Source organism: Homo sapiens, chromosome 7 (assembly GCF_000001405.40).
Source record: "Homo sapiens chromosome 7, GRCh38.p14 Primary Assembly".
Classification (NCBI taxonomy): Eukaryota; Metazoa; Chordata; class Mammalia; order Primates; family Hominidae; genus Homo; species Homo sapiens.
The window spans coordinates 19,548,081-19,669,976 of NC_000007.14; the positions used below are offsets into that span (position 1 = coordinate 19,548,081).

The 121,896-nt window shown below is 36.2% G+C and overlaps 1 long non-coding RNA gene across 1 annotated transcript; it reads left to right on the plus strand.

Annotated features, from left to right (window-relative positions):
* Positions 1 to 28,210: 28,210 nt before the first annotated feature.
* LOC105375180 (uncharacterized) lies at positions 28,211 to 121,471 on the plus strand. Its single transcript, XR_007060245.1, has 5 exons — positions 28,211 to 28,338; positions 30,449 to 30,580; positions 41,055 to 41,190; positions 61,179 to 61,242; positions 120,091 to 121,471. It is a non-coding gene; the product is annotated as an uncharacterized LOC105375180 (long non-coding RNA).
* Positions 121,472 to 121,896: the final 425 nt, after the last annotated feature.

Consider the following 121,896-nt stretch of genomic DNA (forward strand, 5'->3'; position numbering starts at 1 on the left):
ACCTCTCCACCCACCAAGCTTGAGCATCCCAGGTCGACTTTGGACTGCTGTGCTGGCAGCTAGAACTTCAAGCCAGTGGATCTTAGCTTGCTGGGCTCTGTGGGGGCAGGATTTGCTGAGCTAGATCACTTGGCTTCCTGGCTTTAGTGCACCATTTCCAGGGGGGTAAACAGTTCTGTTTCTCTGGAATTCCAGGTACCACTGGGGTATGAAAAAAACACTCCTGCAGCTAGCTCTGTGTCTGCCCAAATGGCCACCCAGTTTTGTGCTTGAAACCCAGGGCCCTGGTGGTGTAGGTACCTGAGGGAATCTCCTGGTCTGTGAGTTGTGAAGACCATGGGAAAAGTGTAGTATCTGGGCCAGAATGCACCATTCCTCATGGCACAATCCTTCATGGCTTCCCTTGGCTAGGGGATGGATTTCCCTGACCACTTGCACTTCCCCGGGTGAGGCAACACCCCACCCTGCTTCTGCTCACCCTCTGTGGGCTGCACCCATTGTCTAAGCAGTCCCAATGAGATGAGCCGGGTATCTCAGTTGGAAATGCAGAAATCACCTGCCTTCTGTGTTGATCTCGCTGGGAGCTGCAGGCCAGAGCTGTTCCTATTTGGCTATCTTGCCCATGAATCTATTATTACATTTTAATAAATAATGAAATAATTATACAACTCACCATAATGTAGAATCAGTGGTAGCCTGAGCTTGTTCTCCTGCAACTAGGCAGTCCCATCTGGGAGTGATGGGAGACAGTGGCAGGTCTTCAGGCATTAGATTCTCATAAGGAGCATATAACCTAGATTCCTTACATATGCAGTTCACAATAGGGTACCCCCTCCCAAAAGAATCTAATGCCTTTGCTGATCTGACAGGAGGCAGAGCTGAGACAGTAATCTGCATGATGGGGAGTGACTGTAAATAAATACAGACAAAGCTTTGTTGGTTCATCACTGCTCACCTCCTGCTGTGTGGCCTCGTTCCTAACAGGTCACTGGCAGTGGTCTGTGGCCAGGGGGTTGGAGACATCTGAGGTAGAAGGATTGTATATTATTGTTGCATTGCTGTGCTTAATTTTATTTTAAATGTAGCAAAATAGTATGTCCAGAATTGGTTCCTTCCGGTGGGTTCTTGGTCTCACCGACTTCAAGAATGAAGCTGCAGACCCTCACAGTGAGTGTTACAGTTCTTAAAGATGGTGTGTCCGGAGTTTGTTCCTTCAGATGTTCAGATGTGTCTGGAGTTTCTTCCTTCTGGTGGGTTCATGGTCTCGCTGACTTTAGGAGTGAAGCTGCAGACTTTTGCAGTGAGTGTTACAGCTCTTAAGGGTGGCATGTCTGGAGTTGTTTGTTCCTCCTGGTGGGTTCGTGGTTTTGCTGACCTCAGGAATGAAGCCGCAGACCCTCACGGTGAGTGTTACAGCTCTTAAATGTGGTGTGGACCCAAAGAGTGAGCAGCAGCAAGATTTATTGTGAAGAGAGAAAGAACAAAGCTTCCACAGCATGGAAGGGGACCCAAGGGGGTTGCTGCTGCTGACTGGGGTGGCCAGCTTTTGTTCCCTTATTTGTCTCCACCCGTGTCCTGCTGATTGATCCATTTTACAGAGTGCTGATTTGTCCATTTTACAGAGTGCTGATTGGTGCATTTACAATCCTGTAGCTAGACACAGAGAGCTGATTGGTGCGTTTTTACAGAGCGCTGATTGGTACGTTTAGAATCCTTTAGACACAGAGCACTGATTGGTGCATTTTTACAGAGCACTGATTGGTGCATTTACAATCCTTTAGCTAGACACAGAGTGCTGATTGGTGCATTTTTACAGGGTGCTGATTGGTGCATTTACATTCCTTTAGCTAGACACAGAGTGCTGATTTGTGCATTTTTACAGAGTGCTGATTGGTGCATTTACAATCCTTTAGCTAGACACAGAGCACTGATTGGTGCGTTGACAGTCCTCTAGCTAGGCAGAAAATTCTCCAAGTCCCCACTCGACCCAGGAAGTCCATCTGGCTTCACCTCTCAATAACACGCTACTTATTTACTTTCCTAAGGTGAGTCACTTTGTAAAATCTCCTTTTCTAATACCAGTGATGCTGGATTCCAATATTATTGCTTTCATATCAGAGGTTCTTAAGTGGAGACACATGTCTATCTAAAGAACTTATTCATAAACTAAGGCAATGGATTGATAGTGATGAAAAAACGAACAGAATTACCAAACTAGTGAACTCTGAGGACTATTTTATTTGTCCCATGCAATTTTATAAAAATTTGACTCATTTGTAACTTTTAAAGACTGAAGATTTCACTGAAAATCAGATTCTCAATTTGTTTTGAAGGATCACATATCTTTAAAGGCTGAGTTTTGTGTGCATTACTGAGAGGCAGCAATCAGTTAGAATTAAGTGGCCCCCTTTTGCCACTGGGTCCCCAGTCCTCACTGTAGTTCCCTGTTCTGCCTGCTTGACTCATTCACATTGCCTGTCCCCAGTGGTGTTTGAATTCGTGACATCCAATATAGTCTTATCTTTATAATACTTACTAATAAATCACACTTTTCAGCTTCATTGGGGTGTAATGAACAAATAGAAATGATCTATATTTAAGAGGTATTATACATCATTTAAATGGTATATATCATTTAATCATGTATTATATATTTAAATGATATATATAAATATAAATATATATTTAAATGATATATATCATTTAAATGATATATATTACATATATAATAACTTGATATTTATATATACCTATATATAGGCTGTGAAATGATCACCACTTTCAAGGTTTTTGGTAAAAATATTTAAGGTCTGTCCTTCTAGTAAACCTCATGTATACAATGCAGCACAGAGCAGAATGGTAGCTACCAAGGTCTGTGAGCTAGGGAAAATGGGAAGATGCTGGTCAAAGGATACGAAGTTTCATTTATGCAAGATGAATAACTTCTGGAGGGCTAATGTGCAACATGGTGACTATAGTTACCAGTGGACCACTTTTTAAAGGTTGAATCAATTCAGGTGAATGACTGATGTAAATAATACCAAGTTTGGTTTGTTTTATTCTCTCTCTCTCTTTTCTAATTAATGGAGGTTCAGAATTGTGTTCTTAGTGTTCAATAAATTTGAGGGATGGCTAAAATAGTTAAATGATTATCTGGAGGTTAATCTTTAAGTCTTTAAGTAGGTCCTTTGTTTTTTAAGAGATAGCCTTTCATGTAAACTTAAAAGACTATATCCTTTTTTTAAAAAAAAAAAAGAAAAACGTGCTTCTAGTTAAAAATATTGTCCTAGGATTTCAAAGTAAAAGTTATTGAGAAAAAAGTTATTGACTACAGGATTATGTAAAATTTTGGAAAATTCATATATTGTAAATACTAATGATAAAAATTTAACATAGAATGAATTTGAGTAGAAAAAACTAGAAAACCTATATAAAATAAATCACTCATAGGTTACAAACATAAAAGATGTTTTATAAAAGTACTTACAGTTCATTTTATGAATATGCTACTTTTCTGAGTTCTTACTTTAAAAAAAAACAGCCTTGGATATAATGCTTTCAAATTTATAAAACATAGCCACATATATTTTATCTTTATTTATTTATTTTTTTACATTTTTGAGACATAGTCTCACTTTGTCGCCCAGGCTGGAGTGCAGTGGCACGATCTTGGCTCACTGTAACCTCTGACTCCCAGGCTCAGGTAATTCTCCCATCTCAGCCTCCTGAGTAGCTGGGACTACAGGTATGTGCTGCCACCTTCAGCTAATTTTTGTATATTTAGTAGAGGTGGGGTTTCACCATACTGGCCAGGCCTTTCTCAAATTCCTGGCCTCAAGTGATCAGCCTGCCTTGGCCTCCCAAAGTGCTGGGATCACAGGCATGAGCCATTGTGCCTGGCCTATTTTATCATTTAATTTTAAAAACAGATTTGTGTAAAATGGCCAAGAAATAATTTTCCCTTTTTAGAGATGCGGAAACTGAGTCTCAGATATATTTTGAATTGCTTGCTAGAAGTCACACAAGTAGTTAATAGTAGAGCCAGACCTAGAACTCTATTCTGACTTTCACTCCAGAGGTCTTTCAACTACATTAGCCAGGCCTTCAATTTGCAATAGACTCTTTTCCAAAGTAACACAGAAATAAAATGTCTAGTCCCAAAGGTGCTACAATGTTAAAATATGAGATGTGATTTAAATTAATTGTCACGTTCTGTGGTAAAGAAATGAAAATATTATTCAAGTTTAACTTTGAGAGAAATTCAAATAAACTCAGCCAAATACTTGGGGAAAATTCCGCAAACTACTCCATGGAAGGTGAATTAAACTTAGCCAAACCATCAGCAATGTACTCCTACTGTTTAAAGTGGAAGCCGTACCACTGTGGTACTTTGTATGCCATTTCTAGGAAAGTGTTTTTGTATCATTCTTACTTGCAGTCATGGTTTGCTAAGAAATATCTTGTCCATTTTTTAATTGCTTGAGCAAACGGAGAGAAAACAAATTTTGCAGAAGTCAGACTAACGGTCTCATTAGATTTCCTGGTTCTCATGTCTTTTATGAATTGACTAGTATAAATGAGCAGTCACCACAAAAATGTATTGTCTATTCCCACTGTTTCAGAATCTTCAGACCTATGTTGTCTAGTACAGTGGGTAAGAGTTTGTCTTCTGAGATCAGACGTTTCTAGGTAAAAACCCAACTTTCTGTTTTCTAGCTGTGTGGGTAAGTTGCTTAGTCATTTTAAGATTCCTTCATTCATTTCTTTCAAAATATTTATTGAATGCATACCATATGCTATGAAATATGTTAGATGCTAAAGACATGACAGTAAACAAAAAAGACAAAAATTTGTGCTGATGGAGTTTATATTTTAATGCCTCAATAACACTGAAAGTAAAATGGAGATAAAAATGATACTTTATTTCCTGGATGATTCCTGGGATTTTATAAAATTAGTCAGGCTAGATGTACAGTTGTGCACATTAAAGTCTCTACTCTCCACCTTAAGCAGGTTGGAGAAGGGATTCAAGTCCAGTATACCCTCCTATGTAATTAAGCTATGGCTCTTACTCACCTGCAGGAAGTAGAACAAATGGTGAAAACCCAAACAGGGTCCAGGAAGGGAAAATATGCTGTAAATGAAAAATGTTAATTCAGTCTTTCCCTATTTTTTTAAACTTTGATTTTGAAATTTTTTTTTTACTTATAGAACAGTTGCAACGATAGTACAGAGAATTTTGGTATACCCTTCACCCAACTTCCCTTTATTAATACCTTGATTAACCATAGCAAATTAACAAAACCAAGAAATTAGCATTGATAAAATGCATTAACCAAACTGCAGACTTTACAGTATAGGCCAATTTTGTTGTTGTGGTGGTTGTTTTTTTGTTTTACTAGTGTCCTCCTTTTGTTTCAAGATCCAATCCTGGGTACCATATTGCACTTAATTGTCATGTTTGTTTCCTAAGTCTGTTTCAATCTGTGTCAGCTCATCATTTGTTCTTTATGTTTCATGAGCTTGACAAATTTGGAGACTACTGGTAAGGTAGAATGTTTCTCAATTTGGCTTTGAGTTTTACTAATAATTAGATTGAGGTTGTAAATTTTGGTAAGCGTAACACATAAGTAATGTAATTACTTCAATCAGAATATCATATGAAGGGGTACAAAATATTGATATGACTTACTTCTAGCAATGTTAATCTTGATAACTTAGTTAAGAAGCTGTCTGCCAGGTGTCTCCTTTGCAATTTAGAAATATCTTAGGAGTAGATATTTCTAAATTTCAAAGGTTATACTTTGAGATAATACCTTGAGACTATGCAAATACTCTGTTTTTCCTCAAGCTTTTGCTCACTAATGTTAGCATCCATTGGTAGAATTTGCTTGCAGTAATTGTCATTGTCTTCTAATGGTGATCATTACAATGGTCTTATCCCTTCTACAGTTATAATTGGAATTCTTCTGTAAGAATTAACTATCTCTTCTATTTCATTTGTTTATTGGTTGAATTATGGTTAGCTTTGGATATTTATTTATGTGAGGTATTTATGTTATATAATAGTTATAATCCAGTAATATTGCAGTTACTTTTGCCCAGATAATTCCAGTTTTGGCCATTGGGGAAGATTTTAGCTTGGCTCCTGTGCCCTTTTGACATAAGCCTATCCTTTTCTGAGTACATCCTTATTTCCTGGCACCACAAGATGCTTTTGTTATAAAGAGAAGCAATCAGATCCTTTAAGAATGTAATACATGTAAAGCTTTTGTATATTTTTTTAAAAGCTAAAACCAGGAAAAGATTATCTTCCGAGACTGTCACAGAAAGATTAATGTCAATGAATGTCTCTTTTCTAATATCGTACCAAACACTTAACTGTTTTCACGCTAAGTTAATCCTGTTGAAGAATCTGAGTATTCCTATTACTGCACTTTATGTAAGAATGATGGCTTAAGTTCGTCTGTAAGCATTGGCATTGAAATAATTTCTGAACTCCATTCTCCTCCCTGACTTGGTGGGGATATCATAGCATCCAATGTGCAGCAATGTGTATTTTGGTACATAAAGTGAATGAGGGGAATTTTACTCACTTGATGTTGCTCACTAACACTCCTTAGTGCTGCTGGATCAGGAAGTGTGAGGTCAAGCCAAATAAAATGCTATTTCCAGAAGTCTGTGAGTGGACTTGTTGGCTCTGTTATATCTTAAGAGAATGAGAAAAACACACCAACTCTGCAGAAGGGAGGCTTTAGTGTGATTTGCCTGTAGTCTGTATCTTCTTCTAGAACAGAGGTCAGGCAAGCTACAATCCTTGGGCCAAATCTAGTCAGCTGCCTGTTTTTATAGCCCTCAAACTGTTTGTTACATTTTTCAAATGGTAATATTTTATAGTTATATGAGTCCCTGCATAATATCCAGAATTTTCCTCTTCGCTCTCACAGCCTACTATTATACCCTCTGGCCCTTTAAGAAAATCTTTGCTGGTTTCTGTTCTAAAAGAAGTCATCCCTCCTTGCTTTGCACATGCTAGTTCCTCTGCCTGCAATACTCTTCTCTGCTTTGCCCACTTGACTGACGCCTACTTGTCTTTTAAATATCAACACAAAGATTCCCTATTCTGCCATCTTTTCCTGACCTAACACATAGAGTCAAATGTCTCTCTTCTGACCACCTATGCTGCGTACCTGTAGTGTTAAGGCATATCTCTTTTCTAATTCAGTGGTGTGCTGAAACCAGCTGGTAAGAGCCAATTATATGCATCTCTTCTCAACTCCATATTCAGTGATACCACACTGGTGTCTTGAAATTGACCACAGTGGGAATATTTATACCATGGAAATTGGCAAACACCACAAACCAGGGATTCCACCTTCTCATAGAGAATAGAGCATTTAGTGTTACTAGCACACTGCTATTTATCACACTGTTTTTTGTTTATTTGATTTTTATTGTTTTTTTTTTCTGACTCTGCCAGCAGATTCTCAGCTACTTAAGGAATGAGTCTGAATTTTATTAATCTTTTGTACCTTATAGTGCCTTAAATAGAATAGGCAATTCATGCTCCTTGAAGTAATGAGAAATTAACTGAGGAATGAATGTTGTATATATGGAAAAAATTCTGTTCTGTAATCATTTCTAAATCAAAGGAATAATAATTTAGGGGCTTAAAACTATATACATCAGGGACGTTTGCTTAAAATAACCATATTTCAGAGCCTAAATTAATAAATTAATGACAAAAGACATTCAAATAGGAAAGTAAGTCAAACTAGCTCTCTTCAATGATGATATGATTCTATACCTAGAAAACCCTAAAGACTCCACCAGAAGGCTTCTAGAACAGATAAATTACTTCAGTAAAGTTTCAGGATACAAAATCAATGTACAAAAATCAGTAGCATTTCTATATACCAATAACGTTCAGGCTGAGGGTCAAATCAAGAATAAATCCCATTTACAATTACCTCCCTTATACACACACAAAATACCTAGGAATACAGCTAACCAAGAGGGTGAAAGATCCCTACAAGGAGAACTACAAAACACTGCTGAAGGAAATCAGAGATTACACAAATAAATGGAAGAATATTCCATGCTCATGGATTGGAAGAATCAACATTATTAAAATGGCCATACTGCCCAAAGCAATTTACAGATTCAGCTCTATTCCTACCAAACTACTAGTGTCATTTTTTACATAACTAGAAAAAAACTATTCTAAAATTCATGTGGAACCGAAAAAGAGCCCAAATAGTTAAAATAATCCTAAGCAAAAAGAGCAAAGCTGAAGGCAACACACTACCTAACTTCAAACTATCCTATGAGGCTGCAGTAGCCAAAACTACATAGTCCTGGTGTAAAAAAAGACACACAAACCAATGGAACAAGATAAAGAACACAGAAATAAAGCCACACACCTATGAACAACTGATCTACAACAAAGCTGAACAAAAACAAGCTATAAGGAAAGGATTCCCTATTCAATATAGGGAATATATCAGTGCTGTGGTAACTGGCTATCTATATGCAGAAGAATAAAACTTGACCCCCACCTTTTACCATATGCAAAATTAACTCAAGATGGATTAAAGATTTGAATGTAAGACCTCAAACTATAAAAGTCCTGGAAGAAAACCTAGGAAATGCCATTCTTGATTAAGTCCTTAAAAGCCAAAATTGACAAGTGGGATCTAATTAAACTAAAGAGCTTCTTAACAGCAAAAGAAATTATCAATAAACAGAAAATGTATAAAATGGGAGAAAATATTCACAAACTATGCATCAGACAAAGACCTAATATCCAAAATCTATAAGGAACTTAAATCAACTAGCAAAACCCCAAAGAAATGCATTAAAAAATGGGCAAAAGACATGAACAGACACTTCTTTAAAGAAGACATATAAGTGGTCAAAAAATATTTTAAAAAGTTCATCATCACTAATCATCAGAGAAATGCAAATCAAAATCACAGTGAGATACCATCTCACACCAGTTAGGATGGCCGTTATTAAAAAACTAAACACACGGCAGGGTGCAGTGGCTCACACCTGTAATCCCAGCACTTGGGAGGCTGAGGTGGGCGGATCACCTGAGGTCAGGAGTTCGAGACCAGCAAACTAACACAAAAACTAACACATTCTCAGCAAACTAACACAAGAACAGAAAACCAAACACCGCATGTTCTCACTCATAAGTGGGAGTTGAACAATGAGAACACATGGACACGGAGTGGCGGGGGGCATCACACACTGGGGCCTGTCAGGAGATGGGGGACTTGGGGAGGGATAGCATTAGAAGAAATATATAATATAGATGACAGGTTGATGGGTGCAGCAAACCACCATGGTACATGTATACCTATGTAACAAACCTGCACGTTCTGCACATGTACCCCAGAACTTAAAGTATAATAACAATAAAGAAAAGTAGAGAAATTAGGGCACATAATTTACATCCAAAGATAGAAAAGTAACAATTAGTTTTGGTCACAGAGGAGAACCCACAAGGAAAAGTATATTTCTACAAATAAAAATTAGGACAGTGAAAGAACTGAAACTGGAAAACGGTGCACCTATGTCTAAATGCAATATCTGAATCTTCACACAATGTTTCTTAATGGTTTGAAACCAACAATTACTTTTCACTTTGTTTTATGCATAGTCCCATCAACAGAAAATGTTACAGAATTTATATAAAATGTGTGTGTGTGTGTATATATGTGTGTGTGTGTGTGTGTGTGTATACACATTTCCCCTGCCCACTCCAGCTAATGACATACAATCTGCTCTCCAGAAAGGCATTCTCTCATTCCTCCCATCATTGGGAATCATTGCAAATGACTGACTGGTCTGTGATGAGTAATGATTTTTCACTTTCCCATTGCATTCAAAATAATAATGAATAAGACTGGTAAATATATAGACTGCCTTTATGTTTGCGTGACTTATTCAACATTATAAAAAACATCTGGAATATGCGTTGTTCACAGTTAAATAAAATTGCTTTCCAGTTTTAAATACAGAATCATTTTTGTAGTCCCAATACTCATAAGTGCTACTAAAACTATTTTGTAAGTGCAGTCCCAAAATCTTCAAGAAGTTCAATAGTCCATCCTGTCTCAAAGCAAATGACAGGCATCCAAGTGATGGTATTGCCAAGGCAAGAGGGTTGTATTTGGCTCCTCTATCTGAATGACAACCTAGCTACTGTGAAAACCTGGGGATTTGACTTCTGTTATAATTGGATCAGATCTTTCCAGCAGCTCCTTCAAGGGGATATTAGTTTCATATGGAACCTGCAGTTCTTCCAATTTAAGGCTTTGATCGTACAAATAAATGTTGAAATGCTGATTCTGATTCTGTCATGCTAATAGAATTGGTGACTGGATTTGTATTCAACTGTGTTGAAGACACAAGGGAGTGGGCAAATAACTAAATGGCCCATTTACTGAGAAGGCACAGTGATGATGAAAAGATGGTCCAAGATTAAGATTTGCAGGAGATTTGCTTTTATTACTAAATTAATAGGCAGCCTGTATTATCATAAGATCTGAAGTTCTAGTGAGCTGTGAATGATCAAACTGCAGATTTCTTGAGGAAATGTTTTGCGGTGTTAACAACCTTCTGGAGATATCTGTCCCATCATTATTCTTTATCCACCCTGTGGTTAAGGCTGATGCATCTGAAAAGTATGTGGAATCTTCTTTCAAAATGTATTATATTTGATGACTATGCTGCAGCATATAAGTATCCCATTCAAGATGTATTTAAAATTAAACATGACATTTTGCTTTTAAAAAGAAACACACTTTTTTATTTCAGAATACTTTTATAGAAAAGCTTCAAGGATATTATAGAGGTTCCTTGTACCCTACACTCAATTTCTTCTGTTTTTAACATCTTATATTGTATGATACATTTGTCACACATAATGAATCAATATTAAGGCATAATTATTCACTAAAAGTTGTTCTTCATTCAGATTTTCTTAGATTTTAGTTAATGTCCTTCTTCTCTTCCAAGATACCATTCTGGATACCACATTATATTTAGTTTTCTTGTCTCCTTCGGCTCCTCTTGGGTCTGATTTTTTTCTCAGATTTTCCTTATTTTTGATGGCTTGACAGTTTTGAGGAGTACTGGTAAGACATTTTACTAGGACACTGGTAAGAATGTCCCTCAATTTGTTGATTCTTTTTTTTTTTAATGATTCCACTGGGGCTATGGATTTGGGGAAGGAAGACCACAGAGATAAGCTTGACATGCACTAGCTAGACGAGGCAGACCATGTTAAAATTTTCCATTGTGAAGTTAATTCTTCTTTCCCCTCTTTTCATATTGAACTGTGGAAAGAAGTCACTCTATATACAGCCTACACATAAAGACTGGAGGTGTAGGGAGTTATGTTCCACATCTTTGAGTGGGAGTATATCTGCATTATTAGAGATGTTAAAATTATTTAGAATTTTTCTACAGACAAGATTTGTTTATTCTCTTCCATTTATTTATTTATTTTTATTCTATCACTATAGACTCATGGATATTTATTTTCTGACCTAATATATCGTTGTCTATTCTGTTCTTCAAATTGTGTCAGCTTTGGCCATTAGGATCTCTTTTAATTGTCTTCTATGTGTATTTGACATACCTCACTTGTATCATTTTGTTTTCTTTTATTCTTTTTCTGCTGCTTTCTTACTTTTTGGCACAAGAAGATCATCCAAGCTCTTTTTTTTTATATTTCCTGAATATAAAAAAGTCATCCGTGGCTTGGATTTAATTATCAAAATTAAATTGCAGTTAAGATTTCAATAATCTCCAGTCACATTTTAATCTCCATTGCTCAACAATGTAAACTGTATTTGTAATCAAAAAAGAAGTTTTTCTCTGGTTAACAGATTATGTTTTTAAATGTTTCTGTCTGCTTACCAAATAAGAAAAATAATCTGGCTAACAGATTATTTTAAAACTATTTTTAACTTGGTGGGTTTAAAAAATCATAAGTGAATGTGTATTACTCTAATCACCTCTGTTCAAAGCCAAAGGACAAAGTGAGGTAAGTCTAATTAGGCTAATTCAGTGAATTATCATCTGATCGAATCACGACTGTAAGAAATTATCCCTGGCTAAGTGTGGTGTCAAATTATTCTATGAAATAATTGGGAATATGACCCCTGGCACAAAAGGCTAGCTGTTTCCAAGAACAGAGTTCCCAAATAATGAAAGAGCAGCAGCTAAGATTACACCCTGTGCTTTAATTTCATAACTAGGCAAAAAAAGATGTTCAATATCCTCAACTTATTTATTTCCTGACGGGAAATGCAAAATTAAAAGTGACTTTGTGATATTTCACTTGCGAATAGATTGATAGAAGAATTCTATGAAATTCTAAAGAAATACGATAGGAAGTTTTATGAATTTAAAATTTAACTTAAAGAGAATATTAAGGTTCCTTTAAAATTATGTGAAACTACTATTTTGGGCCAGGGGTGAAGAAGCCATAGGCAGTAAATTCCTTCTACTCACTTCTCAGTGTAATCCTGTGGGTTTATCCAGAACATTAGGTACTGGCTGGGAACTTCTGTTGGTAGTCTCATGTTGATGAATCATCTCTTGGGAACATATTTGTCACGGTTTAAAAGAAGATACTTGGTGCTTGTTAAGGTTCTTTGACTTTCTTCTTATTTTACTTGTTTTCTTTTAAAGGTCAACTTCATTTATACCTTTAGAGTTCTGTTAAGCTAGACTCTATTTCGTCGTACCAGTATCATTGATGTTTTTATTTGGAGGGCTGAGTCAGCAGCATTGTTTTAAAAGACTACTTCTCTTTTCTCCCCATGTCCCTTTACATATTTTTTTAAAGTAAGCGTAAGTCCACTAGATCTTAACTTTTTATCTCTCTTTCAATAAAATTTATGCTTTTTCTTTCGCTATTTAAAATAAATGTATTTTTCATTGTGTGTTTAATTCTAAATTTCTCTGATCTAACAGCTTGACCTAAAATATAGCTCTTATTTTTAGAGAATATTGTAGGGTATTTAATAAAATAAAAAGAGCTAACTAACTAAAGATAAATCCATGGTGTACTATCAGGAATCTACTGGTAACATTTGTTTTTCAGTTATTAATTCTTTTATCCCTCCACCCATTTATTTATTGTGCTGAGACCTGTTGTTTCGCAATGATACTGTGTGAAACACTACACTAAAGGAGTTGCAATTAGTACAACTGTGAGGCAATTCTTGCATAAACAAGACAGATAGCTTACTTTCTAATGGAGATCAGCATGAGCATATTTCTAAAAGGTCGGATATATATTATGTACCAGATGAGTGATACAAAAAAAATCAGTGCTATAGACAGGCAGACAGAGTTTTTATTGAGATTCAGGCAGTCTGATCAGGTCAGATATACAACATAAAATGGCACTTGAGGTAATCCTTAAGGGGTAGATTCGAATTTAAAAGATTGAGAAAGAAGCATGGATTCAAGAGTTTATGCATTTACTCATTCATGGGTTTAGAAAGTTTTCAGTAAACATTTGAGTGAAGGGCATTCCACTAGTTCTGAAGCATAAGGCAAGGTCTTTATGTGAGGAAATGTTGATGATCCAGTTTTTATGAAGAATCAGATTTATGTTACAGTGAAATGTGGCTAGAATTTGAAGTTGGGTAATGGTCATGTAAGAAGTTGAAGCCAGAGTTAGGAGGAGTCCAAATATTAATTAGTGGATCTTAACTGATTTTGGTCAAGAGATGATGGCAAATCTTACACCTCAAAGAGGGATAAAGAAAGTGATGATATCAGAAATTTGGTTTATGAAGATTTCTGTCACATTGCTGTAGAAAACAGGGAATTTATGAGAAATGAATAAGAGGCTTCCCAAGGAATTTCCCAGAGAACTGATAGCATGAAGTTTTATTAGATACAAGGAAACAGTTTTTGCTCATTAGCAGCCATACACTAGAAACAGAGAAAATATGAAGTAAAAACGACCCAGAGTTGGAAAGGAGCTTGTTAGACATGGAAGAGAATGAGGAGTCATCTTGGAAAACTCAACAAGGAAAATATGGAAAGGGAACAAAAAGTAGGTGGGTTCAAGGAACTCAAGAGCTTAATGAGGTGGTTTTTGAAAGGAGGAAGGATCGACTGATAGACGTGGCGCTATGTGTGTAGTATACTGTGATGGTTAATTTTATGTGTCCACTTAACTAGGTTATGGTGTCCAGGTATTTGATCAAATACCAGTCTAGATGTTGCTGTGGATACACTTTTTAGATGCGATTAACTGTTAAATCAATAGACTTTGAGTAAAGCCAGTTACCCACCATAAACTGGATGAGATTCATACTCAGTTGAAGGCCTTAAGACAAATCAATGAGGCTCCCCAAGGAAGAAGAAATTCTGCTAGAGGACATTTGGTTTATTTCATTGCTATAAACAGTGCTCCTATAAATATTTATATGCAAGTGTTAGTGTGATGATAGATTTTCATTTTTCTTGGGTAAATACCTGTGAATGAAACTGCTAAATTATGTAAGTGTCTGTTTGTAGAAACCTACCAATCTGTTTTCCAAAGTGGCTGTCAAGTTTTAAATTCCCACAAACAATGTCTGAGAATTCTGATTTCTTCATATTCTTACCAATACTTGGTATTGTCAGTGTTTTTTTTTAATTCAACTATTCTAGTGTATGTGTAGCAGCATCTTATTATGTAATTGGTTTGCATTTTTCTAATAATTAGCAAAGGTTAGCATTTTTTCATGTACTTATTTGCTATTTGTGTACCTTCTTTAGAAAAGCATCTATTCCAATATTTATCCAAGTGGTAGCATAATTAGTAATTGTTATTAGTGGTAATATTTATTATTATTACTTAAATATTGAAGCTTCTTTTCTCTAATAGTAATATAGCCACTCCAGTAAACTGTAATTTTTTTGCATGGAACATCTTTTTACATGCTGTCCTATCAATTTGTGACTTTGTATTTAAAGTACATCTCTCGTTGAAAACATCTAGTTGAATATTTTTTTCTATACAGTCTGACATTCTCTGCCTTTGCTTGAAATATTTATTCAATTCATGTTTAATATAATAATAGGTAAGGTTGGATTTAGGTTGGACATTTTGCTTTATTCTATTTAACTATTTTTGTTTCTCTATTCATCCTCTATTACTTCTTTTTTGGTAAACAAACTTTTTTACTTTGCCATTTTAACTCTTCTGACACTTAGGTGTGTAACTTTCAGTGTTTGATTACTCTAGGAGTTAAAATATGCGTCTGTAATGTAATACAATCTTCAAGTTAGCACTGACTTCATTTCCAATAAAATATAGCAACTTGTCTCTGTATAGCTCCATTTTTTTCTCTTTCTATTATTATTGACATATATATCGTGTTTGTATACATTATAGAAACAACAATTGAGTGGGGTTTTTTTGGATTTTAATTATAATATGTTTAAATTAACGAGAAAAAGATAATACCTACGTACACCTACACAAAATCTTTTATCTATGTATTCATCATTTTTTCCTGTGGTTTTTAGTTACCATTTGATGCCCCTTCTTTTCCATCTGATGAAATTTTAAAATTATTTCTTGAAAGGAAAGTGTATAGCAACAAATTCTGTTTTTGTTTTTGTTTTCTAAACCCGGAAATGTCTTTATTTTGTGATGAATAATTTTGACACAAAATATTTAGTTGACATTTTCTTTTACTTCAGGACTTTTTAATATGTTACTATCTCCTGGATTCCATTGTTCTGATAAGTCTGCCTTTAACCTCATTATTGTCCTTCTCTACATGATGAATTATAGCTGTCTTGATACTTTTAAAATTTTTGTTTTGTTTTCTTTTAACCTTTGTCTTTTAGGAATTTTACTATAATATTTCTAGGTATACTTTTCTTTGTGTTATCCTATTTGGGGTTTGTTGAGATCCTTGGATCTATATAGTTAATGTTTCTGACCAAATTTGGTAAAGTTCTGGCCATTTCTTTCAAAATAATTTTTCTGCCTCTCTCTTTCTCAACCTCTTTTCCTGGAATTCCAGATACACATATGTTAGGGTGATTGATATTATCCCAGACATCTCTGAAGTAATGTTTATTTTTTAACGTTTTCTATTTTATTGGATAAAATAATTTATATTTGTTTATTTTCAAAGGTATGAATCTTCTATTATTTCAAATCTACTATTGAGTTCATTGAGTAATTTTTAAATTTAATTTATTATGCTTTCCAGCTCTAAATTTTCTACTGGGTTCTTTTTTATACTTTATATTCCTCAATAGAGATCCTCTATTTGTTGTCTCATTGTTATGATATTTCCCTTTAATATTTTAGCTATTCTTTCTTTAATTATTTGAACATACTTATCAGTCCTACTTTAAAGTCTTTGTCTGCTGAATCTAATATCCATGCCCACTCGAAGTCAATTTCTTTTGATTTTTTTTCTGAACTATGCAGCACACATTTTTGCTTATTTACATGTCTGGCATTTTTTGTTTGCAATTAGTATGATAAGTAATATGTGACAGTGACTAGATTCTGTTCTGTTTTAGGGTTGTTGATTTTTAAAATAATAAATAGGCCATTTTTAGTATAGTCTTAGATTTACAAAATAATTAAGCAGGTATTACAAAGAGTTGCATACATTCAAACCCCATTCTCTACCATGACTGTCACCGTTTCCCACGTTACTGACATCTTGCAGTAGGATGGTACCTTTGTTATAATTAATGAACTAATGCTGATATATTATTATTAGCTAAAATTCATAGTTTATATTAAGGTCATTCTTTGTGCTGTAAAGTTCTACAGGGCTTGACAAATGCATAATAATATATATTAACCATTACAGTTTTATACAGGATGGTTTCACCATCCTAAAAAATACCATGTACTTCACCTACTTATCCTTCTCCTCCCTCTCTGCTGACTGCCACTGATCTAAAAATATCTGTAAAACTGATTCATTAAAAATTGCAAAATTGTAAAAGTGATCCATTAAATACTGTAAGTGAAAATGATTTCTATAGTTTTGCCTTTTCAAAAATTTCATATAATTGAAATCATATAGCATGGAGCCTTTTCAGACTGGCTTCTTTCACTTTACAGTATACATCTACATTGTTTTCATGTCTTTTCATGGTTTATAGCACATGTGTTTTGTGTTGCTTTTATTATTTTTAATTGAAACATAATTTTACATATTTATGGAGTATAGCATAACATTTTAATACATGTGTACAATGTACAATGATCAAACAAGGGTAATTAGCGTATCCAGCAACTCAAGCATGTATCCATTTTAATGTAAATATTCAAAATCCACTCTTCTAGCTATATGAAAATAAACAATAAATTGTTAATTATACTCACCCAATAGTGCTATTGAACACTGGCAGGTTTCTTTTTATTGCTCAATATTTCTTTCCATAAATGCACTACAGTTTGTCTCTTCATCCTCTATTATAGAACATCTTGGTTTCTTTAAGTTTTTGGCATTTATGAATAAAGCTGCTCTAAACATTTATGTGCAGGTTTTTGTGTGGACATAAATTTTCAAAACTGGGTAAATACCTAGGAATATGGTGGCTGGATCATATGGTAAAATTACTTTTAACTTTAAAAGAAACTACCAAACTGTCTTCCAAAATAGTTGAGCTATTTGCATTGCTGCCAGCCATGATTGAGTGTTCCTGTTGCTCAGCATTCTCACTGGCATTTGGTATCATGTTTGCTTGTTTGTTTTTAATTTTAGCAACTCTACTAGGTGTGTAATGGTATTTCATTACTGTTTTGTTTATAATTTCTTAAAGATACTTCATATGAGGTATCTTTTCCTATGCTTATATGTCATCTGTATAATTTTCTTTACTGAGCTCTATTCAGATCTTTTGCCCATTCTTAATTGTGTTGTGTGTTTTTTGTTGAGTTTTTGAGTTCTTTGTATATAATTGTATACAAATTCATTATCTGATATATTTTACAAATGATTTCTCCCAGTCTGTGACTTGTTTCCTTATTCTTTTAACAATGAGCAGGAGTTTTTAATTTTAATAACATCTAAATTATCAATTTCTTCTTCCATGATTAGTGCTTTTTGTGTTCTATCTACAAACTCATCACCAAATCTGGTTGCATGAATTTTACCCCACTTTATCTTCCACAAGTATAATAAGTTTGCATTTTGTACTTAGGTTTGAGATCCATTTGAGTTAATTTTTTTTGCAAAGGACATAAAATGCCTATCTGGCTGTTTTTTATTTTGTTTAGTTCTGTTTTGCCTATGGATGTCCAGTTGTTTCAGCACCATTTGTTGAAAAGACTATCCATTCTCTTTTGGAATTGCCATTACTCCTTTGTTAAAGATCAGTTGACTATATTTTGGTGGGTCTATTTCTGGGCTATCTATTCCATCGATCTATTTGTCCATTCTTTCACCATACCACACTGTTGTGAATATCCTAGCTTTATGGTGAACCTTGAAGTTGTTAGTGTCAGTCTTTTGACCTTGTTTATCTTTGGTATTGTGTTAGCTGTTTTGGATCTTTTCCTTTCCATGTAAACCCTAGAATAAGTTTATTAATATCTACAAAATAACTTACAGGAATTTTGACTGGGATTGTGTTGGATTTTTAATTCATTTGGGGAAGAAATGACATTTTCATGAGTCTTTATTTCCATGAACATAGACTGTCCTTATTTATTTAGATTTTGATTCTTCATTGCATTTTCTAGGTTTTCTCCCATGTATCCTGTATATAATTTGTTTGATGTGTACATAATTATTTCTTTCTCACTCTTTTCTTGGCACTAATATAAATGATACTGTGTTTTAATTATAAATTATAATTGTTCATTGCTAATATATAAGAAAGCAACTGATTTTGTATATTAACCTTTTATTCTATAACCTTGCTGTAATTACTTGTTAAGGTTTTTTGTTTCCGTTAATTGATTAGATTCATCCTGGGAAATCCGTTTCCTCTTGCGTATAGCTGCATATATCTCCACTCAACATGTCTGTAGCTTGATCCCTAGAGGATTGAGTATTTTCACATTTACCCAGTGATTTGGGCAGAAACTATGCTGAATCACCTCAAATTTGTAAGGCTTCCACTGTCTGCTAACTGGGCTGCGTAGGTAGAGGACTACATTCAAAATCACAAGTGACTTGGATTTTACTCATGACTCAAGAATCTCTTCTACTTTTCATTGGTCAGTCACAGGTCTCCAACTTAAGGCATAGCTTAGCAGTCCACCAAAGATGTGGAGAGTTTGTTATTTTATGCCTTCTATAACTCAATTTCAAGATTTCTCCCTTAAATTCTAATGTTCTGCCTCCCACCCCACATTGAGACCATAATACCTGGCCATCATAGTTGCCAATTATTGTCTCCTATATTCTCTTCCTGAATGAGTCCACCAGCATAGCTAGTAAACCTTTGTGCCGTCAATCTTGAACTGTGCGAACCATCACTCACCACTCATAAAGCTCCAGTTTTTACTGCCTGAGCTTTGGTGGTAGTGGTGGGTGGAGGTCAGTGGTATTTTGAGCATCCCTGGGTAAGAAGCCCACAGATGTTCCATTGGTTTCCTCCAATGTAGTAGCAGGTTTTTGTTTGCTTGTTTGTTTTTGACAGAGTCTCACTCTATCCTCCAGGCTGGAGTGCAGTGGTGTGATATCAGCTCACTGCAACTTCGGCCCCCCAGTTCAAGTGACTCTTACGCCTCAGCCTCCTGAGTAGCTGGGATTACACATGCCTGCCACCACACCCGGATAAATTTTTTGTATTTTTAGTAGAGACAGGGTTCCGCCATGTTGATCAGGCTGGGTCTCAAACTCCTATCGTCAAGTGACCCACCTGCTTCAGCCTCCCAAAGTGCTGGGATTACAGGCATGAGCTACCTCACTGGCAATAGCAATTTTTAAAGAGTAAACACATATCTCATTTTGTTGTATGCCTTTGATCATTTTGCAGTATGCAGAAATACCTATCTATCTATTTGTTTCTATTTTGTGACATTTTATTCTAACTTTCTGTGGTGGAGAATGGCTTAACTTCCTCAGACAGCCATTTTTGGAGGCCTAGCACCTGAAGTTACTCATGAGAAAATATCAGACAAACCCAAACGTCATCCCTCCTGCATTAAATATACTTGATCCCTGTGGGTGGTGTTAGTTGACTGCTTCCAAGATAAAGAACCAGTATAATAGCTTCAGATTAGGCAGAGATGTTTAATGATAATATGTGTTTTATGATACTTAGACTAGATGATATGTCTTTTTTGAACAGAGGAAAACTCATGTCATTACAGGCTTAGAACCAGATAAGAAGGTGAGAAATTTTACGCAAACTAATTTAGTCCATAGTATTGCCAGAAGTAGGATGGCATTCTGTTCCTCAAATTAATAAATAAGCACTAAAATTCCTAGGAGACAGTTGAACTGGTATCTAGATATTCATAATCTGGTTATGATAAAGTCTTAACAATTATAGGAAATGTATCTTTAATCCACACTCACTGATTATGCTTTCTATCTGGTCTTGAGGAGGTTATGAGACCTACAGGTCTCTGATAAATTTGGCTCATTAGATTCAGCTATGTCATTTAGGTAATCCTCATAGAGAAAGCCCTTGTATAATAAAATGATGGAGCCATATGGTTTTAAAAAGTTTAATTCTTTCTGCCAAACAAGCACTAGAACTAGGAAAGCTTAGTTTCCTATAGAATTTCTTGGAGATAGGGTATAAGGCATTCTGATTAAATCCACATTTTATATCGCTGTCCAGAAGTAGTACATAAATCCTACAGAGCTGCTAAGACAACACAAGTGTCCTAACACATTTCAATTAATCACTAACTTAAGTCTACATGTGAAAAAGAAAGGACTAATTAATAACAGCAAAGAACCATTCACAAATTCAAGAATTATGTTCTATTTATAGTTGATGAAAATCTGTTTCTGTCAGAAGTTCTTATTAAGTCCACTAGTCACAAAGAATAAATGAAAATGAGCTTGAACTTTGAAAGTATATTTGCTCTTACACTCTGTAATAATATCTAGGCTGAACAATTCAGGCACTGCTATTACCAGCAATGTGATAAATATTTTTCTTTGTGGGCACATACGTCAATGTTAATCTTTAGAAATAGGCTTAAAGGCAGTAAGATCATTGAATCCTACAAATGTTATATGTTGTTGGTATTTTAGTGTCTCCTTACTTCCCCTCTCCCTGTACTCCACAACTTCTTTTTGAGACAGAGTGTTGCTCTGTTGCCTGGGCTGGAGTGCAGTGGTGCAATCTCGGCTCACTGCAAACTCTGCCTCCTGGGTTCAAGTGATTCTCCTGCCTCAGCCTCCCAAGTAGCTACGATTACAGGCACCTGCCACCACGCCGGGCTAATTCTTATCTCCCCTTTATGTTGCTTGAATTCTGTAGCTCAACACTATAGACATTCCTTGGTGAATTTCCTCAACTCACTCTCCTTTTCTTCCTTCAACAATCAAATCCAGGATAAACCAAACTCTGTCTTCTGCCTTACTGAATGTGTACAGCTGGGTAATGATGAAAATGATTGCATATCCTGAAAAGTTGGTATTACTATAGCTTCATGACCAAAACCTCAAATTAGTGTACAATCACAATGTTCTCAAGCTCACTCCCTTACTGTAGTACTATGCTTTTGTTACACCTTTCCTTCATATTGCAAATTTTTAATCTCCCCATCACCTATTCCTAGTATTTTTTCCTCATATTAATAATATTTCCTGAAAAAAACATGTTCCAAGTAGAGCATCCGCATCTTATTTGATGGCAACTCCTTACCAGTTTCTCAGGCTAAAATACTGGAGACCAACTTCTGTTCCCCTTTTTCTCTCACATTCCGCCTCCGATCCACCAACAAGTTCTCTTTATATTCAAAAGTTTCAGAATCTGTTCATGTCTCATATCTTCTACTGCCAATTTGATCTGACCTACAATTCTGATTATTGCAATATTTTCCCAGCAGGTCCCCTATTTCTGTCTTTACACTATTACTCTATCTCAACTTATCTATAAGAGTGAGCTTTTTGGAATGTGTTGTATTTTTTAAAAAAAACATTTTGTTTTTGACACTTAACATGAGACCTACAAACTACATGACATGTAAAGGCCTTTGTGCAAGTAGCAAATTTTAAGAGAAACTTTTCTAATTACATTGCACTTAAAGTCATATACCTTAATTTCTGGATTATTCAATTATACGATTTTCCCCCACTGCCGGAAACATTCATAATCATGTATGTGAAATTTCCTCTCAACTTTAGAGATTTTATAAATGTTAGCAATTAAGGTGATGGATGGTGATTCAAAGCTCCATTATTCCTATCTTCCTAATTCTCCAGAAGGTATTTTGAGAGTCCTTGTAAAAGGTCCAATGATCCAGTAATTAATCCCTTTGCTTTCAAAGGCATATGAAATCCTCTGACTTCCTTAATTCACACTTTTTAATTGCTTTGCAGAACTTATGGTAAATTGAAGAGAAAAAATAAATAAAGATCATAAATATTGATTTAACTTTTGATTTAAACAATTTTTTCCACAAACTGTTTAATTTGTGAAATATGAGCACTGGAACTACCATTATTAACACCACTAATGGTCGAACAGCATTTAAACAAGTGTATAGTAATTTGGACTGGTGCTTTTCAGTGTTTCATGTACATGTAAAGTACCTGGGAGCTTGTTACAATGCAGATTCCAATTCAGTAGATCTGAGTGAAGAGCTAGGAATCTGCATTTCTAAGCTCCTAGGTAATGCTCATACTGGCAGCCTTAGCTTATCCTTCAAATAAGTAGGATTTTGAACACCTTGACTTGTGTAAAGAAATTTGAGCAAAAAAGAAAATCATCAAATTTCATTTAACATTAAAAAAATGTGGACCGTGCAAAGAAATAATCTCCAAGAGACTTTTATATTCTCAGAAGGCAAAGGAAAGAGTGAGTAAATATGTGTGGAATAAATTCATTCAGTATACTGGAGGTGTGTGGGATTTGGTGTTAGAGATCTGGCTTTGAATTCATCTGGACCACTCACTAATAGTGTGAGCCTGGATAAAGCTACCTAATAACCTTGGTCCTCAGGTAATTTATAAAATAAGTTCAATAATAACTACTTATAAAATTGTGAGAATTACATGAAAAAATATGTCATTAGCATTAAGAAAAATGAAAATATTTGTTTCTCTTCTTCAATATATAGGATTGGTTTTTAAAATGCTGTCTATGCTTTATACCATACCTTATACTAGCAGTATTTACAGTATGGATACGCCAAAGTCTTTTTGTTTTAAATAATCATACAAATCATACATATTGTAACATTATGATTACTAAATAACTCATGTCAGTCATAGCTAAATTATTTAATGGTGTTTGATAAGAATCAAAAGACCAAATTATAGAATTTGTTCTATGCTAACATACAATTATCTTTTTATAATACAGTGTCTAAAACACACTGTCCCCAAAATGTAAATTGTCTATGAATTTTCTACAGGTACACAAAATCCAAAGATCTTCATTCCAGGCTCAGCTTTGCCACTAATTTATGTTCCTTTGGGAAAGCCAGTTAATTTCTGGGGACCTTGGTTTCCTTTCCTGGAAAATCATATTAGATTATAACTAAAATCTGTTCTCAAAGAGCCTAATGTCTACCCTATTATGTTTCTTGCAGCTTCATTGGCTGTAAGTTTAATCCTGTGTATGCATATACCATGTCACATTGGTAAGATTGTGTTTTTGAACAGTCAACTGTGAAATTAGCTCTGTAAATTCAGCACTTACCACATGACTATATTTACATTCAGTTAATATTTTATATTGATACAATCATTTATATGAATCTAAAAGAATTCTTATCGAGCATTTGCTAGCAACTCTTCCAAGCCTTTTTAAAAAAATAAGTCATTTAATTTTCATTATAACCATATTAGATAGCTACTAACCCTATTTGATAGCTTCTATTATTATCTTCAACTTACAATTGAAGAAACTGAGGCATATGAGATTAACTTTCCCATGGTCACTCAGGGTTTTGATCTCTATGACTAAACTCCAGAACTCATGTTCTTAACCACTATGATAAGCTCCCTGTGTCACCATAACCATAAATGTTTCCTAATTCATAATTTATTTAGTTTGTCGGACAGAAGTACTGAATTGATTTAATATTAGTTCATTTATGTATACAGGATTCCTACAAAATAATTCTTTCAACTATATTAAAGATTTCCCTTACGAATGTTTTGAACAAAACCTACCATTTTGGCCCAGTACCTTGTGTAGACACACATTTAAGAGATTTTTGATACCTACTTTCCCCCATCATTCATTGCCCTTACTATACTACCTTTCCCTAAGATAGGAAAAAACATAAAGAGACCCAAGAAATAAAAATGACCTATCATTCATTGTTCTATTATTATTCTTGGTAGTTTTGCAACGCATTATGCAATTTCTAGGGAAAATAGTTCACTCCATTTTGTTGGTAACAAGTCAAGTAAACATAAATTTGAGTCCAAGTTAAGTAGTTATGCCTTTTGAAGATTTTATATCTGGTGGTCTGCTCAGTGTCACCAGGTTTCCACGGCAATATAGCTGTAACATTCCTTCTGAGAGAGCTTGCATCAGGCACACTGGATCGGATTTATGTCATGGACCCCCACAGGGTATTAATCATTCTTTGAGGTCATTTTCAGTTATGAAAGTAAGTGAATTTGGAAAAAAAATGGCATGAACGAACTTTAAACCAGGTCCCATGGCTAGCTTCAGGTGGTAGAAAAACAAATGTTGAAGATTCACAAAACTAATTTCTTGGCAGAGTGAGTATGAAGATTGAGAATCAGATGGGGTAGTTACCATTCATTAGCACACTTACAAACTGTCTGTGTTACGAAAACCAGGGCACACTTAGAGGAAAATAAACAAATTTATCAAGCTGGTTTCAATTTTCTGAAGTACAATGTTGAAAGGTTTCCACTTGGTCTGTGTGAAATTCTGAGAAGATAATTTAGACATGGCTATAATGATTTGTCACTTCTGTCAGGTCTTAGAAAAAAGTGTTAAGAGCCTGGTACACTTTTCTGATTGAGGACTGGAACAGTTTGCATACACCATTGTTCCAACAGCATGTGCTCACTTTGTGACTCTGTTTTACATCTTGGAAATTCTCGCAATATTTCAAACTTTTTATTATGTATCTGTTATGGTGATCTGTGATCAGGGTCTTTGATGTTACCAGTAGAATTATTTTGGGGAATCATGAACTGTACCCATGTAAGACAGCAAACTTAATAGATAATTTTGGTGTGTGTTCTGACTGTTCCACTACCCAGTCATTTCACCATCTCTCTCTCTCTCTCTCTCTCTCTCTCTCTCTCTTTCCTCAGGCCTTCCTATTCCCTGAGACATGATAATACTGACATTAAGCCAAATAATAAAACTACAATGGCTTCTAAGTGTTCAAGTGAAAGGAAGAATTGTATATCTCTCATTACTTTCAGTAGAAAGGTAGAAATAATTAAACTTACTGAGGAAGGTATGCAAAACCTAAGACAGGCCAAAAATTAAGCCTCTCTCACCATACTGCCAAGTCGTAAATGCAAAGGAAAAGTTATTGAAGAAAATTAAAAGTGTTAATCTATAAGAAAGAAGAGCAGACTTATTGCTGCTTTGGAGAAGCAGCTGATATGGAGAAAGTTTTAGTGGCCTGAATAGAAGATGAAATGAGCCACAACATCGCCTTATGCCAAAACCTAATCCAGAGAAAGACCCAACCTCTCTTTGATTCAGTAAAGGCTGAGAGAGGTAAGGGAAACTGTAGAAGAAAAGCCTGAAGCTAGCTGAGGTTGGTTCTTGAGGTTTAAGGAAAGAAGTTGTTTCCATAACAAAGTACAAGGTGAAGCAGCAAGTGCTAATGGGAAAGCTGTAGCAAGTTATCCAAGAAGATCTAGCTAAAATAATTGATGAAGGTAGACTAAACAGATTTTCAATGTAGATAAAATAGCCTTCTACTTGAAAAAGATACTATCTATGATTTTCATAGTTAGAGAAGAGAAGTAAATGCCTGGCTTCAAAGCTTCAAATAACAGCCTGACTCTCTTGTTAGGAGCTAACGCAGCTGGTGAATTAAGTTAAAGTCAATGTTCGTTTGTCATTCCCCAAATGCTAGAGTCCTTAAGAATTGTGCTAAATCTACTGTGCCTGTGACCTATAAATAAACAACAAAGCCTAGATGAAAACACATCTGGTTATAACGTGATTTACTGAGCATTTAAAGCCAACTGTTGTGACCTACTACTCAGAAAAAGAAAAAAAAAGATTTCTTTTAAAATGTTACTGTTCGTTGACACCGTATCTAGTCACTCAAAAACTCTGATAGAGATTTACAAGGATATTAATGTTTTCATGCTTGCCAACACAACATCCATTTAACAAGCCATAGATCAAGGAGTAATTTTGACTTCCAAGCCTTATTAATTTAACAAACATATTTTATAAGCCTGTACCTGCCATAGATAATGATTTCTTTGATGGATCTGGGCCTAGTAAATTAAAAACATTCTAGAAAGGATTTACCATTCTAGGTACCATTAAGAATATTCATGATTAATGGGAGGAGGCAAAGATATCAACATTAATAGGAATTTGGAAGAAGTTGATTCCAGCCCTCGTGGATAACTTGAGGGGTTCAAGACTTTAGTGGAGGAAATCAATGCAGATGTGATAGAAATAGCCAAGAGAGCAGGAATTAGAAATAAATCTTGAAGGTGTGACTTATTTGCTGCAATCTCATGATAAAACTTGAATGGAAATTAAAGAAAATGGTTTCTTGAGATTGGAACTACTGGTGAAGATGCCGTGAACACTGTTGAAATGACAACAAAGGATTTAGAATATTACGTAAACTTAGTTGATAAAGCAGCAGCAGGATTTGAGAGTATTGACTCCAATTTTGAAGCTCTAGTATGGGTCAAATGCTATCAAACAGCATTGCATACTATAAAAATATTTCATAAAAGGAAGAGTTAATCAATGCAGCAAACCTTATTGTTCTCTTATTTTAAGAAATTACCACAGCCTCCCAACATTCAGCAACCCTGACTGGGAAGAAGCCATCAACATCAAGGCAAGATTCTCTACCAGCAAAAAGTTTACAACTCACTGAAGGCTCAGATGATCATTAGCATTTTTTTAGTAATAGAATATTTTTAAATTAAGGATTGTACATTACTTTTTTAGACATAATGTTATTGCACACTTAAAGAGTACAAGATAGTGTAAATGTAACTTTTAAATGCATTGGGACACAAAAATTTGTGTGACTTGCTTTATTGCAATGTTTGCTTTATTGTGGTGATCTGGAACCACTCACTGCCAGTATCTGTGAGGTGTGCTTGTATTTTCAGGATTTCATCTTTGTAGAAGTCAAAACAACTAGCTATGGTACATATTTGGTGACTAGTTCTTAACTAGCTAAATATTTGGAAAATTAGTGCTGACATGTAGTCAGAAGCTTTTCATTAAGTGCCTTCAAACAAGGGACTTTGTATCTCCACTGAATAGCTTAGACACCTGAACTATACCTCAACCTGGGCTTTTGTTAGAGGGAGAAGATATAGAGATATTAGGTCATCAATGATGTCTAAGAATTACAGTGGGTGCAGGAAATACAGACTCCTTGAATCTTTTTTAATTGAGGCTTTTATTTGTGTATGTGGCTATGTGATGTGCTTACATATACATAATTTCATCAAAGAAAGAGTTACAGAAATTTTACCCAGGATGACCAACTAGAAGCATTTTATATGTCCTTCAAAATTGTTCTCTCCCACCGCTCACCATTTTGACCCCAAGTGACATCTTTTTGCAAAATGGATTAGAAAGCCCTTATCTAAGAGGGAGAGGTTGGCATCTTCAGTGAAGTTACTCACTTTAAAGCAAATACATGTTTCTACATGTATTTAAGAGGGTTGGGTATGTGAGTCATCTGCTTTTAATCAATTATGTTCATGGCATTTCTCATTCCCAATAGTATTGTCTTGAACTTGAATAGGTTTTTTTTCTATGCAAAAAATATCCAATGGTACATTATTCCACATTTTCTAAGAATACTAACTAGTGTCATATATTCTCTTCCAGACTGGAAGACGATTTAAACTTCAAGCAGTATTGACTTACCTATGAATCACTTAGTATATATGAGCTTCTCAGAGAAGAAATCATAAACATTGAGAGTTGCCATGCATAATGATGACCTTCAACACATATGAAGTAAGATACAGCATTCCTTTTCCCCTTAAGTGGCTACCTCATCCTAACTTAAATATTTAACTTTATTTCAATTATTTTATATCAATGTAGAAGAGAAACATTTGGGTTGAAACAGCACAGCATACATTGAAGTGACCCACCACCTTTCACTTAGCCCATATGTAGTCCAAAATGCTGCACATGAGAACCTAGCTTCTCACTGGCCCATGACCTGCTTTCATAATCGGAAGTTTTGCATAGTAGCTCTATTCGAAGAAAATGGCATATTTCTCTACGTTTGAATTTGCATGTGTTACACATGTGTAAGCAAGGGTTCTCCAAATCTTGTCGTGTAATGTCTACAATGTACTTGATTTTCATATAGTCATATAGTCTTTTGTTTTAGATATTACACATAGTAAAAGAAAAATCCAAATTAGGAAATTAAAGAGTACCATTTTATAACAAACAATATACTTGGATATCTTTAAAAAGTGTCATCGATTTCCTAGCAGCTTTTTTAAAAAGTCTCACTACAAACATATACACCAATTATAAAAAGTACATCCAAATTTTAGAAATATAAAAATGTGGAAATAGGTATGATTTATAATCATGGAAGTATAGGAGGTTTTTTTTTGCTTTTTCTTTACATACCAAATGTTTTGCTAGACATGTCATAATACTGTTTCATAAATCTATGTTACCCATTTATGCTATAACACTATTATTCTTGGTGGTCCATAGAGAAATTTAGACAATGGCATTTTAAGATGAAAATCATTGTGCTCTCCCACTGTCCGAATTTCTTGGAACAGTCCTGCTTTGAGCACTATAATAATGCTAAGGTTCACGAACCTTCTCTCTGTCTCCTCAGGAAATTACCCAGATCAGCATTTCCCCATCTTTCATGGAATAAAAGGTAGGGATGTGGTCAGTCTTTCTGAGACATGTTGCCAAAACATTAAGGTTATATCAATAACAGAATGAATATAAGAATGAACCATCCTTCTATTAAAATAGAAGGAAAAAAGACCCAACTTAAGTTAGAGGTTTGTTTTGAACATTTTCTCTGTGTTGTGTAGTGACCTAGAGTTGCTTCTACCACCACACCTGATCCCACAAGGGTTTTAACTGACATGCTGATAATATTGTTTTAAATTTAGTAGGGAAGGCCTCCCACCACTAACTGTTTCTATAGAGCATTATTGAACTCTTGGGGAATTTTTCTTCCAAAGAAAGCATGGAATTCGTCTCTGAAATATTTATTTCTCCAGGATTCTAAATGAAAGTGTCTGGAATAAAAAAAGTGAGAGCAAAAGTAAAAAGAGAGAGAGACAGAGATAGGGAAGGAAGGAGAGAGAAATATTTTTGACAAATGATCAATTTTTATTGTTAGAGTTGATTCAGTGACTCTGTTATTACCTATCAAAAGTAAAGTAAGGCAATTGTACAACTTTAAAGTTTGTCATTTAAATGTTACATTTGCTTTGTAATTCAGTCAGTAGTATCCATGCCCATGAAAAAATCCTTTTGCCTATTTGCATTTCCCTGAGAATATATTTGACTCTTACCAAGTGAGACTGGAAGATACTAACAGAAAAATCCAGAAGTGTGAATGAAAAGTCTACTGATTATTCCTCATTTCTTCAGAAATACACTTCTTTTTAATTACCCAATAGTAAGTCAATAAATGACTGTTAATTCCTTGTTTCTTCTCTAATAAGCAGACATTGTTGAACTTAAAACTGTCTTTTCTTCTCGAACTTTTAGGTTGCATCTAAACTTCAGGCTACAACAGACAACTTATTATTTGGTGTCATGCTAACCATTTTTTTTCTGATAGTAATTTTCCTTTAGCCTCTGTACTGAATCTTAAGATGTCCAGAATATCTGGACCATGTCAGGGTAAGATATCTTCTGTTTTGCCATTTAGATGAGTGACATATTACCTCCAAGTCTACTCTTACTGAAAGAATCTAATAATCTACGTTTATTTTAATTAGCTCATTTTACTGTAAGATATTACTTTGCATACTTTTAGGAAATATATACTCATGTTTGGTTCCCTTCCTATCATATCCTTCAAATGATCTCAAATGACCCGCATCCTTTCTTGTGCATCATACAGAGAAATCACCGAGGACTGGAAGTTGGCTGATAGAACTGACATCAGAAAGACCATTCAAAACGAAGAGCCAGTGTCAAGATCCTGTATACCCTTCCTGTCATTACTCCCAAAGTAGCCTTTTCATGGATCCAGGTAACACTTGAGCCCTCAATCCAAGATTAAAAACATCTGCTAGAGAAATTGTCAAAGAGTCTTGGGACACTTAGTCAAATTCACAGGGACTCCATCTGGGACTTGTGATACTTGCTGCTTTCGTATCTTTAATTGTTTCTAGCGCCTCCATAGATCAAAGTTCTCCTGTAATGTGTTCTTTCCATCATGCCATATTTACCCATTTTATATCAAAATATATAATCTTTACCATCTGTTTTCATAAGGGAATATAAATCTTTATCAAACTAGATTAACATTAAGTAACAATTCTCAGCTACGTGTGACTGTATTTTGTTCTTATGTGCAAATTTCAGAAAATAATCCCCTCTTTCATGGCATACTTTAAATTTAGAAACAGGCTTCCTGGGTTTTTCTAACTATGGAGTATTTTTACATGTTTCATTGTTCCTGAATTTCAACGTTCAAAGAAAGTAATTTTTGAAATCTTCTGTACTATAATAATATATATTGCTCTTACAACACATATCATACAATCTTGGTTATAATTTTGTACTTGTTTGCAAATCTATGTCATGTCGTGAAACTATAAACAACTGCAAGTCACTATTGAGTTTTAAAAATGTTTACACTTGGTCTACTGTCTGATTCATAGTAGATAATAAATTATTGATAACATAATAAATTGTTATTTTATGCTTAATAAGGATTATGTTAAAGTAAAAGTTGTGTTAAGATGAAAAATAGTAAATTAGCTAAATGTGACAGAACACTAAATAATAGAAGGCTAAAATTATTACACATATACAGAAATATGTAATAACCTGATTTATACAAATTAATGTATCACTGTTATTCATAAGCTCCTATAAAACATTATTTATATTTATATTTTTATACTCTGTTTTTATGACACTGTTTACACTTTCCTACTATTGTACATCCAATATACTCTGTTCTCTTGCACACCATGTAGTAGCTTACTGCTTTTATTCTTTCATTCCTTTTACCATGCAAACAGTGAGGGCCTTTAAATTGGATAATGTATTATTTATGAAAGGTATATGATGTCTAAATCTCAAAATATGTGTGCCATTAATTTATATATAATCTCAAGTTTCTAATGGGCTAAGGTGAGTTATTTTTGAAAGTAAAAATGAAGTTATTAATCACCATTGTATTACTCAGGATTCTCCAGAGAAACAGAAATAATAAGATAGATAGATAGAGATAGATAGATAATTAGATAGATAGATAGATAGATACACTAGATAGAAAGAGTAAGATATAATATGAGGGAGTGGCTTGCCTAATTATGGAGTCTGAGGAGACTATCCACTGTCTACAAACTGGAGATCCAGGTAAGCCAGTGCTATCATTTCAGTCCAAAATCCTGAGATTCAGAGCAGCCAATGGCATAAGTCCAGGTCCATGTCCAAAGGCCCAAGAACCAGGAATGCCTATTCTTAAGGACAGAAGAAAATGGATGTCTCAGCTCAAGCAGAGAGCAAATTTTTCCTTCTTAAACCTTTTTGTTCTATTCAGACCTCAATGGGTTGGATGATGCCCACCCATGTCAGGGAGGGTGACCTTCTTTATTCCATCTACAGATTCACATGCTAGTGCCTTCCAGAAACACCCTCACAAATACCCCAGAAATAATGCTTTGCCAGCTGTCTGGGGTTCCCTTATGTGTCAACCTGACTGCTTCCCCAGTCAAGCTGTGACTAAGATAATTTTATATTCTCTCTAATCTCCAACACTGGAAAGTAAGCATGGACCTGAGAAACAGTTTTAAATAAGGAAATCCTCCTATAAAAATAGTTTTGGTTTTAGTAGATTTAACCTTTTCCTTCACTTTGGATAGTTACCAATTCTCTAATCCTAGTGTTAAAAGTAACACCTCAAACTGGTTCTCTCATCCAAGACTAAATAAATATGTCTATCTAGGGCAAAGACCTCTTCCAAGGAGCACATCATAAATTCTAAATATGCCCCATCTTTTCTTCTGTGATGACCACTTCTATATGCCGTTATGAAGAACGAACTAATTTTAACGTCAGCTTTGAAAAAAATATCATTTCTTGTGATGGCATCTTTTCTAATGAACTTCAAACAGTGAAGTATTCTAAGAACAAATTCCAAGGCAATGTTGTAGGACTCTATGGAAAGAAATGGGAAGAAATATTTTACTATAAGACCATGATATTACATCAATTTTTGTTAAAACTAGAGCTCCAGAGGTTTTGGGATTTTGCTATATTTACATTGATATAATGAAGGGAAACATTTATGTTTGGATCATTAAATTTACGAATACATAGTTGTCTAAAAGAGCAAAGTAATTTTTAAATATCTAGAATGGTACTCTTCCATCCCTTGAATTAACTGAGGTTGTACAAAGTGCCTGACAAATGAAAACAATATTGAAGTGGGAATCCAAACATTTATGTTTTAATACAATATCTGATACTAAGTAGAAATATTTATCATCAGCAATACATTAAATTTTTTCTGGGCCTCATAAGTAAAATTAAAGAATTAAACAACACAATTTCTTAAGTTCCTTTAAACATTAACATTCTATGAGCCATGACAAAAAAGAAAACATTTAGATAATAAGTACTCTAGCCAAAAACCACATGAAACAGTAGGGCATCTCCCCAAACCCTACTAGTAAAAGCTAAGTGGGGTGTCTAGAATTCACCTGCCTGAGGTTGCAACGAGGCACCACAACTCCCCACTGTGTGATGTCAAGAAAAGCCACATAGAGAACTGGGACTTTCATCTTTATTGGCCATTAGTGAGCCATCACTCCAAGCCTCAGTATCAGCAGAGGGCAAGAGTGGAGCCTTTTCATCCACACTCACCCAGCAGTAACAAGGCACTTCTTCACCTTCCCATTGGAGTGGAGTCAGTGGAGACCTAGGGGAGAGTTAGGACTTTCACAATAGATACCCCATGCAGCATAACTAGAAGCTAGCTCCTGTCTTGTGTCAATGGAAGATGAGTGGAGAATGTTGCCTTTACCACCAACTAACATTAATGATGCAGAGGTCCCTCTTCCCCTGCCAGAGAAGTGCTAATGAAAGTTTGCTAAAACTGAAGTTTTAAATAAGACCCAGAATCTTAGAACATATCACAAAAATATCCAAGTTGCAATCGAAAATTACTTGTCACACCAAGAATGAGGACAATCTCATACTGAATGAAACAAAAAATCAGAAGATATTAACAGAAATACTACACAGGTGTTAGAATTATCTAATAAATATCTTAAAGGAGATGTCATAAAAATGCTTCAGTGGGCAATTAAAATCACACTTGAAACCAATGAAAAATTCAAGTCTCAACAAGGAAATAGAAGATATAAAGAACTACATGATAATTTTACAACTGAAAAATATACCTGAAATTAACAGGCCAGTGAATAAATAGCCTTCATAGTAGACTGGAGGGGTCTGAAGAAAGCACTATAATTGAAATTACCCAATCTGAGTGAGAAAGAGCAAATTGGCTGACCATAAATGAACAGAGCCTCAAGGACCTTGGTGATCATAACAAAATATCTAATATCCTTCAAAGTTTTAGAAGAGAAGAGAGGGCAGGTCTGAAAAAATTACCAAAGAAACAATGTCCAGAAACCTTCAAAATTTGGCAAGAGATAAAAACTTAACAAGTTCAAGGTACTATATATAAGACCCAAATATGATAAACACAAAGTAATCGATGACAAAGCACATCACAATTAAACTACTGAAAATTAAAGACAAATCTAGAAAGCAATCAGACAAATATAATGCCTTATGTATCGGATTAACCAGATTGATGAGATTTTTTTAATCAGAAACCATGGAGATGAGAAGAAAATGACAACAGTATATTTCAGGTGCTACAGGAAAAGAACTGTCAGCTCAGAATTCTATAGACAGTGAATATACCATTCAGGAATGAAAGGGAAATCAAGAGGAAGAAAAACTAAAATAATTAGTCCCATAATTTTACCCTAAAATAATGGCTAAGGGAAATTCCCTAAACAGAAAGGTACAAATGAAAGAAACTTAGAATTCCAGGAAGAACGACAGAACACAGTAAGCAAAAATATGAGTACGTACAGTAGGCTTTTATTTTATCTTGGGTTTTCAAAATGCTGTTTGATGAATGAAGAAAGAAATAATTTACCAAATATCTCTATAGAGTCAGAAAATATTTAAGATAATTATGTTACAAATGGGAGAGACATAAAGGGAGATAAATTTCTATACTCAAACTGGTAAAATAAGGACATCAATAAACTGTGGTAAGTTATACACATATATTGTAATGCCTGGAGCAACCACTGCAAAAATCTTTACAAAGAGATGTAGTCCATTATATAGATAACTTCAAAATAACATTCTAAAAAGGTGTTTACTGAACTCAGAGATCATGAAAAAGACAAGGAAGTGAAAAACAGAACAAACAAAAACAAAATGGCAAACTCGAACCCTAACATATCAATAATTACACTAAATGTGAATAGTCTAAATTCACCAATTAAAAAATGAAAGTTGACACATTGAATTAACCACCCAACTATAGGCTGTTGACAGTAAAGTCACTTCAGATATAGTGACATATTCAGGTTGAGAGTAAAAAGGATGGAAAATATATTTCATAGAAATATTAATCAAAGGAAAGCAGGAGAAGCTATGTTAATATCAGACTTCAGAGCAAAAAATAAAAAATTACCACATGGAGTTTATACAATTATAAAAGGCTTAAGTTACAAAGAAGATGTAGCAGTGCTAAATATGTATGCACTATGCAACAGAGTTATTAAATGTGTAAGGAAAAAACCCAGAATTGAAAGAAAAATTATTAATAGAGAAATCCACAACTGTATCAGAGCAAGGTCTAGGCAATAAGTTCCCAAACTTAACACAACAAATGCAATTCATAAAAGGAAAAACTGGTAAATTAGACTTAACCAAAACTAAAAAATGCACATTTCTACAAAACACCGTGTTCAGAGTATTAAAAAATAAGGTATAGACTGGGAAAAAATATTTGCTAACCACATATCTGACAAGAGAACAGTATCTAGAATACAGAAGGAACTCTCATAATTAAACCTAAAGAGTAGTGGGGAGGTAGGTTTGGTTAACGGCTCCAAAAATTAGAATGAATGAATAATACCTACTATTCAATAGCACAATAGGGCGACTATAGTCAATAATAGCTTAATTGTACATTTTGAAATAAAGGATGTAATGGGATTATTTGTAACTCAAAGGATAAATGCTTGAGGGAATGTATACCCCCTTCTGCATGATGTGCTTATTTCACATTGCATGCCTATATCAAAACATCTAATTTACCCCATAAATATATACACCTACTATGTACCCACAAAATTTAAAAATTAATTAATTAAAAAAAGAAAATGGTTCAAACCATGAAAAGACATTTTACTGAAGAGGGATATATACTTGGGAAGTAAGCACATAAAATGATCTTCAGCATCACAAGTCATTAAGGAAATGTAAATTAAACCAAATTGATATATTATTGTATACCTATTAAGATGGCTAAAATAGAAATAGTGGCAATACCACATTCTAGAGAGAATAAGAGAAACTGGATCACTAAATATATTGCTGGTGAGAATGAAAGTGGTACAACCACTGTGGAAAATGTGTTTGGTACATTCATAAAGAACTAAGCATGCAGCTAACATAAAACCAGAAATTGCAATCCTAGACATTTATCTCAGAGAAATGAAGATTTCTGTTCACACAAAATCTGTACATGTTTATACTAGTCTTATCCATAATATACAAAAATTGGACACAACCCAGTTGTCTGTTAATGAGTGAACACTTAAATTGTGATACATCTATACCATGAAATACCACTCAGCAAAAAAATGAGCAAGATAATGATAAATGCAGCAAACTGAATAATGATCCACAGAATTAGGCTATAAGGGTTATATAACATATGAGGCCATTTATATTTCATTGAAATGAAAAAAATTACAGAAATAGAGAACAGGTTAGTGGTTGCCAGAGTTTAAGTTGGGAAAGGCCTGTGGCTATGAAAGTACAACATAAGGGACCCGTGATATTGAAAATGCTGTGTTTTTTGACTGTATCAATGTCAATATTAAGATTGCAATATTGGATTACAGTTTTCAAGATGTTACCATTGGGAAGAATTGGTTAAAAGATACATGAAATCTCTTATTTTTTTTTTACAATAGCATGTGGATATACAATTATCTTTTAAATTAAATGAAAATTTAAAGAGAAAGTTTTGTGTCATTAAAAGCTGGTGATATTTTTCATAAGATTTTTAGCACAAATTAGTAGGTCCTGAAAAAAATTCCATGAGCCTATGATCTTGTGGACAGGGCACAGTTGCTATGTGATCAAAAACAAAAACACTCAATGCTGATATAGAGACTTGTAGCCCCAAATATTCATTATTGGGGCCATCAGTGATCTATTTCATTTGCTACTTATTGAATTCCTTATTCACCTGTGTACCAGTACTATTGGTAAATTAAATGGCTTTTCAACAAGTTAAATTCTGTCATGATTACTTAGAATTCTAATGTGTCTTAAGATTTTAAAGTATACGTTGTCATTTTAAGATTACCTTATTGTAATTAGCAAATTTTCCTGCTAAGTACAGTAAGAGCTAAGTATACTAAACAAGAGAAGACATTCTTGGTTTTATAAATCTCTGCTGCTGCTGCTGTAATTATATTTTGTGGTCTATAGTTGGTTCATTAAACTCTATTTTATTTATTTGTTTTATGGCCTTTATATGTAATCCCAATTGGCCTAAGCTTTTCTAATTATCTCAATATCTAATAGTCTAAAAAATCAATTTATGGAAGACAGGACAGGACACACTGGATTAGGAAATGCTCGTAAGAGGTCAGTATTCATTCTCACAATAAAGTTCATGGACTCCTAATTGTTTAAGGAGACAACCAAGTTAAGATGAGTGAACTACACAAATGTCTGGGAGATAGTCATAGGCAACACTAGTTAAAAGGAAGAGGAAAATGACAGACAGGAGGCAGGATTCAGGACTGTTAAGTTCATTTTGTTGCTAAAGTAAATTTCAGTTTCATTTGACTGTGCACAGTTAAAATGACACAGAACACCATATAAAAGATTTGGGGGTTGGAGAGGCAGAAGCAAGGGATATTCCTAAAGTTATATTTCATATAGTCATATCTTGTTCTTGATCTGTCCTTTTTGCATCCAAATATTTACTCCTCTCTACCCACTCTCTAATAACTGATGTCTCTGGTGGTTGTGCAATAACACAAGGAATGGATGATGCAAAAGGAGGTAGCTGATAGACCTGATAAATGCAGCTATCGCATAACCATCTGGTCTCGTGACTCTAAGGGGGGTCCCTTTCCAAACACACAGTTAGCTGAAGGAAATAGTCAACTTCTTTCCTCCTTCATCCAATACCTTGTATAAAGAAACCTATCCTTATAGATCATAAAGTTTAAGAAATACTAACTTTTTTACTACCCACCACTCTGTCTTTTAGCTGTACTACACTATACCATCTCTATCAAGTGGCAATAACTCCTGTTTTAAAGCATTGCTTATCCTGCTAAAGTTACTCCTTCCAATAATAACAACATGTATTACAGGAAGTTTTTCATTCTACAAATATTTTATATTATGCCTGTTATGGGATGCTAACCATTCATTGTTATTCAATAAATACACAGTAATTGCCAGGAATATCATTTGAGAATTTCAGATAGTGGTTTGTGTGGTTTTTGAAAAAGTCAGTTTAAATCCAGAGTTTTACTTATTATGTTTCTTTTTCTATAATTTATAAAGGGGTACTGCAGAAATTCTAACCACTCTGACAAGATAATTTTGTGTTTTGTTATTTGTATCGTGACACATTGGGAAGAGTTTTACTGATTTTAGCATAATTTGGTTCATTAATAAAGTTTTCAAATTTTATTTATAATGGTACAAATAAACATCTTTTAATATACTGTAGGTGATTTCATTGAAATGTACTAAACAGTAGAAATGACAGTGAGTTTTGGTGATAAAAGTCCACCAATACAAAATGATATTGTAAGGGCTTTCTATACCTTAGTTTTCTTATCTACAAGATGTACAAAAGGCTTTTTAATCAAACCCCTGAAGTTATACCAACCAAGGAGATGGAAGTAATAACATTATACAAGCACAACGGATGAAGCAAGTCCCAGCAGAATACTTACAGTGTATCTTAAGTTCAGAATAAGTGAAATGAAATATGTGGACATGTATATTGGTAAAAATGTTAAGTATTATGAATAATAAATGAAATTTAGAAAGCTATTGCTTATCAGGAAGATAGAATGTGGAAGTACATTTTGGTAAACATTGGTAATTATTACTATGCTCTGCTTCTTGAGTTGAACAGGAGGTTTGTAGCTATTCATTATAGTATTAAATAAATGTAAAAGTAAATCAATAAAATAGTCATACATGGGACAATAATGATGATGAGTTTTGAGTTAAGCATATGATTGTGGAAGGCAGAATTCTAAGATGGCCCCAATATCCCCACCCCTCTGTTATACACATTTTCTTTCATTTATTGAATTAAATAGTAATCTAGGTGGGTCTGTAAAGGGATTTTACAGATATAATGAAAGTCTCACATAAATTGAGTTTATGAGAGAAAGATTATCCTGGACCGGCCCTATCTAATCAGGTGAACCCTTAAAATAAGTCAGAAGGATTAAAAGAGACAGAGATATTCCCTTGTTGGCCTTGAAAGAGCAACCACCATGTCGTTAATAGACTGTGGTTGAGGGATGTGGCAAGGAACTTAGGATGACCTCTAGGGGCTGAGTGTGGTCCCAGGCCAATAGCCACCAAGAAGAAGGGAACCTCAGTCCTGCAACTGCAGAAAACTTCTTCCAACAACCTGAGTAAACCTGACAGAGTACCCCAAATTCCAGATGAGACTCCAGCCATATGGATACCTTGTTTTTAGCTTTGTAAGATGCTAGGAAAGGGTCCATGTACACTGTGCCTGGCGTTTTGACTATAGATGCTGTGAAATAGTAAATGAGATGAGACCAGAACTATAAAGTCCAGACTCATTAGAGGACAAATTTCAGACCAAAAGCAATTTGATGTAGTAATAATGATAAATAACATTCTATTTTGTCTTATTATTATGTTTAGATTATTTTCTTTCTATTATTAAGGGTGTATCTCTAAATGAAATGATTTGCCCACTTTTTTCAGGAGTTAGATATGTTTTTCTTTGCAACAAAACAATGTCATTGCGAGTACAGCCAGACAAAAGTACGCTTCTGAGAAAGGCGTTTAAAGGAACTGCATATCTAGATTTGTCATAACTCAGCACCAGCACCTTGACTCTCATAATCAGGGAGGTTCTATGCTGTCTGGGAACCTATATGCAGCAATTGATAGCAGTTTTTAAATTTAGGACTTGAAGAAATTGACAAGTGGGTATGTTGAAAGTGATTCCCCATATTCAGTTTACTTTGTATTTAAATCACAGTAAGTTATTTTTTAAAAAGGATAATGTTGTATCAGTTCTAATTTCTCCAGCATGGAATTGGTAGGAAGGCTTAGCCAAATTGGGCAGGGAAGTAGTTCATTTCTGTGCCTCCCTTGGTTCTTATCTAAACCTGCCTACTGATAGATATTAGGCTTCCTGCTTCAGGGCCCTAAGTGTTAGGTTTTCTTTATGTAATTAATCTGTCTCAAAGAACTGAGATTTTATAAACTGATTTCTATTGAAGCCTTCAAATATATGCTTTGAAAACTGCTAGCTGTTAATGTGTGATTATGCATCTATTCTTTCTGTGAAATCGGTGTTTTTCTATACCCTGCACTAGCATTAATGTTTATAGAAATATGATTCCTATTTTTAGTATGATTTTTCTTCCACTTTTTTTCTTCTAAGAAAGAAGTTATGAGAGGAGCTTGTTAGACATATTGGGAGGAAGAATTGCTTTCTCCTTGCCACCCAGGTTAGAAGGAGATAGCTACTGTGGAGAGGTAGCAGGCACAGATCCCCTGAAGTTCCTGTAGAAAACTTTACTATTTGTTCCATCGTTAGTAACTGACAGGAACACTATGGCTACCATATTTGCTGGATTTTTTCTTAAAAGACAATCTCACAAATTTCTCCTTTGTTTCGTTCTTATGCCATTTGAAGTAAAAGCAATTATACGTAATACTGGAATTTTAAATAATGATTGAGACTACTGAACAACAGGGCTGACAGAGTAGATACAAGCTTTAACTTTTATCACAAACTTTTGATTACATACAGTACTCCTTAGGTGACTTGGCCTTTTTTTTAGTTTGTTTAACATTTCCAGCGTCTGAGTATAAAACCACCAATGATTTTTAAGAGGAATACTAAAAATCCTAAAATTAGAAAATATGTAGTTGAATACTTACTTGCTCATATAATTTCATATCAGCTTTCAGGATCTGTAAAGAGACACAACTGTTTTACAGTTCGATTGGAACTGGGGAGGAGTTTAAAAGAATCACAGTAAGCCCTCTGGTCTTTTCCAGGAGGATAATCAACAACATTGACTGATTATGTTTGTATGGGTAAGTATGTCTGTTTATAGATAATGTTAGTTCTCCTCCAATGAATGTCTTCTATGTAAATAGACATGAAATTCATACTGTTTGAAGCTGTCTGTTGGTTTAGACTATTCTAAATTGCACTGAGTATATGATGTTGAAACACGCTGATCCCTTTGCAGACCTGTCGCATATTAGAAGGGTTTCCAAAGAAGCTGTCGAGGGAGCTGGGCTCCAGATAAATACATATTAAGAAAAAAATACTAGCTAAGACATTGAGGAAGATTGCACTAGCATTAATGTTTATAGAAATATGATTGCAATTTTTAGTATGATTTTTCTTCCACTTTTTTTCTTCTAAGAAAGAAACTTAAGAAAATAACTGTAGCATGATGCCAACTGCACATTGGATACAGATGGGAATTTCCAAGTAACTCATGCTGTAATTAGAGAAACTTCATAAATAGATAATTCATGTCTAAAAATTTAAAGGGAATCTATTTAAAGAAATTGCAGTTTGAAATGATTTTGTACTGAATAAAGGTTACAATGAGCCGCCAGAAATAGCCCCGGTGAATGAAGCTGTAGGCATTCAGATAAGGGGGGTAAGGGAAGACAGAAATAATGCTAAAACAAAAAATATATATGGTAAATGAATGTAAAGAAGTTGTAGTAAACATTTCAGAATTGCAAGGGGTATGCCAAAATATCAATATATGTATTTGCAAAGAGTTTTATTTTAGGTTCAGGGTATATGTGCAGGTTTATTATATAGGCAAACGTGGGTAATGGGGGTTTGTTGTACAGACTGTTTTATCCTCAGATACTAAGCCTAGTACCCATTAGTGTTTTTTTTTTTCCCTAACTCTCTCCCTCATCTCAACCCCACCCTCCAATAGGCCCCAGTGTGTGGTGCTCTCCTGTATAAGCCCATGTGTTCTCATCATTACCTCCTACTTACAAGTGAGAACATGTGGTATTTTGTTTTCTGTTCCTGCATTAGTTTGCTAAGGATAATGGCCTCCAGCTCCATCCCTGTTCCTGCAGAGAGCATAATCTTTTTCTTATTTTATATAGCTGCATAGTACTCCATGGTGTATATGTACCATATTTTCTTTATACGGTCTATCACTGATGGGCATTTAGGTTGATCCCATGTCTTCACTATTGTGAATAGTGCTGCAATGAACTTACATAGGCATGTATCTTCATAAAAGAATGATTTATATTTCTTTGGGTACATACCCAGTACTGAGATTGCTGGGTTGAATTACCATTCAACCTCTAGGTCTACCATTTCTGCCTCTAGGTCTTTGAAGAATCACCAAACTGCCTTCCACAAGGTCTGAACTAATTTACACTCCCACCAACAGTGTATAAGCATTCCTTTTTCTCTGCAACCTCACCAGTGTCTTTTATTTTTTGACTTTTTAATAATAGCCCTTCTGACTGGTGTTAGATGGTATCTCACTGTGGTTTTGATTTGCGTCTCTCTAATGATCAGTGATATTGAGCTATTTTTCAGATGCTTGTTGGCTGCATGTATGTCTTCTTTTGAAAAGTGTCCGTTCATGTCCTTTGCACACTTTTTAATAGAGTTGCTCGTTTTTTTCTTGTAAATTATTTTAGGTTTCTTATGGATTCTGGTTATTACACCTTTATCAGATACCTAGTTTGCAAATATGTTCTCCCATTCTGTAGGTTGTCTGTTCATTCTATTGATAATTTCCTTTGCTGTGCAGAAGCTCTTTTATTTAATTAGATCCCATTTGTCATTTTGTGGTTTTGTTGCAATTGCTTTTGGCATCTTCATCATGAAATCTTTGCTCATTCCTATGTCCTGAATAGTATTGCCTAGGTTGTCTTTCAGGGTTTTTATAGTTTTGGGCTTTACATTTAAGTCTTTGATCCATCTTGAGTTAGTTTTTGTATATGGTATAGGAAGGGGTCCAGTTTCAATCTTCTGCATATGGCTAGCCAGTTATTCCAGCATCATTTTTTGAATAGGAAGTCCTTTACCCATTGCTTGTTTTTATCAGGTTTGTCAAAGATCAGCTAGTTGTAGATGTGCAGCCTTATTGCTGCATTCTTTATTCTGTTCCATTGGTCTATGTGTCTGTTTTTGTACCAATACTATGATATTTTGTTTACCAAAGGTCTGTAATATAGTTTGAAGTCAAGTAGCACAATGACTGTAGCTTTGTTCTTTTTGCTTATGATTGACTTGGCTATTAGGATTGCCTTGGCTATTAGGGCTCTTTTTTGTTTCTATGTGAATTGTAAAATAGTGTTTTTCTAGTTCTGTGAAGAATTTGAATGGTAGTGTAATAGGAATGGTATTGAATCTATTAATCATTTTGGGCAGTATGACCATTTTTACAATATTGATTCTTCCTATCCATGAGCAAAGAATGTTTTTCCATTTGTTTGTGTCATCTCTGGTTTCTTTGAGCCATGTTTTGTAGTTCTCCTTGTAGAGATCTTTTACCTTCTTGGTTAGCTGTATTCTTAGGTATTTTATTATTTTTGTGGCAATTTTAAATGAGATTGCATTCCTGATTTGGATCTTGGCTTGACTGTTGTTGGTGTATAAGAATATTACTGACTTTTGCACATTGATTTTGTATCCTGAGGCTTTGCTGAAGTTATCAGCTTAAAAAGCTTTTGGGCTGAGACTGTGGGGTTTTCTAGCTATAGGATCATGTTGTCTGCAAACAGGGATAGTTTGACTTCCTTTCTTCCTACTGGGATGCCTTTATTTCTTTCTCTTGCCTGATTGTCCTGACCAGGACTTCCAATACCATGTTGAATAGGAGTGATAAGAAAGGGTATTCTTGTCTTATTCCAGTTTTCAAGGGGATTGCTTCCAGCTTTTGCCCATTCAGTATGATGTTGGCTGTGGGTTTGTTATAGGTGGCTCTTATTACTTTGAGGTATGTTCCTTCAATACCTAGATTATTGACAGTTTTTAACATGAAGGGATATGGGATTTTATCAAAAGCCTTTTCTGCATCTATTGAGATAATCATGTGGTTTTTGTCTTTACTGGTGTTTATGTGATGAATCACATTTATTGATTTGCAGATGTTGAACCAACCTTGCATCCCAGGGATAAAGCCAAATTGATCATGGTGGATAAGCTTTTTGATGTGCTTCTGGATTTGGTTTGCAAGTATTTTGTTGAGTACTTTGCATCAATGTTCATCAAGAGTATTTGCCTGAAATTTTTGTTGTTGTTGTGTCTCTGTCAGGTTTTGGTAGCAGTGTGATGCTAGTTTTGTAGCATAAGTTAGGGAGGAATTCCTTCTCTTCAATTTTTTGGAGTAGTTTCAGCATGAATGGTACCAGCTTTTCTTTGTATATCTGGTAGAATTCATCTGTGAATCCATGTGGTCTTGGGCTTTTTTTGTTGGTAGGCTATTTATTACTGACTCAATTTTAAAGCTAATTATTGGTCTGTTCAGGGATTCAGTTTCTTCCTGGTTGAGTCTTAGGAGGCTATGCATATCCAGGAATTTATTCATTTCTTCTAGACTTTATGGTTTGTGTAAATAGAGGTATTCATAATAGTCTGTGATGGTTATTTGTATTTCTCTGTGGTCAGTGGTAATCTCCCCTTTGTTGTTTCTGGTTGTGTTTATTTGAATCTCTGTTTTCCTCTTTATTAATCTAGCTAGAAGTCTAACTATTTTATTCATTTAAAAAAACAGCTCCTGGATTCATTAGTCTTTTGAATGGTTTTTAATATCTCTATCTTCTTCAGTTCAGCTCTGATTTTGGGTTTTTCTTGTCTGCTGCTAGCTTTGGAATTTGTTTGCTCTTGGTTCTCTAGTTCTTTAATTGTGATGTTAAGTTAACTTGAGAAATTTCTAACTTTTTGATGTGGGCATTTAGTGCTATAAATTTCCCTCTTAACACTGCCTTAGCTGTGTCCCAGAGATTCTGGTATGATGTAACTTTCTTTTTATTAGTTTCAAAGAACTTGTTGATTTCTGTCTTAAATTCAGTATTTACACAAAAGTCATTTAGAAGCAAGTTATTCAATATTCCATGAAATTGCATGGTTCTGAGTGAATTTCCTAGTCTTGACTTCTAATTTGATTGTTCTGGGGTCTGAGAGATTGTTTGTTATAATTTCAGTTTTTTTGCATTTGCTGAGGAGTGTTTTACTTCTGAATAGGTGATCAATTTTAGAATATGTGCCGTGTAACTATAAGAAGAATGTATATTCTGTTGTTTTGGAGTAGAGAGTTGTGTATATATCTCTCAGGTCCATTTGGTCCAGTGCTAAGTTCAGGTCCTGAATATCTGTTAATTTTCTGTCTCAACAATCTGCCTAATATTGTCAGTGGGGTGTTAAATTTTCCCACTATTATTGTGTGGGAATCTAAGTCTCTTTGAAGGTCTTTAAGAACTTGCTTTATTAATATGGGTGCTCCTGTATTGGGTGCATATATGTTTTGGATAGTTAGATTTTCTTATTGAATTGAACCCTTTACCGTTATGTAATGCCCTTCGTTACTTTTTTATCTTTTTTGGTATAAAGTCTGCTTTGTCAGAAACTAGAATTGCAATCCCTGCTTTTTTCTGGTTTCCATTTGCTTGGTAGATTTTCTTCCATCCCTTTATTTTAAAGCTGTGTGTCATTGCATGTGAGATGGGTCTCCTGTAGACAGTATACCAGTGGGTCTGGGTTCTTTATCCACCTTGCTATTCTCTGTCTTTTAATTAAGGCATTTAGCCCATTTACATTTAAGGTTAGTATAGATATGTGTGGATTTGATCTTGTCATCATGATGTTAGCTGGTTATTTTGCAGACTTGTTTATGTGGTTGCTTTATAGTTTCACTGGTCTGTGTATTTTAGTGTGTTTTTAAAGTGTCTGGTAACAGTCTCCTTTTCATATGTAGTGCTTCCTTCAGGAGCTCTTGTAAGGCAGGTCTGGTGGTAATGATTTCCCTCAGCATTTGTTTGGCTGAAAAAGGTCTTATTTCTCCTTCACTTATGAAGCTTAGTTTGGGTGGATATGAAATTCTGCATTGTAATTTCTTTAAGAATGTTGAATGTTGATCCTCAATCTCTTCTGGCTTGTTGGGTTTCTGCTGAGAGGTCTGCTGTTAGTCCGATGGGCTTCCCTTTGTAAGTGACCTTTCTCTCTAGATGCCTTTAACATTCTTTTCCTTTCATTTTAACCTTGAAGAATCTGATGATTATGTGTCTTGAGGATGATCTTCTGTGAAGTATCTTACTGGGGTTTTCTGCATTTCCTGAATTTGAATGTTTGCCTCTCTAGCTAGATTGGGGAACTACTCATGCATGTTGTCTTGAAATATGTTTTCCACGTTGGCTGCGTTCTTCCCATCTCTTACAGGGACACCAATGAGTCGTAGATTCAGCCTCTTTACATAATCCCATATTTCTTGAAGGTTTCGTTCATTCCTTTACAATTCTTCTTTGTCTATTGTTGTGTAACTGCCTTATTTCAGAAAGCCAGCCTGCAAGCTCTGCGATCTTTCCTCCACTTGGTCTATACTGCTATTAATACTTGTGATTGCCTTATGAAATTTTTATAGTGTGTTTTTCAGCTCTGTTAGGTCAGTCACATTCTTTTCTGTACTGGCTGTTTTGTCTGTCAGCTCCTACATTGTTTTATCATGATTTTCATCTTCCTTGCATTGGGTTTCAACATACTCTTGTACCTCAGTGATCTTCATTGCTATCCATATTCTGAATTCTATTTGTCATTTCAGCCACCTCAACCTCGTTCAAAACCCTTGCTGGAGAGGAGATATGGTCATTTGGAGAAAGGATGGCACTCTGGCTTTTTGAGTTTTCAGGAATCTTATGCTGATTCTTCCTCATCTTTGTGGGGTTATCTATCTTCAATCTTTGAAGTTTCTGACCTTTAGATTTTTTTTTCTTTTATCCTATCTGATGACCTTGAGGGTTTGATTGTGGTATAAGGTGAATTCAGCCAGCTTCATTTCTGGAAGATTTTAGGGGGCCAACACTCAGCTCCCAACTCCTGGACTGCATGCTGTAAGTCTTGGGGACTTGTACTGGACCCCAACTTTGTTTCTATGTCTCTTGAAGTCTGAAATCCACTGAACTGTGGGTGGAAGGAGTGGAGGTGCGGTAGCTGTGGCAGAGTGCTAGTGGGTGTCAGGGTGCCTGCCTTCCTGAGGGCATTCACCACAGTGGCAGAAACAATGCTGCTGGGGGTGGGGTAGGAGACTATGGGTGTGGTCATGCTGGAGGTGGCGTTGACTTGGAAGTGGGGTGCTCATGGATACAGGTCTGGGTGCCTTCTCTGTGCCCTGCAAGCAGAAGTGATTGCTCAGGGTGAGGGAGAATCCACTGTTCTGAGCAGTGTTAGTGCAAGGGTGGGGTGCTGGTGGGGTTGAGGCTTTCTGGCTCTGTGTTGCCAAGGCTCTGTCTGCAATGACAGTCGGCAGGGGGTAGACTGCTGGACTGCTGGCAGGGCAAGGAAAGCAAAACCTGCCTGTGCAGACATGCACATGCAAAGTGATGTGGATAGTTGCTGTGTGCCTGGAGGAAGGTGCATTATAGGGAGGGAGCGGACGGACTGGTGTGTGTCCATAGGGCTGCCTCACTGGAGCTTTCTACTGGTCAGGCAAAATCTGCCAGGGCAGAAGCTATGGTGTGGGTCCCCAGGGCACCCAAGACTTCCCAGCAAGCAGGGGTGGCCAGGCTAGGGCCCCAGGAGTGGGCAGCAGACCACGGGGTGCTCAGGTCAGAGCAGCCCCATCTGTTGGGCAAGACTACCCTGCAGAGATCAGGTCCAGCAGTTTCCCTAGGGCTAAAGTCTGCTATGGGAGCAAGTTGAGCCTAGAGGGATGGCTGTCCCTGGCTGTGCTCCACTACTGATGCTACTGCATCAAACCTTCTGGGCTCCACATCAGCTGTCTTGCTGGCCCTACCACTTCACAGAGATATGAAGACGGTGGATTTATTTTACCAGTAGAAATGTCACATGAAATATATAGGAAAGCTTGTATTTACTGAGACATAGTTTCAGACATTGTGGCAGTCTATAGCTAACTACTTTTCTACGTATCTGGTGAGAACAAAGATGTTCTACTTAAATAGAATAGAATGATCAAACTCAGGAAATCTGGCATTGAATATGGATGGTATATTTAATATATGATATGTATTCATATATTCCCAATAATAACAATAGTTTTCTTTATAGCTTGTATTTTTAAAGTAATTTTATATTTTATTTTAGGTTCAGGGAGTATATGTGCATGTTCATTACATGAGTATATTGTGTGATGTCGATATTTGGGATATGAATGATCCTGTAACCCAGATAGTATGCATAGTACTCAACACTTAGTTTATCATTTCTTGCCTCCTTTCTTCCTCCCCACTCTCTAAGTCCCCAATGTCTATTGTTACCATCTTTATGTTCATGAGTACCCAGTGTTTAGCTCCTACTTATAAATGAGAACATGTGATATTTGGTATTCTGTTAATGCATTAATTTTCTTAGTATAATGGCTTCCAGCTGCATCCATGTTGCTGCAAATGTCATGATCTCATTCTTTTTATGGCTCTGTAGTATTCCATGGTGTATACATACCACATTTCCTTTATCTAAACCACCAGTGATGGGCACCTAAGTTCAGTCTTTATCTTTGCTATTGTGAATTACACTACAGTGAATGTACACACTGTATATCTTTTTGGTAGAACAATTTACTCTCCTTTGTATATATACCCAGTAAGGGAATTGCTGGGTCAAATGGTAGCCCTGCTTAATGTTCCTTAAGAAATCTCCAAACTGCTTTTCACAGTAGCTGAACTAATATATACCCACCTACAGTGTATAAACATTCCCTTTTATCTACAACCTTGCTAGAATCTGTTATCTTTTGACTTTTTCTGGTAACCACTCTGACTTGTGTGAGATGATATCTTATTGTGGTTTTGATTTACATTTCTCCGATGATTAGTGTTTATGAGCATTTTTTCATGTCTTTGTTGGCCACTTGTATGTCTACTTTTGAGAAGTGTCTGCCCATGTGTTGCCAATTTTTTAATGAGTTTATTTGTTTTTTGCTTGTTGAATTGTTAAAGTTCTTTATAGATTCTGGATATTAGGCTTTTGTTGAATGTGTAGTTTGTGAATATTTCCTCCCATTCAGTAGATTGTCGCTTTAACCCTATTGATAATATCTTTTGCTGTGCAGAAGCTCTTTAGTTTAATTAGGTCTAACTTCTCATTTGTTTCTGTTTTTGTTGCAATGGCTTTTGAGGACTTACTCATAAATTATGTACCAAGGCCCATGTCCAGAATGGTGTTTCCTGGTTTTCTTCTGGAATTCTAGAAGATTTAGACTTATATCTAAATCTTTGATCCATCTTGAGTTAATATTATATATGGTGAAAGGTAGAGGTCTAGTTTCATTCTTCTGAATGTAGCTAACCAGCTATCCCAGTATCGTTTATTGAATAGAGAATCCTTTCTCTATTGCTTATTTTTGTCAACTTTATCAAAGATCAGATGTCTATAGGTGTGTGGCTTTACTTGGGGGTTCTCTATTCTGTTCCATTTGGTCTAGGTGTCTGTTTATATAACAGTAACATTTGGTTTGGGTTACTGTAGCTTTACAGCACAGTTTGAAGTTGGGTAATGTGATGCCCCTGGAGTTACTCTTTTTGCTTGCGATGCTTTGGCTATTGAGGCTCTTTTTTGATTCCATATGAATTTTAAAATAGCTTTTTCTAATTCTGCAAAAAATGACATTGGTAATTTGATAGGAATACCAATTAATCAGCAAATTACTTTGGGCAGTATCTCCATTTTAATAATATTGCTTTTTCCAATCCATAAGGATGGAATGTTTTTCCATTTGTTTATGTCACCTATTATTAATTTCAGCAGTGTTTTGTAGTTCTCCTTGTAGAGATATGTTATTTCACCTCCTTGATTAGATGAATTCCTAGGTGTTTTATTTATTTTGTTGCTATTGTAAATGTAATTGCATTCTTGATTTGGCTCTCACTTGAAGATTATTGGTATATAGAAATGTTACTATTTTTTGTACATTGATTTTTTGTATCCTGAAACTTTACTGAAGTATGTTTTCTGTTCCAGGAGCCTTTGGTGGAGTCTTTAAGATTTTATAGGTATAGTATCATATTGTTCATGAAGGGAGATAGTTTGACTTCTTCTTCTCCTATTTTGATGCCCTGTATTTCTTTATCTTGTCTGATTGCCCTGGCAAGAAATTCCAGTACTATGTTGAATAGGAATGAGGACAGTGGGCATCCTTGTCTTGTTCCAGTTCTCAAGGAAAATGCCTCCAGCTTTTGCTCATCCAGTATGACATTGGCTGTGGGTCTGTTATAGACGGTTCTTATTTTTAGTTATGATCCTTCAATGCCTAGTTTATTGAGGGTTTTTGTTATGAAGTGTTATTGGATTTTTTTTTTTTTTTTTTGAGACGGAGTCTGGCTCTGTCGCCCAGGCTGGAGTGCAGTGGCACAATCTCAGCTCACTGCAAGCTCCGCCTCCCGGTTTCATGCAATTCTCCTGCCTCAGCCTCCCGAGTAGCTGGGACTACAGGCACACGGCACTACGACCGGCTAATTTTTTTGTATTTTTAGTAGAGACAGGGTTTCACCGTGTTAGCCAGGATGGTCTTGATCTCCTGAACTCATGATCCTCCCGCCTCGGCCTCCCAAAGTGCTGGGATTACAGGCGTGAGCCACCACCGCGCCCCACCGTGTTATTGGATTTTATCAAAGGCTTTTCCCACATCTGTTGAGATAATTATATGATTTTTGTTTTTAATTATGTTTATGTGATTAATCACATTTATTGACTTACATCTGTTGAATGTACCTTACATCCCAAGAATGAAGCCTACTTGATTGTGGTAAATAGCTTTTTATGTGCTACTGGATTGGGTTTGCTAGTATTTTGTTGAGGGTTTTTGCATCTATGATCATCAGGAATATTGGTTTTGTTTTTGTGTTTGTTTGTTTGTTTGTTATGTTTTTCATTGTTTCTTTGCCAGGATTTGGTATAGGGGTGATGATGGTTTCATAGAATGAGACAATGAGTTAGGGAGGAATCTGTCCTCCTTGATTTTTTGGAATAGTTTCATTAGAATTTGTACCCACTCTTTTTTTGTATATCAAGTATAATTCAGCTATGAATCTGTCTGGTCCAAGGCTGTTTTTGGTTGGTAGGATTTTTCTTACTGACTCAATTTCAGAACTCAATATTAGTCTGTTCAGAGTTTCAGTTTATTCCTGGTTCAATATGGAAAGATTGTGTGTTTCTAGGAATTTATTCATTTTTTCTAGGTTATCGTGTTTATGTGCATAGAGTTACTTATAATAGTCTTAGAGGATCTAATGTATTTTTGTGGGATTGGTTTTAATGTCCTCTGTGTTGTTTCTGCTTATGCTTATTTGGATCTTCTCTCTTTTTTCTTTGTTAATCTAGCTAGTGGTCTATTAATCTTGTTTCCTTTCAAAGGACAGACTTTTGGATTTATTGATTCTTTGTATGGATTTTTGAGTCTCAATTTCATTCACTTCCACTCTGATTTTAGTTATTTCTTTTCTTATAGCTTTGGAGTTTGTCTTTGTTTTTCTAGTTCCTCTAAGTGTGAAGTTAGATTGTTAATTTGAGATCTTTCTAACTTTTTGAGGTAAGCATTTAGTGGAAAAGCATAAACTTTTCTCTTAACACTGCTTTTCCTGTACCTGGGAGACATTGGTATGTTGTATGTCTATTTTCATTTATTTTAAAGAACTTTTTGATCTCTGCCTTAATTTTATTTTTAACCAAAAGTCATTCAGGAGCAAGTTGTTTAATTTCTATGAAATTGTGCTATTTTTGGAGATGTTCTAGGTACTGATTTCTATTTTTATTCCACTATGGTTTGAGAATATGGTTGGTATAATTTCAATATTTTTGAATTTATTGAAACTTTATGGCTGAGCATGTGGTCAGTCTTGGAGTATGTTCTGTATACAAATGTATATTCTGTAAATGTATATTATGTGGTTGTTGGGTGTAGTGTTCTGTAGATGTCTATTGGGTCCAATTGGCCATCTAATTAAGTCCAGAATTTATTTGTGAGTTTTCTGCTTCAATGAACTACCTAATACTGCCAGTGGGGTGTTGATGTTCCCCCACTATTATTGTATGTCTGTCTAAGTCTTTTCCTAAGTCCAGAAGTACTCGTTTTATGAATCTGCGTGCTCCAATGTTGGGTGTGTCTATATTTACAATAGTCAAGTCTTCTGGTTGAATTGAATCTTTTATCATTATTTAATGCCCTTCCTTCTCCTTTGTTGGTTTAAAGTCTCTTTTATCTAACATAATAATAGTGACCCCTGCTCTTTTCTGTTCTCCGTTTATGTGATAGATCTTTCTCCAATCATTTTGTCCTGCATGTGTGTCCTTACCTGTAAGGTGGGGCTCTTAGAGACAGAAGACAGATAGGTCTTTTTTTTTTTTTTTTTTTTTTTTTTTATCCAATTTGAAACTCTGCCTGTAAATGGGGCCTTTAGACCATTTACATTCAAGGTTAATATTGATATGTGACATTTTGATCCTATTGTGAAGTTGTTAGCTGGTTGCTTTGTAGTTTCTATTGTGCGGTTGCTTTATAGGGTCTACGGACTATGTACTTAAGTGTGTTTTATGGTAGCAAGTATCATTCTTTCATATACATGTTTAGAACTTCCCTAAGGAGGGCTGGTCTAATGGTAATAAATTCCCTTATTGCTTGCTTCTCTGGAAAATATTTTATTTTTCCTTTGCTTATGAGGCTTAGTTTAGTGGGATATGTAATTCTCAGTTGGAATGTATTTTCTTTAAGAATGCTGAAAATAGACCTCAATCTCTCCTGACTTGTAAGATTTCTGCTGATAACTCTGCTGTTAGCCTGATAACATTCCCTTTGTACATTTCTGACCTTTTTCTTTAGTTGCCTTTAAGATTTCTTTCTTTATCATTGACCTTGGATAGTTTGATGACTTTATGCCTTGCTGTTGTTCGTTTCATACAGTATCTCACAGGTGTTCTTTGGATTTATTGTATCTGAATGTCAACATCTCTAGCAAGATTAGGGAAATTTTCTTGAAGTATTTCCTAAAATATGTTTTTGAAATTGTTTTTTCTCCTCTCTCAGGATTGCCAACACTTTATAGGCTTGGTCACTTTATAGAATCTCATATTTCTTGAAGACTTTTCATTTTTTTAATGCTTTATTCTTATTCTTTTTTTTTGTCTGACTGAATTAGTTTGAAAGACGTGCCTTCAAGCTCTGAAATACTTTCTTCTGCTTTGTCCACTCTATTGATAACAGTTTCACTGATATTTTGAAATTCCTTAAATGAGTTTTTCTATTCCAAAATCTCCAATTGCTTTTTTTTAAAGCTATATATCAGTTTATTCATTTCCTGATGGAGACCTAGTATGATCCTTTTTTTTTTTTCAGGTATTACATGGTGCCACAATTCTTGCACTGGTTCCTTTTCATCTGGATATGCTGGCCCTTCTAATTTTGGTAATTATTTTTGTGCGAGGAGAATTTGTTTCTTTCAGTATATTTTTTCCTTTACCTTTCACCCCACCCCCTCCCTTGGGGGTGTGACCTTAGAGAACGTTGATTAGAGTTTTTTGGCTTTGCTTTTATAGCCTTATTCAGGTTTTTCAGCAGGTTTTATATTAGGCTGTATGGTTCAACCTGCAAGTCAATATATAACATTTATGGGTAATAGCCAGCTGAAGCCAACATGGCTAGGTATGTACTTGATTCTTGTTTACCAGGTAGAACTATCTGTTGTCTCAGGCCACAGGCTGATCTGTGGTTTGCACAGAAGTCTGAGCTCCCTGTTCAGCCCAAGGGAGTGGGGCTCAAGATGGCAAGGGTTAGACCGGGCAGGACCACCTACATATTCCCTCATGGCAAGCACAAGCACCAGTGCTGAGAGAGAATCCAGTGGGTGTGCTACCAATCACTCAGAATTATGTCTAGGCATAGAGCTGGGCAACCTACTTAGTTTTCAGTTCTTTGCACAGGTAGTTGGGTGGCCTAAACTGCTATTCCAGGAGGGTAGGCACTCTAGATGCCTGGAGATCTGCCTGAGGGTGGAGTGCAGAGGGCCACAGTGCATCAAAATCTCTGCACAGAAAAAATAGGTGGCACAGGCTACTCATTCAGGCAGGTGGGTGCTCTGAATCACTAGAGATCTGCCTGGGCATGGAGTAGAAAAGGCCCTGGTGCACCGCAGTTTCTATGCAGGAAAGGTAGCGCAGCTCAGGCTGTGAATCTTGTGAGCAGGTGCTCTGAATGCCTGGAGATCTGCAAGGGCGTGAAGAAGAGAAGGCCCCTCTCCCAACCCTGGCGCCAGGATCTCTGCACAGGAATTGTGGGGCAAGCTGGTCCTTTGAATACCCAAAGATCTGCCTGGGCATGAAGCAGATTGGACCAAACTGCACAATGATCTGTGCACTGGAAGGGTGGGGCTGCTTATCCAGGTGAGCAGGTACTCTGAATGTCTGGAGATCTGCAAGGGCATGAAGAAGAGAGGGACCCTCACCCCACCCTGGATCCAGGATCTCTGCACAGGAATTGTAGGGCAAGCCAGTCCTTTGAATGCCTGAAGATTTGCCTGGGCATGGAGCGGAGTGGACCCCACTGCACAATGATCTATGCACAGGAAGAGTGGGGTGGCTCCAGCTGCTTATCCAAGTAAGCAGATACTCTGCATGCCTGGAGATCTGCCTGGCCATGGAGCAGAAAGGGCTCTACCACACCATGATATATGTCTAGGATGGGTGGAGTGGCTAAGGCTGCTGAACTAGGAAAGTAGTTGCTCTGAATGCCTGGATATCTTCCTGGTCATGTAGTGGAGAGCACCCCACTGCACCACGATGTATGCACACGAAGAGTGGGGTGGCTCAGGCTGCTGATCCAGGTGAGAGTGTGCTGCCAATGCCTAGAGATCTCCTTTTATCACCTGGATACCATCACAGGGGCTCTTTGTCCCTGTTGTTCTCCCTGAGATCTGGGATATCTTCATGATTCTGGTGGATTCGTGTCTTTCTTCTTAAATTAAAACTCAAAAGTTGATCTTCATGTACAATCTTGTTATTTCCAACTGGCTGAGACACACAAAAAGTCTTGACTCCACCATTTTTTAGGGAAAAGCTGTTTTTCATTTAATTCAATGACCACTCAAGAATCATGCATTTTATTTGTGATGTCTGTAATCTTCTATAATCTAGAAGACATCAGCATTTTTTATGTCTTTCTTGAAACTGATATTTTTGAAGAATCAAGGTCAGATTGACACATATTTTGGCCTTGTTAGGTAATTTCCTAGTAAGCAGAAACATTTTTGGCAGAAATTTTATGTTAGTAATATTTGGTCTTTCCCAATTTATCACATTGGGAGTACATGATATCACTCTTCGCCATAACTGTTTATGTTAAGTTTGATTAGTTAAGATACGATTTCTTCATGGTAAAGATTTACTTAGCATTTTATAATTGATAAATACAGTTTCTTCAACGTTTATTAGTCTGTCTTCTTTAAAAAATCATTTACTCAAATTTTCCCTTCCCAATTCATCTATTTTAAAATCAGTATCGATTTGTAGATTTTTTGTGTGTGTAATTCTATTTCTGTAAGTATTTATTTTGAAGCAAAAAATTGTCCCAAATTTGGCCAGTGAAAGACTCTTAATGCCGGTTTCCTCAGGATATGTCTCTGTTAGTTCTCCAGGTTCTTCTTATTTCCTGGCACAACGGGATAGTTGAGGGTCACACTATAACCTTCCTGCTCTCGATCTGGAATCAGCCTTTTCTCCAAGGAGCTCTTGTTCCTTTTAGTGTAAAATGATATGTCAAAAGTGATATTGGTAAGCTAGGAATTATTATTGCTACTAGGGTGCCATTTTGTTAGATCCTTTTTGTAGACAGATACTCCCAATTCCAATTCTAGCACCACAATATGTTTCTTCTTTTTCTCCTATTCCATAATTGTATTTTTTCTTCTACAGCAAAAAAATCCTAATATATTAACAATATCAATATATAATAACTTATTTTCTCAATTCTACAATAAATACAAAATAGTGTTGGAATTTCTGTGTTAGTACCACTGCAAATAATAAACCTAATAAGGAAAGCTCAAGATACCTTAATGTTTTTTGTCCTTAGAATATATACCATTGGAATTATACAGTTAAATTATCATATGAAAAACTTATTTGGATAAATTTTAGTCTTTCTATCTAAGTGAATATGTTATCTCCTTGATACATAGTTATAGGCCGTTTCTGTTTATATTGAATTTTAGGATTTCTTCCCTTTGTTGAAATAGTTTTATTTTTTGCTTATGTAAAATATTAACATGTTTCAAAATCCAATTTCCTTCCCAATCTCTTTCTCTGGATTCTTAATCACTTCTTGTAAGTAAACAATTTTATCAGTGGCTAATTTATCCTTACTGCATGTCTTCTTGAAAAATGAGCATACAGTGATGATAGATATCTAGAAGTAAATATGCAGACATACATATGAGCTTGTGTTCACACAAAAGGTAGTGTTCAATAGATGCCCTTTCCCTGTTGCTTCTGTTTATCTAATGTATACATCCTATGAAATTTCTCAATATCAGTTCATAGACATATTCCTCACTTTTTAAATAATGTATTAGCCTTCCATTATAGGAAATTACCATAGTTTATTCTATCATTCCCATATATATAGACTTTTAGTTCATTTTCAATATTTTTATATTGTAAGTAATGCTGCCATGAATAAGCTTCAACATATGTTTTTGTATTTGGGAGGATATATCATCAGGTTAAGTTACTAAACATGGAATTGCTGGACAAAAACTAAATATGAACATCTTTTCATATGTTTGAGTTATTTACATATAACTCCTTGTGAATTTTGTCTTTATGTGCTTTGCTCAGTTTTCTAATGGATTTTGGCCCTTTTATCTCTAAATTTTTGAAGAGTCCTTTACCATTTATAGTGGTTCTGAGAGTAAATTTGCTATACCTTGGTATATTATAAGGTATGTCCAAGCAATGTGATATTGAAAATAACTTAAATTTGCAGGTTATTTTTCTTCTTTTAAAATAAATGTGAGGATCCTGGGAAGATGGCAGAGTAGGAACAACCATGAATCTGTATCCCTACCTAGACAACAATTGCACTGGCAGTACCTGTCTGGTATAATTATTTTGAAACTCTGGAGCTATTGAAGTCTTGCAACTTTTAGGAGAAGGCTTGGATGGTAAAATGCAGTTAATTTTTATCAGTCTCAGCTGTTAGTATAATATAAGCTTCCTATCCCCCACCCCCAGCCAGGGGCAGCCAGCTGTGCACGCTTCTGTGAGCAACTTGCCACAGCTTGCAGGAGTAAGTGTGGGCAAAAAGCACCCTGTCTTTCAGTATTAGGGATTGGTGCTATGATCATCGATTGCTCCCTCTGATCACAGAGGTGCAAATAAAAAGGTGGATAACCATTGTTATGGCACCATCCACCAGCAGTGAAAGTGCTTCTCCCTCAGCTATAGTGACTTCCAGAGTATTTAAACGGCTGGGGCCCTTTCCCCTCCTTCTTTTCATTTTTCTCTTTTCCCCCTTTTAGAAGTCAGATCTTAAAGACTAGGACACTCAAAAACAACTGCATATAGGAGAAAAATTGGAAAGTACTGAGCATGCTCAGGAAAAGGCACAAGCTCAAAAAGACTTGAGAAGACCTTAAGGGTCTCAGACTGATTCTCAGTACAGAGACAGTTTGCAAATATTTTTCTAAAATACAAAAACAATATAAAACAACAGCAAATAGCAAACCAGGAGAGAAGAATCGAATTTCCAGGTACCACATTATTAGATTCAAATATCCCATTTTCAACCAAACAATCATAAGGCATATAAAAATTCAGGAAAGTAATACTTATTCAAAGGAAATGAATAAATCAGCAGAAACTGTCATTCAAAAGCACCCAATGACAGAACTAACTTACATAAATTTTAAAACAACTGTCTTCAAGAGGTTCAAAGAACTAAAGGAAAATGTGGAAATATAGAACTTAAACAGCACAATAAACCAACTAGATGTAAAAGACATATGCAGAACACTCTCTTTAACAACATCATACACATTCTTTTCAAGTGCAGAGGGGACATTCTCCAGGCCAAAAGTTAAGTCACAGTATATTTCAAAATACCTGTCATACAAAGTATCTTCTCTGACCACAATAAGATAAACCTAGAAGTCAAAAACAGAAGTAAAACTGGAAACTTTACAAATTGTGAAAATAAAACAGCAAACTCTTAAGCAACCAATGGATCAAAGAAAAACCATAAGGCACATAAGGAAATAGTTAAAGATGAATTAAAACACAACATACCAAAACTTAATAGGACTTAGTGAAAGCAGTACTAATGGAGAAATTTATAAATACTTACATTAAAAAAACAAGAAAGATCCTAAGTCAACAATTTAACTTTACACCTTAAGGAACTAGAAAAAGAGAACAAACTAAGCCCAGAGCTAGCAGAAGTAAGAAATAATAAAAAGTAGAACATAGATAAATGAAATAAATAATAGAAAAAATAGAATCACTAAAGCCAAAAGGTGGTTCTTTGAAAAGATGAATAGAGTCGACAAGCCTTTAACTAGCTAGACTAAGAAAAAGAGTTAAGAGGACTCAAATTACTAAAATTAGAAATAAAAGTGCAGATGTTACTACTGATTCTACAGCACAATAAATGATTCTAGGAGAGTTCTATGAACAATTGCTTGTCAAAAAATTGGATAACCTAGATGAAATGGACAAATTTTTAGAAACATAAAACCTGTAAAACTAAATCATCAAGAAATAAAATACCTGAATAAACTTCTATAGCGAGTAAGAAGATTGAATTAATATAAGTTCAGTAATCAAAAACTGTTATAAATGATAAATGAATTCAGCAAAATAGCAGGACAAAAAGTTAACATGCAAAAACTAGGTGCATTAATATACACTAACATAACTAATATGAAAAGGAAATTATAAAATAATTCAATTTACAATCATTTCAGAAAGAATAAAATATTTAGGGATTAATCTAACCAAGTAGGTGAAAGACGTGTACAATGAAAACTAGAAAACATTGGTAAAAGAAATTGTTGACATAAAAAAATGAAAACATCCCATGACCATAGATTGGAAGGCTTAATAGTGTTAAGATATCAATACTACCCAAAGAAATCTATAGATTCAATACAGTAATAAATTCCCAATAATGTTTATTTGTAAAAATAGAAAAACTCATCTTAACATGTATATGAAATTTCAAAGGAAACTGGGTAGCCAAAATAGTCTTGAAAAAAAGAACAAAGCTGGAGAACTCACACTTTCTGATTTCAGAACTTACTGCAAAGCTATGGTAATCAACACAGTATGGTGTAGGTACAAATACAGACTAGTGAAATGGAGAGCCCACAAATAAACCCTCACATATATTGTCAAATGATTTTTGACATGACTGTCAAGAGCATCCACTGGGTAAAGGACAGTTTTCAATAAATGGTGCTGAGAAAACTGGATATTAACAAGCAAAGGAATAAAGTTGGAACTTTATATAACAACATATACAAAAATTAAATGGATCAAAAACATAAATATAAGACTAAAAGAAATAAAACTGTTAGAAGAAAACATAGAGCACAGGCTTTACAGCATTGGATTTGGCAATGATTTCTTGGATATGAGACCAAAGGCACAGGCAACAAAAGAAAAAATACACAAATTAAACTTCCTAAAAAAATAATTTGTGCCTCGAAAGACACTATCAACAGAGTAAAAAGAAAACCCACAGAATGAAAGAAAATATTTGTAAATCATACATCTAAAGAATTAATATCCAGAATATGTAGAGAACTCCTAACATTCAATAACAACAACAACAATAACAAAATGCAAAAATGGGCAAAGTACTTGGGTACACATCTCTCCGAAGAAGATATGCACATGGCCTATAAGCACATAAAAAGATGCTCAAAATCACTAATCATTAGGGAAATGCAAATCAAAACTGCATTGAGATACCACCTCACACAGACTACAATGGCTACTATAAAAAATAGTAAAAATAAGTGTTGATGAGGATGTGGAGAAATTCGTACACTTGTGTAGTGCTGGTTGGAATGGAAAATAGTGTAGTTGCTGTGAAAAACAGTATAGTGAGTGGTTCTTCAAAAAATTATGAATAGAATTACCATATGATCCAGCATCTTCACTTCTGTGTATATACCTAAAAGAATTGAAAGCAGGGTCTTGAAAATACATTTGCATATCCATATTCATAGTAGCATAACTCACAATTGCAAAAATGTGGAAACAACCCTAGTGTCCTTCAGTGGATGAAAGAGTAAACAAATGTGGTATATCCATACAATGAAATGTTATTCAGCCTTTAAAAAAGTAACTTCTGCAATCTGCCATAATATGAATGAACCTTGAGGACATTATGGCAGTGAAATAAGCAAGTCACAAAAAAGCAAATATTGTATGAGTCCACTTATATGAATTACCTGGAGTTGTCAAAATCATAGACATAGAAAGTAGAATAGTGATTGTCAGGGATGAGGAAGAGGGAGAAATGGAGACTTATTATTTGATAGGTATAGAGTTTCAGTTTTACAAGATGAAAAGTGTTGTGGAGTTGGATGGTGGTGATGGCTATACAACGATATGGATGTATTTAATATCACTGAACTGTACACTTACGAGTGATTAAGATGGTAAATTTTATATTATGTATATTTTACCACAATATAAAAAATTAGAGAAAAAAAGAAATGGTGGGGAACAAAACTAAAAGAGGGCTTAAAATTAAATAAAGGAATATGATATGTATCTCTTCACAAAAAAGAGAAGCAAATATAAGATAATTTCCATAATAATATTATTCTTCATTGGTTGCTTTCCTATCTAGCTTGTTGGATAAAAAGGAATGAACAGGAGCTCACCAGCCATCAGAGAATTGCAGCTAACCCTAGGTAAGCCTATTGGAACAAATCCTATGGTCAAAGATATATTTCTCATATAATGAGAAACAAAACTACAGTTGAACAGTTGTGTTAGAAATAATCCATGTAGCACTTTGAAATGTGTCCATTTATATTTGGTTTATATGACGCACCAGCCTCTACACAGTATTACAAATATACTGCTTATCAACGTCAAAGTGACTAGAATGACTAGAACACTGCCTCCATAGAAACTTTCTTTTTTTTATTATTATTATACTTTAAGTTTTAGGGTACATGTGCATGGACACAGGAAGGGGAACATCATAGAAACTTGCTGTCGTACCTCATTACAGTACAGATTATCTACCTTTACTTTCCTATAATTCCCTAGAGCACACCTCTCTCATTTTCCCTGTATTTTCTAAATTTATGGAATACATACAGCTTGGAAATCTTTATGATTATCAGTCTATTGTTCTAACTTTTAATTATCTGAATCATAATATATGGGTTCTCTAATATATATTTTTATATTATACTGTATATATAATATTAGTAGCAGCAGCCAGCTTGCTTGCTTGTATCCTTCCTCCTTCCTTTTTTCTTTCCTTCCTCCCTCCTGACCTTCCTTACCTTCCTCCCTCTGTTCCTTCTTCCTCTTTTCCTCCCTCTCCCCCTTTCTTACGTTTCTGTAACATGTTATAATGTCTTTCTGGCTCTAGGATTGTGCCATATAATGCCTTTCTCCATCATAGCTTCCTCGTTTCAGAGATATTTTGTCTGCGAATATGTGAAATAAATGTCACATTCCAGATTGGCAGAATAAATGAGTATTCTTAGAACTTGGCAATTGGGTGCTACGGATCCTATTTAATACTCCTACATATTTGTCTTATTTGTTACTACATGTTAGTGATTCAGTGTTAAAGCCTGAATTTTTATACAGGCTGAAGGTTTAGGTTTATGTGTTTGGTTTTTTTTTTTCCTTTTGGAATTGGCTGGTAGATTATTTACTGCTAAAAACACCAACTCAATTAAAATAGATATCAATGCATCAGGGCTGTATATCACATGCTTGTAAACTGTTATGTGCAGACCTCAGCAATTTATAACTCCTGCCTAAGTACTAATACACTGCTAAAAGACATTATCATCATTAATTTTGCTTTTTTCTTTTTGCTGCTATTCAAAGTCATCCCCATTTTGATTTAAAATTAAATAAGTCACTTCATGACATACATAATTACTTATATCTGCAACCTGAGACAGAATTTCTTTCAAGAGGAATCAGATTTATCTCAACTAATGAGTCATTGAGTTTCATTTCTATTGCCAAGTACACATTATCTTTTATTCAATATGATATGCCAGAAACTTCCCTAAATGCCAAAATATCATTTATCCTCCCTCTACACTCTTCCCCCAGGGATCCAGGCATTTTTGTTCACTCACCTCAGCCCTGATCCACATGCCTGCTGTTTCCATCCCAGCCATCTCTGTAAGCTGCCAATCATGCTCCTTTTGGCCAGAAGGCTTAGGGCTTTTGAGTTTGTACAGCCAAATATCCAGAGACTGGGTTCACTCCACCCAACACTTTTGGATTTTGATTTCAGCATTATTTTTCACACAGACTTCCAGAAATGAAAGGTTGCTTTACCAAATCCCCATGACACCTGTTTTTTTCTGTTTATTTATATTTTGCATTTTCCCAGCTACCACATAGAAGCCAACCTAGGAGGAGACAGCAGAGGTGTTTGTAAGTGCACTGAGTTTCACAGTGAATGCATGCTGTCTGACTGCTGGCTAAGGAGCCTTATTTACTGAAGGCATTTTACAATTTTCTGTTTCCTTCCAAGCCACCTCAGCAAGAATTTTCTTTTGAATTTCGGTGGCGAGAGGTGATAGAATGATGACAGGTTGGCATGATGCAGCCTTTACCTGTTGAGTAGAAAGAAGCTTAAAGTCTTTGAAGAAAATATCTAGGAATAATGAAAGAGTTTTTTTCCCTTGAGAACTCTGAATAGTTCAATAGAGTTATTATAAGCCACTAAAGGTGCATGTTGCTTTTAACTGTGCCATTCTTATCTATTCTCAAAATTTAGAGAGAAAAATGTTTGGAAGTAGCAGATTATTATATTTTTATTACCTTACATTTGATGATGCTATTGCTTAAAATGTACAAATACAAGTCAATTTGACCAATAGGGTTAAAAAATACCATTTCATTATAGTCAATTTATTGTTTGTGCCTCATGACTTTTTTTTAAAAAAAGGTTAATTTCATTTATTGAATCTATCTTCCCAAAATGACCTTTACCATTAATTAAAACTACATTCTCCTGCACTTAAAGAGTAGTTTGGCTACCATTTATAAAAATGGTATTAAATCTTCACAGATACTAAAGGGAGACAGACTTAACATCCTCCTTACACAAGCTAAGAAACAAGAAATACAGCACCCTAACTCCCAATGGCACATGTTTGAGACAATTTTCTCAACTTCAGTTGGACTGAAATACCCTTGTATTTTCCTCTTCTAGACATAGGAAGACAGGGCTGCAGGCCATATCATGATGAAATCCATGAAGTTGCTAGTGGAGTCATCTTAGTGGTCTAGTATGTGGCTCTCAGCTCTCTATGTCCAAGATTTTAATATACTAGTTAATACATAAAGTATTGAGAAATTTGATTATATATGCATCTGAAATGCATTTATAAAGCAATTTTCAGATATATGTATTTATATTGGAACATATCTTTCCAGTAATAAAATCATTTTTACTATAAAAAAATACCTCATTTCCAGTATCATAGTATTCAGAAGTCAAATTAGCAAGAAGAAATTGGAGAGTGAGAGATCATAGAGAAGGACTGTAGAGAGATGGAAGCCTTCTTCATTTAAGCCCTTTGAACACTGCCCCCTTATAAATTACATTATTCTGGAGACCAGACTGTTTTATAGGAGTAATTGGAATTAGAAGTACCATCCACAGGGAAATTACATGGGAAAATGAACTGGCTTTGGCTCCCTTAGTCTCAACCCACAATTATATAGAAGAGATATAGGTGCAACAGTGTGTATAGTTCAGAAATCAGGCTTTATATCAGGCAAATTTGTATTTGAACCTCAGCTCCACTGTTACTACAGCTGTGGAACCCTGGATCAATTACCCTGATTTGCTTTAATTTTATCTGTACATGTAGGAAAAAACTCCCTCCTCTTCCTGCTCTCTTCCCACACCACACACAATACCATTAGGGTTGCTGTAAGGCTAAGGAAATACAACATACTGAGCACAGGGACTGTCAGGATGGGTCATCAATAAAATGATTGACCAACATACTAATATCTGAAACTGGGTAAGGCTGCTGGGCTGGATTGTCTACTGTCAGCTCAGCATCATTACCCCACCCTTCTAGGGTCTGAAAATTGCATTACCCAAACTCCCCTTCCCTATTATTTTCCGGGTAGAATTTCCCATTGAGAGGAAGTTGCATGAGATTTAGACAGCAGAAGAGAAAAAGCTCTTATTCTCTGGATATGATTGCAACCAAACTTATAGGCAGGCGTGAGAGATAGCAGCTACTCAGTGAGCACACGAGAACCATCCATACTGCGGCAGATGGCAGAGATTTTCCCCAGCATCCCTGACTTTCCGGCTTCAGCAGTCCCAGTTTTACCATGGCAACGCTCTGACCTTCCCTCTCCAGCTCTTCCAACATCTGTGTAAAGCCTAATTTCTGAGCGAAACCTTATTCTTGGAAGAGTTAGGATAGCTCTGTTTTCCTGACTGATTCTGGGTTGATAGCACTGGCTGTAGTCAGGATCAGGAAGCTGCCAGATGGTGGAATTCAGGTGCAACAGGGAAGCTGCTCCTGTTCTCCATAGAGAGGATTTGTCTATAGATTATTTGATTAGTATTATTCTCCCATACTAGGCTATAGCACCAAGTCCAGTGCTTGGCACATTAGGAACTCAATAGACAGTTGTTGAATGCCAGCATCTATGTATGGTTGCTTCTGTTTGCCCTACCCCCTCATCCCCTTTCTTCTAGAATGGGTTTTTTCTTACTCTCCCTCCACTGCATGGTTGAACAACAGCCAAAGTCTTCTTTTAGAGCTTACTCCTCTGGACACATTTTATTGTTCCTGGTCACTGCTGGCCAATTACAATTTTTCTAAAGATGTTTTAAAGTAGATACTAACAGTACAGCCCCTTGCTGTATCATGGAAGCCTGGAAGCTACTAGCAACCATCATTTCAGTAGTATGGAGAATGTCTGAGAGAATGAAATAGAAATAGAAGTAGTACATATGTGAAATGGTGAGAGAATTTTGTCAGCATTCAAATTCCCTAGCAGCAGTAGTCCCCAGCAACAGTTTGTAGTGAAGGATAATACCTCACGTTTCTTGTCTAAGCAAGTTTGAGTTGCATTTCTGTCACTGCACCAAAAGGGTAATATATACTATCTCCACTTGTATACCAACAATCTTATGTCTCCAGTCCTGCCTTTGTCCTTGGCTGTGCCCTTACTATCCAATTTTGGGAGGAGAAAAATGATAGAGGTAAAAGTCAGAGAGTTGCGTTAGAGAAGAAAATATCGGCCCCTGTAAAGGGAAGGCAAGGAGAACACACCTAGTCACCTTCAAAGCCTCAGATGTGTGAAAAAATACTTTTTTTTAAAGTTGACACGAGTACATTCTATTCCATCAAAAAGAACCAAGAGCTAGTGTTCAGATAACCATTCAGCGTCCCATTGTGTTAGTTATCTCATCCTCAGGATCCATACTAACTTACAACTTCACCATATCACACACTTGCCATGTTATATCACAGTGTATCTACCTACTAGTCATTCTACTTCATTAATCCGTAATCCACTGAAAGGCAGAGATTATATTTTATTTGTCTTCACATTCTCAGCATCTGGCATATTACCTGCCTCATAATAGGTGGTCAATAATCTTATATGTCAAATGAATAAAATTTATTTATACAAAGAAATATGTCTGTTTTGACACCCCTTTTAAAAAGTCTCAGTTGATAATTTTATTTAAAGAAATATTTGACATGTTATAGTTTAATCAGGTAAGAAATCTGGCCAGTTTATTTATATTTTGATTATATAGAGAAACATATATAATTTTATTTACCAGTTTAAAAAGTTTTCTAGAATTCACAGTGAAAAAATTGTAAAATACTGTGATGAAATTCTTTGTTGTCTTTTCTCCTTTCTTCTTTCTGAGTGCCAGGTTTTATGCTAGGAGCTAGGGATAATAGGACGCAGAAGCTCTCAGTTCTTCCTTAAGAAAGAGGGTGAAATCTAGTGGCACAGACTAGACATGCCAACTTTCTCTCTCTCTCTCCCTCTCTCTCTCTGAAATGCTTAGAGTTGTTAGAGATAATCAAATATTTATTTTATCACCAAATGATCAGTAAAGAATACAGTTGCATTAAGTATGTAAGAGTCTTAGTATTAATAAGTATGTAAGACTCTTACATGGAAAAGAGTATCCAAAGTTACTGCTTTAAAATAATAATAATGATAATAATATCTATATTTATAGGGTGCTCACTAAGTACTATGAACTCTGCTAAATGTGTTATGTAACCTATATTAGCCCTACAAAATTCATGTGCAGTACATATAAATTATTATATATTTTGCAGATGAATAAAATTATGCTTTGAAGTGTTAAGTAGTTTTCCCAAGGTTGTATAGCTAACATGTGGCTCAGCCAGCATTCTAACCCAAAGATGTTCATCTGTAGAGTCAGCACTCTTCTGTAAAGAGAGGCAATGTTTTAAAAGTACAATTAAGGAAGAGGAAAATTAGACTATTACTATTGGTAATTAGGGATTGTGAATAAGAGTTTGAGTGGAATATGGTCTAGCAGAAACTTTTTGATGGAAACCTTGCATGTAGGGAAATTGAGAATGAAGTTTACATATCTTAAAGATGACCTTAGCAGGTAAAGGCGAAGGTTGAAAGCATCAGAGGTGGAAAAAAATTACAATAAATACAATTGACCCTTGAACAATGCAGGGCTTAGGGGTAGTGACCCCTTCACAGTCGAAAATTTGTGTATTATCTTTTGGCTCTTCCAAAACTTAACTAAACCCCTAATGTTGACCATAAGCCTCACTGAAAATAAACAATCGATTAGCACCTATTTTGTTTGTTATATGTATTTTATACTATATTCTTACAATAAATTATGCTAGAGAAAAGAAAATGTTACTATGAAAATTCTAAGGAAGAGAAAATATTTTTGCTATTCATTAAGTGGAAGTGTTTTATCCTAAAGGTCTTCATCCTCATTGTCTTCACATTGAGTAGGCTTAGGAGGCAGAAGAGGAGGGGTTGGTCTTATTGTATCAGAGGTGGCAGAGGTGAAAGAGGTTGGGGTGTGGAAGGAGAGGCAGGTTACAATTGCTGTAACTTTACAGAAATCATCATCATAATTTCTGCCTGATATTTTTGCTTTTGCATTTCTCAAAAAATTTTCTATATGGTACCAATCCTTCCTTCTTCCACTGTGGCTCATATCATGGAAGAATCCATGTCTAAAAAAAGTCACAAATGTCTTGAATAATCAGAATTCTCCTGCCAGATTGTCTGATGTCAATTTGTTTCCTGGCATTGTTTCTTCTCCATCTTCCTCATCATCTGGAACTAGTTCAAAAGCACTTGTCTCCATTAAGTTGTCTTCTGTTAATTGCTCTGGTGTGGTGTCTCTTAACTCTCAAATTTCTTGAAGATTCATACCTTGAAACTTTTCACCTGTCTTTTTTTTTGCCATATCCACAATCTCTCTCATGATTTCCTTGATTGGCTCTGTCATAAATCCTGTGAAGTCATGTGTACCATCTGGACACAGTTTTCTCCAGTAGAAATTTATTGTTTTAGGCTTGATGGCTTTCACAGCTTTTTATGTAACAATGATGACATCTTCAATGTAATGCTTTAAGACTTTCATGATGCTCTTTCTGAGGGTTCTCTTCCATAGCAATGACAATCCTTTCCATAGAGCACCATGTGTAATTGGTCTTAAAGGTTTTTATGACTCTATGAACTACAGGTTGAATTAAAGGTGTGTTTGGGGACAAGTAGACAGTTTCATTGTCTTTGTTGTTGAAATCATGGTGTTCTGAGTGGCCAGGAACATTGTCCGATATCAAAAGAACTTTAAAAGACAGTCCCTTATTAGCAAGATACTTCCTGACTTCAGGGACAAAAAATCAATGGAACCAATCCAGAAAAAGGGTCTCGTTCAGGTCTTCTTTTATAACCAGAAGACCGGTAGCTGGTGTTTCCCTTTTTCCTTCGAGGGTAAGAGCTTAGTGGCTTTATGTATAAGGGTAGTCCTGATCATAAACCTGACTGCATTTGTGCAACAAACAGTAGGGTTAACCTTTTTCTTCTTCCCTTAAGTCCTGGTACTTGCTTCTTTTCCTTCCTAGTAAATTTTCTTTATGGCATTGTTTTACCCAAAGTAGAGCACTTTTTCCTCATTAAAAATCTGTTTGAGCAAATATTCTTTCTCTTCAATATTTTTCTTTTTCTTTTTTTCCTTTTTTTTTTTTTTTTTTTTTGAGACGGAGTCTCACTCTGTGGGCCAGGCTGGAGTGCAGTGGCACGATCTCGACTCACTGCAAGCTCTGCCTCCCAGGCTCCCGGGTTCATGCCATTCTCCTGCCTCAGACTCCCGACTAGCTGGGGCTACAGGCACCCGCCACCTCGCCAGCTAATTTTTTGTATTTTTAGTAGAGACGGGGTTTCACCGTGTTAGCCAGGATGGTCTCGATCTGACCTTGTGATCTGCCCACCTTGGCCTCCCAAAGTGCTGGGATTACAGGCGTGAGCCACCGTGCCCAGCCCTCTTCAATAATTTTCTTAATGACACCTCTGGGAACTCATCTATAGCCTCTTGATCAACTGAAGCTGCTTCTCCTGTTATCTTGAGATTTTTTTTTTTAGACAAACCTCTTCCTAAATTATCAAACCATCCATTGCTGGCATTAAATTCTCCAGGTTTAGAGACTTTCATTTTAAGATGTTGCATAATGACTTCCTTTAAAAAAAATAAATTTAGTCTATAGGTATACTTTCTTATAGTAATCCTGTACCCACATATAAACTGAATTTTCAATATGAGATTAAAAAGTGTTTTGCAGAAAGTGCAAGGTTTTTATACTTGCTTCCACAGCTACTCATGAAGCAACAGCTTCATGAATTCCTTCCTTCCTTCCCTCCCTCCCCTTTTCTTTCCTTCTTTCCTTCTTTCTTTCTTCCTTCCTTCCTTTCCTTCCTTCCTTTCCTTCCTTTCCTTCCTCCCTCCCTCCCCTTTACTTTCTCTCTCTCCCTTCCTTCCTTCCTTTCTTTTTCTTTCCTTCTTTCCTTCCTTCCTTCCTCCTTTCTTTCCTCCTTTCCTTCCTTCTTTCCTCCCTCCTTTCCTTCCTCCCTCTCTCCTCTCTCTCTTTCTTCCTTTTTTCTTTTCTTTCTTCCTTTTTTCTTTTCTCTCTCTGTCTCTCTCTCTCTCCTGCCCTCCCCTGCACCCCATCCCTCCCCTCCCCTTCTTCCTTCCCTCCCTTTCTTCTCTCTTCCTGTCTTTCACAATGTGCCTCATGTTGAATTTATTTCTCTTGAAATGGTGGGAAACTGCAGCTATAGATCTCAGCCTGCTGCACGTATCAAGCAAGTCAACTTTTTTATGTAGTGTAATGACTTTTCTCTGCTTCTTGGCAGCACTTCCAGCATTGCTAGTGACACTTCATAGGGATCCAGTGGCGTTACTCAAGGTTTACAGTACTGCACTAAGCATGAAGAAAAATGGGAAATACACAAGAACTGTGAGATCATTTTTTTCTGTGACATGCAATTTACTGGAGATGATTAGCATCATATGGCATCTTAAACAGATCTCACTGCAATAGCAACAGGAGATGGCTACAAAATTATTATAGTAGTATAATATGTACAACAGTTAATCTTATTCTGTTATGATTTCATTCTGCATTTTTATGTTTGTTTACATTTCTCTCAGCTACAGCTGACACCATGTATGGTCTGTGTTTGTGTGTATATATTTTGATAAACTTTGACTTTTTATTACAGATTTTTGCATATTTTATGATAGTAAATGATAAAATGAACTAATATGTATCTATATTTTATGGCCTCATGACATACCTGACTTTCTCTTTTTTTTTCAATATTTCTAAGCTACTGAGGTTCACCTGCAAGTTTTTTCAAATTGTTGCAAATCTTTTAAAAATTCCAGTATATTTATTGAAAAAATCAGTGCGTAAGTAGACCCACACAATTCAAACCTAAGTTGTTCAAGGGTCAACTGTATTTGACATAAATATGCTGTATTTATAATATAAATATCATCTATTATAGAATAGATGATAATCTTCAATAGGTCAGATCTCAGAGCTTCCAAAAGTTAGACAGGAGAAATATATTCTTTTACCCACTTTATAACATTTACTCTTCAACTGCCTATGACTCTGGGGCAATAAATTTAGAAATACACAGATTAGCAACAAGGTTGCTCCTAGATCAAGAAGCTCCTGACACAAGCTATTACTATAAAGATTGAGGCTGGAAGAGACAGTTTATTGAGTAAAATTGGAGTTTTCTTATAATAAAGAAAGTGATGTTGGGTGAAAAAAAAATTAGGCATTTACTTCACATAGCATTTGAAATATATGCCCAAATTTTGTCTAAAATATCTAGCTGGAGTTTTGAGGCTACATTTGCTCTTTAGGTATAGAGTATTCACATGTGCTCTACTTTTTTCCCCCTATCTTTGGCTTTACATGTGCTTTGTTAGTACTAGCTCGTAGCCTTAGTTTATTATATTGCAGGTCAGATGTTACAGTGAAAAGAGTATCAGATTGAGAAACTTTAAGCCCAGGGAAGGACTATGTGACTCCTTTGATTTGGTATGATTCATCAAACCTCAACTGAAATTGTTCTAAATCAAAGGAGATTGGTGACCCTAAGAACCTATTTGGTTTTTTATAATTAAATTAGCCTTTGCTGGTCCTGAGCCCTTAAATTGTGAAATTCCTTTTCTGTAGCATTTCTCCCTAGGATCATCCTGAGTCATAGTTTCCTTTCTCTATAGACATTGGCATGTCACCTGTGGTCTCCACCAAATTGGTTTTGTTAAGGTTACAACATTTATTTATGTGAATATTTATTATTATTATTATTATTATTAGCTCAGCTCTGAATAAGTTTGAAAAGTGCTATCAACATTATATATTGACAAACACTTTTTAGAGATTTAATATGTGGTGTCCAATTGCAGCTAAACTGTCACAACACTTCACTGTCTCTTACGATGAGAAAAGTGTAATCTGTCTCTAAGAACTGTTTTTATCATTATAAATCACATATAGCTTTATTTCACATGAGTAAATTAAAATGAGGAGGTAAGCTAAGATTTGTCTAGGTCATACCTCATGTCTTCTGATTCTAAATATAATTTTCTTCTATCTATACCAATAACTTCGGTATTTTTTTAAAAAATAAGTGACGAACCGCTGAATCTTATTCTAAATATCCATGCATTTATTCATCTGCCATGTGTTATATATTTATTGTGTCCCATGCCCTATGCTTGGCCCAGACAAAAAAAAAAAGAAGCCAGTAATTGCTCTGAGTTGGCTTATAGAGTGCTGGTGGGATGTGTGAGAGCAATAAAATGGCAATAACAATATAGTGCGAGAAATAGAATAATAAGCCAAGATAGCATTTACTTTGCAATTGCAACATAGGGGCACTGAATTCAGACTGAATGGGTTAGGAAAGGTTTTCTGGTAGAGTGGTAGCTAAACTAAATCTTGAAGGGTAATAGAAATTAGCCAGGAACAAAAGGAAAGAATGAACATTCTAGGCAAATGAAGCAGCATAGACAAAAGCAAAAAGAGATGAAAGGGAAAGAAAAGGCCTTACATAATGATTCTTCCTTTGTAAAATAATTACATAGGTTTATGCTATATTTAAGAGGGACTTACAATAATCAAAAAGTAAATATGGGTTGAAAAAAGTAGATATGACAATAATATAGAGCCTGCAAAAACAGTACCAATCCCAGAAGGAAGGAAAATGAGACGGAGAAGCATGAAAATAGCTTGACCTTTGGTGGCTGGGAAGCAGATAAAGGTCTCTCTGTGGTCCCATCAGTACAAATCAAATCAGCCAAGGTGCAAGTCACCTGAAGAAACAGTCATAAGTCACCACATGCATTTATTTTCCCTACCACAATCCAGAAGGAGGACCAAATCAATTCAGAATCATGGCTTTGCCTATATGAGTGATAGCAGGTCGTTTTCAGTGGGCCAGGTCCAGCATTGTATTTATTCAGTGTTGAAATGTAGTAAGGGAACAGAGAATTGGTTGACTTCCAGAATTATGAAATAAAACATTTGGCTACAAAATTAACCACATGAACAAATGTCTTTTGAGGTTTGTTATGGTAGCTGCCTTGTGCATCAAGCCGACTTTGGGATGTATAGGATATTCATCTTATACTCCATCTCCTTACCTCAGTTGATGAAAATCATTAATGTCAGAATATACATGATATTGTATGTTTTGAAGTCCCGAATCATTTTTCTGAACCCCAACAGAAATTGATATCCAGATCACTATAAAGAACATTTGCTTTTAACACTAGCCATCTCAACAGGGAGTTAAATCTCTCCTTTTTTTTTTTTTAAATTCCCCTCAGCCAGTATTAACACATATCCTGAAGTTCTCTTCACTTACGTTCTGTCAGTTTCCTTTGTCAGCTGTGGTTGAAACTGGCTACCCAACTAGCTTTAATTCGGTTGTATTCTCTTAGCTCAGGATTTTATTGCTATTCCATAATGCCTGATAAAATGGGATGGACCCACCCACTCTGTCAAAATCTCTAAATTGGGAAGAAATATATCAAGTGATTTTCACTTCTCTATTCTTTGTCCTTCATTGTGAATTCTAAAGCAAAATTCTAAAATATGATTTTGAATCAGAGCTGTACATTACCATTTATGTAATAGCAAAGGCAATTTCTAATTTTAGTGTAGTGGAAATTATACTGTGTTTAGGATCAGAAGACCTGCTTTTTAAGTCTTAGAACTGAAACTACATGCTTTATATTGAGCAAGTCAAACCTCCCTGTTCTTCAAAATCCTTCCTGTGTGAAATAATATATATAGACTGGTGACCTCTATAGGTCTTTCTTTTGACTCTCTGAATGCTTAAACAAAATGTAATTCATTCAAGGCCTCCATTAATAAAGAGAAATCTAGAAACGAAACAAATCATACCATGAAGTCAAAACATCAAAACCCTTGAATAGGTTACATAATCACCCTAATGATGATAGCCACAACCATCATGATACATTATTTATCAAATATCTACATATTCACATCACCATGGTAGACACTAAGATATATCAAATAAACTAAAGAGATGTGGTCCTGGCTGGACTCCTAGGAGCACAATAGATAAAAAGAGAAAAGGGTTTCCCACATGAAACTGCTCCCTCAAAGGAACTATTTATCCAGCTTTTTCTTCGGGATGATTCATGATGTGTAGTATTCTGTTCACTTCCAGGTTAAGAAAGAATAACCAAGAACAGAACTGACAAATTAAGTCAGTCAGTGCCACCTGCAGTTGGAACAATGACATAAATCCTGCCACATTTTTTATGGGAAAATCTAATGGAAACTGTTCCGAAGAAAATCAATAAAGCCATCAAACATTGGGTACTTGTTAGATGTAGTTTCTTTTTTGGCAGGAGTGGTAATAAGATGAAATTCACTACCTTAGTGTATTTATTCTCTAGGTAAGTAGACAAGAGGAGAGATTACAAATTGAAATTGATTCAAAAAATGCATCACCATTTTTAATAGTTGAAGTCTATATAAATAGAAATGCGCATCAGTGAACAAAGGACCTAATGATTGGCATTAATAAAAAATAGTCTAAAAACCCAACTGTGCCTTGAATGGCAGGGGAATTAGAAAGAAATATTAAAATAAAGACAAATGAATTGATATTGTGTAGTGTTTTACAAAGCATGTTTTTATACTTGATTTCATTTTATCTTCAGATGATAAGAACAAGGCTAACAGTATGCCAATGTTATATGCTTTGACAAGGTAAAAATTCATAGACTTCAGAAACAGGAAATTAATGGCCAGAGTATTCATTCATTGCCTCATAGGTGTTCGCAGTGAGTAAAGGAACTCTTGTCTTTCATTAATCTTGACAAATGTATAATTATTACCTCTTCACATATTGTATCTTTTCTACTTTTAAAATTATCTTTTTCTGTAACTATAGGTAGATACATAGTAATCCATTTTAATTACTCTGCCATGACTCTTAAATTGCCATGTCTCTTTTCCTTGAGTTTATATATGCCAATAAATGTTTTAATTGCATCTGTTATAAACTTTCTAACATCTAGGCACTATGTTTCAGTGAATTTTAAATTTAACACAACAGGAATTAGCAGAATTGATAGATTATTTTTGATAATAATAATAGTGACAAAGTTATTCTCATTTTCCTGGGATAAAGTCTCCCAGGCTTAAAAATTTGGAATCATCTTGATTTTATATGCATCCTTACTTCTGTGTTCATTTAGTCATTAAAATTAATTATTCCTGCCACAATATAAAGTTCATGGGTTCTCAAACTTAGGTGTTTATCAGAATTACCTTTTCTGTGTCATTTCTCCAAGAGTTTCTGGTTCATAGATTCTCTGACACACAGTTGAGAATTATTTTGGTAGGGATTTAATAAATTCATGACAAAATGGCTCCGACATTTCTTTCTGCCTTCCTTTTACACCACTACTTTTTAACCCATAAACTGGGCCATTTAGATAGACATAATGGTAAAACCATTCTCATAACAATTCTTCTCTCTAATGTCCCTTTTCATTTATTTCTGCAAGCTGACTTTGGAATTAATTTCTTCAAATATCCCTACAACCATATAACTTCTCTGCTTAGATATTTTAGGGCTTTCCTGGTTGTCAAAGCTCTCGATATTTGGGTTTAGTTTACTTTTAAAAAATAATTTCCTACATCTTATCTGTGCAAATCTTGCTTATTTTCCAAGTGATTTATTCACCATCCCCGAACCTACTTTTTATTCCCCTTTACAACTTTACTTATGCGAAGGAAGATTTGAGTTCAAACTCTGACTCAGCCACTTTCCAGTTATGTAAACTTAGGAAAATCATTTTACCTGGTTTACTATATTTACTCATTTGTCAAATGTAATGTTTCTAATCTTTGACTTTCTTGCTCTCAAAACTATTAGCGAATATAAACTAAAATTGAGTACATAAATGTGCTTTGCAAAATATAAAGCACTACACATACACCCGTTCCCTTATCTCTGTATTAAACTTGCTTTCTACAATGGAGTATGTTTAGTGAAATCCACCAGAATTTATGGTGAAGCTTTTCCAGTTATTTCTTATTTGCTTGGGACACCATTATCTTAAGTTACTCAAAAAGTGGTTATGAAAGTAATGTCTTGAGTTCTTGCCAGTTTCTAATAGTTTGTGCATTGCTTTGGTACATGAAGTAAAATTTGGCTGAGTATAAAGTCCTTGGCTCATATTTTCTTCCCTTGGGTATCTTAAAAGCATTATTCTATTTTCTTCTACTAGAAAATATTTCTGTATAGATATGTCATGTCAATTGCTCTTTCCCCCATGCAACTATAATCAATGGTAACCCAAATTATTTTTATTCTCTGAAGATTAGTATACCTTTTGGTATATTGATTCTAATATGTTATTTTCTATAAATGGAAAAGTTTTCTTGACTGAAAATCTTATATATATGTTCTGATTTATTATTCCTTCAAGAACTCCAAATTAAATTATATATATATATATATATATAAAATAAACTAAAATCTAGTTCCTTTAAAAATTCACAAAATTGATAAGCCTCTAGAAAGGTTAAGAAAAAAAGACAGAAGGCACAAATTACAAATGTCAGAAATGAAACGGAAGACATCCCTACAGATCCCGATGACATTAAAAAGGAAATAAAAGAATGTTATTAACAACCCTATGTCTACAAATTAGTTAACATGAATGAAATGGACCAATTATTTGAAAGACACAATTTGCTAAAACTCCCAACAGAAGAAATCAACAATATAAATAGTCCTATACCTGCCTTTCTTTAATGGATAAAGGCCTATATATATTAAGGTAATTGAATCAATAACTAATAATAATCTTCCAAAACAGCATCAGGACCAGATGAGTTCACTGACAACATTTAAGGAATAAATTATATCAATCCTACACAGTCTCTTCCTGAAGATAGAAGCAGAGGGAATATTTCCAAATTCAGTCTATGAGGTCAACATTACCCTAATATCAAAACCAGACAAAAACATTACATGAAAAAAGTTATACATGACAACTATGTTGGATTTATCCCAGGTATGCAAGGCTAGTTCAGCATTTGAAAATCAATCAATTTAATCTATCATGTCAACAGACAAAAGAAGACAAATCACATGACTATATCAATAGATGCAGAAAAAACATTTGACAAATTTCAACATTCATTAATGATAAAAAAAGAAACCACTCAGAACACTAGGTAAAGAGGGAGAACTTCCTCAACCTGATAAAGAACATCTAAAAAAATAAAACTTATGCCATACATAATGCTTAGAAACTGGACGCTATCTCACAAAAATCAGGAACAAAGCAATGAGTTCCTTGTGTTATCATGGCTTTTAAACATTGTGTTGTATGTCCCAGCTAGTGTAATCGGCAATAAAATGAGATAAAATGTATACAGACTGGGAAGGAAGAAATAAAACTCTTTTTTTGCAGATAAGATGATAATAATATGTAGAAAACCCAAAAGAAATGCAACAATTTTCTGGAACTAATAAGCTATTATAGAATGGTTGCAGATTACAAGGTTAATATACAAAAGTCAATCACTTCTCTATATACTAGCAATGAACAAGTGGAATTTCTAATTAAAAACATTATCATTTACATTAGCATCCATCAAAAATATTAGTTATAAGTATAACAAAATATGTACACAATCTGTATGAAGAAAACTACAAAATTCAGATGACAGAAACCACAGAAGAACCAATTAATGGAAACATAATTTGTGGTCATGGAGTGGAAGACACCATATTGTCAAGATGGCAGTTATTTCCAGTTTGATCTATGAGATTCAATACAAAACAATAAAAATCCCAGCAAGCAATTCTGTGGATATCAACAAACCAATTCTAATGAGACCTAGAATAGTTACATTAATATTGAAGAAGAACAAAATCAAAAACTGACACTACCCTAGAGACTTACTATAAAGCTATTCATTAAGACAGTGTGGTATTGGTAAATGAATAGACAAGTAGATCAGTGGAACAGCATAGAGAGCCCAGAAATAGACCAACATAAACATGGTCACCTGATATTTAACGAAGGAGCAAAGCATCACAATGAAGTGAAGATAGTCTTTTTCCACAAATAGTGGTAGAAAACCTGAACATCCACATGCAATAATATAAACCTAGGCATAGACTTTACACCTTTTACCAAAGTTAAGTCAAAGTAAATCAAAGGTCTAAATTGAAACTTCAAAACTATAAAACTTCTAGAAAATAACATAGGAGAAAGCCTGGATGATCTTGGGTATGAGATGACTTTTTAGATAAAACATTAAGGCATGATCCATGAATAAAATTATTGAGAAGATTGAATCTACTAAAATTAAAAACTTATTTTCGGTAAAAGGTGATGTCAAGAAAATGAGAAGAGAAGCCAAATACTGGGAAAAAATTTGCATCTGATGAAGTACTATTATCTAACATATATTAAGAACTCTTATTAGGTTGGTGCAGATGTGATTGCGGTTTTTGCCATTGAAAGTAATGACAAAAACCACAATCATATCTGCACCAACCTAATAAAAAATAAGGAAACTAAGCACCAGATTTTAGAAAAACGAGCCAGAGACCTGCACAGACACCTCACGAAAGAAGATATAGAGGTGGCAATTAAGTATACGAAAAGATGTTCAACATCATATGTCTTTAGGGAATTGCACTTTAAAACAACAATGGGATATGACTACACAACTCTTAGAATGGCCCAAATCCAAAACACTGACAACACCAACTGCTGGCAAGGATGTAGAGCAACAGAAACTCTCATTCATTGTTGATATGAATGCAAAATGATACAGCCACTTTGAAAGACAGTTTGGCATTTTCTTTAAAAACTAAACATACTCTTACCATAAAATACTGCAATCACACTTACTGGTATTTACCCAAATGAATTAAAAATTTATGTCTACAAAAAGCCCGCACACAGATGTTTATAACGACTTTATTCATAATTTCCAAAATTTGAAAGAAACCAACATGTCCTTTAGTAGATAAGTGGGTAAACTGCAGTATGTTCAGACAATAGAATATATTTCAGTGCTAAAAAAATAATCAAGCCATGGAAAGAAATGGATAAAAGTTAAATGCATATTGCTAAGTGACAGAAGACAATCTAAAAATTCTACAGACTGCTTGATTCCAACTACATCAGATTCTGAAAAAGGCAAAACTATAAAGAGTAAAAAAAAAATCAGTGGTTTCTTGGGGTAAGTGATAAGGGAAGCATAATTAGGCAGATCACAGAGGATTTTTAGAGCAGTAAAATTACGCTGTTTGATACTACAGTGGTGGATACACATCACTGTACATTTGTCAAAACCTATAGAATGTACAAAAGCAAGAGTGAACCCTAATGTAAACTATAGAGTTTGGTGATAATGACCTGTCGATGTAGGTTACCAATTGTAATAAGAAGTACAACTGGGATGCAGAATGATAGTAGGTGAAATTCTGCATGTGTGAGGGTAAGGTGTACATGAAAACTCTTTCTGCTTACTTTTGCTGTGTAACTAAAACTGCTTTAAATATTAAAGTTTATTAATTTCTAAAAAACATAGGACTGGTGGGCAGAGCAAGATGGTGGAATAGAAGGCTCCACCAATCGTTCCCCCGACAAGAACACCAATTTAACAACTATCTACACACACCAAAAAAACACCTTCATAAGAACCAAAAATCAGGTGAGCACTCAACAGTACCCAGTTTTATTTTCATATTGCCAAAAGAGGCATAGAAGGAAAAACAGTCTCCAGTCACCAACCCCACCCCTCCATAATCCCTCGGCAGCAGTGGCATAGTGCGGTGTTTCTGTGCGCTGAGGGAGAGAGCCAGTAATTGTGTGGCATGGAACTCAGTGTTGCCTTTGTTATAACAGAAAGCAAAACCAGACCAAACTCAGCTGACACCTGCCCACAGAAGGAGCATTTAACCAGCCCTAGCTAGAGAGGAATCACTGATCCCAATGCTCAGAATCTGAGTTCCCCAAGCCTCAGCACCATGGGTTAAAAAGATCTGGGGCCCTTAATGAAATTGGAAGACAGCTTAGGACTGCAGCAAGGAAGAAAGCTTAGGAAAGACAGCAAGAACTACAATTGTTGGGCAAGTCTAGTACTGGACTGAGCCCAGAGCAAGTGAACTGGGGCACACGTGACGTGCTGAGGCATCAGCTGGGGCATCTAAGAGAGTGCTGGCATCACCACTCCCCTAACTCCAAGCTGCGTAGCTCGTGGATCCAAAAGAGACCACTTCTTTTTGCTTGAGGAGAAGAGATGGAAGAGTGGGGAGGACATTGTCTTGCACCTTGGATACCAGCTCAGCCACAGCAGGATAGGGTACTGATCTGAGTCATGAGGTCCCCTTTCTAGGCCCTACCTCCTAAATGACATTTCTAGACACACCCTGGGCCATAAGGGAAACTGCTGCCTTTATCAGAAGGACCCAGTCCTGGCAGGATTAATTACCTGCTAACTGAAGAGCCCTTGAGCCCTGAATAACCAGCAGTGATACCCAGGTACTATGTTCTGGGCCTTGGGTGAGACTCTGTGAGTTGTAGGCTTCAGGTACCAGCTCAGCAACAGGGGGTAGAGCACCAAAGGTTCTAGGACTTGGCTCACATTTCTGGACCTTCCCTCGGCCATAGGGGAGCCCACTGACCCAAAAGAGGAGTCCCAAGCCAGGCAGCATTCACCACAAGCTGACCGAAGAGCCCTTGGGCCCTAAGGAAATACCAACAGTAGTCTGGCAGTATTCCCCATGTATCTGAGGTGGTGGTGGCCATGAAGTGATGTTCCTCTGCCTTTGGAAAGGGGAGGGAAGAGTGAGAAAGACTGAAACCTGTGGTTTGAGTGCTAACTCTGAGTGCTAACTCAGCTTCAGTATGATAGAACACCTGCCAGACTTCTAAGGTTTGAGTCTAATCCCTGGCTCCCAGATGGGAACTCACCATCCTGAAGGGAAGGACACAGGACTGCTGGCTTTGCCACCTGCTGATTATAGAGCATGAGGACCTTGAGCAAACACAGGCAGTAGCCAGGAAGTGGTTATAGCAGGCCTTCGTCGAACCCTAGTGCTGTGTGTTGTGCTGGCTTCAGGTCAGACTCAGCATTGTCCTAGGGGTGGTGGCCACAGGGGTGTTTGTGTCACTCTACCCCCAGCTTCAAGTAGCTCACAAGGGACAGAGAGACTCCACTTGTTTGGGAGAAAGTAAGATAAGAGAACAAGAGTCTCTGCCTGGCAATTCAGAGAATTATTTTGTTTCTTGTCCAAAACCATCAAGGTAGTATCTTTATGAGTCTGTAAAACCCACAGAGTTACTGGGTTTGGGGTCCTTCCTAAAACAGATACAGCTTAGATCACAACACTGAAGTCCTTTTGAATACAAGCAAACTTAGGCTGTGAAGACTACAGTAAATAGCTAACTCTTCAATTCCCAGGGACAGACAACTACAAGTATTAAGACAATCCAGGAGAATACTACCTCATCAAATGAACTAAATAAGGAACCAGGGACCAATCCCGGAGAAACAGAGATATGTGACCTTTCAGACAGATAATTCAAAATAGCTGTGTTGAGGAAACTCAAAGAAATTGAAGGTAACACAGAAGAAATTCAGAATTCTATTATATAAACTTAAGGAGATTGAAATAATTTAAAAGAAGCTGAAATTCTGGAGCTGAAAAATGCAACTTGCATACTGAAGAATGCATCAGAGTGTTTTAATTGATCAAGCAGAAGAAAGAAATAGTGAGCATGAACACAGGTTATTTGAAAACACTGTCAGAGAAGACAAAAGAATAAGAAAAAATAAAGCATCTCTACAGGATCTTAAAAAGTCTCAAAAATGCATATTTGTTATTGGCCTTAAAGAGGAGGTTGAGAGAAAGGAGTAGAACGTTTATTCAAAAGGATAATAACAGAGAACTTTCCAAACCTAGGGAAAGATATCATCATTCAGGTACAAGAAGGTTGTAGAAAACCAAGCAGATTTAACCCCAAGAAGACTACCTCAAGGCATTTAATAATCAGACTCCCAAAAGTCAAGAATAAAGAAAGGATCCTAAAAACAACAATAAGAAAGAAACAGCATACAATGAAGCTCCAATATGTCTGGCAGCAGACTTTTCAGTGGAAACCTTATAGGCTAGGAGAGAGTGGTATGATATATTTAAAGTGCTGAAGGAAAGGAAAACTTTTACCCTAAAATAGGATATCTGGTGAAAATGTCCTTCAAACATGAAGGAGAACTAAAGACTTTTCCAGACAAAAGCTGAGGGATTTCATCAACACCAGACCTATTCTACAAGAAATGGTGAAGGGAGTATTTCAATCAGAAAGAAAAGGATGTTAATGAGCACCAATAAACCTTCTTAAAGTACAAAACTCACCTGTAATAGTAAGTACAGAAAAAACATAGAATATTATAACACTGTAACTGTGGTGTGTAAACTATTCTTATGGTAAGTACAAAGACTAAATGATGAATCAATCTACAAGAATAACTACAACAAATTTTCAAGACACAAACAGTACAACAAGATATAAATAGTAACAACAAAAAGTAAAAATCTGGGGGATGAATTTAAGCATAGAGTTTTATTATTTTTGTTTTTGCTTCTTTGTTTATGCAAACAGTATTTTTATCAGCTTCAAACAATTGGTTATAAGATAGTATGTGCAAGCCTAATGGTAACCTCTATGCAAAAAAACACAAAATGGATACACAAAAAGTGAAAAGCATGAAACTAAATTATGTCCCCAGTGACAATCACCTCACTAAAAGTAAGACAGGAAAGACAGAAAGGAGGAAGAGAAAATCACAAAACAACCAGAAAACAAATAACAAAATGGCAGGAGTAAGTCCTGACCTATCAATCATGACATTTAATGTATATGGACTAAATTCTCAAAAGACATAGACTGGCTGAATGGATTAAAAAACAAGACCCAGTGATCTGTTGCCTAAAGAAAATACACTTCACCTATAAAGACACACATAGACTAAAAATAAAGGGATGGAAAAAGATATTCCATGCCAGTGGAAACCAAAAAAGATCAGGAGTAGCTATACTCATATCAGACAAAAACAGATTTCAAGACAAAAACTGTAAGACGAGACAAAGAAGGTCACTATATAATTATGAAGGGGTCGATTTAGCAAGAAGATATAACAATTTTAATTATATATGCACCCAACACCGGAGCACCCAGATATATAAAGCAAATACTATTAGAGCTAAAGAAAGAGAGATCCTAATACAATAATGGATGGAGACTTCAACACCCAACTTTCAGCATTGGTCAGATCTTCCAGACAGAAAATTGACAAATATCAGACTTGATTTGTACTATAGACCAAATGGGTCTAATAGATATTTACAGAAGATTTCACCCAAAGGCTACAGAATACACATTCTTTTCCTCAGCGCTTGGATCATGCTTAAGGATAGAGCATATACTAGGTCACAAAACATGTCTCAAAACACTCAAAAAATTACTATCAAGCATGTTCTTTGGAATGGAATAAAACTAGGAATCAATACAAGAAGAACTTTGGAAACTATACAAACACACAGAAATTAAACTGTATGCTCCTGAATAAACAGTGGGTCAATAAAGAAATTAAGAAAGAAATTGAAAAATTTCTGGAAATAGACAATAATGTAAACACAACATATCAAAAACTATGGGATACAGCAAACGCAGTACTAAGAGAGGCTTTTTTAGATATAAGTGGATACATTAAAAAATAAGAAAAACTTCAAATTAACAACCTAATGATGCATCTTAAAGAACTAGAAAAGTAAGAGCAAACCCACAATTAGTAAAAGAAAAGAAATAATAAAAATTAGAGCAGAAATAAATCAAAATGAAGAAAACAATACAAAAGATAAATGAAACAAAAAGTTTTATGAAAAATTAAACAAAACTGACAACCTATTAGCCAGAGAAAGAATAAAAGAGAATATCTAAATAAAATCAGAGATGAAAAAGAACACGTAACAATTGATACTGTAGAAATTGAAAGGATCGTTAGAGGTTATTATGAGCAACTATATGCCAATAAATAGGGAAATCTAGAAGAAATGGAGAAATTCTGAAACACATACAACCTATCAAGATCGAACCAGGAAGAAATCCAAAAACCTGAACACATCAATAACAAGTACCGAGATTGAAGCCGTAACAAAAGTCAGCCAGTAAAAAATAGCCTGGGGTCCAGTGGCTTTACTATTAAATTCTACCAAACACTTAAAGTAGAGCTGATACCAATCCTGCTCAAACTAATCCAAAAAATAAATGAAGGAATACTTCCAAATTCATTTTATGAAGACCATATTACTCTAATACCAAAACCAGACAAAGACACATCAGAAAAAGAAAACCACAGGCCAACATCTCTAATATATATTGATGTAAAACTCCTCAACAAAATATTAGGAAACTGAATTCAACAAGACATTAAAGGGATCACTCATCATGTTCAAGTGGGATTTATTCCAGGGATGCAAGAATGGTTCAACATATGCAAATCAATCAATGTGATACATCATATCAACGGAATGAAGGACAAAATCCATATGCTCATTTCAATTGACGCCGAAAAAAACATTTGATAAAATTCAACATCCCTTCATAATAAAAATCCCCCAAAAAACTGAGTATAGAAGGAACATAGCTCAATATAATAAAAGCCATATACAGCAGACCCACAGCTAGTGTCATATTGAATATGAGAAAACTGAAATCCTGTCCTCTAAGATCTGGGACATGGCAAGGATGCCCACTTTCACCACTGTTATTCAACATAGTACTGAAAGTCCTAGCTAGAGCAGTCATACAAAAGAAAGACGTAAAAGGTACCCAGTTGGAAAGGAAAATGTCAAATGTTCCTTATATGCAGATTATATAATCTTATATTTGGAAAAACCTAAAGACTCCACACACACACAAAAATTATTAGAACTGATAAATCAGTAAAGTTGCAGGAGACAAAATCAACGTGCAAAAGTCAATAGCATTTCTATATGGCAACAGTGCACAATCTGAAAAAGAAATACAAAATTAATCTCATTTATAGTTAGCCACAGATAAAATTCAATACCTAGAAATTAAACCAAAGAAGTGAAAGATCTCTATAATGAAAACTATAAAACATTTATGAAATAAATTGAAGATGACACCAAAAAAAAAAAAAGACATTTTGTGTTTTTGGATTGGAAGAATCAATATTGTTAATATGTTCATCCCGCCTAAAGCAATCTACAGACTCATTGCAATCCTTATGAAAATACCAATGACATGGCCGGGCGCAGTGGCTCACGCCTGTAATCCCAGCACATTGGGAGGCTGAGGCGAGCGAATCACGAGGTCAGGAGATCAAGACCATCCTGGCTAACACGGTGAAACCCCGTCTTTACTTTTACTAAAAATACAAAAAATTAGCCAGGCGTGGTAGCAGGCTTCTGTAGTCCCAGCTACTTGGAAGGCTGAGGCAGGAGAATGGCGTGAACCTGGGAGGTGGAGCTTGCAGTGAACCGAGATCGCACCACTGCACTCCAGCCTGGGGACAGAGGAGACTCCATCTCAAAAAAAAAAAAAAAGAAAAAGAAAATACCAATGACATTCTTTGCAGAAATAGAAAAAACAATTCTAAAATGTATATGAAGCCACAAATGACCCAGAAAAGCCAAACCTATCCTAAGCAAAAAGAGCAAAACTGGAGGAATCAAATTATCTGACTTCAGATTATACTACAGAGCTTAGTAACCAAAATGACATGGTGTTGCCATAAAAACAGACACACAAACAAATGGAACAGAATAGAAAACCCGGAAACAAATCCACACACCTACAGTGAATTCCTTTTCAACAAAGGGGCCAAGAATATACCCTGGGGAAGAGACAGTCTCGTCAATAAATGGTGCTGGGAGAACTCAATATCCATAAGCAGAAGAATGAAACTAGACCCCTATCTCTCACCATATACAAAAATCAAAATGAATTAAAGACTTAAACTAAGACCTCAAACTATGAAACAACTGCAATAAAACATTGGGGAAACTCTCCAGGACACTGATCTGGTCAAAGATTCTTGAGTAATACACTACAAGCACAGGCAACTAAAGCAAAAGTAGGCAAGTGGGATCACATCAAGTTAAAAAGCTTCTGCATGACAAAGGAAACAATCAGCGAAGCAAAAAGGCAACCTACAGAATGGGAGAAAATATTTGCAAACTACCCATCTGTTAAGGGATTAATAACAGAATATATAAGGAGTGCAACCAACTCCATGGGGGGAAAAATCTAATAACCTGTTTTAAAAATGGGCAAAAGATTTTGAATAAACGCTTCTCAAAAGAAGATACACAAATGACACTCATGCATATGAAAAGGTGCTCAACATCACGGATCATCTGACAAATGCAAATCAAAACTAGAATGAGATATCATTTTGCCACAGTTAAAATGGCTTATATCTATAACACAAGCAATAACAAATGCTAGAGAAGATGTAGAGAAATGGGAACCCTCATACACTGTTGTTAGTAAGGTAAATTAGTACAACCACTATGGAGAACAGTTTGGAGGTTTCTCAAAAAACTAAAAATAGGGCTTTCATACAATCTAGAAATCCTACTGCTCAGTGTATACCCAAAAAAAAAGGAAATCAGTATATCAAAGAAATATCTACACTCCATGTTTGTTGCAGCTTTGTTCACAATAGCTAAGATTTGGAAACAACCTAAGTGCCCATCAAAAGATGAATGCATAAGGAGTATATGGTACTTATACAAAGTGGAGTACTATTCAGCCATAAAAAAGACGATGATTCTGGCCCCGTGTGGTGCCTTATGCCTGTAATCCCAGCACTTTGGGAGGCTGAGGTGGGTGGATCACCTGAGGTCAGGAGTTTGTGACAAGCCTGGGCAACATGGCTAAACCTTGTCTCTAGCAAAAATACAAAAATTACCTGGGCATTATGGGATGTGCCTGTAATCCCAGCTACTCGGGATTTTAGTTATTTCTTGCCTTCTGCTAGCTTTTGAATGTGTTTGTTCTTGCTTTTCTAGTTCTTTTAATTGTGATGTTAGGGTGTCAATTTCGGATCTTTCCTGCTTTCTTTTGTGGGCATTTAGTGCTATAAATTTCCCTCTATACACTGCTTTGAATGTGTCCCAGAGATTCTGGTATGTTGTGTCTTTGTTCTTGTTGGTTTCGGTTTGCCAGTATTTTATTGAGGATTTTTGCATCAATGTTCATCAAGGATATTGGTCTAAAATTCTCTTTTTTGGTTGTGTCTCTGCCAGGCTTTGGTATCAGGATGATGCTGGCCTCATAAAATGAGTTAGGGAGGATTCCCTCTTTTTCTATTGATTGGAATATTTTCAGAAGGAATGGTACCAGTTCCTCCTTATACCTCTGGTAGAATTCGGCTGTGAATCCATCTGGTCCTGGACTCTTTTTGGTTGGTAAGCTATTGATTTTTGCCACAATTTCAGAGCCTGTTATTGGTCTATTCAGAGATTCAACTTCATCCTGGTTTAGTCTTGGGAGGGTGTATGTGTCAAGGAATTTATCCATTTCTTCTAGATTTTCTAGTTTATTTGCGTAGAGGTGTTTGTAGTATTCTCTGATGGTAGTTTGTATTTCTGTGGGATCGGTGGTGATATCCCCTTTATCATTTTTTATTGCATCTATTTGATTCTTCTCTATTTTCTTCTTTATTAGTTTTGCTAGCAGTCTGTCAGTTTTGTTGATCCTTTCAAAAAACCAGCTCCTGGATTCATTAATTTTTTGAAGGGTTTCTTTGTGTCTCTATTTCCTTCAGTTCTGCTCTGATGTTAGTTATTTCTTGAAAACAGGCACAAGACAGGGATGCCCTCTCTCACCACTCCTATTCAACATAGTGTTGGAATTTCTGGCCAGGGCAATTAGGCAGGAGAAGGAAATAAAGGGTATTCAATTAGGAAAAGAGGAAGTCAAATTGTCCCTGTTTGCAGATGACATGATTGTATATCTAGAAAACCCCATTCTCTCAGCCCAAAATCTCCTTAAGCTGATAAGCAACTTCAGCAAAGTCTCAGGATACAAAATCAATGTACAAAACTCACAAGCATTCTTATACACCAATAACAGACAAACAGACAGCCAAATCATAAGTGAACTCCCATTCGCAATTGCTTCAAAGAGAATAAAATACCTAGGAATCCAACTTACAAGGGACGTAAAGAACCTCTTCAAGGAGAATTACAAACCACAGCTCAGTGAAATAAAAGAGGATACAAAGAAATGGAAGAACATTCCATGCTTATGGGTAGAAAGAATCTATATCGTGAAAACGGCCATACAGGCCAAGGTAATTTATAGATTCAATGCCATCCCCATCAAGATACCAATGACTTTCTTCACAGAATTGGAAAAAACTACTTTAAATTTCATACGGAACCAAAAAAGAGCCCGCATCACCAAGTCAATACTAAGCCAAAAGAAGAAAGCTGGAGGCATCACACTACCTGACTTCAAACTATACTACAAGGCTACAGTAACCAAAACAGCATGGTACTGGTACCAAAACAGAGATATAGATCAATGGAACAGAACAGAGCCCTCAGAAATAACGCCGCATATCTACAACTATCTGATCTTTGACAAACCTGAGAAAAACAAGCAATGGGGAAAGGATTCCCTATTTAATAAATGCTACTGGGAAAACTGGCTAGCCATATGTAGAAAGCTGAAACTGGATCCCTTCCTTACACCTTATACAAAAATTAATTCAAGATGGATTAAAGAATTAAACGTTAGACCTAAAACCATAAAAACCCTAGAAGAAAACCTAGGCATTACCTTTCAGGACATAGGCATGGGCAAGGACTTCATGTCTAAAACAACAAAAGCAATGGCAACCAAAGCCAAAATTGACAAATGGGATCTAATTAAACTAAAGAGCTTCTGCACAGCAAAAGAAACTACCATCAGAGTGAACAGGCAACCTACAAAATGGGAGAAAATTTTCGCAACCTACTCATCTGACAAAGGGCTAATATCCAGAATCTACAATGAACTCAAACAAATTTACAAGAAAAAAACAAACAACCCCATCAAAAAGTGGGCGAAGGACATGAACAGACACTTCTCAAAAGAAGACATTTATGCAGCCAAAAAACACATGAAAAAATGTTCACCATCACTGGCCATCAGAGAAATGCAAACCAAAACCACAATGAGATACCGTCTCACACCAGTTAGAATGGCAATCATTAAAAAGTCAGGAAACAACAGGTGCTGGAGAGGATGTGGAGAAATAGGAACACTTTTACACTGTTGGTGGGACTGTAAACTAGTTCAACCATTGTGGAAGTCAGTGTGGCGATTCCTCAGGGATCTAGAACTAGAAATACCATTTGACCCAGCCATCCCATTACTGGGTATATACCCAAAGGACTATAAATCATGCTGCTATAAAGACACATGCACACTTATGTTTATTGTGGCATTATTCACAATAGCAAAGACTTGGAACCAACCCAAATGTCCAACAATGATAGACTGTATTAAGAAAATGTGGCACGTATACACCATGGAATACTATGCAGCCATAAAAAATGATGAGTTCATGTCCTTTGTAGGGACATGGATGAAATTGGAAATCATCATTCTCAGTAAACTATCGCAAGAACAAAAAACCAAACACTGCATATTCTCACTCATAGGTGGAATTGAACAATGAGAATACATGGACACAGGAAGGGGAACATCACACTCTGGGGACTGTTGTGGGGTGGGGGGAGTGGGGAGGGATAGCATTAGGAGATATACCTAATGCTAAATGACGAGTTAATGGGTGCAGCACACCAGCATGGCACATGTATACATGTGTAACTAACCTGCACAATGTGCACATGTACCCTAAAACTTAAAGTATAATAATAATAAAATAAAATAAAATAAAATAAAAAAGTATTAAAAGAGGATAAAGATATAAAATTACTAGGCTATGAAAGAGAAATATTAAGAGATGAAGACCAAAAATTTTATGTATACAGTCATATGTCATGTAAACACTGGGATATATTCTTAGAAATGTGTCCTTAGGTGACTCTGTGATAGTGGGAACATCATAAAGTATATTAACACAAACCTAGGTGGTATAGTCTATTGCTCCTGAGCTACAAACCTGTACAGCATGTTACTGTACTGAATACTATAGGCAATTGTAACCCAATAGTAAGTATTTGTACATCTAAATAGAAAACTCCAGTAAAATATGGTATAAAAGATTTTAAAAAGTGGTACATCTGTATAGGGCAATTACCATGATTAGAGTCTACAGGATTGGAAGTTGGTATTGATGTGTCAGTGAGTGATTGAGATGAGTGAATGTGAAGGCCTAGAACATTACCATATTCAATTATAGACTATAAGCACAGCACACTCGGACGACACTAAATTTATTTTTTAAAAATTACTTTCTCCAATAATAAATTAACCTTAGCTTACTGTAACTTTTTCACTTTATGAACGTTTAAAGTTTAATTTGTTGACTATTTTGTAATACAGCTTAAATACATCTACAGCTGTACAAAAATATTTCCTTTATAGCCTTATTCTATAAGCTTTTTATTTTTAATATTTTTTACTTCTTAAAATTTTTGGTTGAAAACTAAGACACAAACACACACATTAACCTAGGCCTCCACAGAGTCAGGATCATCAATATTACTGTTTTCCACCTTCACATCTTGTTGCACTGGAGGGTCTTGGGGGCAATAACACATGGAGGTGTCATCTCCTGTGATACCAATGCCTTCTTCTGGAATACCTCCTGAAGACCTTGCTTGAGACTCTTGTCCATTTCTTTTTTATATAAATACAGTAACTTTTAAAATAATTAAAAATATGTTGAATACATAAACTAGCAACAGTTTTTATTGACATTATCAAGTATTATGTACTGTACATAGTTGAATATACTATACTTTTATTTTTTTAATTGTGTGCATTTTTTCAGAAAAGAATAATTTTATAAATCAAAGCAAATCCAAATAAAAATAAAATGTAGGACCATCTAGTACGTGCCATCCATATGTATTTTCCATCCTAGTATTGGAGATATTTATTTATTTTTATTTTTTTATTATACTTTAAGTTCTAAGGTACATGTGCACAATGTGCAGGTTTGATACATACGTATACATGTGCCATGTTCATTTCGTGCACCCATCAACTTGTCATTTACATTAGGTATTTCTCCTAATGCTATCCCTCCGCCTGCCCCCTACCCCATGATAGGCCCCAGTGTGTGATGTTCCCTGCCCTGTGTCCATGTGTTCTCATTGTTCAATTCCCACATATGAGTGAGAACATGTGGTATTTGGTTTTCTGTCCTTGTGACAGTTTGCTGAGAATGATGGTTTCCAGCTTCATCCATGTCCCTGCAAAGGACATGAGCTAATCCTTTTTATGCTGCATAGTATTCCTGGTGTGTATGTGCTACATTTTCTTAATCTACTCTATCATTGATGGACATTTGGGTTGGTTCCAAGTCTTTGCTATTGTGAATAGTGCAACAGTAAACATATGTGTACATGTGTCTTTATAGTAGCATGATTTATAATCCTTTGGGTATATACCCAGTCATGGGATCACTGGGTCAAATGGTATTTCTAGTTCTAGATCCCTGAGGAATCACCATGCTGTCTTCCACAATGGTTGAACTAATTTACACTCCCACCAACAGTGTAAAAGCATTCCTATTTCTCCACATCCTATCCAGCATCTGTTGTTTCCTGACTTTTTAATGATCGCCATTCTAACTGGTGTGAGATGGTATCTCATTGTGGTTTTGATTTGCATTTCTCTGATGACCAGTGATGATGAGCATTTTTTCATGTATCTGTTGGCTGCATAAATGTCTTCTTTTGAGAAGTGTCTGTTCATATCCTTTGCCCACTTTGATGGGTTGTTTGTTTTTTTTCTTGTAAATTTGTTTGAGTTCATTGTAGATTCTGGATATTAGCCCTTTGTCAGATGGGTAGATTGCAAAAATTTTCTCCCATTCTGTAGGTAGCCTTTTCACTCTGATGGTAGTTTATTTTGCTGTGCAGAAGCTCTTTAGTTTAATTAGATCTGTTTGTCAATTTCAGCTTCTGTTACCATTGCTTTTGGTGTCTTATTCATGAAGTCTTTGCCCATGCCTATGTCCTGAATGGTATTGCCTAGGATTTCCTCTAGGGTTTTTATGGTTTTAGGTCTAACATTTAAGTCTCTAATCCATCTTAAGTTAATTTTTGTATAAGGTGTAAGGAAGGGATCCAGTTTCAGCTTTCTACATATGGCTAGCCAGTTTTCCCAGTAGCATTTATTAAATAGGGAATCCTTTCCCCATTTCTTGTTTTTGTCAGGTTTGTCAAAGATCAGATGGTTGTAGATGTGTGGTGTTATTTCTGAGGCCTCTGTTCTGTTCCATTGGTCTATATGTCTGTTTTGGTACCAGTACTATGCTGCTTTGGTTACTGTAGCCTTGTAGTATAGTTTGAAGTCAGGTAGCGTGATGCCTGCAGCTTTTTTCTTTTGGCTTAGGATTGTCTTGGCAATGCAGGCTCTTTTTTGGTTCCATATGAACTTTAAAGTAGTTTTTTCCAATTCTGTGAAGAAAGTCATTGGTACCTTGATGGGGATGGCACTGAATCTATAAATTACCATGGGCAGTATGGCCATTTTCACAAGATTGATTCTTTCTGTCCAGGAGCATGGAATGTTCTTCTATTTGTTTGTGTCCTCTTTTATTTCATTGAGCAGTGGTTTATAGTTGTCCTTGAAGAGGTCCTTCATATCCCTTGTAAGTTGGATTCCTAGGTATTTTATTCTCTCTGTAGTAATTGTGAATGGGAGTTCACTCATGATTTGGCTCTCTGTTTGGCTGTTTTTGGTGTATAGGAAGCGTGTGATTTTTGCCCATTGATTTTGTATCCTGAGACTTTGCTGAAGTTGCTTATCAGCTTATGGAGGTTTTGGGCTGAGAAAATGGGGTTTTCTAAATATACAATCATGTCATCTGCAAACAGGGACAATTTGACTCCTCTTTTCTTAATTGAATACCCTTTATTTCTTTCTGTTTCCTGATTGCCCTGGCCAGAACTTCCAACACTATGTTGAATAGGAGTGGTGAGAGAGGACATCCTTGTCTTGTGCCAGTTTTCAAAAGGAATGCTTCCAGTTTTTGCCCGTTCAGTATGATATTGGCTGTGGGTTTGTCATAAATAGCTCTTATTATTTTGAGAGACGTTTCATCAATACCTAGTTTATTGAGAGTTTTTAGCATGAAAGGCTGTTGAATTTTGTCGAAGGCCTTTTCTGCATCTATTGAGATAATCATGTGTTTTTTGTTGTTGGATCTGTTTATGTGATGGATTACATTTATTGATTTTCATATGTTGAACCAGCCTTGCATTCCAGGGATGAAGCCAACTTGATCGTGGTGGATAAGCTTTTCGCTGTGCTACTGGATTCGGCTTGACAGTATTTTATTTAGGATTTTCGCATCATTGTTCATCAGGGATATTGGTCTAAAAGTCTCTTTTTTTGTTGTGTCTCTGCCAGGCTTTGGTATCAGGATGATGCTGGACTCAAAAAATTAGTTAGGGAGGATTCCTTCTTTTTCTATTGCATAAATATCTTCTTTTAGTTTGAAAAAATAGTTTCAGAAGGAATGGTACCAGCTCCTTTTGTACCTCTGTTAAAATTCGGCTGTGAATCTGTCTCATCCTGGACATTTTTTGGTTGGTAGTCTATTAATTACCATCAGAGAATACTATAAACACCTCTATGCAAATAAACTAGAAAATCTAGAGGAAATGGATAAATTCCTGGACACATACACCCTCCCAAAACTAAGTGAGGAAGAAGTTGAATCTCTGGATATGCTATCCTTTTATACAACTGGCAGCAAAGTATGTTTTTTTACACTAGCATCACCACAGACACTTAAGTAATACTTTGCCCTACATAGTTACCATGGCAAGGACATCACTAGGTGAAAGGAATTTTTCATCTGTATGATAATCTTACGCAACTATTGTCATACATGTGGACTGCTGTTGACCAGAACATCGTTATGCACCATGTAATGCTTTTCTAAGTTCTGTCATTATATCATCTTTATGTTGTTTACCTATTGCCTAACTATATCATTGTTATCTAATTCAGATTTATACCTTTTTAAAAATCTTTTATCTTTGTTTATTTTACCTTGTTTTAAAATATGTGGCTACACCATTTGTCTTTTCATGGCTATGTTTTCTTGTTGTGTCTTTATTATCTGTTAGAAAGTGTTTATTTTCACTTTTGTTCTTGTATCTTTGTACATGTTCAATCATAACTCTTCTTAGTTGTCAGTTTAAAATAAAATATGCCCTCTTTTACTCTGATGATTGTATTCCCATTGGAATGGACCAGGATACCTGCTTCAAGTGCAATAGTTCCTTCTTCTGTTTTTATGCTGAAGTAGTGGGGAAAAAAAAACAGATCATATCTCTGTGTAGCTACTTCTGTTACTCTGAACTAGGCTTGATTCTAGCCTGTATTTTTTCAAGCTGCAACCTGCAAATGTTGCATATATTTAGATATGACTGTGACATTTCAATAATCTGCTTCCTTTAGGCTTCTTCTCCTCTTCCCACAGTATACAAACCCTTCTTTCTTGGATTCCAAGTGATTCTGCCATGTAGAAAGTGTTCCAAACTGGCCATATGAGTTCTGTCCCTGCATCTTCTCCTATGCCTGTTATAAGCAATTTATCACATCATGTCAATCATGGTGGTCTTTTACTTCTACTTTATATTTTTGTGTGCCAGGGAGACAGGAGAGGGGGAAGGTTTTACACCAAGTTCAGCAGGAGCCCAGACATCTGACTGTCTCAAACCACATGTTCTCTCTCTGGGAGCAGTTCCCCTGACACTTTTATAAATACCACCACTGTACCCAAGACCACACCCCTGGCACAAAACTTTTATGACATGGCTCTCTTTAAGAAGCATAACCTAATCCCTCTGTTAACTGATCAAACAATGAATTGGTCAATAAAAATCCTCCCATATCCTTATGTATCAACAAAAAATGAGAGAGAAAAGTCAAAAGATGTGCTTGTGTATACTTTGTAATGATGCCATGAACTGGTTAAAGAGTAAAATGCTCATAGGTGACTTGAAATTATTTTACCTGAAATTTTATGATACCTCCAAATTCTAGAATATGGTATGGTCACTTTTATCATGAACTCAATCTGGAACGAATCCTCTCTTCATAGAATATGTACTTTGCTTTATGTATACTAAATACATGTTGAATACATATACATTCATACCTGAATTATCTGTTTAGTAGTTAATAAGTTTTTATCATTTCATGTCATGGGAAGACGTCTTACTTAGTTAATTCTTTTTTTGTGTATTTGACATATACTGAACTAGGGTAAAGTTTCTAGTTACTGAGTAAAACGCCTACCACTACACCCCAAAATACGTATCTTGACATCACATTTATGTATTGCCTTAGATAGATATGTGGAATTGATGAATTCCACAATGGAGGAATTCCATCCAGCTCTTAATTATGATGAAAATTCTGATTTCCAGAGTTGGTAAACAATAGCAATTTAGGAAGATGACACATCCCTCATATCTCTCCCTTAGTCCAATGGCAGGGGAGTTTGAAAATAAAATATAATATCTTGTAGCTTTTTATTGAGCTAATGTGGAAACATTCTGCTATCACAGCAATTGATTTGGGGTAGTGTAAAGGGAAGCGGGCAGATCAATTACTGAGAATGGTGAAAGGATCTGATAAGAAAAACAGTGCCTCAGAAACAGAAAATCAAATACCACATGTACTCACCTATAAGTACGAGCTAAAAAAAAAAAGGGTACTTACGGACATAAAGATGAAAATAATAGATACTAAGAACTCCAAAAATGGGGTGGTTGGGAGGCTAAAGTTTGAAAAATTACCTGTTGAGTACAATGTTCACAATCTGGGTGATGGGTATACTAGAAGCCCAAACTTCACCATTCCACAGTACAACCATGTAACAAATCTTCACATGTACCCCTGAATCTATAATAACAGTAAGTAAAAATAATAGAAACTACGCTAAGAAAATGAAGAATCTCCAGGAGATTCCTGCTTCACTTAAGGCATTTTCAAATGCACACAAGAAGAAAAAAACAAACTAGTACTTGCTTTCACAATAAAGACAGCTCACATAAGGAAGAATCTGGAGGCAGGGTGCTTAGCAGTTCAACAATACCGTGTGCTTTGTTCGTGTCACTGGTGTTCTTTTGGCTCTTCTCCCATAGTCACAAGGTGTGTTTTCAAAGCAACAAGCATCCTATTGATGCATGACCATATTCTCACATGATCATGCCCGAAGACAGCAAGCAAGTTTTATTTTTTGCATGTTTCTTTTTCTGCATGTTTATCAAGGAGAAGAAAAATCCTTAATAAAATCCTCCAGCAGAGTTCTTTTTATATCTCGTTGGGCTTCATCATGGATACCCTAGCTACAAAATTTACTGGAAAAGACAGTATATTGAATTTTTAGCTGATGTAGTAAATGATGGGCAGGAAAAGAGGGTTGAAGATATGTGATGATTAATATTAGGTGTTAACTGGATTGGATGGAAGGATGCCTAGATAGCTGGTAAAGTATTGTTTCTGGGTGTGTCTGTGAGAGTGTTGCCAGAGGAGACTGATATTTGAGTAGGTGGACTGGGAGAGGAAGACCTACCCTCAATATGAGTGGGCACCATCCAGTCGGCTGCCAGCATGGCTAGAACAAAGCATGTGGAAGAAGAGGATAAGCTGGCTTGCTAAGTCTTCTGGCTTTCATCTTTCTCCCGTGCTTGATGCCTCCTGCCCTTGGACATCAGACTACAATTTCTTTGGCCTTTGCACTCTGGGACTTACACCAGTGGATTGCTGGGGGCTCTCACTGTTAGCTTTCCTTCTTTTGAGGCTTTTGGAGTTGGACTGAGCCAATGGCTTCTTTCTTCCCCTGCTTGCAGACAGCCTATCCCTATCATGGGACTTCACTTTGTGATCATGTGAGCCAATTCTCCCTGATAAACTCCCTTTCATATATACATATATCCTATGAGTTCTGTTCCTCTGGAGAATCCTGACTAATACAGGATGGCTGCTGAGTTTGTTGTAGTCTCCTCTTACCACAACTGATGGAGGGGATTGACCATTTCTTCCAAAGAACTTCAGTTCTCTCCCATTCAGAAACACTAACCTCCCACATTCAGTCAAATCCTTGTTTTACTCCCTAACCTGTTGGCCTCTAGGCTAGGAAATAAGCATTTTCACTGGGTAAAAGCTGAGAATATTGTAGGAAAGCGAATCAACAGCATAAATGATGAGTTGGATTCACCTCCCTTGTCTCTGCAACAAAAGATAATACCTTCTTTCCATCCTCAATATGGATATTAGACACACTTCTTATTGAAACAGTGCAGTGTTTTATAGGATTCTGAGGTAACCTAATACTTAAATTATGGGTGTCTCATAGGTGCCGGAAGTAGCCTATTATTTAAATTATAACATTTCTAAAGTACTATATTTCTGCCATAGAATCTAACTTCATACATGGGAAGATATTATGAATTGCTCTTGATTTACCTAGAATCCTTTCAAATAAAAATTATTGACATTATGTAAATTGTGTCTTCAATAAAAACTATTCAAAAGCTATAGCTAGTTAGTAAAAGAGATTTGATAAAATTGGATTTAAATTTCCATTTAGCTATTTCTCAGCTGAATAAACTTTAGCAAACTAAATTCTATGAACATCAATTTACTCATCTGTTAAATGGGGGAAATTGTTACCTATTTAGTAGGATTTTTATAGAAATTAGTTATTTTTCCTCAATATAACAGGTTGTTGTTTTAGAGATATATTTAGAGGCTTAAATTGCTAGACCTTTGATTTCCAATATTTTTCATTGTTATGTCAAGGTTTAACTTAGCATACAAACTCCCACTTCCCAACTGCCCATTTCAACAAAGTTGAAAATTGTTATATTGTATTATGCATATTATATGTATGTTAATAGATAAAATAATAATACCCAAGACTGGAGGATGTTTATAACACACCAGTTACCTTGCTAAGAACTTAAAGAATCATCTCCCTTTAGTCCTCAGAGTAAACTGTAAAGAAGTTATTACTCAAATCTGGAAAAGTTAAGTCTGTTAGCCCAGAGTCACAGAACTGGGAAGTGAGAGAGTTAAGATTCAAACTTAGATCTTTTTCATTCGAGAAATCAAGATTTTATTCATTTTCCTTTACTATATCTGTGATTAGTTATTTAAATATACAAGTTGAAAAGACTTTGTTTTGAGAGTAAGTTGAAAATTTTAGGTCTAATTTGGGGTCTTTTAAGAATATTATATTGGGTATTTGGGCAAAATGAGAGCTGAAATTCAGTTAAAAATAACTTGATTGATACAGTTAAGATATATCTTTTATTTCTCACTATTAAGTAGAGTTCCTGATTTTCACAGGCTCAGGAGCCTCGTTAGACAGAATCTGAGTTCAGCCTCATGTGTTGAAACAGGTTCACAAGTATACACACAGGTTTAATAGCCAATAAAAAACTGATGGGGAAAGGATAAACATCATGACAGAAATCACTATTTGGGAAAATTAAGAGACTAAGAAACAAGACCTGAGTGTAAAACAAAAAACAAACATAATAATCACCACCGAAATCACAGTCATTGCATGATCCAGCTCTCCAGAACATACTCATATTTCCCATGAAAGAAAACTTGTTTGATAGAACTGAAAGTATTTTGTCAGAGACTTCATCAGTTTCTTTCAGGGGTCTTGCCCTTTAAGACTAGTTGGCAGGGTTGAAAGAATGGTATCATGTGGACTGACCTAAGAACACCGTGAGACTCACACCTTCAATGAACGGAGAGATGGTTTCCTGTTATCCAGGAAGAAAGAGATGAGGGCAAAGGATGTCAACACAACTGTTATAAATAAATATTCAGTGTCTTAGAAAAATAAACCAGAACAGAATCTCATTAAAATTGCAAAGTAAATTTGAGGGTAATTAAAGAATTAAATGCAAAATAACAATCCATAGACAGCCTAGAAAAAATGGTATGGAACAGTTGGGAGGAACAATTTAAGCACAAAATAACAGAATAAATAGAAAATATAGAAATACATGGATATTTGAACTTCTATGCATGAAAAGAAAATGAAGCAACTCAAGATTTAAAAGATTTGGAGCAAAAATTAAAGTTAATATTACTTTCAAAAACATTATCAAGATGAAAAGATAAAATATCAATAAACTGACAAATAGCATGAATAGGTAATTCATAGAAGAAAGACAATAGTAAACAAACATGGAGAGTTAAAAACTTAATATCAACTGTAATCAGAGAACTGCAAAGAAAAAAATAAATGACTTTTTTTGCTTATCAAACTATTAGGTTGGTGCAAAAGTATTTGTGGTTTTTGCCATTACTCGCAGAAAAAACTGCAATTACTTTTGCACCAACCTAATAAAAGACGATGAAAAATGATGTTAAAAAGTACAAAGTGAAGTGGGCATAAATTTCTCACAGCAATGTGAATTTCTGTAACCTGTTTTTGGAACATAGAAATATCTACTTGGTTTCAAGATTCATGGTGTTTAGCCCATTCTTTTCAATTTTCTAACTTACATAAGTAAACTTAGTACAAAATTATACATATAAAGATGTATACAAATATTACATCAAGATTAAATATAGCACCTTTAGGGAAATTGTTAACGAAACCTGAAAATGATAGTTACAAATACCATGTAATCACATATAATATTAAAAAGTAGTATATGAAATTGCATATGTGCTAATTGCATTAAAATGCTTACTTTAAAAAAAGAAAGGAAACATTTAGCCCAAAATTTGTATTAATTTTACTCTAAATACTAATTATGTTATAATGGTGAGAATATAGATTGTTCCTAAGTTTATCTCTAAGACTTTAAAAACCTTAAGATATTATACTTACACAATAGAGCACAAGAAGAAACACTGAAAAATCATAATAGTAGTATTAGAGTAGTGTAATAATCCATTTTATTCTATTTTCTACAGTTTCTGTAATATATATATCTAAGGAATTAAATACTAATAAACGCATTATAGAATATGAGTTTATTAGTATCTAAATGGAAGATGCCACGGTGAGTTCATGAAGAAAATAAAGCCGGATTGTAATTATTTCTTTTTAGTAGTTTCTAGAATGATCAATCCGAAGCTGGTCAGTTGTTCTGGAGTACTGAGTTTCTGCTTTAGGAATAATATTCCCAGGATGAAAACGTCCATAAATAAGCTATTACCTGAGTGGTTTGATTAAAAGTTTATGTGGGAAAAAAAAAATGGAAGAGACTAAGAACACTTAGTTCAGACAACCCAGAGAACAACCATTTACAAATATCCATTTCTGTTATGTGGTAGAAGTTCAGGTTTATTTTGTGATTACCTCATAAATAAACTAGTACCAAAGTAGTGGGGGAAAGTGTCAACTTCATACAAAGTAGATCATTACAGCAATCAAAGATTCTAAAATATGGAATGGAATAATGTTGATAATAATATAAACTCCAAGCCCTGAGATGTTTAAATGGAAGATTGGTGGGTTCTTGTAGAGGTGACATAAACAAGAAATGAGGTGGAACCATCAGATTAAAGAGTTTTCTTCATTCCCAGAATATTTAAGGTTTCTTTGGAGCATGTGTTACAGAAGCAGAGTTTAATATTTGACTATATTAAAAGGGAAAAAAAGAGGTGAAATAATACTTACGGCAAAAAATAAAAAGCCACCCAAGGATTAACTATTTTCATAAAACATCTAACCTAAATTAAAGGAATTTATGTACAAGCAGGTATGTGGATTTTTATTGTTATCAGAAAGATAGTATATCATCAAATTTGTTAGGATTTCTAGTAGTGATGACACAAAAGATATCAGAGTAGGCAGCTCAGGAATCACTTCCGCCACCAGAACAACTATTAAGCTCTCAAGACTGTGAGAATCAACTATTTTAGACCTCAAGTTTAGTTGTAAACTTCACTCATCAACAAGAGTGTTTGATGAAAGAAAGGGGCTGGTGAATATGGGTGAATTTCAGCATTTTGTGTTGCAACAGCCATCTCCAGCCCCAGGGCAAATGGCCATGGAAACCGTGGCCAAAACTCATGGTGTAGTCTGCCTCTGTCAGGGTGAACAGTGAAAACCTTGTCCTCCAATAATTGGAGTTTTAGGTTTGAATCTGCCTGGTGCTTCACTGAGGAACCTGCTCAGAAGCTGGCCTTTGTTTCAACACCCTCAGTCTAAAGCTACTTCCCTAGAAGCATCTGTTGAAAGAATTTAGAGTCAGACACCTTTTTTTTTTTTTTACCCCTTGAGTCAAAGCATTCAAGGAAATATCTTAGGTGATAGGTTGACTGCACAGATAACAGAAGAGTGACTTCAGTGACCACAGAGAAAAAAAGGAATAGTCTTTGCAAAAATAGTTTGGAAAAGTAATAAACAAATGAATGACTGCAACCTGCAATTAGAAAAGAACAATCCTGGAGAGGGAGAAAAATCTGATTTCTAGAGTTACTGTCAATACATTAAAATAGTCAAAGGGTCCATTTCTAAACAACAACAACAAAATCAACAAAAATAAAAGGAGAAAGTTCTAGCCTACTTACTTAGAAAAATAAAATGAGAAAAGTTATTTTCAAGGATGTTCTTACATTGGACTTACGAGACAAATACTTTAGTATCTTAAATATGCTCAAAGAACTGAAGGGAACCATGGACAAAAAAAAAAAGGAAATCAGAAGAATAATGTATGAACAAGTAGGAAATACCAAATGAAGAGATAGAAATTATAAAAAGAAACCAACTATAAATTTTGGAGCTAAAAAGTACAACAAACAAAATGAAAAAATCACTAGAATGGTTAAACCGAGATGTAACTTCTGAAGAATTGGGGCACTTAAAGATAGCTAAAATAAAATTATCCAGCCTGAGGAGAAGAAAGAAAAAAGAAAGAAAAATGAAGACACAAAGGGACTTATGGGACACTATCAAGCATACCAATATGCACGTTATAGAATTCACAGAAGACAAGACAGAGAAAGGAAAAGATAAAAAGCATTTGAGAAGAGTAAAGATGGCTGACTAGAAGCAGCTAGTGTGCACTGTTCTCACTGAGAGAGAAACAATTGTGAGTAAATACAACCTCTTCTGCTGGAATGTCCAAGTGGACTCAATGGGATTAATCAAGGAAACAATTCGACCCATGGAGAACAGAGAGGAGCGAGACAGGACAACTGCCCACCCAGGAGTGGCACAAAGCCAGGGTAGGTCCCTCTATAGTAGGGAAATTGTAAGTGAGTGAGAGTCCCCAGGGACCCACACTTCTGCCACGGAGCTTTGCAACCCTGGGCTCAGGAGATTCCCGCATGAGTCCCCACTCCAAGTCCTCCAGACTGACATGGAGAGCTACATGGAGTCTGGGCAAGGCCACCACTCAGGCACACATGGAGTCCCAGGTGCCTTGGATCCCCAGGCATCCCAGCATTAGTGGCTCCAGCTCCAGCTATGGGGGAGGTCAGGCTCCCTTGCATACCCTGAAAAAAGGAGCCAAATCCTGGGGGCTGAGCCATGACAGACTGCAGAGTTTGCCTCTACTGGCCCTCTTGGGATAAAGCCCTCTGGACTGGGACCATAGTGTGCCCTCCTCTGCCCCACCTGGGCTCTCAAGCTGGTAGCAGCTCTGAACTTCCTTGAGACAGAGCTCCCAGAGGGAAAGGCAGGCTGCTATTTTTGCTCTCTCACACCCCTCACCACTGTTGCCCTGAGGCTCTGGAGTGAGCATGGTAATTAGGGATTGGAGTGGATCCCTAGCACAGTGAAGCCACCCCAAAGAAAAGTGACCAGACTGTTTTCAATGCAGGTCCTCATTTCTGCTTTTCCTCACTGGACAGAGCCTCCCAACCTAGGACTCCAGCCAACCCTCGGCTGGGCTCTCAGGCCAGTAGCAGCTCTGTACTTCCCTGGGACAGAGTTCCCAGAGATGCAGGTGGCCATTCTTGCTGTCCTACAACCCTCACCATTGTTGCCCTCAGGCCCTGGGTGGAGCACGGTGATTAGGAATTGGCACAGATCCCTCAGCACAGCAAAGCTGCCCCACAGAAAACTGGCCAGACTGTTTTCCACATGGGTCCCCGTTCCCACTTCTCTTCACTGGTCAAAGCTTCCTGACCTAGGACTCTAGCACAACTACCCTGCCCTTACCCAAACACTTTAGTCAGAGATGGCTCTGCATTTCTCTGAGGAGGTAATCACACAGACAACCCATAGCCCCTCTGCCATTGCAGCGGCCGTAGTACTGCCCTAACCACCATTGGGCTGGAGAAGGAACAAAAGGCCTGGTTGCTATGCTGGAACCTCCACCACTCGGCAGCTGCCATACAGAGAGGAGTCCAGCCTCTCTTCCTTGTAAGCTTCCATACTCCACTCTTCAGAATGCAGAGGCCCCAACTTGGGACCACAAAACAGTTGTCCCATCCCTGGCTGAGCTTACCCACTGGTATTGGCTGTGTGATTCCCTGGGAAGGGGCCCCCAGAGGCAACCAACAGCCTCTCTGCCACTAACACAGCAATGGTTCTGTTCCTGCTGAACCACTTGCAAGTGCAAGGGTTTCACTTGTACTTCCAGCATGCCACAGTCACTGTATGGAGAGGAGCTCTGTCTCTTCTCTCTGAGAGCCGTCAACCCTGGCTCTTCACCAAGAAGAGCCCCTGACTCAGGCAGCAGTGCAGCCTCTCTACCCTCTCACTGAACATTTCTGGTAGCAGTTGCTCTACATTTCTCTGAGCTAGACCCAGGGACAACTGAAAGCCCCTCTGCCAGTACCACTGCAGTGGCACTGCTATTTTTACCCTTGGACTGGGGAAAGGGCAAAGATCCTTAGTGCTTTAAGCACACCTCCAGCAAGCTGCAGTGACCGTAAGGAGATGAGGCCAGTCTGTCTTCATGACCCCTCTGTACCCCATGTTCATCACCAGGCAGAGTCCCCTCAGATTGGGCCCACAGAGAAGGCGCCCCCACCTTGGGCCAGTCAGAGTTATTTATAGTGGCTCTGCATTTCTCTGGGGTGGAACCCCAAGAGACAAGTAAAAGACCCTCTGCCACATCCACTACCAACATCCCTTCCCCTCCTGCCTCCAAGCTGCAGAGGGAACATAAAGTATAAGCTCACCCCAGAGCTGCAGTGTGCAGCTCAAGAGCGCTAAGCCAAGATATGCAGACAGCACTCAAATGAGAGAGGAGCCCACAGTTTGAGAGCGTTGAGAGGGAGCATGGCTGCAATCATGAGGTAATACAGAGAACCCAGGTGGCTGAGCAAGAACCTACCTACTAACCATTATGCCCAAACACTGTCTACAGGATTGCAGCCCAAACTTTGACACCAAAAATGCTTTGCTAATGTACACCCCTGTGAAAACAAGGACAAAAATTCAGCTACAGATAAGGACCCTGCACAAAGCCTTGACTGTCTGAAAACATCCAGAAAAAAGATCTACTGACTGTACTCAAATTACCTGGAAATTAAAGGAAAATCAGCTTACAAAATTAGAAAGAACCAGTGCAAAAACTCTGGCAATGCAAAAAGCCAGAGTGTCTTCTTTCCTTCAAATGACCATACTAGTTCTCTAGCAAGTGTTGTTAACCAGGCTGAAATGGTTGAAATGACAGAAACAGAATTCAGAATACAGATAGGCATGAAGATTACTGAGATTCAGGAGGAAGTTAAAACCCAATTCAAGGAATCTGAGAATTACAATAAATTAATGTGGGAGTTGATAGACAAAATGACCATTATAGGAAACAATCAAACTGATCTAATAGAGCTGAAAAAAAACGCTAGAATAATTTCATAATGCAACTGCAGTATTATCAGGAGAATAGACCAAGCTGAGCAAAGAATCTCAGAGATCAGGTCAGGTTCTTCAAACTAACTAACTCAGACAAAACTAAAGAAAAAGAACAAATGAACAAACAATACCTCCAAGAAATATGAGATTACATAAGGAGACAAAATTTAGGACTCACTGGCATCCCTGAAGGAGATGGGGAGAAAGCAAGCAAATTGGAAAACATATTTCAGTATATTTTCCATGAAAATTTCCACACCTCGCTACAGAGGCCAACATTTCAAATTCAAGAAATGCAGAGGATACCTCCAAAATAATACAAATGAAGACTATCCCTAAGACACACAGTCATGATATTCTCCAATCTAAATAAAAGGAAAAAAATGCTAAAGGCAGCTATAGAGAAGGGGCAGGTCACCTGCAAAGGGAACCCAATCAGGCTAACAGTAGATCTTTTAGCAGAAACTCTAAAAACTAGAAGCAAATGGAGGCCTATACTCAGCATTATTAAAGAAAAGGAATTTCCAACCAAGAATTTCAAATCCAGCAAAACTAAGCTTCCTAAGCAAAGACGAAATAAAATCCTTTTCAAATTTGCAAATGCTAAGGGGTTTCGTTACCACCAGACAAGACTGGCCTTACAAGAGGTCCTGAAAATAGTGGTAAACATGGAAAGGAAGGACCATTACCAGCCACTACAAAAACACACTTAAGTACATAGGCCAGTGACACTATAAAGAAACTATACGACCAAGTCTGCATAATAACCAGCTAACAACATGATGACAGGAAGAAATCTGTACATGTGAATACTAACTTTAAATGTAAATAGGTTAAGTGCCTCAATTAAAAGACACAGAGTGGTGAATTGGATAAAGAAGCAAGACACAAAAAATGGTATACTGTCTTGAAGACACCCATCTCACATGCAATGACATCATAGGCTCAAAGTAAAGAGATGGAGAAAAATCTATCAAGCAAGTGGAAAACATAAATTATCAAGTGTTGCTATTTTAATTTCAGACAAAATAAACTTTAAAGTAATGTGTCTGGAGTTGGTTCCTTCTGGTGGGTTCTTTGTCTTGCTGACTTCATGAATGAAGCTGCGGACCTCTGTGGCGAGTGTTACAGCTCTTAAAGGTGGTACAAACCCAAAGAGTGAGCAGCAGCAAGATTTATTGTGAAGAGCAAAAAAAACAAAGCTCCACAGCATGGAAGGGGATCTGAGCGGGTTGCCACTGCTGGCTGGGGTGGCCAGCTTTTATTCCCTTATTTGTCACCACCCATGTCCTGCTGATTGGTCCATTTTACAGAGTGCTGATTGGTCCATTTTACAAACCTCTAGCTAGCCATAGAGCGCTGATTGGTGCGTTTTTACAGAGCACTGATTGGCACATTTTACAAACCTCTAGCTAGCCACAGAGCGCTGATTGGTGTGTTTTACAATCCTAGCTACAGAGTGCTGATTGGTGCATTTTACAACCCTCTTGTAAGACAGAAAAGTTCTCCGAGTCCCCACCTGACCCAGAAGTCTAGCTGGCTTCACCTCTCAATCTCTCCTCTAAACTGGACACCCCAACAGCTTTTGAGAATTGGGCGATGACCACTCTAGCTATTTCCTGCTGGATAGGGGTGAAGAAGGGGCCCTGCAGTGGTAGTGTCCTCCAGAGGAGAACTCTGTAGGCCAGCCAAAGGGTCAGTGGGTCAGTCCAGGGGTCCTCGGTAGAAGTTGTTAGTTGAGCTCATTTGGGGTTCCATTTGTAAGACCATTTGTAACTTGATGGCATCAATCCTGGAGGAAACAAGTTTGACAAGGAGGTTAAAAATACAGGGCCCAAAGGCGAGTAATAGCAAGATGGCTGTCAGGGGACCTAGAAAGGGGAGAAGCCATGTCGCCCAACTACAGAGGTTGGTATAAGAGTTTGAAAGGCATTGTCTTATTTCAGAAGCCTTTTCCTGTAAACGCTGGGTGGCACCTCGTACTATCCTTGACTGGTTAGTGTAAAAACAACACTGTTCCCCTAAGAAGGCACAAAGTGCTCCTTTCTCAGTAGTGAGGAGGTCTAGGCCTTAGTGGTTTTGGTAGCAAACTTACTTTTGTTGAAAACCTTTGAAGTTTGGGATTTCAATTATTCTTTGCTATTAATAAGACCTCGTTCAGTCCATATTAACTTAGAATTGGTATAGATGGCTCCTTCCTGATTCTGTACATACTTTCAGGTTTGGCTGAGTGCGAACAGCTCACACATTTGAGCAGACCAATTATTAGGCATTTTTCTTAACTGCTTCTACAAGAGTTTCCTTATCACTTACTGAATATCCCCTGTGTCTTTTTCCCTTAATCGCCCGGGAGGAAACATCTATTGTCCTGTCCTGAAGAGAGTTCCTCCTAGGTCTAGTTGGACCTTTGTATGGTAATTAATTAAGATTTAGATCCCCTGTTAGGAAACTTCCTGGGTTAAGGATTTTTAGTAGGAAGGCTATGGGTTGTGAGTGACCTCAGTGCTTTCGGGCTACGCCCCTGTTTACACTGACAAGGTGGTATTGGGGTGTTATAGGGTTATGGATAAGACCTTCAATTATCAATTATAGGTTTTAAATTTACCCTGTCTTTTAAAGGAATAGGGTACACAGTTTTTTCTTTATACTTTTATCTCTCTCTCTCTCTTTCCTTCTCTCTTTGCCTTTCTGTCTGTCTCTCTTTCTGTCTCTCTGTCTCTTCCTCTCTCTCTGACTCCTTCTTTGTCTCTCTGTCTCTTCCTCTCTCTCTCTTTCCTGCTCTCTTTGACTGTCTTTTCCCTCCTCCCCACCACCTCTTTCTTTCTCTTTGACTTTCTGTCTGTCTCTTTCCTCTCTGCTGGTCTTTCCCTGCCTCTCCTTCCCATTTTTGATGGCTTCGGCATTGCAAGACTGCCACTTCCTTGGGTTTTTGTGCTGCTTGCAATAACTCCATGATTTCCTTGTGGTATTTAATGGGGATTCCCCTAGAGGTTAGGAACTCCCTTTCTTTCCATATTGCAGTATGGTCATGTAGGATTAGATAAGCATACTTGCTATCTGTATACACATTTATTCTTTTTCCCTTTCCCAGTCCTAAGGCTCGGGTAAGTGCCACTCGTTCTGCTAACTGGGTGATGGTCCCTGGGGAAGATGCTTACTTTCAAGTACTGTTACATCACTAACTATGGCATAACCTGCCTTTCATATCCCATTCTCCACAAATAAACTTCCATCGGCATACAGGTTAAGGTCAGGATTAGCTAAGGGGACTTCTAAGAGATTCTCTCAGTGGGCATAAGTCTGGACTATAATTTGTTGGCAGTCATGCTCGATTCATTCTCAATCCTCTGGGAGAAAAGTGGCAGGGTTGAGGGCCACACATGTGTATTAGAAGCACCAGTCCCTCAAGGAGTAGTGCCTGGTATCTGAGCAGGCAGTTGTCTGATAGCCGTAAACTTCCTTTGGCACCTAGAATGCCATTTACATCATGAATAGTTCAGACTGTGAGATCCTTTCCTTGTATTATTTTGATAGCCTCGGATACTAAGATAGCCACTGCCGCAACTACCTGTAAACAGTGAGGCCAACCTTTTGCTGCTACATCAGTTTCCTTACTTAGGTATGCCACTGGTTGTGGGGTTGTCCCATGAGTCTGAGTAAGGACTCCAAGAGCTATTCCCACTCTCTTTGTGATGTATAAAGAGAAGTTTTGTCCTGTGGGAAGGCTTAAGTCTGGAGCTTGTACTAGAGCCTGCTTTTAGGTTTTGAAGGCTGTTTTGCCTGTGGTTCCCATTCTACTAGATGAGTATTTGCCCTCTGGGTCTCCCTGATTAGAGTATAAAGGGGCCTAGCTATCTCGCTGTATCCGGGGATCTATAGTTGGCAAAGGCCAGTGATTCCAAGGAACCCCCAAAACTGTTTTAATGTCTTAGGGCAATGATAAGACAGTATAGGCTGTATTCATTCCGTGCTGAGGGCCCTGGTTCCTCTGGCTAAGATTAGGCCTAGATATGTGACTTATTATAGGCAGAGTTGGGCCTTCAATTTAGACACCTTGCACCCTTGATTAGCTAGAAAGTTTAAGAGATCTAGAGTAGCCTGCTGGCATGAGGCTTCCGAACTGGTAGCCAAAAGTAAATCATCCATATACTGAACAACCAGAGTGCCTGGACTTGAGAAGTGAACTAGATCTTGGGCCTGTGCCTGACCAAACAGATGAGGGCTATCCCTAAACCCCTGGGGCAAGACCATCCATGTAAGTTGGGAGTTGTGGTCTGTGGGATCCTCAAAGGCAAAGAGAAACTGGGAGTCAGAGTGCAGGGGAATACAGAAGAAGGCATCCTTGAGGTCCAGAACAGTGAACGATTCTGCTTCCTCTGGTATTTGAGAGAGCAGGGTATAGGGGTTGGGTACAACTGGATATAGAGGAATTACTGCCTCATTGATGAGTCTAAAATCTTGCGCTAGTCTCCACTGACTGTTCAGTTTTTGTACTCCTAGAATTTGTTGCTGGGACTGCTGCATTTTCTTATTAAGCCTTGAGCTTTTAAATGTCTAACAATATCCTGTAATCCTTTATGAGCTTCAGACTTTAAGGGATATTGCCTTTGATAAGGAAAAGTGGTGGGGTCTTTTAACCTGATTTGGACTGGGCAGGCATTTTTTGCCCTTCTGAATTGCCCTTCTGAATTGTCCTTCCAATGCCCAGACTTCAGGGTTGATTCCCTCCTTAAGCAGGGAACAACAAATGGGTAACTTATTCCCCATATTCACGTAGACAATAGCTTCAGCTTTGGCTAATATGTCCCTCCCTAATAAGGGTGTGGGACTTTCAGGCATAACAAGAAAGGAATGTGAAAAAAGCAAAGTCTCCCAATTTCAACTGAGGAGGTGGGAGAAATACCTGGTCACAGGCTGTCCCAGGATTCCTCGGATGGTAACGGACTTTGAGGATAGCTGTCTGAGACAGGAGATTAACACTGAGAAAGCCATGCCAATGTCCAGGAGGAAGTCAATTTCTTGGCCCTCAAAGGTTAAATGTACCTGGGGCTCAGTGAGGGTGATGACATGAGTTGGCGCTTGCCCCAGGCACCCTCAGTCCTGTTGTTGGATCATCTGGTTGGGGGCTTCAGGCCCGGAGAAACTTTGACCTCTGGGGCAGTACGCCTTCCAGTGATTGCCTTGCCATGTCAGTGGACATGGGCGAGGGGGCAGCTTGTTTCTCACTGGACAATCTTTTTTAAAGTGTCCTTGCAAACCACACTGATAACAAGCCCTACCAGGTGACCGGCCTGCTCCATTTACTGTTCTCTCTGAACCACCAAGGTTTGTTTGTCTGAGTGCCATGACTAAGGCTGCAGCCTTTCTCTGATCTTGCTTTTCCTTTTCTGCCTGTTCCTCTTGGTCCGTATTATAGAACACCAAGGTTGCCAGGTTTAATAATGCCTTCAGATTTTGTTCAGGGCCCAGGGCTCGCTTTTGGAGCTTTCTCCTGATAACTGTTGCTGATTGGGTAATAAACTTGTCTTTTAGGATCAATGGACCTTCAAGTGAGTTGGGTGACAAGGGAGTATATATTCTTAAGGCCTACCGTAGCTGCTTGAGGAAGGCAGAAGGATTTTCTTCCTTTCCCTGAGTTATGGTGGACATCATAGAATAATTCGTGTACTTTTTCCTAATTCTCCTTAGTCTTTCTAGGACACAGGTCCACAGATATTTATGACTCCAGTCTCCATGATCTGAGTCTAGGTCCCAGTGGAGATCCATACTGGGAACGGCTTGCTGACCAGTAGGGAATGTGCCCCTTTCTTTGACTGTCATTCTATCACTTACTTGACTGAGATACCAGGTAACTCCAAACTCTCAGACTGCAGCTAAAGACACATTCTTTTCATTAAAGGCCAGGGTTTGATCTAACAATAGCATGACATCTCTCCAAGTGAGATTGAAGGCTTGCTCTAGACCCTGTAGGACATCTATGTACCTATCAGGAACATCTGAAAACTTCCTCAGGTCTTCCTGGATCTGCTTTACATCAGAGAGGGAGAAAGGGTTATGTACCTGGGTTGGGCCAAATTCCCCTCCCCCTACCCCTTGAAGGGGACATAACTGATAGCCAGGGGTTTTTTGTTGTCCTTTGGAGATTTCTTTGCTTATTTCCTTCTGGGCAGGGGAGATTAGAGGAGACTTATCATTAATAGGAAGGCTAGGATATGGGGGTTAGCTGAGAGGTCCTCCTGTGGGATGTAAATTGCAAGCTTTACATAGTTGTGCATTCTCCTCAGTGAAAAGAAAGCTTCGACGTAAGGTATTTCACCCCATTTGCCCTCCCTCTTACAGAAAAGGTCAAGCTTCAGGATAGTATTGTAATTTATACTCCCCTCAGGTAGCCATTTTTCCCCATCAGAGAGAGAATATTGGGGCCAGGCTGTAGTGCAGAAAAAAGTGAGCTGCCTCTTTTACAGGGTTTGCGGGTCAAATTGGTTCCAATGGCTTAGGATGCACTTCAAGGGTGAGCCTGTTGACGCCTGAGTGTTTCCTATCTAAAAGAAAAAATCACCTGCGGTTTTGGTTTGTTATTCCCCCCTTGCCCTAGAACTCGCAAGGGTCCCTGGACCCTGCTGATGGGAATAGTTGCACTCACCGACGCAGCAGCAGGTCCCCCTCTTGCCCAAGAACCCACAACAGTCCCTGGACCCTGCTGATCAGAATAGTTGCACTCACCAACACAGCAGCAGATCCCCTCTTGCCCAAGAACCCGCGACGGTCCCTGAACCTTGCTGATCGGAATAGTTGCACTTACTGATGCAGCAGCAGAAATACTAGTTTTCCTCCTAGACCACAAAGAGGACTGAGGAAGGTCGGATTTAGTGGCCCTTAGCAATGCATTCTTGAAAAGCTGCACCCTTGCCTTTCCTCTTAGACCATGAAGAGGACCAAGAAAAATCGGATTTAGTGGCCCTTACCGACACAGTCTCTAAAACCTGTTAGAGTCCTAAGCGTTTTCTCCTGTTAGTATTGGGACCTTACCCCGTCCTATAAAGATGTTATGCCTCAAAATGGAGTGGAGGGCCACACCCTGAGGGAGGGAAGAGATCTCTAGGGTTGGAAGAGTGATGCCTTTTGTCCTCACTTTTCATCTTATGGATAGGAAGGATATCGTTTCTGAGGCTCCCCATATCCTAACTTCAGGAATAGCCTTTGTTAGGCCTGCTTGTGTGAGGAGGGATCCTAAAATTCCAGATAGTCTCCCGCTGATGGGGCTTTGGGCAAAAATTATGTCTTTCTGATTGGTGAGCCTGGGTGCCTGAAGAAAGGAACAGAGTCCCAAAATTTATACTAGAAATCATTCTTCTAGGAGAAACTAGAAAAGCACCAGAGACAAGGAGTGGTTTTTAGAAGTGGAAATAGCCTTGGAGAAGAGAAGTGAAAGGAAATTTGTCTGAAGGCATTAGGACCCAGGAGGCAAGGGTCAGGAAAGATAGGATAGATGGGAGAGTCTCACTTGGGCAACGTGACTTTGAGAGTTCTGCTCATGTCTGCAGGGTCAACCAACGTTTTGTCGGGACCCCAGAGCTGAATGGTTTTCCTCTCTGTCAACACTCAGCTCAGCCCAGAAGTACAGGAAAAGCGAAAGCTGGTTCCAGGCAAACCAACACTTCCAACTCCGAAGAGTCGGGGATTGTTAGAGAGCCCTTTCCCAGAAAGCCTGACACCTGTGTCTTTAGTCTGCTGGCTGCGCTAGTTGCTTTTAACTGGCTGAAAGGTGCCTGGAGTTTAGCCCCTGAATTCTAAGGAAAAGTAGGACAGAATAGCAAGCGAAAGAGGTCCGATGGTACTCACCAGTTGGTGATGCTTCTTTCATGGTCACCAATATGTGTCTGGAGTTAGTTCCTTCCAGTGACTTCTTGGTCTCGCTGACTTCAAGAATGAAGCCACAGACCTCTGTGGTGAGTGTTACAACTCTTAAAGGTGGCACAGACCCAAAGAGTGAGCAGCAGCAAGATTTATTGTGAAGGGCAAAAGAACAAAGCTTCCACGGCATGGAAGTGGACATGAATGGGTTGCCGCTGCTGGCTGGAGTGGCCAGCTTTTATTCCCTTATTTGTCCCCACCCACATCCAGCTGATTGGTCCATTTTACAAACACTGACAGAATTGAATTTAAAAAATAGATAATTTGGCAATAATAGTTGGAATCTTCAATACTCCACTCTCAAGAATGGATAGAATATCTATAAATAAAATCAACAGTAGAAGACTTGAACAACACCATAGGCCAATTAAACCTAACAGCTGTATACAGAAACACACCACACAATGAAAGCGGAGTTCACATAAAACATTCTCCAGGCTATAAATATTTACAGCTATAATATATTCTCAGTAAATGTTAAAAGATTGAATTTATGTTTAGTATCTTATCCAAGTACAGTGGAGTGAAGATGGAAATAAATAACAGAAGGAAAATGAAAATTCTCAAATAAATGAAAATTAAACAACATGCTCTTAAACTACCAATGGGTCAAAAAAAGTCATTAGAAAAATTAGAATATACTTGGAAATAAATGAAAATGGAAATTAAAACACAAAAATCAAAACAGAGGATGTAGCAAAAGCAATGCCTAGAGAGGAGTATATAGCTATGAATATCCACATTAACAAGGAAGAAAGAGCTCAAATCAACAACCCAACTTTACACCTTAAGGAGCTTTAAAAACTAAGGAAAACTATATCCCAAACAAGCAGCAATAAAGATTTGAGCAGAGATAAATGAAATAAAGAACAGAAAAACAATAGAATCAACAAACCCAGAAGTTGGTTTTTTAAAAAGATCAACAAAATTGGCATTTCTTAGTCAAGCTAAGAAAAATAAACAGAATACATAAATCACTCAAATTAGAAATAAAAGTAGGGATATTACTATTGACCTTAAGAAATTAAAAATATTTTGAGAGGATACTATGAACAATTGTAGGCTAAACAATTTTATAAATGGGTGAATGGAACAAATTTCTAGAAACACACAAATTATCAAAATTGACTTCAGAAAGAACAGAAAATCTTAACACTGCTCCGACAAGTAAAAGATTGAATCAGTAAGTAATCAAAAATCTCACAAGAAATAAAGTCCATAGTCAGATAACTTCTGCTGATATAGTCTGCCAAATATATAGAGAAGTAACACCCATCCTACTCAAACTCTTCCTAAATAGAAAAGGAGGAAACACTTTCTAGCACATCCTATGATTCCAGCATTACTCTGATTCTAAAATGAGACAAAGACATTACAAGAAAAGAAAAAAATAGACCAATACCCATTAGTAAAATAAAGCCAAAAATCTGCAACAAAATACTAGCAAACTGAATTTAACAGTACATTAAAATGTTTATATACCATCACCAAGTTTGATTTTTCCAAGAAGTAAAAGAGTGGTCAAACATATGAAAATCAGCCAATAAAAAGCAACATATTTATAAAACCAACGGGGAGAAAAAGACTCCAAAACCTGTCGTCATTTCAATAGGCACGAAAACAGCATTTGACAAAATCTGACACTCCTTAATGATAACAACACTCAGCAAACTAGGAACAGCAAGGAACTTCCTCAACATGGTAAAGGCATTTATAAAAAACCCACAGCTAACATCATATTCGATGGTGAATGATGGAAAGCTTTTCTTTAAGATTAGAAATAACATCAGGATGTCCACTCTTACCACTGCCCTTCAACATTATACTGGAAGTTCTGGCCAGTCTTGCCAGTTAGGCAAGAAAAATAAATAAAAGATATCCAAGTAAAAAAGAATGAATAAACTATTTGATGATGAAATAAATAGAAAATCCCAAAGAACCCCTTAAAAAACCTATTAGAGCTAATAAACAAATTCAGCAAAGTTGTGTTATAAGATCATTATTAAAAAATCTGTGTTTCTTTACACCTACAATAAACAATCTGAGGTCAAATAAAGAAAATAATAATATTTACATTAGCATCCAAAAGAATACCAAAGAAGAAATTTAAACAATGGGGTGCAAGATTTATATACTGAAAATGACAAAATATTCCTGAAAGAAATTAAAGACCTAAATAAATGGAAAGACACCCTGTGTTCATGGACTGAAAGACTTAATTCAGTTAAGATGGCAACAGATATCCACAAAGTGATACAGAGATTCAATGCAATCTCTATCAAAATTCCTATTGCCTTTTTTTTGCAGAAATGGAAAAGCCAGTTCCAAAAATCACATGAAATTTCAAGGGACCCCCAAATAGCCAAAATGATATATAAAGGGAAAAACAGACTTGAAGAATTCACACTTCCTGATTTAAAACTTACTACAAAGTTACAGTATTCAAAACAATGTGATACTGGCATAAGGATACAAATCTACATCAATGGACTAGAATTGAAAGTCCCAAAGAAAACCTGAACATCTATGGACAATTGATTTTTAACAAAGGTGCCAAGATCATTCAATGAGGAAAGAATAGTTCCTTGCCATAACGTGATGAGACAACAGGGCAACCACATGTTATAGAATTAAGTTAGACTCCTACCTTACTTCATATGCAAACTCAAAATGGAAAAACAACCAAAATGCAAGAGTCAAAACTCTAAAACTATTAGAAGAAAACATTGGGAGTAATAATTGATGACTTCTAATTGGCAATGAATTCATAGATTTAACACCAAGAGCACAAGTAACAACAACAACAAAAGATAAGTTGGATTTCATAAAAATAAAAAATTGTGTGCATCAAAGGACAGTTCCAAGAAAGTGAAAAGACAACCTCCGGAATTGGAGAAAATATTTGCAAATCATATCTGATTAGGGTTTAATATCCAGTATATGCAAAGAATTCCTAACACTCAGCAACAAAAAGACAATCTAATTAAAAACAGAACAAAGGACTTGAACAGACATTTCTTCAAGGAAGAATACAAATGACCAATAGCACATGAAACGACGTTCAACATAATTAGTCATTAAGAAAACACAAAACCATAATGAGATACCACTTCACAACTATTAGGAATTATATAATTGTTTAACAGAAGATAAGTATTGACAAAGATACAGAGATATTGGGATCCTCATACATTCCTGGTAGACATGTAAAATGAAGCAACCATTGTACAAAACGATTTGGCTGCTCCTCAAAAATCTAAATATAACATTACTATATGATCTAGCAATTCCACTTCTAGGATACAGGTTTTTGTTTGCCGATGTTCATTGCCACATTATTTACAATAGACAAAAGGTGGAAGCAAGCCAAATGTCCATTAGCAGACGAATGTAAACAAAATGTGGTAATATACATACAATAGAATATTATTCAGCCTTAAAGGAATGAAATTCTGGCACATGCTATAACATGCATGAACCTTGAAAACATTATGCTAAATGAAAGAAGCCAGATTTGAAAGGTTATATATTATGTCTTTTTAATGGAATATACAGAAGAGGCAAATTCGTGCAGACAGAAAGCAGATTTCTGGTTGCTAGGGGACAGAGAAAGCAGAGAATATTGAGTGATCATGTAATGGCTACAAGGTGTTTTTTGAGGTGGTAATGTTTTGAAAATGAAAGAGGAAGTAGTTGCAAAACATTTCAAATACACTAAATGCCACTGCATTGTACAACTTAAAATGGTTTACTGTATGTTATTTGAACTGCACATCAGTGAAAAAGTACAATTTGGTCTAAACATAAACTGTTTGGTGTCTTACTATTCAGCAATTATAAAAAGAAAAATTAAACATCTCTTTGATTTTGAAATAATGGCTTTAAATGTCATCCTTACCTTTCCAAATTAGAATTTGTCTTTTTACTGTCTTAATCTTAGCTTTGTATACATGCTGGGGGTGGGCTGAGGAGCTAGGAAAAATCCTCTTTTTCTTTTTTACTTCTTCATCCAATGTTCAAAAGTTGAAATTTTTTTTAAAAAATAGATATGTCTGAATGAGAATATGAGACATTTTGGTCTAAGTCATGTGCAGCACTTCAAACATTTCATTTGTCTTCTCATAGAGGTCTGAGAGGTGAGCCACTGGATACTATTTAAGCATGCATTCTTCACATTCATAAATAACTGTCATTTGTGATTCTGTTATATCTATGTTGCTACCTATCATAGCCCCTGCCATTAGCCTGTAGAGTTACAAACAAGAGTGGTAAGGCAGAGAGATGTCAGAGAGATGTAATCTCATGACCGTTAAATCCATAAAAATTCCTGCAAGTAGCCTTAGCTTCTGGGGAGATCATCTGCTTGCTCTGAATTAAAAGCAGCATCGAGTAATTGAAGGATTTCCTTTGACTGTACCTCAGCTAGAAATTATTTAGTGTCAATAAAAAATTTTGTTCTGGTAAGTTTTCAGCATGATTCTAAAGCAATTCAGTAGCACAGCCGTCATTTCAAAACAATGTAATGGAATTCAATGAATGCTCTTCAGCACAGACTACATTATCACAATTAATGCATATATACAAAATAGAAGTAAATTATCTAAACAGTAGGCTATGACACTCCTGCCTTTGAGGAAAAAGATATATGAAAGTTAAATATCATTTCAAGACTTATGTCATAAAGTCCCTACAGTGGAATAAATTTGCTTTCTTCTGTTGAGGGCCATTGAATGCAATATTTATGGCTTTTTTTCTTAATATACCTTAGTAGTTATCAGGTGAATCCTTTAGTGATCAAAATTTTACTGCCCAAAGTTCTGTTAACATTCACCAAAATTTTATTTCACCGTTTACCTACATAATAGAATTAGTCTAGTTGGGAACACATGGGGTAAAAAGGTCCAATATTTAAAGCAATACTCCACCTTGTGGTAGAGTATGAAAAATGCATAGAAATTCCTTCAACAACAAATAAATGATTACAAATCTATTGACTCTGAAATAGAAGCTTTTCCTTGACTTTCTCTCTTTGAAGAAATACCAGAAAATGTATTGATTTTTAAATAATGACTTCTCAACTATTGACTACTCAAGAGCAAAATTTCACCTAATTTGAAGAAAAAAAAACTTTGAGAAGAACAAAACACTGATACTAGGTAATATCATGGACTAATTTTAATATGCATATTTTGATTAAAAATACATTTTAAATTAAAAACACAAGTGCTGGGTTAGTTTTCTCTAAGGAAAACCAAGGCATAGACTAGAAGAAATCTTAGAAAATTTCAAATTAAAAACTAAATGTATATGTATATATCATATAATATAAATAATTTTATACACCATAAGGAAAAACGTACTTGATAACAATGGTATTATGTTTACAGTGAAAAGAAATCCAATATTTAAAAGAAAAGTGGAAGAAAAAGTTATTCTGGAAATGTTGATAGCCATTACCATTTTAAAATCTGATATTAATCATTTTTAATTTAATAGTAAAAATATCTAGAAGTTTTAAGGGTGTTTTTATAAATATCAATTATTATTTTGTTTTGTTTTTTCTTTTTTAAGGAATACAATCTCTAACATAAATATATACTGCATAAACAAATTTTTCTTGGATGCTAGACTAAAGAAAGAATACCTGTTAAGAGAGCTGAGTTTTCTTTCAGGGAAAAAAATTAAATCTGTGGGTTGTAGAAGTTATTGGTTTCAAATTATTGCCATTAATTGTGGGCCAACAACTACTGCCAGCCACTGACTGATTCCTTTTCTTATACTATTTCTAGAACTTTAACATCCCTACAAGACAAATATTATTGTCCCCATTTGAGAGATGAGAAAACAGAGGTTCAGAATTAAGTAATCCACCCAAAGGTTTGAACCTAATTCTGCCAAGGCTCACACCCATGCACTCCTTCATGCAATCTTTCCATTTGCATAGCAAGGACAAAGTGTCTTATTTACAAAACTAAGCGAATTTTAAAAATTATCTGAGAAGGACTAATTTTTTTAACAAACAAATGAGAAATAACATTTTAAATGAATGATTAAGCTGATATTGCTGTTATTAATGAAGTTTTAAAAACACTTGGACTATGTATGTATATATGTAAATGTCTGAGTCCAACAATGAGTCTAACAGTGCAAGAATTAAAAGGTAAGCTTTATCTTAGGTCAGTATAAATTAGCCTTGTAAAAAATATTAAGTCTGATTTTAAATGTCGTAATAAAAACCAAGATGAACAAATTGAGTAAGATCCAGTGGGAGTCTCCTGGGCTAAAAATACTTCGTTATTACACCCTGACTTACCTGACAAGTACTTGCTTAACCTAAATGGACTATCTTGAAAACCCCTTAGAGGAAAAGCTGAAGGGTAGAAAATAACTTTACTTAATGGATCGTTTAATGACATATTTATCGAAATTTTCAAACATGTCTGAAAGATGTGATATGGAATGTAGAATATCTCCTTTTAGGAAAGCATCATGATTTCACAATTTCCCTAAAGTTGCTATTTTTAGGAAAACTGAAAATCCCTTTGGAGATGATCTAAACAGTTTGTAAAAACAAACAAACAAAAAAATCAAAATTGCCACCTCTACTTTAAAGTAGCTTGTCCAAGTAGAAAGAATCTTGCTATAAATGAGGACAGCTACGATCAGCAACCTTGGGATCTTCTGGGTCCCATCTCAAAGAGCTGGTATCAAGTCCTCTTTTAATTAACAATGCATTCATACAGAGTATAGTACATAAGACATTTTGTTAGGAAAACCATCCTTACATTTAAAATTCAAACTGGGCCAGGCATGGTGGCTTATGCCTGTAATGCTGGCACTTTGGGAGGCCAAGGCAGGCAAATCACCTGAGGTCAGAAGTTTGAGACCAGCCGGGCCAACATGGCAAAAACCTGTATCTACTAAAAATACAAAAATTAGCCAGGACTGGTGGCATGGGCACGTAATCCCAGCTATTCGGGAGGCTGAGGCAGGAGAATCGCTTGAACCCGGGAGGCAGAGGTTGCAGTGAGCCGAGATAGCACCACTGCACTCCATCCTGGGCAACAGAGTGAGACTCCATCTCAAAAAAAATTAAAAAATAGAATTCAAACTGGAGGAAAAATGAAATGGCATTTTCTAAGAGTTCAAACTAAACATAAGGAAAGAAATAATGACTGAATTATTTTGAAAAACTTTTTGAAATTCAGGAAGAGTGAAGATTTTCCTAATCTAGATGAATTCAAGACCATTTGATATGGTTTTGATCTGTGTCCTCGCCCAAATCTCATGTAGAATTATAATCCTCAATGTTGGCAGTGATGCCTGGTGGGAGGTGATTGGTTCATGGGGGTGGTTTCTCATGAATGATTTAACACCATCCTGCTTAGTGCTGTTCTCCTGATAGTGAGTGAGTTCTCATGAGATCTGGTTGCTTAAAAGTGTCTAGCGTCTTCTCCCATCTCTCTCTTCCTTCTGCTCCAGCCTTTTCCTTCTGAAGTGCCTTGCTCCCTGTTTGCCTTTCACCACGACTGGAAGTTTCCTCCAGCCTCCGCAGAAGCAGAAGCCACAATGCTTCCTGTACAGCCTGCAGAACTGTGAGCCAATTAAACCTCTTATCTTTATAAATTACCCAGTCTCAGGTATTTCTTTATAACAGTGCAAGAAAGAACTAATATAATATTGTACTATTTGAAAAGTGATTGCAGAGCTTGAAAGAAGTGTGCTTGAGCCTGTAAAATTAGGCACTAGACTTAACTACATTTCTTTGAGTACCTAATGGTGCAGAAAATGGTCACGAGAACTGGGGAGAAATTATCAAAATTTTCTTTATTGTACATATATATGCACAACATACATTCATTCATTTTCTCACTGATGGAGAATTTGGATGTGTTAAAACACTGTGTATTTTATTTTTTTTTTAAGTAGTGCATGAGAAAAGAGAAAGAATAAAACTTATAAGAAGAATATATTGAATTTAACGTTTCTAACAATTGAATGTTTATGACCCCCATATTTTTAAGTTAAATACTGTGAAAAGGATTTTTTTGGTGCGCAATTGTATTTTAATGCATTTATATTGATATAACACCACAATCAAAATACAGACTAGTTCTATTACACCGCAGAACTTTTTCTTCTGCTTTTTTTTTTTTCTAGTCAAACCATCTCTCCATTACTCAATCTAGCAACTACTGCTCTTGTCCCTGTCTTTACAGATTTCTCTTTCCCAGAATGTTATTAAGTAAAATCATATAGTATGTAACTGTTCGAGACTGGCTTCCTTCATTCAACAGAAACTGCCTTTGAGATTCATCTATATTGTTGCATGTGTTGATGATTTATTTTTTTTATAGCTAAGCAGTATTCCATTGTATGGATGTATCTATGGATGAGAGTTTGTATGATGCACTTATCCATTGGAATACCTTTGGACTGTTTTTAATTTCTAATGATTATTAATAGAGTTGCTATAAACATTCATGTACAGGTTCCCAAACCTAAGTTTTTGTATCTCCAGGGTAAATAATAAGGAATCGATTTGTTGACTCAAATGGTAAGTATAAGTTTAAGTTTACCTAAAACCACCAATCTGTTTTCCTGAATAGCTGTACATTTTTCATTTGCACTAGCAATGTGTGAAATATCTACGTGTTCTGAATCCTTGCTAGCACTTGGTTTTGTCAGTTTATTTTGTTTGTTTGTTTTAGCGGTTCTACTAGGTATGTCATAGGACTTGGTGTGTCACTGTGCTTTTAACTGGCATTACTCTAATGCTAATATGATATTGAGCATCTTTTCATGTGCTTATTTGCCATCCCTATATCTCTTTTGGTAAAGTGTCTGTTGAAAATGTTTGCCTGCTACCCGTTTTTTATTGCTTTTTTTTTTTTTTTTTTTTTTTTTTACTGTGGAGTTTAACTGTTACATATTCAGAATGTAAGTACTTTGGTGGATATATGATTTTAAAATACACCTGAACGTTATTTGCAGATTCCATAGTGCACATTGGTCTGCTCACTAAAACTTAATAATAACTCCAAGTTAATACTCTCACCATCTTTTTGCAGTAATTCACAGGCATGCAAAGAGTGGTAAAACATTTGTGTTGCCTAGCATTCCTCACCAAGGTTGAATAAGGTGACACTTTGCTTTCTTGCTTCAGCTCTCATAGTAAAGCATCCTTTTTGCAGCGTACTTAATTACATATTTTTCACTCTTTTTTTTTTTTTTTGGAATTCAGTCATTTAGAATGGCCCCGAACATAGTGCTGAAGTGCCGTCTAGT